The sequence below is a fragment of the Chanodichthys erythropterus genome, chromosome 2, assembly GCF_024489055.1.
Source record: "Chanodichthys erythropterus isolate Z2021 chromosome 2, ASM2448905v1, whole genome shotgun sequence".
NCBI classification, from domain to species: domain Eukaryota; kingdom Metazoa; phylum Chordata; class Actinopteri; order Cypriniformes; family Xenocyprididae; genus Chanodichthys; species Chanodichthys erythropterus.
Window position 1 is genome coordinate 36,696,879 of NC_090222.1, and position 102,730 is coordinate 36,799,608.

Consider the following 102,730-nt stretch of genomic DNA (forward strand, 5'->3'; position numbering starts at 1 on the left):
TTTTAACAATAAATGCTCATCTTGAACTAGCTCTCTTCTTCTTCTCTATTAGAATTCCAGCAGTGTAGATGCTGCTAAATGTATTACTGCCCTCCACAGGTTAAAGAGAACTAATTGTTATATACTTGCACTGGCATATTGAATATGACAATTTAGTTCAAACTTTGACCTGTGGAGGGCAGTAATACATTTAGCAGCATCTACACTGCCGGAATTCTAATAGAGAAGAAGAAGAGAGCTAGTTCAAGATGAGCATTTATTGTTAAAACTTCTTGGATGACATGGGGGTGAGTAAATTATCAGGAAATTTTAATTTGAAAGTGAACTAGTCCTTTAATTATTTTAATTAAATATTAATTATTTCTACGTTTTCCGGGTTGAACGACATGTTTCCTGGAAACGGTGTGCAACAGGTTTGAGAAACGTTTTCTCTTGTTTGGTGGGTGTGTCAGAAATGTCAGCCCAATCAGCAGCAAGATGTATATGAACCTCGCGGTATTAAAGAGACAGCTCGCACAATGGGTATTAATGAAACATAAAAATACTATACTTATATATTTTGCTGTTGTATTGTGAAGTCACACTTTCATAAACTTCTCTATACTCCTCTGATTATATAATGGTAAATATTAAAATATCATAGCACAACAACAGTGATAATGATAAGCCTCATCAACAGTCTCTGTGGTAAGAAGTGGATTATCCTTCACCTGAAATGTTTGTCTTTTCATGCTGAAATGCAAGGCAAATGTTGTACCTCAATAATTAGAAGTTTCCACAAATCCCTTCACTCGATTGGGATGTTCTCTTTTATTCTAGACGGGAAGGGCAGTGACTGTAACATCGAGTGTATTTTGTAGTAGCCTATTAAACACGAATTTATACCGACTTCATCAGGCACCGAAAATTCTTCAAAAAGAACACAAAGAATGGCCTTCTCAGCTGCCATATTGTCAACACTAGCGTCATCAGAACAGGAGCTGCGTTCCATTTGACATGGTCCCTACGCAGTGTTCACTGCTCCCTACTCCCTGAGCACGGTATATCAGTTGAAGTGGACTACGCTGACAATAATCGTTCATTTGCAACGCCCTGCAAACGTCATCAAAGAAAGTCGACAGTGTCGCGAAGATTGATGACATAAATAAATAAATAGATATTTTAATTTACTTTCGAATTTAAAATCGACTCTTAACAGATTTGAAGCTGTAACTGTCATGCCATATGAAAATAAATTCTCATTTGGTTTACTGTATAAATGTATTCTTAATCCATGGCTTTCTTTTCCACGCGCAGCCGCATAAACACTCCTGAGGTAACATTAAATAAAATAAAATAAATGATAGAGCCTTAGCTGCTTTTCAACACTTTTACTTTGTCATGCCTATTCATACAATAAAATATACAAATGTAACACTCATCGCCATAACCATTCATACTTTCGTTCGTATAAAATGTATGAATACTCAAAACCAGAGAGCCGTTAAACTCTTTCAACGGCTCTGCTTCGTCGTAGTTCTGAATGGTGACGTGGTGCGCAATGACAGTTGGGTAATTTTACCTCTCTACTTCCTGCGAAGTGATGTATCGATGTTCCCTTATTCCCTATGCCGTTTGCAGTGCCCTTCGAACGGAACATGTTCGCTCCCTTCGGAATGGAATCTCACTTAAGATGGCGAAATACCGTGTGAAGTCCACTTCGCAGTCCACTTACGGTCGAATGGAACGCACCTAGGGTGTTCAACGCACCACCGTTTCCGTTGAAAAAACGTTTTGCAACTGGGATGAACCGGGATGAACGCAGCCCTGGTTTAGTCAGAGCCAAGCACCAACATTCGATTTTACAATTTTGCAAACATTACGTGAAAGCTACTTTCGAATGTTCTGTTCCAAATCAAAGAGTAACGTTTAAAAATGTTAGAACAACACGAACGTTCGACGAAAACATTTCAGAAAAGATACATTCCATGAACGATACTACGGCACTTTTGACTCTCTCCCAATGAATTTCAAACATCACAGTTTGTAATACATATAAAAATGTACACAAAATTGAATGCAGTCGTTAAGATTTTAATCCGGAAAATGTTTATTTTTTATGGTTTTCATCTCTTCTTCTTACCGCAACGTTACAATAATGTTAATTTTATACACTTTTCTTTTTTAATTTCTATAAAAATGTAATACATTTACATAGTTACTTTCAATATTTATAATTTTTTTGTAAACACTGATATTAAAAAAAATATTTAAAATTAGGGGATTTTATGACTTTCTTTGTGCCATGGAAAATTTCGACATTTTTGCAAATAAAAATCTGATTAATAATTAAAATAGATCATTGCTGCAACAAACTAATTTCATAACCTAACACCTAAAAATGCTGTGGTAAAAACATGACATTTTTGATAATATTGCTGATAACTGGCAGCTAGCAAGGTCTGATACATCAGTTTTTACTTTTAGCACCAAATATACGTGTATTCAACACTAATATAAATTCATTTTTAAAATGTAGTTCAAAATACACAATAAGCTGAATGGTAAGGACACATAATAAATACTTATGATCTTTATTTTAGTTTTCTGGATCTTGAGAGCTCACATGCTTATTTCTGTTTCTATAGAAACTAAATTTGTTTGGTTTTGAACAAATGTCATACTAAGAACTTTTTTCAGTTTTGCACTAAGGACTCAAAAGTGTGGGACAGGTGTATTTAGATGAAAAAAAATCATATAAATGATCAGTAAACAAAAAAAGAATAAGACGGCGTACAATAATATTATATGAAACTAATTCATTTGAAATAATGTAATTTTGTAAAAGAATTAGCTAATATCTCAGCATTGAGACCAAAGACATGAGCGAAAATGGTGTTCGGACCTAAAATGCTTCATAATTTTTCATTAAATCACATTATTCTTTCATTATTTTTATGTCAAGGTGTGTAATGACTTTATGTTTATTTTTATAAAGCACCAGATGACAAATTTTAACAATCTAAAATTTCACTACTTGGACTTAAAAGTGCCTGTAGTTGCAATTGAAACACCCATACGGCGTTTTTGTGATATCATTCATTTGAATGAAGGTTTTGTTAACTTTACCTGAAGAATGTTTGCTCATTCTTTACAGTCTCTTCCACTCTGCATGACCCGGGTCAGTGTCTGTGTTCCTGTTCTTGTTTTGTGCGTCTCCCATTGAGCGGCTTGGATCCTCCAACTGTTTAGAAGAATTTTGTTCCAGAACAATCAGTGCGTCATCACTGCGGGACAGAGCGGCTTGATCAGTGAGGCCGCTGAGACATCAAATAAACCTGCACATCGGAGGGTCACTCCTGGAGCAAATAGATGCGTTTGGGTGTCCTACCAGTGGGATGCATTTGGAAAAACAAGTTTACATGCAGTTCTACAGCTGTGTCGCCTGCTGCGACCCTCCAGTGAAGCAAGCATCGGTCACTCTGTGCGACTGTCCAGTGTGATGAAACGTCCACAGATGGGACGCACCTGTCACTGAACGCATCCATTGCATTGGGGAGATGTTTCCCTTTGTTTTCTGTTCCCGATTTGACAAGCCAAATACTACTCACGTTATCTTATCACGTTAAGCATTTAAAAATGTCAATTAGTAGATTATTAAAGGACATCCACCTGTTAGCTTGAAAATGTTTCCCAGCATGCATTCTCATTATAGATGGTTAAAGGTAAATGAAGTTTGAGGTGTGTGTGACCTTCATGACCTTTGTCATCCTGATGGGGTCGTGTGACACTTGAGTATGTATTTATCAGGGAAAGACACTGGTTTGAGGCTTATGTCAACACAATACTAAATACAGGGCAGAGGATTGCTGGGAAATATGGCAATGAATGAAGGTTAGTGAGGACAGCAGATGCTGGATGGTATACGTCACCATAGTTCATAATGTGTCAGCATGTCCATGACACTAATTATATGCATGCTTGATCTACATGCTCTCCAATAGGCTTTTTGGTCACATGCAGTAAACATTTTGCATTTCAAGACCACGGGTCAGGGTTAAGATAAGTCGGAAAAAAGGTCAACCTGCATTCTGTTTCATTCTGTGACATTTTTGCAAAGTGATTTTTATTTTAAATGATGTATTTATTTAAAATTATTTACTTAAATTTTACATTTGTGCAAAAATGTCACAGAATGAAACAAAATGCATTTTTGAAAAGTGTTTTATTTTGATTGATTGATTTCATTTGTCCAAAAATGGAACATTATATGGAATGCATTTTTGCAAACTGTTTTGATTTAGTTTTTATTTAAAATTATTTATTTATTTTAATTTTATATTGGTGCAATTGAATGTCACAGAATGGAACAGAATGTTTTTTTTTAATTAAGTGTTTTTTTTTTATTAATTTTTTAATTTAAAAAATTTGACACTTATAAAATTAAACACTTATACCTTGCAATAATGCTTTCTTGTTCCATGTTCTAGATTATGTTCAATTTTTGCAAACATGTACAAACAATTAAAATTAATAAATGATTTTAAATAAAAACAAATAAAAATAAAACACTTGCAAAAATGCATTCTGGAATTAATAAAGATTCTGCATTCTGGCTAATTGAAAAGAAACATTCTGTGACATTCAATTGCACCAATATAAAATTAAAATAAACGATTTATTTATTTTTATATGTTTTTTTAATTAAGTGTTTTATTTATTTATTTTTTAAATGGAACAGAATCCAGAATGCATTTTTGCAAAGTGTAAGTGATTTATTTTTATTTGTTTTTATTTAAAATCATTTATTTATTAATTGTACATGTTAGCAAAAATGGAACATAATCTAGAACATGGAACAGAATGCATTATTACTAGGTATAAGAGTTTGATTTTGACTTGTTTTGGTTTAATATTTATATTTTAATTTGACATTTTTACAAAAAATGGAACGTAATCTAGAATGCATTTTTGCAAAGTGTACATGTTTTGATTTGTTTTTATTTAAAATTATTTACTCATTTTAATTTGACACCTTTACAAAAATATATCACAGAATGAAACTGAACTACTCATCCATGTAGTGTGTGAATTTTATAAGGTTATTTTGTCACTAAACATCAGTCTGACAGCCCCTCCCCCTCTGCAATGTAATTAAAGCTGTGACAGTTGAGTGCATGAAGTGTCCAACATTCCACGCTTCGTTTTTTCCGTTAATTTAGTGCATCAAAAGTTAACTTTTTCTTTTTGGAATTTTCTGTGTGAAAACACTACTCGCACTATTTGCACTTAAAAACGTCATTGGATAGTGCATAAGTATGCGAATTGGGACGCACCAGTTGTCTTTAAATGGAAAATGTATATTTCATGTGACTAACGGGAGGGGAGGCATTCTCATTCTACATTTGATTGGACAAAAGTTGTTCAGGATGATGTCATGAATATTTATGCAAGTCAAAGGTTTTCAAGAAGAACAAGATTGTACATTTTAAATGGATAAAACCACTACAAATATAGATGAGCCTGACAGACATGAACTAAAATCACTTTTAAAGCCTTGTTTCAGGTTATTTCCGCTAGCAAACTTCACTCAGAGCTTGTTTTATTACCTCTGTGTATCTGCTATCACAGTTATAATCTCAGTCGTTACAATATGCACTTGGCTCTTTCATAAACTCTGCAAAAAAGACGTGATAATGAATGTCTGAGGAGATAACACCATGATCAAACATTCACCTGAATGACATAATTAAATTCAGCCAGTTAAACTCTGCGTCCCTCCCTCCTCATTAGAAAACTCCCACTTTACACTCCAAGTTCAACTTCACATTTACACACTGGACTTTGAAATGATCCCAGACTCTGTCGTTCACTAGGGATTTGTCTGTTTCCAGAGTGCAGTGTGACTGATCTCCTCCTGTTGAAGGACATCATCATCATCATCATCATCATGAGCAAGGAAGCCCGTCCGTCCTGGGACAGTCCCATGCAGTTTGTCCTGGCGTGTGTGTCTTATGCAGTGGGACTTGGGAATGTCTGGCGTTTTCCGTATCTCTGCCAAATGCATGGAGGAGGTAAGATGATTAGTATCTTACTTTTTCTCCTCATGCTTGCAGATTTAGTTCTTGACAGAGACCTTGATGTTCCCTAAACTAAAGTGTTACCAAAACAACTATACTTTGTTATAAAAAAAAAAGAAAAACTTGGTTCTTAATAAATTAAATGTAGAAGAATTTCCATGGATGATCATGTATTTTGCACTACACTATATTCATCATCTATATCCTCCACGATGATGCAGGCTCTTCAATAAAAGTATAACTTCTTTATGAAGGTCTGAACATTTGGAGTTGAAATGAAAATGTTATGTGAACAAACAATACTTCATGTGGCAATGGCTAAATGAACTCATTTAATCACTAGGACTAAATCGAGCTGAATATATTACATTAATAAAAGTTTCTTTACAAGTTAGATCAGGTACACTGAAAAAATTATTGTTGGTTTAACTTAAAAAAAGTAAGTTACCTGGTTGAGTTCATTGAAATAAAAAATTTGAGTTAATACAATAAAGGCAATTGGTTTAATCAACAGAAACCCAAAATATGTTATCTGATCCACATTAATTATTGAAGTTGATTTGACAAAAGAAAAAATCTGATAACAAATCATGAAAGTATTTTTTTACACTGTATAAATAGTTCATTACAGTAACAGATGCCAATATTTACTTTTTAAACTGTGGTTTTTACTTTATATTATTCATTAATAGCAATTACATTGATTTTTCTCATTTTAGTGTGTCATTTTAAGTTATAAAATCCTAAATCATGATGTTTGTTTTTATATTTGTGTGTGTATGAGAACATGCAGTTTTTGTTTGAATGAAATAGCAGTAAAATAAGTGTTATAAGTAGTAGTTTCTAGATATTTCTCTCTCGTTTACTGCAGATTGACAAGTGTAAAAGTGAACAAACGTCTCTGGATTGAACTCAAGTAACAGTGTGAGATTGTACAGAAAGTCACAGTGTTGGCGTTTTATCGTCCGTGAACTTCATTGAACATCTCATCCAGATTCTCAGCACATATCAGCTGTTTTCTACGGTCAGATTTACTGTTGGAATTTTGTGTGGAAGCGGAATGTCAAACTGAGATTTCTGCTTTACTTTTCTGAGGAGAAAACTGATTAGCATTTCTCCTCCGTTTCATTCGTCTGCTAAACGTCTCTGGTTATGCATTCAGTGCATCTTTGAGGAGCATCACCTGAATAACAATTCACAAACCTTTTGTTCACCGCTTAGCAATGCGATCAAAGTACAAACGTAAAGGAGGCGATGTTATGCGCAGTCAGTCACTGCTGATTTGCATGATGCTGTCAAATATTCCAAAATTCCTCATTATCCAGAGTAATCCTGTTTTCCTGTGAGGATTAGAGAGAGTTAGAGGTGTTTCATATTTACACAAGTGCTTCATATTTACACTGTATACAAATAACATGGAATGTACCCTAATGTAACATGACATTCAGTAAATGAAATTTTGTTATTAATCGCATTATGCATGACATAAATGTATCGAGTATTTGCATATTTTTATTTCATGAAAATCATTTCAAAATGGTGATTTCATGAATAATAACAAACTTTTTGTTGATTTAAATCTATAAATTTGTGATATGCGCTCCTTAAATCTCTATTAACTGATTTGTAAAAGTCCTCCAATAATTACAAATTGCTGAAAAAGTCATGGAAATTCTTTGGTAAAAATGCATGAAATCCATACAGTGATATTTGTCAGTATCAATGATATTCTATTAAAGTTTTTGTCAATATTTTCAATTAGATTTTTTTGTATTTATCTTATTTTTTACTTTTAAATTTAGTTAAAGTTTTTTCATTTTGTTGTCTTTTTTTCCATTTTTATTGTCTATATAGTTTTATTTACATTTTAATTTTAGTTTATTTTAGGGCTGTCAAATGATTAATCACGATTAATTGCATACAAAATAGAAGTTTGATTTTGCCTAATATAGTACTGTGCATAATTAATATGTATATATAAATACAGACACATTCATATATATATTTGAGAAATATTTACAAGTGTATGTATTTATGTATATTTTTATATCATTTATAGTATATATATATATATATATATATATATATATATATATATATATATATATATATATATATATACAAATTTGTGTGTATTTATGTATGCATATTAATTACACACAGTACTCAAACTTTTATTCTGTATGCGATTAATCATGATTGATCATTTGTCAGCCCTAGTTTATTTAGTTTTAATTATTTTAGTACTTCATCTCAACCTAAATGAAAATTAGAAATGCTGCCTTGGCAACTAGCTGAAATGTTTATATATATATATATATATATATATATATATATATATATATATATATATATATATATATATATATATATATATATATATATATATATATATATAGAAAAATTCTTCATACAGTGGACTACCAGTAAAATTTATAAGAATTTGGAACCAAAAATTATTCAGACACTTTGAGCTGACCATGTTTTGCTTTAGTGTTATCTGACATAATTAAGATTAGGTTTTTCTGACAGTTTAACTCTGAGATCTTGTCATATTTTATTACTATTTTTTTTTTAACTATACTAAATAAACTGTAATAATGAATGAAATATTCATGGTGTCTGAATAAATTTTGGTTTGACTATGTGTGTGTGTGTGTATAATATATATATATATATATATATATATCAGGTAATGTTTATTTTCATACCAACATATTTCATATTTGTTTTTAATGGTTTTAGTTTTAGTTAGATAAGTTTTAGTCCCTCATCATAAAGCCACATAAAAGTGTTTCTGCATATAAAATGATGACACAGATAGTGAACTGGTTAAAGGCACCATGAAATCAAAATTGGCAGTTCTTGTTTTTTTATGGAATATTGCAGTAATTATTATAAATGATTTATCCATGCACATCACTATTTTTTTTTTTTTTAAAGGGATCTATTGTGCCCCTTTTACAAGATGTAATATAAGTCTCCAGAATGTGTCTGTGAAGTTTCAGCTCAAAATCCCCCACAGATCATTTATTAAGCTTGTCAAATTTGCCTCTATTTGGGTGTGAGCAAAAACACACCGTTTTTGTGTGTGTCCCTTTAAATGCAAATGAGCTGCTGCTCCCGCCCCCTTTCCAGAAGAGAGCAGAGCTTTAACGGCTTGAGCTTCGGTCGCTCAACAACAACAAAGCTGGAGAATCTCACGCAGACAAAATGAGGATTGTCAGTAACGGTGTTCAGCCTTACATTGTTCAAACCGGAGTCGACACTGATGGAGATACTCAGGAAGAAGTTACAACTTTTAGAATGAAACTGGACGTTTCTGAACGGTTAGTGGATAAATTTATGTAGTTTCTGTGGAGTTGATTCAACTCATCCACTAGCATGTGCCGTCGTCATGTTCATTTTTTGTGTTGAATTGACCCTCGTTTGTGAAGCAGTCCGGCGTAAAATGACGGCATGACAACAACACTCTACTACAACAACTCTTCCTCTTCTCTAAGGCCCTGTTTACACCGGGGAAGAAAAGACGATCACAACTTCCATTTCATTTAAAGTGTTTCTCTGAATGTGTGTTTGTACTTCTCCAGGTGGGTTTCTGATCCCGTACCTGCTGATGTTGGTGCTGGAGGGGATTCCTCTGTTCTGCATGGAGCTGGCCATCGGTCAGAAGATGCGTCTGGGCAGCATCGGAGCGTGGACCGCCATCAACCCGTATCTGGGTGGATTAGGTCAGTGACCCGTACTTCATTTACGAGACATTTAATGCCGTAAAATGATCTGATATCATCTTTTGTTTATATGATCATCTGCACATGCATTGTACAGGCATTGCAAGTGTTGTGACCTCCATGTACTTGTGTCTGTACTACAACGTCATCAACGCCTGGAGCTTCTGGTATCTCTTCCATTCCTTTCAGGTTAGTCTACTGAAAAATAAATGTAGATGTTTATATCCCAATGCTGATATTACGAGATGAGGAAGGCTGATGGTTGAAACCGACATTTTATGTTCTTAATTTTTCTGATTAAATGTGGATTATAAAATGGATAGTTCCAGTCCTTGATTCTGATTGGTTGAGCCATGTTTGAAAAATGTTGTAAATTACTCTACAAACATACACCTGTGACCTCATTACAGCAGTATTCAAATAAATATTTTTGTGGACTAGCCATTTCATAAAAGCAATATTCCTATGAATCGGTGGTTTACAGTGAGAATTTTAGGCCCCTTTGCTGTTCTAAATTCACTGTAAACCAGTTTCATGGGACTTATTACTTATTTACTACACTTTTTTGACAGCTGAAAGCATTATCTGATCCATCAATATATGTTATGCATGTATATGTTTGTATAATTTAATAATAGTGAATAGGATGCACATAAAATGAAGTGAACATATTTTCTCAGAATGTGGTCAGAAGTATTTGAAAATTGATAAAATGTGCCATTTTCATTGACAATTTTGCAACTGACATGAGATTTCATTGGCTACACTGCAAAAAGGGATTTTCTTCCTCAGTATTTTTGTCTTATATCAAATATCAAAATTCTTAAATCAAGATACATTTATTTGAGATGCAAAATAACATTTGTTTTTGTAGATATTGATCAAAATTAAGTGATTATTTACGCTTAAATCAAGAAAAAACAATTAAATTAACTGGATGTTTGTTTGAAACTACATTTTAAAAAAATCTGTCAGTGGGGTCAATCAAACAATCACCTAATATTGATCAATTTCTCATAAAACAAGACTTCTGTCATTTTGCATCTAAAGTAAATGTATCTACAGTACATAAGAATGTTTATATATATTTACTGGAAAACGAGACAGAAATATTGAGGAAGAAAATCCCTTTGTGATGTGTAAACAAAACTAAACTTACTAAACTAGTTTATGCAAAAAATGACGAAATAATCTAAATTTCCCCATCTGTAGATCAGAAATGTCTTCATATGTTTTATCATGTGTTAATGCGTCTGCAGTCAGTGCTGCCCTGGGCCGAGTGTCCCGTCAACAGTAACCGGACGGGGTATCTGGAAGAGTGTGAGGTGGCTTCACCCACACAGTACTTCTTCTACCGCGAGACGCTGAACATCTCATCCTCCATCGATGAGAACGGAGGCATTCACATGGGTCAGGCGCTGTGTCTTCTGCTGGCCTGGATCATAGTCTACCTGTTCATCGTCCGAGGGGTCAAATCAACCGGAGTGGTGAGACTAACCGGCTGATACTGGTGACCAACACAGTACCAAAACTGTCTGTTGTACAAAAGTTAAAGGATTAGTTCACTTCAGAATTAAACATTTCTGATAATTTACTCACCCACATGTCATCCAAGATGTTTATGTCTTTCTTTCTTCAGTCGAAAAGAAATTAAGGTTTTTGAGGAAAATATTCCAGGATTTTTCTCCATATAGTGGATTTCAACAGGGTTGAAGGTCCAAATGTCAGTTTCAGTGCAGCTTCAAAGATCTCTACATGATCCCAGACGAGGAATAAGAGTCTTATCTAGAGAATCATTTTCAAAAAAAATTTTTAAAATGTATATACTTTTTAACCACAAATGCTCGTCTTGCACTTTACATTACGTAATCACGTTAGAAAGGTCACGTGTGACGTAGGCGGAAGTACCACGGTAGGGTGAAAAACTCATTTTCTTCTCCAACTTCAAAATTGTCCGACATTGTTGTTTTACCTTTTTTTTTTTTGTACAGGGCATTTAACTTAGTCTTTGCATGTTCACTCTGTAGCCTATTTTAGCCTACATCACGCATGACCTTTCCAACATGGTTATGTAATGCGTGGCATTTGTGCAACACGAGCATTTGTGGTTAAAAAGTAAAGACATATTTATTATTTTTACAAAATGACCGATCGTTTTGCTAGATAAGACTCTTATTCCTCGTCTGGGATCATGTAGATCTCTTTGAAGCTGCACTGAAACTGACATTTGGACCTTCAGCCCGTTGATAACTGTTGAAGTCCACTATATGGAGAAAAATTCTGGAATGTTTTCCTCAAAAACCTTAATTTCTTTTTGACTGAAGAAAGAAAGACATAAACATCTTGGATGACATGGGGGTGAGTAAATTATCAGGAAATTTTAATTCTGAAGCGAGCTAATAAACAAAAATGTCCTCAAAATCAAACATTAAAATGTTTTTAAATGTTTTAATTTACTAATTATGAATTTATGAAATATTTTAAGATAAAGATTAAATTTATATAAGATTAAAGGCTTAGTTCACACAAAAATGAAAATTCTGTCATTAATTACTCACCTCATGTTGTTTCAAACCCGTAAGACTTCATCTTTGGAACAAAAATGTTTCTAAAAAATCTTTTTGATGAAATCTAGGAGCTTTCTGTCCCTCCATTGACAGTCTATGCAACTACCACTTTCAAGCCCCAGAAAGGTAATAGAGGCATCATTAAAGTAATCCATGTGACCTAAGTGGTTTAACCTCAATTTTATGAAGCGATGCGAGTAGTTTTTTTGCACAAAAAAACATAATTTACCATTTTATTTACAAAATATTAATCTCAAACATGCGTTCACAAGAGCACCACGACGCATTAGCGTTGTGTCGATGTGAGAGCAGACGTTGTGTGAACACGCAACTGAGTTTAATATTTTGGAAATAAAGTGGTAAATAATGTTTTTTGCGCAAACAAACTACTCGCATCGCTTCATAAAACTGAAGTTAAACCACTGGAGTCACATGGATTACTTTAATGATGTCTTTACTACCTTTCTGGGGCTTGAAAGTGGTAGTTGCATAGACTGTCAATGGAAGAACAAGAAAGCTCCTAGATTTCATCAAAAAGAAACATTTTTGTTACAAAGATGGACGAAGGTCTTGAAACGACATGAGGTGAGTAATTAATGACAGAATTTTAAAATTATAATGTTTTAAAAGGTAAATCTGCCATTATTTACCCTCATTAAGTTTCAAACCATTCTCTTCACTTCCATTCCTGTTTGTTGTCTAGCCTTCAGTTTGTTTGCAATTTAAAGATGTCCACTTTCCTCCACAGGTCGTGTATTTTACAGCTACGTTTCCATATGTGGTTCTGATCATCTATCTGATCCGTGGTATGACTCTTCATGGAGCCTGGAACGGAGTGAAGTACATGTTCACGCCCAAGGTAAGAAAGTCCTGCTCGTTGTTTGCTTCTTCATTGATTTTTCTAAATGTTCGGTTGTAGTTGAGTGTGCATTAAACACACGTGTGTTTAGCTGGAGCAGTTGGCAAACCCTCAGACATGGATCAACGCTGCCACTCAGATCTTCTTCTCTCTGGGTTTGGGCTTCGGCTCTTTGATCGCTTTCGCCAGTTACAACCACCACAACAATAACTTTGAGAGGCAGGCCGTCGTCGTGTCACTCATCAACAGCGGCACGTCTGTGTTCGCCAGCATCGTGACCTTCTCCATCTACGGCTTTAAAGCCACGTTCAACTACGAAAGCTGTTTGGAAAGGTGAGATGCCAGTGATGATCCAACATACTGTATGTCAGGTTTAGTCAATCTGTGATCTCATCAAAAGATGCACGAACACAAACCTCTGGGGTTTTATGATGTGCAGAATGAATGATCTCATTTTTCCATCAAACATTAAACTGAATGTTGGCTGTAAGATCATTTTACGATCTTTTGGCTTTTCTCAGAATGTCTTTCAGAATGTTTTAGGACACTAAACTGTCATCTTTATAAACTATTCAGAGTATCATCCATTGATTATTCACAGAACTAAATGGAAAGAGTAGAATTTGTAATGAAATCCAAACCACAATTGCAAAAAATAATGATGGATTTTAAATAGGTTTCCTAAAACACTCCATTCATCCGTCATTGGACTCACTGACTATGTTTACATGCACATAAAATTCTGTTTAAATTCAGGTTGGAGCCTTATTCTGAATATGTGGCCCGTGCTGGCAAAATGAGTCGGGATGTGCACAGGCTAAATTATAGGCAATACAAGTAATAAAAAATTAAGCAGCAAGCCCCAAGTCCCTGTGGTTTACAATGAATTTATAACAGCTAAGGGGTCTTGTTAGGCACGATGCTGAGCAGAGTAAAACATTTTTTTTTTTTTATATAAATAAAACGGTTACCACACAATATAAATATTAAAGCCAAAAAATATGTATCAATGCAACTTTCATGAAGTAAAAAGCCTTCCTTCCACTGGAAAAAATAGTCCCTGACCGTGAACAGCAACAGAAGTTACATTATTACACCATTAGGTGGCGGTAAAGACTGTCTTTATGAGTGAGTCACTCAGTTTCAAAGACTTTTATTTTGAAACTTGTTGTGAACACGGAACAAGAAGCAAATGACAAATGGTGCGTTCAAGTCATGTCGGAAAGATCGTATTTACGAGCAGAACCGACATGAACGCCACCATAATGTCGTAAATACCAGTGGGAAGCTCGTAATTTTCTTTAAGCTCCGATCTGTACGAGTTGGGGGCGTGTCAGTCAGAAACATAGCGAAATACCACAATACCTGCAGGTATTTAGCAGTGACATTGTCAGGCTTTTCTATTTACAACGAAGTAAGCTGATTCCCAGCTAAAAATATGATAGCATCACAGTATAAAAATGTAATATGTAACAATAAAGTTTACAATGGCTTCATAAATGAATTAAAAAACATAAAAAAGCAACATACAACTAATGCACACAAGTGCTATTTTGTGTAATTCATTTAGAGAAGGCACACCGCCATTATACTCCGAGGAAAGTGACTTGAACGCACCTACCGTCGTACACACGACTTCCCACCTCGTAAATACGAACTTCCCAAGAGGACTTGAACGCACCAAAATGCTTTGACTAGCGCGGTCAGTGTCAGCGGGGCACGGGAAAACATATTAACTGTTAAAAGGACAAGATCGCAGCGGACATTCAAAAATGTTTTATTATGAACATAATTACTGACCTGAAGGAAAATGCTAAATCTGAATGCAGGTAATAAACTCAGTCACTCGATATCTCTCTCTCACAATACTCTTCTACATAATACAGTAAGTTTCCATGAACAAGATCAATTGAGAACAAACATGTTGTTAAGAGTGGTTGCTAAGACAGACGCAGCAACATACACACTCAATGGCACTTATTTAATGCGGTCAGCTGTGTTTTCGGGAATTTTACAACGGCTTTGAATGCGGCTCGAGTCTGACCAATCAGAATCAAGGGCCGGAACTATCCGTTGTATAATGCAAATGTAATTACCATCATTCAAGGTCCAAAAAAGTAGTAAAAACATCGTTAAAATAGTCGACATGACTACAATGGTTCAACCTTAATGTTTGAAGTGACGAGAATACTTTTTGTGCGAAAAAACAATAATAACAACTTTAATCAACAATATCTTCTCTCCCATTCCTTGCTGATACGCTGTTAACGTCCAGCGCTTCCAGGTTCTACGTCAGAACACCGGCTCAGTATTGGCCAATAATGAGTCAACATTCTGACGTAGAACCTGGAAGTACTGGATGTTAACAGCAGGGTAGGGTTGCACCAGCCGTTCGTAAGTTCTTTCTTAAATTGGAACGTAAAGTCCACACTAGTGGCTTAGTAACTGCTAACTAGTTTGTAACTAACTGTACTTTATTCGGTTGCACCATTTGTTCTTAAAGCAGAACGTAGCTAGTAGCTTGTAAGGTCTCCGTAAAGTAATGCGTAGTCGCATAATATGACGTTTACCTTCAGTGATCCTTCAAATACAGGAGCAGAAGTTGTTGAAATTCCGTGAATTTCAGTTTATCCTTTTTTCTGACTTATTTTGCCTCACGTAGCTTACAGTAAAAATAAGTTCCCATTAAATATGATAGGCTACTACTTAATCAAAAATGTTTTTATATGTAAATAACATTCAGAAACTGTATTTGAAACTAAATTAATAAGGATCAATAAAAAACATAAGAAATTACATTTATTGATTATGACTGATTTTATTTGACATGCACAACACGGAGTGATAGGACCGATGCACACAGCGGCGCACTGTTTAACGGGTTCGTGTTGAAGAGTGTCTAACAAAGTAATCTTTTCACATGATGTTCTCTCTCTTAAAATTTAAGAGAGTGTAAATGTCAGCAGCATCATATATGTGTAAAGAATTAAGTCTGTCCGGTAAAACAAGAGCTTATTGATGCAGTTCAGTCAGTCTGCTATTTTATTCCAACCGTTACTCCTGATAGGAGGCTTCCGTAAATATTTAGTGTCCATTTACGTCAAAACTAGTCTACGTTGTAACTTGCGCACAGCTGGTGCAACTGGCCCCAGGTGCGTCCCTGTCATGATCACCAGTTGGAGTGCCCCAGTTGGTCATTAGAGGGCACTCCAACCCGGACTGTTCCTCACCACACTTTTGGACTGCATTTCCCATAACCCACTTCCCGAACTCATTATCCCGTTCATTGCAACAAGCTGTTTTGTGTTTGTTCATTAGTGTCTGTCTATTTATACCTGGTTTGTTTCTGCTTTTGTTAGGTTGGTTTCATTTACGGTCACCGATTTCACTGTTTGTTTTCTGTTGACTGCTCTGTGGACCCCTGCCTGTCTGATTACATTTTGGATTACCCATTAAAGCTGCTTTTGGATCTTACCTCTCGTCTCTGTGCATTACGTGACATTCCCAATTCGCGTACTTATGCACTATTCTATGATGTTTTTAAGTACAAAGAGGGCAAGTAGTGCATTCACACAGAAATTTCCAAAAAGAAAATATGCACTTTAAATAACTGGATGATGCACTAAAGTAATGAAAAAAAGTGTGGAATGTTGGACACTTCGTGCACTCAACTGTCACAACTTTAATTACATAGCGGAGAGGGAGGGGCTATTGAACTCTGTTGTTAAAAGACAAAATAACTTTATAATTCACACGCTACATGGATGAGCGCATCGTGTTTAGTGCATCATTTGGGATGCAACTAGCTTATCAGTAAGCGTATCAGTTCTGATGGTCACGTGTCAACTGTTGGCTCTTTCGGTGGTGGACAGGGGTCAGCATGGGCACACTGACAGCTATATGGCCCCATACACTACAAACTGTGATGCACTGTGTATTCTGACACCTTTCTATCAGAACCAGCATTAACTTCTTGGGCAGTTTGATCTACAGGAGCTCATCTGTTGGATCAGACCACACGGCCCAGCCTTCAGTGTTATTCAGTGTCATAATGTTATGCCTGATCAGTGTATAAAACATTAAAACAGGCATATTCCAGAGGTGGGAATCAAAAACTGAGTCAGGCAATCATATTACACTGCTTACATGACTCAATACTAATATTAATATATTTGCTAAATTCCAAATCAATATCAGAATATTGATGTGCATGTAAACATAGTCATTGGTTGAGTGAGAAGTTGTCATGATGGGCCGCTCAAACAAAACAGATCCATGTTTTGAAAATGTCACAGTGTTTCAAACAGGAAGTCAAACAACAAATGACGACTTATAGGGACTCTGAAAATTAAATTCTGATACAAAAAAGTATTTGATGCTCAATACACAATGCAGATGAAGCTCTTCAGATCAGAACACCAATTTTTTACTTTTTCTCTGCTGTTTGCGTTCCTCTGTTGATCCAGGATGAGGCTGTTACTGCTCAACACCTTCGATCTGTCTGAGGAGACCATCAGCATTGAGAACGTCAGCTCTTGGATCAGTCATTTGAACTACACTCATCCTGAGAGGTTTGCAGCCATCGCTTCAAAGATCGAAGACTGCAGTCTAGAGGCTGAACTGGACACGGTAAACTGACCTGTTTATTACCCACATCACTACACAGAGATAGTGAGATTGGTCAAGGACTGATCAATTTATCAATTTAAATCAAATGTAATGTTTTTTACAGTTTTTTCCAATTGCTAACACACAATTTTTCAAACTAGTCTGGTTTTATCAAAACACTTAACACAATTCACAAAACCACACACCCAAACTGCAAAATACCTCATATATCCTGCAAAATGAAGCACTGCAACCGAAACTACACAGAGCATTATCAAAATCAAACTTTTGCATGAAATGGCACACACTTCATTCATATTACCAGATTTTTGCCTAACCACCTACACACTGTTGGGCATAATGAAAAGCACCCCCATCTTTAGTATGCTTTGCCATAATACTAAAATATGTATCAGATTGTTCACATGCACAGAAATATTTGCAGATACACACACATGCTGTTGCAACATTTTTATTTTTTTCCTTCACTACAGTAAACAAGTCAGTACAACATAAGCAAAGCATATATATTTACATGGGAATTAAAAAAAATATTATTAAAAAAAAAGTAAACTTAAAAATAAAATTTATTAAAAAAAATATATTAAAGTAAAAAAAAAAAAAAAAAAAAAAGGCAAGAAAAATAATTAGGCAGCATCTTGCCGCACAGCCGGGTCTGGCCACAACGCCTCGTCAACATCACAGGCAATATCTTCCCTTGCCAGACATCGAGGGAAGAAGCGCCTTGAGTGCCTTATCCATCCCTGAATTGCACCCACATCAATCTCATCACATGCCTCTTCCATGGCCTGCACAAGAGGCATGCGCACAAAGGAGCTGCCGGTCGTATACCTTCCACCGCCATGCCGAAAAGAATTCTTCTATGGGGTTCAGAAATGGTGAGTATGGTGGGAGGTATTGCACGAGAAATGTTGGGTGGTCAGCAAACCAGTTTTGGACTGGGGCTGCACGATGAAAGCTCACGTTGTCCCATACTACAACGTACCGGTTTCTTTGATGGTCTGCATCATTCATACGCTCTGGTGGTATGAGAATGTTGTGAAGTCTGTCCAGAAATGTGAGAATATGGGCTGTGTTGTATGGTCCAAGTTTGGCATGACGGTGGAGGACACCATGCATATTGGAGATGGCAGCGCACATTGTGATGTTCCCACCACGTTGGCCAGGAACATCTATAATGGCTCTGTGGCCAATGAGGTTTCTCCCTCTTCTGGTCTTTGCTAGGTTGAATCCAGCCTCATCTATAAAGATGAACTCATGTGGGATTGCATGAGCATCCATTTCCAGTACTCCCTGAAAACAAAGAACAAAAATCACTCAATATGGTGTTATCCAGTACACTGGGAAACAATGTTGTGTGTAGTGTACTGCAGTCAATATAGTACTTACATCCACATATGCTCGTCTGAACTCTTTGTTTCTTTGAGAGTTTCTCTCAAACGGCACCTTATAAAGTTGTTTCATTCTGATTTGGTTTCGCTTGAGAATGCGAGCCAATGTGGACAGACTAACTCGTTGAATGTTGTTGAATAAGGTGTTGTCTTGGATGATGTGGCTTTGAATTTCTCGTAATCTGATTTCATTATTTTCCAAAACCAAGTTTACAATGGCAGCTTCCTGTACCCCGGTGAACATTTGGCCCCTTCCTCCACCATGGTGTCGTCTCTCAGTCCTTTAGAAAAAATAAAAAAAATATATATAGGGCTTGGACAATGCAGCCTAAATATTTTCCCCCACAGTAGAGTACATTGTACAGGAAACTTGTACAGTTCATGAATGGCTGATGTCATACACTAAGTAAACAGGTGTCACCCAACTGATACACTATGACATGGGGTATACTACATGTGTACTACATGAAATTTTGGTTACATACCTGTTCTCCAGTCTAAAGGTCCAGATGACAGAGGCGACAGTAAAACGGCTCAAGTTTGGCTGCACTCTCTGTCCAGCCTCACGCATTGTCAACCCATGGTTGATGACATGATCTACTAAGGTTGCTCTGATTTCATTTGAAAGTGTTTGTCTTCTTTGGCCATGAACTCCTCTACCTGCTCTACCCCTACCTCTCACTCTTCCTCCCCCTCTTATTCTCAACCTCCCTCTTCCTCTTCCTCTTCCTCTCTCTGCAATGTCTTCCATTGTTGTTGTAAAAAAAAGGTTCTCACCTGTGGTCTTTTCATAGTGCTTACATCCTGATTGAAGTGTTAACAATTAACCACTGAGGTGTTTGGCCAGGTGGCACATGTAATTGGCCAATTAGCTCATGTAGTGTCATTTTGAATGGCAGTGTTTTGAAATGGCAAACATGTGACTTTATGTCAGATTGTTGTGTCTTATGCAGAGAACTGTATTTAGTGAATTTAAAAAGTGCTATTTTGAAATGCAAAATGTGTGTAAAACAGAAAAGGTGTTTAGACTTTTGGAGACTTGAGAAGAAGTTTTGCTCTCTGTGTGTCAGTTTAAATAATTGTGCTGTGCATGTCATTTTAGTGTGTTAGCAATTGGAAAAAACTGTAATAAATTTAAAAATGTGATCAAAGCTGAATTTTAAGCATCATTACTTCAGTCTTCAGTGTCACATGATCCTTCAGAAATGATTTGCTGCTCAAGAAACATTTATTATTATCATCAATGTTGAAAACAATTGTGCTGCTTAATAATTTTGTGGAAATGATGATACTTTTTTCAAGATCCATGATGAATCGATGAATGATTCAATGAACAGCATTTATTTCCATTGATTTCTTTTTTTATTTTTTAACATTATAAATGTCTTTGTCACTTTTGATCAATTCAATGCATCCTTGATGAATACAAGCATTAATTTATCTCTTTTTAATCTTATCACAAATGTTTGAATAGTATCATTGTTTCCACAAAAAATGTTAAGCAGCAACATTGATAATAATAATAATAAAAATTCAGATTTGCATCACAGAAATAAATGATTTTTTATAGAAAACGTTTAATTTGTAATAATATTTTGCAATATTATTGTTCTTGCTGTGTTTTTGATCAAATAAATGCAGTCTTGGTAAGCAGAAGAGACTTCTTTCAAAAACATTAAAAGTTGTAATGTTTCCAAACTTTTGACAGACAAGTTTACCTAAATTTCCTCATACATTTTTGGCCATTTTTAATATATTTTCAATATATTATACATTTGTATATATACTTTCTTCTATTCATATGTGAAGGGACCTTACCCTTATAGCAAAAACATATATTTTCTGATATATTTTTTAAAAATATCCCAAAATATTTGTAAAAAATTCAATATTGATGATAAAATATATTTGTATAAATATATTTTGAAAAGTTTACCTATATTTTTTTCGCCATTATTTTTATATATTTTATAAATTATAAATATATTTATATTGTCCAAAATACATTTTAAAAAATACATTGCATTTAATGTATTATTAATGTAAAGTGTATTTTCTTGCCCCTTGAAGTTCATACATTTTGCCATTTGAAGGTTTAAATGAAATCTATTTAAAATGATGTCATATTTTCTCAAGCTTTGCTGTTTACAATATATATATATATCATTCTGATTCTACATTTTGGCCAAAAAATCTATTTATTTTTGCCATATGGGTGAGGTCCTATATAACTCAAAATAAAAATTGCTGATTATTTTTAGCTATCAGTATTTTTTGATGTGTGTGTGTGTGTGCAGGCGGTGGAGGGCACCGGTCTGGCGTTCATCGTGTACAGCGAGGCCATTAAGAACATGCCTCTGTCTCAGCTCTGGTCTGTGCTCTACTTCATCATGCTGCTGCTGTTAGGGATGGGGAGCATGCTTGGAAACGTCACGGCCATCATCACCCCTCTCGGAGACCTCAAGTTTCTGTCACGCACCCTCAGCAACGAGACCATCAACGGTAAGAAGGACACGGCAGACCAGCTGGAATTTCAAGATTAATGCTGCTCTGTAACTGGAACAAGCTGGTTAAGGTGTTTATCTAAACACACCTTGTACTGATCAATCATGAAGACTGAACTAGCTGAACATCAGATATGCTGATTAATTGCCTGATATGTGGCCTTTCAGATTACTGTCAGGTGAAAACCTTGTCGGCTTGACTGATCATCAATGTAAAATGTTGATATTTCAAATATTTGTATTGAAATTTGAGAGATTATTGTATTCATTCATTAATTCATTCAATTAATCATTCATCCATTTATTTTAATTTTTTTTTTTTTTTTTTTTTTTTTTTTGATTTGTATTAAAAAAAACATCCGCATATTGTTGATGTTGCTTAATTCTTCCTTCCTTCCTTCCTTCCTTCCTTCCTTCCTTCCTTCATTCATACATTTCTATTTTTTATTTATTTATTTTTTATTTGTATAACAAAACCATCCAAATATTCTCAATGTAGCTCATTCATTCATTCATTCATTCATTGTTACATTTGTTTTTATTTTTTATTTATTTTTATTTTATTTTATTTGTATTACAAAACCATCCAAATATTCTTGATGTAGCTTAATTATTAATTAATTAATTCATTCATTCATTCATTCATTCATTTATTTATGTATATTTTTTATTTGTATTACAAAACCATCCAAATATTCTTGATGAAGCTTATTCATTCATTCATTCATTTATTCATTCATTCATTCATTCATTTATTCATTCATTCATTCATTCATTCATTTGTTTGTTTTTATTTTTTATTTATTTTTATTTTATTTTATTTGTATTACAAAACCATCTGAATATTTTCAATGTAGCTCGTTCATTCATTCTTTCTTTCTTTCATTCATTCATTTGTTTTTATTTTTTATTTATTTTCATTTTATTTTATTTGTATCCTCCGAATATTCTTGATGTTGCTTAATTATTAATTAATTAATTCCTTCATTTATTTATTTATTTATTCATTTATTTTATTTGTATTATAAAACTATCCAAATATTCTTGATGTAGATTAATTATTAGTTAATTCATTCATTTATTTGTTTATTTGTTTGTTTGTTTGTATTACAAAACCATCCAAATATTCTTGATGTAGCTTATTCATTCATTCATTCATTTGTTTGTTTTTATTTTTTATTTATTTTTATTTTATGCATTTTGTTTTACAAAACCGCCCCAATATTGTTGATGTGGCTTAATTGTTTCATTCATTCATTCATTCATTCATTCATTCATTCATTCATTCATTCATTCATTCATTCATTCATTCAGTAATTTTATTTATGTTTTGTTATTTTATTTGTATTACAAAACCATCTGAATATTCTTAATGTTGCTTAATTGTTCATTCATTCATTCATTCATTCATTCATTCTATTTATTTATTTTATTTGTTTTACAAAACCATCCCAATATTCTTGATGTTGCTTCATTGTTTTTTTGTTTGTTTGTTTGTTTGGCAGGGGCAATTATTGCACAATAGATCAGCAGGTGCTCTTTATATTTCTGCTTCTTTCTAATACCTAATCAAAATCCTCAATGTTCAGCAGTTTATGTGTTTCATTCAGTCGAGTCTGAACAGTTACTGACTGTAGTTTCCTCTGGTTTCTGGCAGGTCTGGTGTGTCTTCTCTGTTTTCTTCTGGGTTTCGGCTTCACCAGCCGCTCGGGAAACTACTGGTTCACCATCTTCAACGAATACGCGGCGACGTTTTCTCTGCTCTTCATCGTGTTCATTGAAGTCATCAGTGTTTGTTACATCTATGGACTGAGAAGGTGACAAATTCAATGGCTCTTTAGTGTACAGACTCCAATGATGAGGGCTCAATTCACTTTAACAGCACAAACATGGTACAAAATAGGGTGAAAAGCTCCTAAAAAGCAAGTCATTTTCTTTTTCTTAATGGTCAGTAAAAGTTTTCAGGAATCCTTCCAACCTCAGAAGGTCAAAATTAATATTTTACATTTATATGAGTAAAACAGCTTCCGACTAAAGCATTTAAACTCATAATACACATACTGTTTCATAATTCTTCACTGTACATTACATAATCATCTGTAAATGTGTTCATAAGCTCTGCACAAATGAAAACTCTTTGAGGATTATAATAATCCTTTTTATTATGGTTATTTTGTATGATCCATGCGCTTTTAAATACTTGTATTTAACCCTTAATACTGTTTATACTGATCAGAATGACTGAAACCTCAACATGAATGCAGTATATGAGATGTATAAAATACTACCTATGACTTTACATTTTTTGTTCTTTGTTCTTTTTTCTTCCTTGAACCTTGTTAAACTAAAAAAAAAAAGGATTTTCGTGTCTCTGATGATTTTGATGTTGTAGATGTTTGCACTGATTATTATTGTTCGTCATTCACAGGTTTGAAAAAGACATCGAGGACATGTTGGGGCATCGGCCGAACTGGTACTGGAAGGTGATGTGGGCCGTAATCAGTCCGGTGCTCCTCATCAGCCTCTTCATCTTCTACATCATCAACTACATCCAGGGCGGCACACCCACCTACCAGGCCTGGGACAAAGATCTGGTACGGCACCATTCAAATGGGCTGAAACATGAGGAAACTGCAGGGATTTATTAGTTAATTTATGAGTTGATGACAATTAAGTCATGCAAATGTAAAAGTAAAATAAAAGCAATCCAAATAAAACAATTACTAAACATTGAACAATAAAAATGTAAAATCAAAAGTAATATCAAAATAAACCACTTACTAAAAATTAATTTAATCATGAAAATGTAAAAATAAAAAATACATAACTTTAAAATAAAAACAAAGTAAAACACTTATAATAATTAAATCATGAAAATGTAAAATAAATCATTTTAAAATGAAACAATCAAAATAAAAAAACTAAAAATTATTATTATTATATATTAATATTAAATCTATGGAAGAGGATTAGGGCCAAGCAATAATAAAAAAATAAAACCATCTCGAGATTAAAGTTGTTAAATTTCGAGAAAAAAGTCGAGATAAAAGTTGAGAATAAACTTGTTAACTTAGGAGAAAAAAAGTCGAGATAAAATGTTGAGAATAAACTCGTTAAATAAGGAGAAAAAACTCGTAAAATTTCGAGAAAAAAGTCGACATAAAATATTGAAAATAAACTCGTTAAATAAGGAGGAAAAAAAACGTTAAATTTGGAGAAAAAAGACGAGATAAAATGTTGAGAAAAAACTCGTTAAATTAGGAGAAAAAACTCGTAAAATTTCGAGAAAAAAGTCGAGATAAAAGTTGAGAATAAACTCGTTAAAAGTCGAGATAAAATGTTGATAATAAATTTGTTAAATAAGGAGAAAAAAACGTTAAATTTGGAGAAAAAAGTCGAGATAAAATGTTGAGAATAAATTTGTTAAATAAGGAGAAAAAAATGTTAAATTTGGAGAAAAAAGTTGAGATAAAAGGTTGAGAAAAAACTCGTTAAATTAGGAGAAAAAACTCGTAAAATTTTGAGAAAAAAGTCGAGATAAAAGTTGAGAATAAACTCGTTAAACTTCGAGAAAAAAGTCGAGATAAAATGTTGAGAATAAATTTGTTAAATAAGGAGAAAAAAACGTTAAATTTCGAGAAAAAAGTTGAGATAAAATGTTGAAAATAAACTTGTTAAATTAGGAGAAAAAAATCGAGATAAAATGTTGAGAATAAACTCATTAAATTAGGAGAAAAAAGTCGTTACATTACGAGAAAAAAGTTGAGATAAAATGTTGAGAATAAACTCGTTAAATTAGGAGAAAAAAACAATTTGTTCTCAATTTTAACGACTTTTTTCTCGTAATAAAAACATAAAATGAAAATAAATAATTTTAAAATAAGACTTAATAAAAACTAAAATTATAAAAAAAATTGTACAATGAAAATAAATCATTTTAAAATAAAAACAATCAAAATTAAACGCTTAAATCATGAAAATGTAAACAGACACTTACTAAAATTATGTAAATTATAAAAATGTACAAAAAAAATGATGAATTATAAGCTGTAAAATGAAAATAAATCATTTTAAAATAAAAACACTAAATAAAACACTTAGTAAAAATTAAATCATGAAAATATTAAAATAAATAATTTTAAAATACAAAAAAAATAGATAGTAAAAAATATTTAAATTGTAAAAACATAAAATGAAAACAAATAAATAAATAATTTTAAAATAAAAACAATCAAAATAATACATTTAATAAAAATGATGTCTGATGAAGAAATAAGCACATAATAGTGTTTGTTTCCCAGGGTAAGTCTGTGGTGAAGGAGTATCCGGTGTACGGTCAGGCCTTCATCGCTCTGCTGCTGGTGTCGTCGGTCAGCTGCGTCCCGTTGGCGGCTCTCTACGCCTTCTGCAGGAGGAAGCAGCGAGGGACACCGATCCGTCAGCAAACCGCCAGCGCCGTGTCCTCTGACATTTAACTCAAAGACTCTTGGGAAATGGACATTTTTGGGACCACAGAGGCCAGAGCAAAATTATTTTTATTTTGTGAGCTGTAGAAATATATGAACATTTTCAGCTTTTGGTTGGTTGTACATTACAGTTAGTACTGAAAACTAGCTATTAGGACTAAAACTTTTTACATTTACATTTCCTGCAGAAAATATGAATATATGATTAAGGATGTTTAGAAAAGGACTTTTTTTTACATTTCTATGAACAGCAGATGAATATCCAAACACTGAAGACCTGGACTGTGAACATCAAATGCAACCTTATGAAAATGTGTAAAACTATGTGTAAATATCTTTTTACATCAGAGCTTGTATTATTTTAGTAGTAAATGACATTTTGTAAATGTCAAATCGGTATTTTTTATGTGTAATGAATGTTTTCCCCTGTATGTCATTATTTTTTGCTCTTGATTTATATATAAAAATCGACTATATATATTAGATATACTGTATATTAGTGCTGTCAAACAATTAATCTCGATTAATCACATCCAAAATAAGTTTTTCATAATATATTTGTGTACTGTGTATATTTATTGTATATATAAATACACACACATATGCATGTATATAGTTAACAAAAAATATATTAAATACTGATATATATATATATAATCTCTTAATATATACAGCATAATTAATATATATAACATAATTATACACAGTATACACATATATTATGTAAACATACTTTTATTTTGGATGCGATTGTATGACAGCACTAAAATGTATATAACTATATATATATATATATACATGTACATACACACACACTCAGAGAGAGAGAACATGTTCAACTTGTTTGAATGGCTGTGTCTGTGGTGTAGTTGGAGGAATGAAATATCTATATTCTGAGGAATATCAGTGAATTATTGATAATCATTTCTTGCCAAAATGTATTTTAGTGGGCTCAACTGAGTTGAAGTCCTGATGAACTGTTTTTCTGGTCTTTATCAATATCATGTTTGCCAGCATTTAATAAAGAGTTATACAGAATCATATTAAAGAAGGTTCTAGAATTTGTACACTTGTGTAGTTTAATGTTAAATATAAGCTCTTTTGGTTCACTGTCTCTTTTTATATTTGATATTTTTGTAGCCTTTTCTGTAATATTTACTTTATTGACAAGCTTTCTGGTCTCTTAAAAAATGTATGGAAACTATATGTTCAAGTAATCAAAGGCTGTGCCAGTAAATGAAGCACATCACTAAACAAACATCAGAAATAAATTGAAATAAATAAAATTTTATAGTTGTGTGTAATATTCAAACATGCATTTTCATGTTTCATATGGTTTCTTAGCCATGCATTAAAACCTGTTCATTAAAGTCAACATGAAAAGGCATTTGTAGCAACTCATAACGTAAAAATTGCACATAATGTAATCATTTCTCAAACTGTAGTAAAATCTTGAGCTCATAATGTACTAACAATTTTTACATTATGAGAAACTTATTACATTATGAACTCGCGGAAAACGTAATATTTTCATAATTGTAATAGCTTTAAAAAAATAGTATTCTATACTTACTGTACGTTTAAAAAAAAAAATCTAAATCCAGTCTTAAAATACCTGCAAAATTTAACATTTAAATATTCATGCAATAATTATTATTCTCATATTTTGATAAAAAAAACATTGGTATTCCTTTACAGTAAATTTTACAAATCTAAATCCAGTCTTAACCTGCCTACAAAATCCACCAGATTACTGATACTACTACTACTACTATTAATATTATTATTATAACTACTTCTACTACTATTATTACTATTATTATAACTACTACTACTTCTAGAATTAATATTATAACTACTATTAATATTACTATTATAACTACTACTACTATCAGTATTAATATTACTATTACTATTATTATAACTACTTCTACTACTAGTATTAATATTATTTTAACTACTATTAATATTGCTATTATTTTAACTACTACTACTACTTCTAGTATTAATATTACTATTATAACAACTACTACTAATATTACTATTATTATAACTACTACTACTAGTAGTAGAATTAATATTATAACTACTATTACTATTATTATAACAACAACAACAACAACTACTAGTACTAGTAGTAGTAGTATTAACATTATAACTACTACCACTACTACTATTAATATTACAATGAGGTGTGTGTGTGTGTGTGTGTGTGTGTGTGTGTGTTGCATTTCGCAGGTAGTTTAAGACTGAATTTAGATTTAAATGTACAGCAAGGGAATACTATTTTTATGTTGTAAAAGCTATTACAATTAAAAAAATATGACATTTTTGGTGAGTTTGTAATGTAATAAATTTCTCATAATGTAAAAATTGAGCTCAAGCTTTTATTACATTCTGAGAAAATGATTACATTATGAACATATTATTACAATAATAATGTAATACTTATGTGCAGTTGTTACATTATACAGCATTAGCAATACGTTTTACTTTTGTAGTGTGACATTTGTGAGAAAACAAAAAGATTCAACAATTTCTTCTCTGCCCCGTCAGTCTCCTACACTGTAGATGCAGTGAAGTGCTTCAGGGCGCTATGTCAAAACTCATTATTGGCCGGTTATTATTTGTTTTTTGCGCACAAAACATTGTTGAACCACTGTAGTCAGGATAACTATTTTAATGATGTCTTTAATACCTTTCTGCAGTCTATCTGAAGCTAGAAAGCTCTCGGATTTCTTCAAAAATATCAATTTGTGTTCTGAAGAAGAACGAAGGTCTTAAGGGTGAATAATTAATGAGAGAAAATTCTTCTTGGATGAACTAACCCTTTAAATTTCAGTCTGTTTCTCAAACAAACCATTGTATGACTTCAAAAGACTTGGACTCATGAATTATAGTAATGATTTATAAAATGATCATTTTTGCAGGTTGACAGAATTGTTCACAATGAATTATCGCTATGAAAACAGCAAAAACAGCATGAATGTACTTAACGTCTCATTTGGGTTATGCAAGTTTGGAACGACATTTGCGTAAATGACAGAGTTGATCATTTGCAGGTGAACTTTTTCAATGCAGTAAGATTGACTGGCCATGGAGTTCATGTGGAGAAAGCGCTGTTAATTGGACAAACCCCTGCAGACATGCACAAGGGTCAAGCTTCGCTGATCTGCTGTGGCATTTTGAGCCTGTTATTCCCATTCAATCTGAGCTCATTCAAAGCAACACACTATTTTGAAATTCCTACCAGGAATATCATGCAAACATGTTCCAGTCAATGCAGATCAAACTAGTGTGAGTGACATCAAGCGACAAACTGAACACAGTCATCTTCAATCATTTTGTAATGCGTTTTTTGCAACGTCCATCATTGAACAGCTTGTGCTCGGGACGTTCGTTCTTTTCCATTTAGGACCGAAACTGCCCGACGCAAGAGCATCCCGATAATAACTTTAATAACAATAATACACATCATTTTAACATTCTCCGATAAGCAGGTTCCAGACATGAGAAGAACGTCCTGCAGTGAAGATACAGAGAGATCAAATGAAGAGCACAGAAAACATAAGGCATCGTTCCTCCGCAGACTTGTGAAAGAAACACAGATATGGCACAGCGGTTCAGTGATGGGACGATCCTGCTGTAAACTCCTTTGGCCAATGAGACGCTGGTCCCAAGTAAAGATTCATATGAATCAGTTTTGATTACAAACAGAATCAGTTCATTAAGCTCCACAGAATGCCTCGAATCACTTTAATAAACAGTTCATTTGTAAAAGCTCCCAATTCTCTGACTGAGGAAGACCATGATATTAAAGGCGAGGATAAAACGAGTCCATTTAACCGTACGTGAACTCTGGGTCCGTCTCAAATGCTCGAATTCACTACAAAATGCTGAGACATGCAGCTGCCGCTATGCAAAACGCTATGTTTGTCTTGTTTTCCAGTAAAAAAAAAAAATATATATATATATTAAGTTAAATAAATAAATGTAAGCACTCTTAGAACAAAAAAATTAAATTACGTGTAATCCAGAATTAAATTATTGAAGATATTAAGATGTTTTTAAAAAATTACATTGATTTTTGTAAATTACTTTTCTCGTTTCAAACATTTTCTTACAGAAGCTCATTTCCGCTACTGAACTTAAACCAAATTGTACGGAAGAGGATTAGGGCCAAACAATGATAAAAAAAATAAAACCATCTTGAGATTAAAGTTGTTAAATTTCGAGAAAATGTCAAAATAAAATGTTGAGAATAAACTCGTTAAATTTCGAGAAAAAAGTTGAAATAAAATGTTGAGAATAAACTCATTAAATTACGAGAAAAAACTTGTTAAATTTCAAGAAAAAAGTCGAGATAAAATGTTGAGAATAAAGTCGTTAAATTACGAGAAAAAATTCGTTAAATTATGAGAAATGTCGTTAAATTATGAGAACAAATTCGTTAAATTACGAATTTGTTCTCATAATTTAACGACTTTTTTCTCGTAATTTAACGAATTTGTTCTCGTAATTTAACGACTTTATTCTCAACATTTTATCTCGACTTTTTTCTCGAAATTTAACAACTTTAATCTTGAGATGGTTTTTTTTTTATTATTGCTTGTCCCTAATCCTCTTCCGTACAATTGCTAGTTTACATCTTGCAATTCTGAGAAAAAATTCTGAGAGAAAATTGACTTTATAACTCACAATTCTGACTTTGTATCTCACAATTGTGACTATATATCTCGCAATGCTGAGAAAAAATTCAAAATTGCGACTTTATATCTCGCAATTCTGACTTTAAAACTCACAATTGCAATATTAAATCTCACAATTCTGAGAAAGTGTCATAATTTGCGAGTTTATAATTCTGAGGAAAAAAGTCAGAATTATGAGTTAAAAAGTCACAGTTGTCTTTTATTATTTTTTATTCCGTGGCGGAAACAAGCAGTCAGATTTTCTCGCTTAAAACAAGAAAAAACGTAAAATTTAAATAAATCATTTAGCGAAAGATATATTTGCAGAGAACAAAACTTAAAATAAGTTTCAGTTTGTTTACATCAAAGTTTCATCAACTAAGAATTAACATTTTTACAGGTTGAAAATAATATATTATGAATGAACATGAATTAACATTTAATCTATCAGTTAATTTTAAAAATGCATATGAATATGCAGAAATAATAAATGCTGTAAATGTATTGTTCATCATTCATGGCATTAGCCAAGGCTAACATACAAAACCTTAATGTAATACAGAACATTAATTTGTTTACATTAGTTAACATGAACTAAGTGAACAATATATTTTTGAAGTATTTATTATCTTAGTTGATGTTATTCTGTAAAAATATAGTTGTTCTTTGTTTGTACATGTTAGTTCACAGTGCATTAACTATAATGTTAACAGATACAACTTTAGATTTTAATAATGTATTAGTAAATGTTGAAATTAACATTGACTAAAATCTGATCATTGATAGTTCATGTTAACTAATGTAGTTAAACCTTATTGTAAAGTGATATCAATATATCTTATTGTGTACATATCTTTATTAGAAAACAAGACAATGATTTTGAGGTGACGGCAGATGTGATACAAAATCCGTTTGGTTTTACACAAACAGTCCGAGAGCTGCGACTTATGAGAGCCGGTGGAATATCGGCAGGCGTGTGCGTTTAGACACGGGCGTCTATGAAAAACGCCTTCGGGACGTGTGAACCATGAGGACGGGGCCGAGAACCTCATGGTCGAGTATAAGGTGCTTGATTTTCCAGCGTTGCTCCTGTAAAGCTGCCTATATGCAGATGGAATTATGGGATCTCTGTGAGATGGTCCCGCGTGATACGATTCCCGTGTGGAGAGCAGCGGGTGCGTCCATGCGCGTTCGGTCCCGTCCGGCTCCCGGCCTTCGTCCTCTTCCTCCTCGCCGTGCGGCGTCAGTACAGGCTCCAGGCCCGGTGAAGCTGAGAGTAAGACAGGACTGAGGATGAGGAGGAGGAGGATGAAGACTCGGTGGGACCAAGCTGCTTCCCACACACGCAGGTTCAGTCCATCTTCTCCTTCTGCACCAGTTTGGGCGCATCGACGAAGTCCCGGCCGTTGAAGAGGATCACGCCGCCGGTCACGACACTCGCCGAGCCCCAGAACAACACGTATGCCAGAGTCTCCGTCCAGGTGTCGCCTGGGTAATACAGTGAGAAAGGCACGAATGTTAATTCAAATATTAGAATATTAATATTAAGGCAAGACATTAGGGGTGAATGGATTAATAATAATAACAATAGACATCACCATGCTTCCACTGTTGATTAATTACAATTGCAAAAATTTTTTTGCATGAAAAGTTTTCTGAAATGTTATGTTGAAATATGCAAATGAGGCATTATCTAATTAAATTAGCACATATTTGCATGTATTTCCATAAGAGAAATCTTAACACTGGATAAAGCAAGGATCAAATATTTGATATTACCTGTATATGGATATCTCTTTTTATTACTCCATAAATCAGAATATATTGTTAATGGACAGAAAACGAATACATTTTCATCATAAAAAGGCTAATGATATATGAAGAAACCTTCAGAATGTAGATAAGAAAAAAACTGTAAACTTTGGTGTATGTAAAGCTGCAGAAGTGGAGATCTCTTTTGTAAAGACATGTATTTGTCATTAAAATCTACAGACGCAAATAGATAAAGTGCAATAAAATAAACATTTAAAAGTATATTTTGGATGTTTCCTTTCCATTATTCTGAGAAGACATGCTATGGAAACAAAACAGTCCAGAATCTCAAAATTGACAAAATGTGGTTTTGCCTTTAGTGTCGTGCCTTAAAGGTGCAGTGTGTAAATTTTAGCGGCATCTAGCGGTGATATTGCAAATTGCAATATAGAGAAGCTACAGTGGCCAACACAGGACAAAAATGTCGCCATCTGAGACAGCAGAGAGTAGCCAGTCATGCAGACATGCTCTGTAGTGCAGTTTGTCCGTTTAGGGCTACTGTAGAAACATGGCGGCGCAAAATGGCGACTTAACATGTAAGGCTGAGATAACACCTGCGGTGTGGCTCATTCTAAGGTAATAAAAACATAATGGTTCATTATGTAAGGTCTTTGTACACCACTGAAAACAATGTTATGTATATTATATTGCATTTCTGTCAGTAGATCCTCCTAAAATTTACACATTGCACCTTTAATATTTACCTTAATATTAATGTTAATCAGTGTCTTACCAGCCATAAGGAGACATATGATGCACATTGAGAAAGCAACCACCATGATGATCGGCAGCTGAAAGTGAGGGGAAAAAATTATAACAATTTTCAGCCTTTTGACAATTTTAATCTCAATCTCCATATCAATGCCAAAATGAATACTGATTCAAAATGTTTAAAGTCAGAAGTGACCGATGTACGTCACAATATGGAAAAAATATCTTAGTGTAATTGATTATTGAAAGGAAAATAAAATTAGGATGGGGTCTTGATTCTGTCAGTTGTTGATTGGATGTTAAGATGTGGGCATGGCAAGTCTGAGTGGATTGTAAAAAAAAAAATTATACATTAATCTGACCCTGGTTTCTCTCTAATCTTGTTCTTACCGTCAGGAACTTCCAGTCTTTGGGCTCATGTAGAGGAGTGTTTATATCCGCCTCTTCCACAGCATAGTTCCCCAAGAACAGGTCAATGGAGTCCTGGAGAAAACAAATATTATTCACAGCATGAACCTCCACATCAGGGTGAGTTTTGTTTCATATTTATATCATATGATATAGTCAAGCAATATCACACAAGTGCTGTTTTTGTCTTGAATGGCAAAAGTGCAAATGTGATATTGATTTTATACAACAGTTCAGTAAATAAGAAGTTAATATTGTGTTATATTTTAGACAAAATACTGCCTGTTTTTGCTTAAAGGGGCTCTATGTAAGATTTTTACTTTAATAAAGCATAAAAATACCCCAATATGTTTGCAGATATTTAGGAAACATGCTAAGTTCACCTACTCGTTTCTCTGAAAAACAATGCTACAGCCAGATATTCTGCTTCGAAAATATGCGTTCCGTGTCGGAATGTCTGTCTTTGTTTTGGTCTGTGTGAAACATGTGCTGCCAGTTTATCCAATAGTATTTCGACATCACAGGTTGCCAGTTGGCGGAAAACAGCGTGCATTGCAACCATGGAAACCAGCAAACAAACTGGGTCAGAGAATCGCAGATTCTACCTGACCTAAAAAGCCTCTGAATCCATCTAAATATCTCTATGAACAACAGCATATTAAAGCAGATAAATTAACTTATCAGCTTACAGTGTGAATTGCGCTCCCTACTGTTGCTGGCAACCCGCGTGTTTGAACGAGGGGGCGGGGCAAACAATATTTTGAATTTGGACTGCAGTACCCATTTTGAACACTGGGTGTCATTACATAGAGCCCCTTTAATTTTGCCAATGAAAATATTACCTAAAGCCAGAGCAGAGCGGTTGTGTGTCTCCGAAAAACACACAGCGGTGTTTAATTTCTGAATGAATCCACGTTTTGAGCGAATCATTCAGGTGAACTAATGATTCAATGGCCTATTCATAAAGAGAGCCATTTACTTAATTCCTGAATGAATCGTATGAATGACTCAACTTACTCATTTAGACATTTACCACCACCTATTGGCAGTTTTAGTTTCTTATTTAGAGTATTATTTCATTATTATTTAAAGGGTTAGTTCACCCAAAAATTAAAATTCTGTCATTTTATTAGTCAAGCTCATGCCGTTCCACACCCGTAAGACCTTCATTCATCTTTGGAACACAAATTAAGATATTTTTGTTGAAATCCGATGGCTCCATAAGGAGCAATGATACTTCCTCTCTCAAGATCCATTAATGTACTAAAAACATATTTAAATCAGTTCATGTGAGTACAGTGGTTCAATATTAATATTATAACGCAACAAGAAAATTTTGTTCACCAAAAAAAAAAAAAAAAAAAAAAAAAGACTTATTTAGTGATGGCTGATTTCAAAACACTGCTTCAGGAAGCTTCGGAGCATTATGAATCTTTTGTGTCGAATCAGCGGTTTGGAGCGCCAAAGTCACGTGATTTCAGAAGTTTGGCAGTTTAACACGCGACCCGAATCATGATTCGATACACTGATTCATTTGTGCTCCGAAGCTTCCTGAAGCAGTGTTTTAAAATCATCCATCACTAAATAAGTCGTTATTTTGTTCTTTTGACGCTCCAAAAATATTCTCGTCACTTTATAATATTAATATCGAACCACTGTACTCACATAAATTGATTTAAATATGTTTTTAGTACATTAATGGATCTTGAGAGAGGAAATGTCATTGCTGTCAATGCAGGCCTCACTGAGCCATCGGATTTCAACAAAAATATCTTAATTTGTGTTTCGAAGATGAACAAAGGTCTTACGAGTGTGGAACAGCATTGAGCTTGAGTAAAAAATGACATTATTTTCATTTTTGGGTGAACTAACCCTTTAAGACAAATTAAGGAACACTGGTTCGCCCATGTGACGCTCACCTGTCTGAACCCATCCGAGAAGTTGTTCTTGTAGTATCTGATCATGGAGTTCCATCCGTCCATCAGCAAACCCCACTGGGTTCTCTTTCCCGTCCTGAGGACACAGAGAACCAATCATCTTCTACAATCCAATCAAACATTTACTCTCAAACACAAGCAGAGCAGAAGATGGTCCTGCTTACCGTGTGAAATCAGTCTTCAGGGCTCCTGTGCCAGCGTACTGTTTGGCACACGCATTGGCGTTATCTGCCCATGCTGCAGATAAAGAACAGAAAGGGTATGAATAAGACAGTCTCACAGAGCCAGACTACTGAATATCAGCGTTAGTGTTTGCTTACCATTCTTGTATATTTTTTCAAAATCTGCCTGATCTTCAATCCGTTGCCCCAAATGTAAAACTCCCATCCTCTACATATAAACAAGACATTAAATATGTGGTAACCTCACAGCTAACAGACAGGAACTAAAAGCTCATCTAAATGTTTGTGTACTCCTATAAGCTGAAAAAAAAAATTACTTTTAGCAGACATTACTGACCACAAATAATGACTAATCTTTTATGTAGGGCTGGGCAATACAGCTACAACTTCTCAAATATATTTCCATTTTTTGGGTATATTCGCAATGACGCTCCCATAGATAATAATAAATAGTCTCATCACACACACCTCTAACTGTGACTGCAGCGAGCGACGGGCCAGCAGACTCTGGATAACGTTGGTTCGGTCCAGACAGTCCATGCAATTGCTTCGGAACGTCCCATCCTGCTGCATTTGGACCGATCCATCTGAATCCACCAGGAAGTAGCTATTGAAAAAATAAATAAGAGCATTCAAATTACGCCCAGGAGCAACAGATTATCACAGATAACAATCACTTTTAGCATGCAAACACCACATACCCGAACTCATCCTGCATTTCTGCCACCATGTCCACCAGGATCTGTAGGCGATGCCACCTCATACGGCTGCACTCCTTGTGAAAGTCAAACGCGATGTACCTTTGGAAGAACACAGTCTGTGAGTCGGCATCATCAATGCTTTATTAGATTTCCCCATCAATTCACTTACTTGATCATGCCGTTGCCCAAACTGCCCACCATCTTTGCAAAGGCCTGTTCCAGTGGCTTTTCTGAGCCTTTCTGATTGACCTGGAGAATAAAAACAGATCTTAATGAGATATTTTCAGCCTGGGAGCGACACCTCAGTGTGAACGGAGCAAATACAGGAAAACATACCAGGTTCAGAATCACTTGTTTGCCGTATGTGATGATCTGAGAGTCAAAATGTCTCTGAAAACCATCCAGCTGTGAGAGGAGAAGCGGTACACAAATGAAGACACATAATAATGGAAGATTGATTATTATAAGCAATTTAAAATTGCTTATCTGATCAATTTTAAATATATTTCTTGACACATTTCAAAACAGAACATAGTTATTAACACCATTTCTCTCATACATACATACATACAAGTTTTTGAATTAAAATGTTTTTTTGTTTTTTTTTGTGAAGTTTAAAATAAAAATGTCTATGAGACCGTAACAGCTTTTATTATTATTTCTTTAACCCCTTAATTATCACCGTCCTGCAACCGGGATGCTTGGCGCTCTTTTTATTTAGTGCATTTTTTCATATCACATATATTTTAGTAATCGTCATAAATCAGGTATCATTCAAAAGCTTACCTGTTTACCTGCTTACCTTACCCTTTGAAAACTATTTTGAAATTGGATGTTGTGCTGTCATGGAAAGAGTTCTCTAAATTCTTTTAGCAGGCTCCTCCCCTAGTGGGCGGTGTCAGGTTTCATATTACAAATTTTATTTTAACTACTTTATATTTAAAACTTTTTCTTGACAAAACACATATCATCAGACAGGTCTGAGTCTCAAGGTTCCATATTTGGTGATTGTTTTGTGATAGAAGTGATATTTGGATAGAAATGTATAAATATGTTATAGGAGAATGCATCAAAAAAAATTCAATGGACTGTGGGTGACACTTGGTGGACATTTTTGGTACAGCGCCTAAACAAAATCTCAATTTTTGTAATCTCAACTTCAAATTTGGAACAACTTGTTAAGATATATGGCTTTGATTTGATAGCAATTTCAGAGTAAAAAATATTTGATAAAATATTTTATATAAAATAAATATGTTTTATGTTTTATTTTGTAAGTCACAGGTTTCATTTGCTAACATTAGTTTGCATGAACTAACATTAACAAAGATTAATAAATTGCTCACTATTTGTTTTGTTTATATTAGCCATTAGCCAATGCATCACTAATACAAAAAAAAATTGACCTTATTATAAAGTGACACAACCAGATGTTCAAAACCATATCAAACCATCATGAACACATCGTTTTTCATCACTGACCCTCAAACAAAACAAAGAAAAGTAAAGAAAGCATCTCACGTGATTGACGCTTTTGCTGATCTGTGGTTTTGGTTTGTATTTGAGGTTGGGTCTCTGAGACCAGTAGAACGGGATGGAGCCTCGAGTCTGTGGACAAAGATTAAAGAAATTTACTGGATTATTCACTCATTCATTCATTAGCAGATATGTAAAGAAAAGACAACTTTGTGTTATAAGAAATGTTGTGATTCTCGCTCCTCAAATGACACTGAAAACAAGCAACCTGCATTCAAAATGGAGACAAATGCATGAAAAATAAAACAAGAACCGAGCAACATTCTGGTAAGTTTCCTCTCCCGACCTCAGGGTCTGAATGTTTTTTGAGTACAAGTATCATGACGTTGTACGGCTGCACATCTATTCATGGATTCACAGATCAAAAATAAGCTTGTATTTATTTGATAACTGTGGCTCACGATCCATCAAACCACTGTGATATTATTCTCCGCTGCCCACAGATGCTGTTTGCCTGAGTACCCTTGAGAATCAACCCGAAATATGGACATTTAGGAGTGATACCATAAAATATGTTTGGAAGATGAAGATGTTCACAAAACAAAAGGTCTGAGTCACAATTCACATACTATCTGTCCTAAATAGAATTTGAAATTCGAATTAGTGAGTCTCAAATCGTAGTATGTTGAAATAATTATTCCAAAGAGACACGGATGGTCTCCTTTTTCCGGTTAGATCCATGCACTCTCTAACGGCTAATATTGCCCACAACCCATTGTGCGTTGGACGAGGTTTTGATTAGAACTACAAAAATGAACAAAAAAACTACAAACATGTCAGATGCGTAAGACAGTTAAGTAGAGAGATTTAGAAAAAGGGGTTTGGGGTATTAATAATCACTATCTAAACTGATGAAAAAACATTTATTTCATGTTATCCACATTATAATTAATCTGCAACAGCACTGAAAACTTTCATAAATATACATTAGACATGAAAAGACATGAGGAGAGACAAACGACTGGCAGATCAGTGTGCAACTACATTTCCCTCTTATACGGTAGGAATTTAAATAAAATAAAAAAAATGGATTTGGATCCCATTCCTATCCCATTTTTCTACAGAATTTTAATTTTTACAATCGGTTTGATTGAAACAGTTTTCATTATATTGTACTCCACTCAAAAGTTGACAAATTAAATAGGAACAAAATAATTTTCATGAAAATCGCAGTTTCCTTGACTAACTTATCAAGAAAAAATGTTTAATTTACAGATTGAAACATCAGAGAGCTGACTGGAAAGTTTCTGTATTGGAAGAAATGTGAAAAACGTAATTCCTGACTAAAATCAATACATTTTTTATGCAACATACATGCATCTGTTTGACCAAGAAAATGTAATCATTAACACCACAAAACCTTTTTAAAGCCACAAAAGTTTGACTTCTTAAAAACAATATTACAGTGTTTCTCTAGTGAAGTTTAGTTGATGTATTTGAAAAGCTAAAACTAAAAAAAAAAAAAAGTAAATCTCACAAAACCCATCAAGAACATGTCAAATATCACCCTAAAATCATAAAAATATTATCCTGCTTAAAGAAAAAGAAGCCTTTTAAAGAACACATTTTGCAATTTATTTATATAACATTAATTTGTTTTTCATTGTTGGGGTAAAATGTGACCTAGACAACTCTTTGAGGAACAAGATCAGGATTTTCATGTGCTGTTTTCATGACTATGGCATTGACAAAAACTAGTTGATTTACCGGTTGAACCATCAGAGAGACGTCTGGAAAGTTCCCATATCGGCAGAAATGTGAAAAATGTATTTCCTCAACAAATGGATCCGCATAACAGCATGAAAACTGATATTTGGATGCTTACATTTCAAAGGCTTACCTGAACAAATGACGCTTTTCCTCCATTATACTGAACAATCTGTTCTGTCTCGACAAAGTTGGCCGCATGACCCTCAGAGTCGATACCTGGAAGAGAAATAGAGCGTTTAGTAGCGTATGAATTAAAAACAGCCACAGCCTCAAACTGCACAAGCGTTACCTCTGACGTAGTAGCGCACACCAGCGCGGAAGCAGCTCCTCCTGGAAACGATGATCCAGTCAAAGATTTTGCCATTGATGCAGCACGACTTCATAGTGATGACTGAGAGCGTAGATTAAGGACTATATATCTAACTGAGAGAGTTCGGACAATGACATATGAAGATGTTAGAAGCACCGCATCACTTAACAGTGTTCATATACGCAAAACATTAAAGGCCCAAAATCACACATCGATGTGGTCTGAAATGCGTCAGAGATGACAATGTTTGTCTGGTTAAAGGATACAGCCGTGAACAACCGGGTAGACGAATTTGTGTAGCTGTAAGAGAAAATGAAATAATTTAATGAAAATAAATGAAATAATTCCTTCTTTAGATAAAGATTTTTCTACACATAATCAGGCCCAGAAACACGTGGCGTTTCTTGCAGAATTAAACACAATGTCTAAATGAGCTACTAAAATAGTAGCTCGACCTAAAACAATCCTGCGTTTACCTCAGGCTGTGCCATGAATTCTCTGAGAAGGTGACCGTTCCACACAAATCTCTGATCCGCCTGTATAAAACAATAATATGAGGCTATAATTACAGTTTCACCTGTCATACCTCATACCAAATTGATGAAACATGAAATAAAAACGGTAACACTTTACAATAAGGCTCCATTTGTTAACTACATTAGTTAGCATGAACTAACAATTAAATGAAAGGTGGAATTCAACATTTAATAATAAATAATTAAAATCAGTTGAATCTGTAAATATTATTTAAATGGAACTGAGCTAACATGATCAATGATCAATAAATGCAGTAACAAACAATGTTCATTCTTATTTAATGTTAGTTAATGCATTATCCAACGTTAATCAGAGCTCACTGCGCTTTTCAGAAGGAGGGGCTTCATAGAGACAGGAACTAAACAGAGCGTTACTGACAGACTGGGAAGAGAGGAGCTGCAACAATGTCAAATATGGGGAAAATAATGTGTTTATTGAACATTAAAGCATGAAAACGTATTCTAGTAGAGCCCAAAAACAAAACCAAGACTTTACAAAAGATCCCCTTTAAAATGAATTGCTTTGTGTATTCCTCATTTGTATGTCACTTTAGAATAAAGCGTCTGCTAATGAATAAATGTGCATGTAAATGTTGGAAGTGAGCATCTCTCTCACCCGCTCCAGTAAGGTCATCTCCTGAAACTCTGGGCTGGTGTTGGCCAGGCGCTGTAGCGTGTGCGTCAGGTCATAGTCCGTGGCAAAGTAGAAACCGTCTGTATTCAGGACGCTGTTGATCATGGACAGGAAGGCTTTGTTGTCTTGCATCTGGAAGGGCCATAGAAATATTATTAGTTTCGATGAGACAGAGATTCGTAGTTAGGCTGCATCTAGGTATATTTTGAGAAAGTAGCCCAACTTACTTGAATAATGTTTTTATTTCTGCTGACTAAAAGCGATACAACATAAATACACCTTAACCAAGAAAATATTAACATTAAAACCACAAAATGGTGTTACAAAATGGCGCCACTAGTGGCAGTTAGTGGAATTACAACCTTGTGTTGCACTTTTAAGAGCAAAAACATGTTCTGTGTGGTCATCCCCTTACGCCTGTCACTCAGAAGTCAAAAAATGTTGTCAAATTGAACAGATTGAACAAAGCTTCTCCTCAAGCGGGAATGAAGACAACGGCGCAGCATTTCCGATGACTGACGTCATAAAATAAACTGGTATTTTGGTGCTGAAGTGTGAAAGGTCTCTTAACAGTGTGCAACAGCATATTCGTGTAGTCATTCAGTGGGGGAGATAAACACATCAATGGCATACTAATAGTAGTCAATGTTAAGAGAATGTACTTTAACATTAAAAAATATCTTACATACTTCACCTTTAAAGCCACAAAAGTATGGCAAGCCGTTTTGACTTTTAGTCACATCTCAGGATTTAAATTCTTGATATCAACAATTCAATTGTTGATATCAGGAATTACATATCCATTAGTAACAATGTTACTTCTTGATATCAACATTTGAATTTCCACTAGTAAAAACTAGAATTCTTGATATCTGTAATTGTATTTTCACTAGTGAAATGTCACCATAGGCTGCCATTCAAATGTAATTGTTGATATCAAGAACTGATTCTTCTAGTTGAAATTACAGTTTCACATATCAGAAATACAATTCTTACTAGTAAAAATTTTAATTTTTGGTATCAATAATTACATTGCTACTAGTAAAATTTGAATTTTTGATATCAAGAATTCAGTTGTCACTAGTTGAAATCTCAGTTCTTGATATCAACAATTGAATTGCTACTAGTAACAATGTTCATTTTTGATATCTGAAAATGTATTTCTGATATCAATATAATTTCAGATATCTAAAATGGCTTTCTTACTAGTAACAATCACATTCATGATATCAGAAACTAACATTGTCACTAGTGACAATCAAATTATTGATATCAAAAATAAACATTGTTATTAGTACCAATTCAATTTTTGATATCAAGAACGGACATTTCAACTAGTGACAACTGAATTATTGATATCAAAAATTATTATTTTTACTAGTAAGAAGTGTATTTCTGATATGTGAAATTGTAATTTCAACTAGTAAGAAATCAGTTCTTGATATCAACAATTGAATTTGAATGGCAGCCTATGGTGACATTTCACTGGTGAAAATACAATTACAGATATCAAGAATTCTAATATAAAATATAATTCTTGATATCAAAAATTAGCATTTTAACTAGTGGAAATTGAATTGCTGATATCAAGAATTCATATCCTGAGAATGAATAAAAGTCAAAACGGCTTGCCATACAAAAGTGTGACTTCTCCAAAACAATGTCAAAGTCAAATTTTTTCTCTAGTGAATTTTGGTTTATTTATTTGACACACTAAATTATAAAATGGTGACTCTCACACAACCTGTTGAGAAAATGGTCATGCATCACCCTAAAATCATTAAAATATTATTTTGCTTAAAGAAAAAGGAGCCTGTTTAAAAAAAAAACACACATTTTGCATTTTATTAATATAATATAGTTTTTGTGGAAAAATGTGAGCTGGACAACTTTTCTTGAGAAAAGCCAACAAAAATATACATGCTCCAAATTTCCAGCAAAACAAAAATATCTCAGCTCAAAATACATTTTGAAGCATTCACTGGTTTAAGATCGTGGTTTGGTTCTGTTTAAATAAAGAGATGCTCAAAAGTCCTATAATACTGAGGGCAAACATCCAGTCAAAATAACAACTCCCTGCGGTGACACCAGAAACATTCAGCCAACAAACCGACCTGATTATCAGTCAGATGCAGAACGGTCTTCTTGTAGGAAATGATGTCAAACTCAGCCGCTTTCCAGACCGCGTGGCCAAACAGGTCACCCACTTTCTTCTTCTTTGTAATGACGATGAGATAAGTGCCTGAAAAAACACAGAGAGGGGGCTCAGAATGCAGTTTAAGGCAACACTTTACAATAAAGCTTCAGTAATACATGCAATAGCTAAGATTAAAATATATTGCTCAATGTTGGTTAAAGAAGTTATTAATATTTCTTAATGTTAGTAAAAATCTAATAGTTCAGTGTTTGTTTATGTTAGTTAACATCAGTGCATATAAATACAGCTGTTGATTTCAACAGTGTACTATTAAATGTTGAATTTAACATTAACAAAGATTAACAAATGCTGACAGATTAAACATTACTGTAAAGTGTTACCCATTTTAAATTCCAATTCAATTCCTTGAATTAAATATGAATTAAGGTAGTGAACAGGAAGTTGAGTAATGATTTAAACTAAGGAAATTGAATTAAAATAGAATGAAATTCATAACCGCTGTAGGTATTATGTCATTTGTCATTATGACTATGAAACAAAAAACTTCAGATGATATTAAGAATAAATGTTTAAAAACACTAATAAAAATGTAATAGATTTAACAGAAATTAAATAGATAGTCAACAGAATACAATATTTGCAATGTTTTTAATTATAATGATTAAATTAACTTTTATTGAATGGGCCATGGTGGAAGAAAATTGTATTTCCCAGAACGCTCTAAATGGAGCCGAACATCAATATGTAATCAATAGTATCGGGGTCGGGGTCGACCGATTATCGGCGTGGCCAATTATCTGCACCGATATTAAGCATTTTTATTGTTATCGGCATCGGCCATTTTCAAAACCGATTTGCAGATAAAACCATTTTATTTTGAAATGCGCGATCTGGCACTGATCCAGCCACCTCAGTCAGCATTTCTCATGAAAAAGTGGAAAAGTATTCATAACAGCACAGATCATAATCAGTGAGCATGTTTTTAAATAGAGTTGTTTTTTAAATACAGTTTGAGGAAGCTTGGTGGTGACGACGCTGATCCGCGACCATGGTGTGCTGTAGTCCGTTTATAGCCTACTGTTAGCCTTTTATATCTGACGACTTTATTTAGGCTTCAAAATCTATAAATGTTGTGTTAACTTGTAAAGATTATCTTGATAGAAAAAACGTGTAAGTGTCATAACCCTTTGTTAAACACAGAGCTTATTTTCTGCGATTTTCCAAAAGTCTATGGGAAAAATGCATAGGCTTTCGATCGAGGGAACCCGTGCGCTGCTAACTTCCGGGTTGGCCAACAAAAACACGTCATCCCTGGGGCACTCTATAACCCTATGCTATAACGTAAATTGTCAATAATCTCACATTGCACGTTTCTGGATGACGCTGTCCTGTATACTACTAATTGTTACCCATTTTAATTTACTTTATAAAACTTCAGAGAGAGATTACATTTATTTTCCATTATTTGTTCATTTGTTGCTGTTTAAATTTGCTTTAAAGGTGCCCTAGATTGTTTTTTTACAAGATGTAATATAAGTCTAAGGTGTCCCCTGAATGTGTCTGTGAAGTTTCAGCTCAAAATACCCCATAGATTTTTTTTAATTAATTTTTTTAACTGCCTATTTTGGGGCATCATTAACTATGCACTGATTTTTTCAGCACGGCCCCTTTAAGAGATGCGCTTCCTCTGCCACACGAGCTGTCGACTATATTACAGCGCATTTACAAAGTTTACACAGCTAATATAACCCTCAAATGGATCTTTACAAGATGTTGGTCATGCATGCTGTATGCATTCTTCGAATTATGTGAGTAAAGTATTTATTTAGATGGTTACGTTTGATTCTGTGTGAGTTTGAGGCTATGCTCTGTGGCTAAAGCTAACATTACACACTGTTGGAGAGATTTATAAAGAATGAAGTTTTGTTTATGAATTATACAGACTGCAAGTGTTTGAAAATGAAAATAGCGACAGCTCTTGTCTCCGTGAATACAGTAATAAACGATGGTAACTTTAACCACATTTAACAGTACATTAGCAACATGCTAATGAAACATTTAGAAAGACAATTTACAAATATCACTAAAAATATCATGATATCATGGATCATGTCAGTTATTATTGCTCCATCTGCCATTTTTCGCTGTTGTTCTTGCTTGCTTACCTTGTCTGTGCACAGATCCAGCCGTTAATACTGCCTTTCCTTGTCTAATGCGTCGAATGGGCTGGCATTATGCAAATATTGGGGTCATACATATTAATGATCCCGACTGTTACGTAACAGTCGGTGTTATGTTGAGATCCGAGTGTTTTCCGGAAGTCTTTTAAACAAATGAGATTTATATAAGAAGGAGGAAACAATGGGGTTTGAAACTCAATGTATGTCTTTTCCATGTACTGAACTCTTGTTATTCAACTATGCCGGGGTAAACTCAAATTCTGATTCCAGGGCACCTTTAAGTTTTACTTTGTTTATAGAATGCTGCTGATGGATGCTCCCAGCACTTTTCATGTTTGTTGTTATTATTAATATTAATGTTGTTATTATGAACAGTTCTCAGAATTAAAGATGTGTTAAAATAATTTAAAGAGTGTCTTTGTCAGAGGCCTTTTTATTCTTAATTTTGACATTAATTTTCATTTTTACACTAGACACATATCGGTTCAAAATATCGGTTATCGGTCTCCTTGATCTGTAATAATCGGTATCGGCATCGGCCCTGAAAAATGCATATCGGTCTATCCCTAATCAATAGAGTCACGATATTTCAATATAGATATTATATATTTGGGTCAGTGACGAATAAGGTTTTTAAAAGTGTAAAAAAATAGAGATATAATTCAAATTTAATTTTTATTAAGTGTTAACAGTGAGATTATGTGGTTTTTATAATCACTTAACACTGCTTTTGTCATTTTTTACAAGATGGACAAAACGATATTTTCAAAAAAACGCTATATATGATATATAGCTAACTAGCAAACAAAAGGACAATTAAACATTTTATATTTAGTACAAGATTTTAAAATATTACAACATTTTCCATGTTTTATAGCGGTTGTACCAATTGACCTGATGTTTCGGGACATGCATATGAAAAAGTGAAAACATGAATTTTTCAAATAGCTAAAAGAGTGATAATGATGTCACATCCTGTCACATGATACTGACTGCATGACTTGAACCAAAATGGTCCCTTCATATTGGTTACTCCGAATGACATTTTTCCAAACATTCTTTCTTATATCAAAGCAACGACTTCTACACATAATTTTAATACCATTTTGCACTATGTTGATTTATGATGTTACAAAATCATGCCAGAATAAAAAATATATTACATTTATAGATATTTTAATCACAAATGAAATGGCTGTATTGGCCTTTGGACGGTTAAACCGAATGACCTTTTGACACTCAAAATCTTTAAAATACCTTTATATGTAGAATATAATATAATTAAAACCTTTTGGATTCAATAAAAAAGATCTAGTTGTACTACCTTACATACTTTGGATGTCATATCTTTGTTTTTTATTATTATTATTAAGGCCTTTGGACAAAAAAAATGACCTGTCTTGTCATTGACCCATATATACATATATAGTGACATTTTGTAGCGCTATGTGATAAAGGTACAATCTGTTAATTGTTTAGTCGATACTTCCTGTGTGTTGTGACCAATTTGATTCAAATACACATTTTTTGTCCAACTCATGACAGTCAAACCATTAAAACACAAGGAAAGAGATCGTACCTGCCACTAGCCGTATGGTTCCCATGATGCCACATATTGGTCGTGTCACTGCTGAAGGAGGGACGTCCTTCCTCACTGAAAGAGAACAGAACATAAAACATATTTTTTTAATTTTATTACATGAAAAACATATATTTTGAATTATATTATTATATTAGTTTTATTTTAGATAGATAGATAGATAATCAATGGTTAATTTTTATATTATAGGAAAATATATAATTTTTATTATATGATATTGCACTATATTATAATATTAAATAATAATTTATAATAATGATTATCATCATATTATAATAATCAAAATATATACTTCTAATATTATTTAACATGCTGATGTTAGATATTTAACTGTGAACTATTCACACCCCCACAGAATGAATTATGATCCATCTACCTCTAACCATTTTCCAAATATGACTTTTCATTTGCATCCTAATTTGGGATGAAAATTCTGCTGACATTTAACTAAGGAATGACTCTGGAACACATCATTGATTCAAATGCTTCTGTGATCTCAAAAGAGCTTTCAACTCAAAGCATTTCTGCAATAAGCACCCTCATAAAATAAGGCAAGTTACTTATCAGCAGATAAAGCCTTCAGTGTGTACAGATACAGATAGTGTCTGTCCTTTTATCAATCGCTACAGAAGCAAAAATTTGCATTTCAACCGTCTAGGGTAGCGTTTCCCAAAAGCATCGTAAGCCTAAGTTGATCGTAGCTCCATTGATGGACGCAGCCCACTTCTCTTTTGTACCTGTCAGGGTCATTTCTGTGGACACCCTGTCAATGGCGAGGACGTCTCCAACACCATCATCACAGGCTTCAATGTAGAACTTCTCAGGGGCCGTGTGCCTGTGAATGGAGAGGAAAGTGAAGATTATTAGACTTAAAGGTGCAATATATAAGATTTCTGTCCGCTAGGGGCTATTCAAAACAAAGGCATAGCCTAATGATGCCAAGTTTGAGTGCAGAATCTTGGGACATGTGGTCTCCACCTCACAGCCGGTGGAAAAGAATAGGGATAGGACTCGGGAAGAAATCATGTTCATGGATGCGATTATTATCGTTACTGTAGCATGAAGCAGAGCAGGAGCGAGTGTTGTGGAGCTGAACGAGGAGCTGGAGCGATTGATCAACACACGCCTCACAAGCAGCGGGACTTTTATTATGTCACAGTCGCCGGCGCTGCTACCACTATTCCAGTCATGAGTATGAGGAAAGCAGAAACAGCTCTGTTTATCATATTAGATACATTTGAGAGTGTTGAAAATAATGTTATAACGTTACTCTGTGCGTTCACTCGGCGACTGCTGTGAGACACTGTTACACACTGCAGTAAGATAGATCCATTTTACAATATCATATTAAATATTGGATGTCTTGTGTTGATAAATGACATGCAATTCATTTTAAAACATAGTATGATGGAGAAAATGCTGTATTACTGTTACTAAAACTAAAGCTGCATCTGATTATGCTATGTTAGCTACTTCACAAAATAGTGTTTTTCTCTGAGGCATGGTAAAGCATTATACTCGCAAAAAAAAAAAAAATCAAGAAAATTAGATTTAAACAATAAGACTAAATGTGTTGCGCTAAACATAACCAAACAGTTGTTCCCTTGTCTATTAAAACATGTAATATATTAAAGTGTCTTTGGTGTTTCCATGGTTCGACTCCTCACACGTCCCGGAGCCTTGGTTAAAATTGCAATTTTCTCACAATTTACAAATAGTTTCAAACATTTGGGATGTTGTAAGTACTCAAGTGAACAAAATATATAACTGGCGTAGTGGCTTTTGAATATTTTACTGCAAAAATATTACATATTGCACCTTTAATGCACAATGTAGTAAAATCCAGTATAAGGAACAGGGCGTTACACTCACTTCTCATGTCCGTATTATATATATATATATATATATATATATATATATATATATATATATATATATATATATTTATATTTATTTATTTATTTATTTATTTATTTTTTTCTTCCTCAAAGTATGCTGCTTGGATTTATTTCTTGATAAGGTTCATTACTTAATTACTGTAATATGTTGGCATCTGCTTCATCATCAACAACAACAATAACAAAATGAGGTAGATGAATTGCTAAAAGGTTCAAGTAATTTCCTGCTGACCATCAATAAAACAATATAGTTTCACATTTTTAGTTTAATGAATTGATTTTTGATATGAATGGACTGGAATCTGATCACCATGACTGATGACCAGCAAAACAAAACGAGCTGTCCACTTACTAACATTTAAGGGAATAATAATGCCTTTATATGCTGTCTAGACAAGCACTTCACTAGAATGCTGCCCAAAAAAAGTTGTCTATGTAGGCAGCTCACTAGGTTTTGAAACACAGCCACAGACACAGACAGGGCGCCTGTAGTTCACGGAACATGCAAGTCACTGCTGCTTCCTGAGACTATTTATAGACTTCACCAGATCAAAGATGAACAATGATCTCTCTTCGATTAATCTAATCGATAATCAGTAATCAATAATCATCAGAGTAGTGAATTAATACTCACAAATTGAAGGTGTTGTAGGTAGTCGCCATTTTTCCATCAGTTCGTTCCTGACCTTCGTGACGTGTCAATACGGCAGCGGGAATCTAGCGACAGTCAGCGACCACTAACAGGAGATGACCTCTGGAGTATAGATAAAAGTTCCATTTTATAATAAAAGTCCCAGTTTGTGTTTTTTTGTTTGTTTTTTTTTTTTTAGAAACTCTAGAATGTAAAAATAAAATTAAAAGTTATTTTGCACGTCAGGATGTCTGAGATTAGGCTGGCTGTCATTAGATGGTATGTGATTAAAGTTGGCAAACTAAAGTAATATTTTAAATAAACACTTTACATTTATAATAAGGTTTCTTTAGTTAACATTAGTTAACTACTTTAGTTATCATGAACTAAGAATAAACAATACTTCTACAGCATTTATTAATCTTAGATAATGTTAATTTTAACATTTTCTAATACATTATTAAAGGATTAGTAATAAGTGTATTACTGCCCTCTACAGGTCAAAGTTTGAACTAAATTGTCATATACAATATGCCAGTGCAAGTATATAACAATTAGTTCAAACTTTGACCTGTGGAGGGCAGTAATACACTTAGCAGTGTCTACACTGCCAGAATTCAAATAGAGAAGAAGAAGAGGGCTAGTTCAAGATGAGCTCTATGGTTAAAACATATATAATTTTAATTTTTTTTTAGAAAATGACCGATCGTTTCGCTAGTTAAGACTCTTATTCCTCGTCTGGTATCGTTTAAACCTCTTTGAAGCTGCACTGAAACTGACATTTTGACCTTCAACCGTTTGGGCTCCATTAAAGTCCACTATATGGAGAAAAATCCTGGAATGTTTTCATCAAAAACCTTAATTTCTTTTCCACTGAAGAAAGAAAGACATGAAAATCTTGGGTGACATGGAGGTGAGTAAATTATCAGGAAATTTTAATTTGAAAGTGAACTAATCCTTTAAAATCAAATGTTGTATTTGTTAACATTAGTTATTGCACTGTGAACTAACAATGAACAACTGCATTTTATTAACTAACATTAACAAAGATTAAACACTATAACAAATGTATTGCTCATTGTAGGTTTATGTTTGTTAATACATTAACTAATGTTAACAAATAAGACCTTATTGTAAACGGTTACCATATAGATTATAAAATATGACATTGCATTACAGATTTTCATACAGTTGCTACTATGTAATAATAATAATGATGATGATGATGATGATGATGATACACATCTACACAAAATCCATAACAGTGTAAAGCTTAATCAGACAAAACCAAAGTGTGTCTCTTTCCTTTGAACACTTTTAATACAGAAATCACAGAAAAATCATTTACAGCTCTGTGTAAAAACATTCTTTGACAGATAATAAATATGCAGTCTTTATAAAATGTTAGTGAATGTCAGTAGAAAGCAGCGGTCAGCTGGTTGAGTTAGTGCTGCCCCCTGGCCGCCAGTGTCTGTGCTTCATGCTGGTGCTGGGCTGACGCCGCAGGACTTCGTCACCTTTATCAATGTCTTTAGGTTCATCATAAATTGTTGATATATGAAATTCTTTTCTGGGTTTTTTAAGTGGAAGGAATGAGCTGAGCTTCTCTCCATGGTACCTGCAAAAAAATATATAAAATCAAATCATAAGTGATAAATGTTGAATATAAATCCTTTACTAAGTGGCAGTTAAAATATAAAGAATATACTAAAAAGTAGTAATTTACAGACTTTCAACACCATTTGACCAATACATTTTCACGACTTTTCCAATAGTTTGTGATTATCCATATATATATATATATATATATATATATATATATATATATATATATATATATATATATATATATATATATATATATATATATATATATATATATATATATATATAAAAGTTTGGATATGTGTTTTTTGTTTGATACATCACAGTTTTATGGCTCATATAGTATGATATAGTGAGAATGTGGAGTAAAAAAACACCTCAAATTTTATTCAAAGGCCCAAACTGAGAAAAAATATGCAATTTGGTTCAGATGCTGAGCTTTATATGGCCAAAAACATTAAATTCTGATAGCTTGTAATACATATCAATTAGATTACTTGCATAAAATACATATAAATATCAGTCGTCAGTCTATATCTCCTATTAATATGTCTTAGTAAGATATTTAAATGCTTAGTTTTATGATCAAGCCTCTGTAATTTCAAAACATATAATGCAATGCAGTACAATGATGATTGAGAGATTGAAAGATGCTCAAAAGCCTGATGGATCATATTTGATACCTGCATTTGAACAAAAATGATAATGTATGGATAATCAAGTGAATCTAAGTTGCTTCAGTAAGTGTTCATTTTGAAATATTATTAACAATATATCATAAAAATCAGTAAAGATGTAAAAAAGCATCCATTGTGAATAAAGAATAGTAGCAGGACATCATGTGTGAAAGTCCACACTCACCCAAAGCCTCTCTTACAGTTGGGATGCTGCCCTTCGCTTTCTAAAGCCTCCTTCAATCCCACCTGGCTGTTCCCGAGCCCTTCTCCGTCCTTCCAGCCTTGTTTCTCCATCACACGCCTGCCGAATCCCTACAACACACCAAAGCTTTATAGCACTGGATGCTACAAAATATTTCACAATTTAAAGGTGCGACTGATAAATAATGAATGCTTTCAAACATGCAAATTGTTCTTCAACTGTATAATAAAGGAATTGCCTCATCTTGTACCAATCAATTATGCTCCACAAAACAAGATAAAATATGATGAATATCTGCTCATGCAACAATCTGGACCTTGTTAAGACGGGCGTTACATTCTCTTTTAGTTTAGAGACCCGTTTACTTGACAATGGCATCTGAGAGATCATAAGAGCTGTTTTTAATCTTTCAGGGTGTGATGCGACCGGGTGATCATGACCCTTGAATCTTACCCATAATTCCCATTTTCCCCTCTGCGATTTAATAGTTCATGCATCAGATGTTTCATGTTCACCCATAAACAACTTCACAAAACCTTAAGAAGAACCTCTGTTTGTCTAACAATCTTACATGGTCATAAAGTTTCATATATATATATATATATATATATATATATATATATATATATATATATATATATATATATATATATATATATATATATATATATATATATATATATATATATATACACACTACATTTCAAATACTGTGTCTTTGATCACTGTGATTTATTTTATTTCTAAAAAAAATTAAAAGTGTATCTATAAAAAGGTAAGTCCCAATTTCTGAAAAAAATAATTATGAACAATGATAAATGTAAACATAAAATGGTAAATTTAAATCTATGAAAAAAATACATTTATCTTTTTTTATTTTATTTTAAATAACTAATAAATCTTAATTCATGAAAATTATATTACTAAAGGTTTCATTGTAATTATTAAATATTAATGCAAATATAAAATGGTACATTTTAATTTATAAAAACATACATTTATAATTTCTTATAAATAAATAATAAATATTAATTCATGAAAAATACATTAATAAAGGCATAATTTTTAATATAAATATATGAATGTAAATATAAAATGGTATATTTTAATTTATGAAAATATAACATTTATTTTTTATTTTAAATAAATAATAAACATTAATTCATGAAAATTACATTAATAATGATTTCATTTTAATTATTAAATATAAAATGTAAATCTAAAATGGAAAAAATGTAATTTATGAAAAAATTACAAAACATATAATGTTTTTATGTAAATATAAAATGGTACATTTTAATTTATAAAAACATACATTTATAATTTCTTATAAATAAATATGAATTCATGAAAAATGCATTAATAATGGCATTATTTTTAATACAAAAATATGAATGTAAATATAAAATGGTATATTTTAATTTATGAAACAATTAAATTTTTTAAATAAATAATAAATATTAATTCATGAAAATTACATTAATAATGATTTCATTTTAATTATTAAATATAAATGCAAATAAAAATGTTGCATTTTAATTTATGAAAAAAAATATTTTTTTTTAAATATTAAATCTTAATTTATGAAACATACATTAATAATGGTATTATTTTTAATATAAAAAAATGAATGTAAATATAAAATGGCATATTTTAATTTATGAAAAAATTACATTTATTATGTTTTTATTTAAAATAAATAATAAATATGAATTCATGAAAAATACATTAATAATGGTTTCATTTTAATTATAAAAATATGAAAGTATAAAATGGTACATTTTAATTTATGAAAAAACATTTATAATTTTTTGTGCCGCTTTTGTGAAAATATTGGCAGGGCAAATACAAATCTGAACTAAAGAAAAAGAAAAAAACCCTTATTGTGGAGCCCTGCTATTTATCGTTCACACTAGTTTTTATAATGTTTCTCTATTTAAAGTGAGACTAACGAACAAAAGTACTGAATGCTTTCAAACATTCAAAATGGTAAGTGAAGAACTATCAGTAGTCTAGTGCTGAGTTGAGCAGTGAATTATAAAAACATGCAAACCTTTGTAAACCTCTCAAAGCTGCCGATTTTTTGTTGCCGTCCCGGCAGCCCATCCAGACCCTCCCGCAGTCTCCTTTCAGAGCGCATGCGCACGTAATCTCTGGCATCCATGTCGCCGCCGTCTGAGGAAAACCAATCACAGTAATGCATCACTACAGCTTGTGTTTGATGTCATATAACGATCTAATCGTGAAGCGTTTACCTTTATCATAATAGACGCTCATATCCACGTCCCAGTCATCTGCTGTTTGCTCATCGAAATCTGGGGGAAAAAAAAATCAAAGGGGTGAAATGAGCATCAACCGGAATGGATGGACTATTTTATAACAACTTGGGCTGGAAATACATTGTACCTCCTTCTTCCTCCAGCCAGAACTGAGCGTCTGTGTAGAAGACGAGGCCCGATCCACCCTTCTCCCACTTGAGCTCGATCTCCTCCTCATACAGCCTCTCTTTGGTGCGCTCCTGGCTGGTGACGTCATCGTGGAGGGCCTCATGACGCTCCCACTCCTCACAGCGGTCGTCGTCCTAAAGTGTTCAACATGCAGCTTTTTGATCAAATATGATTCATCTAACTGCAAAAACTATGACATTGTGATATTTCGTTTTTATTTCTACATATCAGCCAGCCCTAACTCACATCATCAGGGCCTGACAGCTCCTCTTCACTTCCTGCTTCCTGTGACTCTTGATTGACACGTGGAGAATAGGGCGTGTCCTCGTTTTCTGTTAGTGTGGTTGTGGGCGTGTCCAGGCCACCGGGGCCTGAGATCTCCACTCCTCCGGCGGTGAACACGCTCTCCTCTGCGGGCGTCACGACTGTGCTGTTGCGATACAGGTAGGGCACGTTGCCGTAGCGCCGATTCGAGCCCGTCTTGGGAAAAGTGAGACCCAGCTTGCGGATGAGGCGCGGCGGCAGTCGACAGGACTGAATGAGCTCAAGGAAAACAGTCACGGGGGTGCCGACGTTCCCCGCTGGCATGAGGGAGGGCGGATTGAGCTCCGGCAGGCCCTTGAGGTCAGTCATGGTGAAATGCTCTGATTGGGCAATGTGGCGTCTCATCTCACTCTTCGTCTTGTAGGGGAATGAATTATGCTCTATAAACAGAGATAAAACATGATTATTATCTGCTCATGCAATAATCAGATGGATCTTGACTTTTAGTTTAGAGCACCGTTGGCATTTTAGACAGATTGTAAGTGACATTTCAAACCGGATGACCCTCGACCCTTATCCATAATTCCCATTTCCTCTTTGTAATTTAATAGCATGGTTTATGTTCATCCTCTCCACAAACATTTAAAAGAACCTTTGTTTGTCTAACAATCTTATTCATTCATTTATTTTAATGATAGAAAATACAAATGTGAATAGCATGATAAAACATTATTGAAAAATTATGAAATAAATGTATAATTGTTATATTAAAATATTATCATTAAAAATACATAAAAATTTAAATATAAAATGATAAATCTAATTTAAACATTTATAATTTTTTGAATTTTAATTATAAAAAATGTAAACAAAGTGATAAATCTTAATTTATGAGAAAAATTCATACATATTTTAGTAACAAATAAATGAAAATAACAATTAGTAATTGTTTAACTTATAAAACGTTTATATTTATTTATTTTGTTTCAATTATAAAATATATGTAAATATTAAATGATAAATCTTAATTTATGAAAAAAAAAACATTTATATTTTTTATTTTAATCATAAGAAATTATAAATGTAAACAAAAATTATAAACTTTAATGTATGGGGGAAAAAAATCATAATTTTATATAATAAATCTTCATTTATGGAAAAAAAACTAATATATTATTTAACATTTTAATTAAAAAATATAAAATGTATATTTATTTATATTTTTTAAATTAAAATGTTAAATAATATTAGTTTCTTTATTGAATTAATCTTAATTCATGAAAATTAAATTTATATTTTCTTAATTTTAATTATAAAATATATAAATGTAAATGTTAAATGTTGTATCTTTATCAAAAAAATACATTTATATTTTTTATCTTAATCATAAGAAATTATAGATGTAAATATAAAATTATTAACCTTAATTTATGGAGAAAAAATTATTAATAATTTTTAATGTTAATTATAAAATTATAAATTTAAATATATAATAAAAATCTTTGTTTATGGAAAAAATTATATATTATTTAACATTTTAATAAAAAAATATATAAATAAAGATACATTCATCTTAATTTATGAAAATTACATTTATATTTTCTTAATTTTAATTATAAAATATAAAAATGTAAATATTAAATGATGTATCTTTATGAAAAAATTACATTTATATTTTTATTTTAATCATAAGAAATTATAAATGTAAAGATAAACCGATAAACCTTAATTTATGGGGGAAAAAATCATAATTTTTAATGTTAATTATAAAATTATAAATGTAAATATATAATAAATCCTCATTTATGGAAAAAAAACATTATTTATATTTTTTAGTTAAAATGTAAAATAAAGATACATTAATCTTAATTCATGAAAATTACATTTATATTTTCTTAATTTTAATTATAACATATAAATGTAAATATTAAATTATGTATCTTTATGGAAAAATTACATTTCTTTATTTTAATCAATCATAAGAAATTATAAATGTAAAGATAAACCAATAAATCTTAATTTATGGGGGGAAAAAATAAATGTATACTTTTTAATGTTAATTATAAAATTATACATGGAATATATTTCCATGTATAATTTTATAATTAACATTAAAAAGTATACATTTATTTTTGACACATCTCAATCAATGTAAAATGCATTTATGGCATTTAACATTTTAATTTTAAAAATTCCAATAATTATACAATTATTTAATTTCATAACTTATGAAAAAAAATATTATGTTTACATTTTAATTATAAAACATTGAAATATTAACATAAAATGATGAATCCTAATTCATCAAAATCATTTATAATTTGTGTGTGTGTTAGGGCCAGTGAAAACATTAGCAAGACAAGCAGAAATCTGAACATTGGCTGAAAAGTCCAAAACATCGTATATCGAGGTACTTTTATTTTGAAAGGTCCCTCACCGGCCTGCTCCGACACTCTGACTCTCCGAATCAAACATTTTCTCCGCAGCCAGTTTCCTTTCGAGTCGATCCACTGGTTCCCTGAATACATCTTGACGAATCTGTCGGACTCATGTGAGCGAACCGACACCACACAACAACACAAACCCGCTTGTTTCCCAGCAGTAGCATCGGATCCCTCCGCCCGCTCGCTGGCTCCAGCGTCTCCCGCGGGGAACGGCACACTCACCTCTGGCCGATGGCGATAATGGAAACACAAGAAGCCTTTACTTTCTATAAACTGACTGAAATAGTTCCTCAGGTCTGCGGATCGGAGCCGGGCAGGAATGTTGTTCACAACAAAATACGTCACCTCTTCCGACGCCGCCATATTTATGACTGTGAAGCCAGAATTCAAGCCTCTGATACACGAGGCGGAAGTTGTTTCAAAATAAAAGTTAAAGCAAAACAAAAAGATGTAGATATTTTATTTAATACGGTTTTATGTTTGTAATCTCCTTAAAAGTATGACTTTGTATGTCATAATTTAGTCTTTTATCTCATAATCATTACATAAAAAGTCAAAACTATTACTTTTTGTCATAATTAAGTTACAAAAGTTATGTGGCGGAAATAGGCTTCCATAGTTCTATGTATTACAGCAATTATATATATATATATATATAAATGAAACCTTATATTTGTGAGTGTTCAAATAATAAAATTGTAGATTTTAAATAAAATATATAAAATTATAAACCTTAATGTATGGAAAAAATCATACTTTTTAATGTTAATTATAAATGTAAATGTATAATAAATTTTCATATATGGAAAAAAAACCTAATATATTATTTAACATTTTAATTAAAAAATATAACTAAAGATACATTAATCTTAATTTATGAAAATTAGATTTCAAAATTGTAGATTTTTTATTTAAAATTGTAGATTTTAAATAAAATATTTCAAACATGTTCTTACAAGAAAGAGCAGGTACAGGTGATAATACTGTGAAGCTTTTATATAAACATATTTAAATACCATGGGTTTAAATACCCATCTCAGAGAGAACTGCAAATATCACCACAAAAAATGTAAAGAGACACTTGTTATGAAAAAGAATTCTACCTTTTTATTAAAATATATTTCCAAAATCATTTCTGTGTTGTCATGAAAAAAAAGTGTCATAAAAAAAAAAAACAGAAATTAAACTATGTGTATTGTAATATCTATCCACATTACTGGCACTGTACAGAGAAGATATGCATAGGAAAGAGTGACAAGAGTGTCAGAACTATTGCTTCCTTTTTCAAATAGTGAATCATAAAGTGATATTTGGTGTTTTCTTTACATGGCAAGCATTTAAAAATGATAGGCCTCCTCTTTTATTGATCCTTAAAAAAAAAATAATTCTTCACAAAATGGTTCTCTCATCCCTCATGTTATTCCAAACCCATATGAGGGTGAATGAATAATCATTTTTGGCTGAACTATTCCTCTAAAGCATTCATTACATTATCGTAGATATTTTAAAGTGTCAGCAGCCTGGTCCACTGGAAAGCACACATGGCCTGATGTTTTACATCTCTTCTGAATCCAGAGAGACAGAAAGTCTAAAGCCCACGGGAATATGATCCGTCAGGCCAGCCAGCTGAGTCACGTATGTAAACTCTTCCACCTCCTACACAGGAAAAAGGCAAATATTTAAATACTTCAGTACAGTTTTCTTTTCCCTTTAAAATCTCAAAGTACTTTCAAGGCAAGTGTATTGCATCATCATTTTAAAGGATCAGTTCACTTCAGAATTCAAATTTCCTAATAATTTACTGTCATCCAAGATGTTCATGTATTTCTTTCTTCAGTCGAAAAGAAATGAAGGAATCTTATCTAGAGAAACCATCGCTCATGTTCTAAAAAAAAATAATATACTTCTTAACCACAAATGCTCATCTTGCACTGCTCTGTGACGTGCCACGCATTACGTAATCACGTTGGAAAGGTCATGTGTGACGTAGGCGGAAATACAGAGCAAGTTTTTACAAAGTACGTTCAAAGACTAAGTCAAACGGGTAAAACAACGATGTCGGATGATTTTGAAGTTGGAGGAGAAAATGAGCCCTACAGTGGTACTTCCGCCTATATCTCACGTGACCTTTCCAACATGATTACATAATGCGTTGCACATCACAGAGCAGTGCAAGACGAGCATTTGTGGTTAAAAAGTATTTTTATTATTTTTTAGAAAATGATGATCGCTCTAGTTAAGACTCTTATTCCTCGTCTGGGATCATGTAGAGCTCTTTGAAGCTGCACTGAAGCTGACATTTGGACCTTCAACCCGTTGGTAACTGTTGAAGTCCACTATATGGAGAAAAATCCTGGAATGTTTTCCTCAAAAACCTTCGACTGAAGAAAGAAAGACATAAACATCTTGGATGACATGGGGTTGAGTAAGTTATCAGGAAATTTGAATTCTGAAGTGAACTAAAACTAAAAAAAACTGTAGCAAATGTATTGCATTGTCAAATATTAACCAATGAGACCTCATAGTAAACACAAACACGTCAGCATCAGCAGGAAACGCACCGTTCTGCAGTGACTGGAGACAGAGCTCTCTCGATACAGAAGATAATCGATCCGTCGACCCACCCAGGGTTGATCAGGCTCAGGGTAGACCAGAGGAACGCCGCTGAGCGGCACCGGCGGAGATAAATAGTCCTTGCGCAGTTCTTCACTTTCCAAAGTTCTACAGACAAGATCAAAGACTGATTACAGAACGCTCTGACTGAATCAAAACCAGGTCAAACAATGCAGATTTCTGTTTGTGAAGGCTTTATATCATCATAAACTTGATATACATGAAGTTGCCTCTCAGTATCTTATGAGTTCTTTTTTGCCAATTATTGCACTCAAACAGTCAAATACACACAAAATAATGTCAAAATGCTGGTCTTGACGAGTGTTCACATGAAAAAGTTTTAAGTTGAGAAAGAAAATGCATGTGTAACAGTATAATGGATCAGTGCATCAGGTCTTAAAGTGACAGCAGTAATAATATACTAATATACCTGCTGCCAAATTATAATATCTTTATGGCAGTTTTTCCCCATGGTACTGATGTCAAAATTGTGGCCAGTGAAAATGCTGAGTGGCTAGTAATTTTGGAAAACCACAGCCACAATGGCTGGTGAACAAAAAAAAGTTAATATATCAATATATCTCACCGCTGCAGGTTGTCTGGGTTCCTCATGTTCTCATCATAGAGCGTTGGCTGCTCCAACAGGGTTCCTACAAATAAAACCACAATAAGATTTTAGAAATGGCAGCTTTCCTCTCCAAAATGTGCATGTTCATTTCATAAAGTGTGTTAAAATGTGCTTAAGAAGCAAATGAGAGCGTTACCGATGACCCAGGGCTTCTCTTTCCCAGGTCCGGCTCTGCAGGGGTCTGTGTATTCCTCAAACACACTATGGCTTTGCTCCAACCTGTCGTCTAGTAAAAACATGTAAAAGACACATGAAAATGATGATTTAATGAGGCATTTTTTTCTGAACTTCCTTTGCAGAAATATTGATCTTTAATCAAGGCGTACAATATGTTTTGTTGTTCAGTACATACCAGGAGAGCAGTTATCGAAGTTAAAATCCCCACAAAGCACGTCAAACATCACCATTTCATCTTCTCGTCTGGTCACTGCTTGAAACTCACTGATCCATTTGGTCAACATGTTAAGCTGCTCAAAGCGTATCTCTCCGTCCCCTGATCAAACACCACAAATGTCTTAATATTTGATATGCTTCAAAGCATATTATTAGACACATTTGTGCAATTATATTATTTGCAATTATTAATATTATTAATTTGTACATGATTCAAACGTACGGCAAAACAATAAGACTCAAGTATGCAAAAAACAATCAAATTGAATTGGATTACATTAAACAAATTATCCAAAAATTAATATTCTGTCATTATTTATTAATCTTTATTTTGTTCCAAACCTGTATATGAGATCTGAGAGCTTTGGTGCAAAAGTGATTTAATTTTTATATAAAGCTATCATATGGCTCATACTATAAAACACAAGTCATGTGGATGGATGGACTTCTGGTATGATGCTTTTATGGCACTTAAGAGATGGTCACTATGAACTCTTGTTGTATGGCAGAGTTTCTCTAACTGGAGTTTGTGAGTTGATAAAAAGCTAATAACTCAAATTAAATCATAAAAAAAAAGTCAAAAAATCTAAATAAAATGCTAAAAAGATAAAAAAAAAAGTCAAAAAATCTAAATAAAATGCTAAAAAGATAAAAAAAAAAAGTCAAAAAATCTAAATAAAATGCTAAAAAGATAAAATATTTTATGTGTTTATCTGCATGTAATGCAAGCATTAACTGACATCAGAGAACTGTAAACGTGAATGTGTTGTTGAATTGTTGAAATATTATTAAAATATATAGTAAATATTTCAGCTCAGAAAGAGTTAGGCTGACAACAAAAAGTTTGAGAATCCCTGCTCTATAGAAAAGACATGTGTAAATAACAGCATACAGGTTTGGAACATCATGAATGAATAAATAAACACAAACATTATTTTTATCTGTGAACTATTAATGCATCATAACAATTAAAACACACTTGCCTTCAGGAGCGTGCAGATGAGTGCAGTTAATATACCCAACCATTTTCTTTTGACCTTTTTGTAACCCTATTTCCACCTTATGAGAAAACAATTTTGTTTAGGCACACTTTTTAGTTTAGTTAGTTTAAGGCCCCGTTATACTTCAGGCAAAATAGAAGAACAAACTGGTGTGACTTAATTTCGAACAAAATCAGGCCAAAATACAGCTCGTTTTGAGTTTGTTTTGGGAGTTTGAAACAAATTCCAAACTAACTTCCCGCTGGTAAACACCTTCGAACTACCATTGTCCGTGGCAATTACATGGCAGGTGTGGCTCAGATGCAAGTAAAACATGAACACACTGGAGAGCTGCTTCATAGTAGAAACTGAAGATGAAATTCTAATTGAAAGTGACACAGACACTGTTTTTCATGTTTAATAATGTAAAGCTGCTTGCTTTTTAAGCAATCTAAATAAATGTGACATGACTTGACTGGAGCATGTCGCTATAATCAGATGTTTTCTCACCACTGTCATAGTTGTGTTTATTTTGTTATTGGGAGGAAAGTGCGCAGCACACATTTCTTGTATTGACTCTGTTCAACTGTGAAGCAGCTTTGAAACTGCATTCTGTATTAAATATTCATCAGCATTAATAGTGTCTGGATGTTCGCTATCAGTATCCTAGCTAACAAATATATGTTCTAAGAATGTTCTGCTAATGTTCCCATTAAGTTATGAAAATGTTATTTCTGAATGTTCTCTGAACGTTCAAAAAAATCATTTCAAAATCAACATTTTTTTTTTTTTTTTTTAAGCTTTTTTTCTTTGTGCAATCATTAAGGAAACATTCCATTTTATCATTTAACAAACATTTTTGGAACGTTCTGAATGTTCTGAACATTCTGAAACAAGTAGTAACAGTTAAAAAGTTGCATAAAAGAAGTTGCATAAACAATGTATAAATAACATTTTTGGGCTAATGTTTTTTAGAACATTATTAAAGACTAGTGCTGTCAAAAATTAGCACGTTAACACATGCGATTAATCTTTTCATTTTATTACTGTTAAAAATATTTAATACAATTAACGCAGTATCCGCTTTTCCCATCATAATTCGGCTAGTGTTACATTATATGATCACGCTTTTATTCATGTAAATGCCTGTTTTGTTGAGTATCCTCATAAGAGCAGTCTAATAATGTCTTAAATTAATAAAGTCTTAAATGAACTTAAAGAGTTCAAGCCAAAAATATGTATTAATGCAACTAAAAGCCTTCCTTCCGCCGGAAAATATAGTCCCTGACCGTGAACAGCAACAGAAGTTACATTATTACGCCATTAGATGGCAGTAAAGACTGTCTTTATGAGTGGGTCAGTCAGTAGCGAAGACTTTTATATTGAAAAGACTGAATTGTTGTGAACACAGAACAAGACACAACTGACAAATGCTTTGACTAGCGCTGTCAGTCACAGGAAAACCCCTTAACTGTTAAAAGGACAAGATATTGCATTGGACATTTAAACAGATTTTTTTATTATGAACATAGGACTGACCTGAAGGAAAATGATAAATCTGAATGCAGGTAATAAACTAAAGCAAAGAACGAAAAAGAACTTTGCCATGAGTATACCAGGGCCTTTCATTTCCAAACCGATATAAAATGTATAAAACATTCTAGATCAAATATTAAACTGAATGCCGTACCTTTACAGCGAGCAGGCCTTTGGCAGCCAGTGCGTCCTCTCCTCGGCTGTTGGGAAAGCAGTGGTACTGAGCCTCCATAACGGGATATCGACTGGCCAGGAGCAAACCACTGTTAAAAAACTTAAAAGAGGAGCAAGTTCCAGCAGGCTGACAGGCGTAAACGCCGACGTCATAGAGAATGTGTCCGTAGAGAGGCCCGAGAGCCCGCGCCAGCTTCAGAGCGGCTCTCTTATCGAAAACCTCCTGGAAGCAAACTATATCCACAGAGGACGGGAACAAAGAGGACACCTCTATCAGCACATCACCGTCTCTTAGAGGATGAGGCGGATGCTTGTGCTGGTTGGAGTTCTGGTTGCAGTTGGGTTTGGGAAGCTCCTGTTGGTTTGGGCCATTGGCTTCATCCGCTTCAGTCCCGTCCTTCTGATCTGTGACGGAAAAGTCTACAGATCCGTATGAGGACGGGGTCGGTTGTGGGATCAGGCTGCTGGATGGTGTAATGGTGCCGCAGCTACTAGGAGAATCTACGAAAATACGAATGTGCGGGCGAGTGACACCCTGCACGATGCTTTTCCCGATGAACGATGCACGCTTTTGAGTATACCCGAGGTTGTTGAAGCGAGCTACTCCGTCGGGCAACAGGCACAGGTTGCCTGTCAGAAACCCAAAACTGACCTTCCTTGTCTCCTCCCATCTAGCATTACGATCCTCTGCGTGAACGCTCTGCACCTGATGGTGGTATGAAAACGGTCGGCGTACGGCCTGAAGCGGTGCCCATAGTACGAATCCCAGGAGGGCGAATGGTGTAGAAATTATAAACAGGATGAAGAACAGGACGGACCCAAAGACGACCTTAAGCGGGTGGAGGTAGCACTCCTGTTCGATCCTCCACATGCGCTCCAGACTGGTGGAGACGCAAACGGCGAGGAGACGGTCCAGGAACCAGAAACAAGGGAAGATGAGACCCCATCCTACAGCATGGAGACCTTCCAAAAAACAGTTGGGGAAAGGCGACTCTCTTAAAGACATGCCTCAGCGCCGCACGCCACGGAAAGAAGCTTTCTCATCTCAGATCTTCCACATAACCACTTGAACTCTGTAGCAAAATGACAAATAAGGTGAAAATGTTAGACTGTTTGCAATGTGAGGAAAGTGAAAAGCTATATATTTATTTACCTAATCAACTAGTCAGTGAATTGTATGAACCAGGGTTATTATTGTTAAAGGAATAGTTCACCCAAGCCATTCTAGGTGTATATGACTTTCTTCTTTCAGCAGAACACAACTGGAGTTATATTAAATAATACACTGGCTCTTCCCAGCTTTGTAATGGCATTGAAGTTTTTTAAAGCTTCAATAAGCACATCCATCCATCATTAAAGTAATCCATACAACTCCAGTGGGTTAATAAAAGCCTTCTGAAGCAAAAGCGATGGGGTTTTTGTAAGAAAAATATCCATATTTAAAGGTGATCTATTATGCCCCTTTTACAAGATGTAATATAAGTCTCTGGTGTCTCCAGAATGTGTCTGTGAAGTTTCAGCTCAAAATACCCCACAGATAATTTATTATAGCTTGTCAAATTTGCCTCTATTTGGGTGTGAGCAAAAACATGCCGTTTTTGTGTGTGTCCCTTTAAATGCAAATGAGCTGCTGCTCCCGGACCCCTTTCCAGAAGAGGGCGGAGCTTTAACAGCTCAACAACAACAAAGCTGGAGAATCTCACGCAGCCAAAATGAGGATTGTCAGTAACGGTGTTCAGCCTTACATCGTTCAAACCGGAGTCGACACTGATGGAGAGACTCAGGAAGAAGTTACAACTTTTAGTATGAAACTGGACGTTTCTGAATGGTTAGAGGATAAATTTATGTAGTTGTTGTGGAGTTGATTCAACTCATCCACTAGCATGTGCCGTCATGTTCATCTTTTGTGCAAATCCAGCGTTGAATTGACCCTCGTTTGTGAAGCAGTCCAGCGTAAAACAACAACTCTTCCTCTTCTCTAAAGCAGCCCAACATGGCCTCACCCCTTTTGTTGTGTGTTCTCGGGGGCGGGGTTTGTGCAAATTTTGGGGTTTGTGATGTCACCAACCCGGGAAGAAGCTCGTTGTAGTCCCTACCAGCCGTTTGTTGTAGTCCTTGTAAAGCGATTTCTGTAAAAGAAAATATCTCTCTTTGCATTGAACTTTGATTGTTGTAACTTTGCAGATGTTGTTTTTGCTCAAACAGCAACATTACACACTAACTAAAGTTAAAAAAGTGAAATAATAATCAAGGACCCTTTTAAAACTTTATAAAGTATAATCACTGGCAACGGCTGTATGCGTTTTATTTTATTTTAATATAAGATATTTTTGCTTACAAAAAATGTTTTTCAAAAACTCGGACACTATTACAAAGCTGGGAAGAGCTAGGATTTTTTTTAATATAACTCTGGCTGAGATTTTTAATATAACTCTTCGGCTGAAAGAAGAAAGTCATATACAACCAGGATGGCTTGAGGCTGAGTAAATTATGGGATATTTTTCATTTTTGGGTGAACTATTCTTTTAACTCCATTTAAAACCATAAAAAAAAAATTTAAACATTAACTGAAATAAAATACCCTGAATCAGAGTTATTATCGTTAACTAAAACCATTAAAAAAATGTACTTGAAATAAAATTAAATTGAACTGAAAATACAATATAAAAAGTTTTGTTTAACTTGAAGTACTAAAATTACTAAAACTAAAACTGAAGTAACAAAATAAATAAAATAAATACAACTTTTAAAAAAATTTGAATATCAAATATAAAAATATTAATAAAAACTATTCTAATAAAACTTAGTATCTCAGTGATACTAAAACAACCCTGTTTCACACAGCAGTCAAAACTTCAGACACACAATTCTGACTATTATGTTAGAATAATAGTTAAAAATTGCAAAAATTTAAAACTACAATAGTATCTCAATGATACTAAAATAACACTGGTTTGAAGTTTGAACAACTGACTAGTGTCTTAATAAAAGCCCAGAAAGATAAAGCTAAAATCCTCTCAGAGAAGTTGCATCTCTCAATAAAAATATTAAAAATGTGAAAAATAATATAGATAAACGAGTAGACCTCTATATACACCTCCTAGTCAGTTGGTGAATGGCTGGTTGACTATCCCTTTTCATTTCAATGCAGTTTTTTCATGAATGGCTTTGAAAAACACAATGATCTCCATTCTCCACGTAGCCTGTTGAACAGGAGAAACATGTTTTCATAACCTTTGGTTGGATTTTATTTTCATTTCTCTACTCATGTCCATGAATTGAGGAGTGTTTCAGTTCTCAACTGGCGGTTTTCAAAATGTAGGTCATAAATCTTGCACATTTATGCAGACTCTTTTATCCATACATTTCCAAAGAATCGAACCCATGACCTTGGCGTTAAATGTAAAGACAAATGTATAAAGCAAAAACATAAATGCCTCCTTCCACTCCACAATTGTGTTTCCACTTTTCGCAACTGTCTGTATCAAATATCATGTCTCATGGATTATGTCAGACTCATTGAGTTTCTGAATGAAGGAACTCACCCATATGTCAGCAAAACAACACTGTCCATAACTACAACAGGATATTATGAAATATATCAAATATTTAAGAGGATCTTGGTGCATTTGCTGGCAGAAATGCACCAAGAGGCATCCCTGATTAATTGGTGATGACTATGTACTGCAGAAACTGTAGTATGCTGTTCTGGAGCCAATAGTGCACTAGAGATTAGAGACTTACAGCAAGGATCTGCAGTTTAACCGCATACTCCACTGGATTAATGCATATTGGTGTATTGATGGAGAGCATTTACGACACTAATGCACAGTGATCAATAATGAAATCAGACGCATGTAATTGCACTGCAGGAAACAGGTCAAAATATGCACTAGATTCAATGCCAAAACATGAACTCCACACGTGTGCAGACGTCATCCTGCATCTGCGCGACATTATCATACTATTATCATACCATTCTCTCTCTCTCCCGTCTAAACCCCGTTACAGCTTTCCGTAATCTACCTACAATCACGTGTCACTGGTGACCAGATCCCGGTTAGCAGGGCGGATAATGGCAGCAGCCGCGAGCTGGTAAAGTTTACCTGTCATATCTAGGCACTTACCTGACGCGGTTTGTCGCGCGCGAAAGGCTTTCTTTTGAACATGAGCTGCTGTTGTGGTCCGTCCGTGTGTGGTGGACACCTTTCTGATTCAGTGAATTCGGCTCATTTAGTCTCTCTGCTGCTGCTCGTGTCCCTCCAGCGGTTTCTACCACGCATACAGTATAATGGGTCATGCGCGCGCCCGTTCACATCCCCGCGTGTACGCGCGCTTCCGCAAAGCCTTTCTGCGGAAACTGACTTTACTTTTTTTTGGATGTTGTGGTGTTACTGCTTGCACAGTGCATGAAAAAATACTATAGTAATTTATAGTAAAATGATAGTGTTTTTGAACCACATTACAGTAAAGTAGCTACTTGAATTAATTTGTTGTGGTAATATAATATAAACAAATAACTTTACAAAATACTGTACGTTTTCTACAACTATAGGGTTATTATACTACAGTGAATACACTACAGTTTACTGTAGTAAAAACTAAAGTATACTACAGTGTTTATTACAGCTGATCAGTTCACTAATACTACAGTATTCATTAACAAAGTGTTGTAAATACTATAATATATACAGTATACTATAGTAAATACTACATTATTGTTGTAAATATTATCGTAGACTATAGTAAATACTACAGTACTGTTGTAAATACTATAATATATACCGAAGACTATAGTAAATACTACAGTACTGTTGTAAATACTATAATATATACCGTAGACTATAGTAAATACTACAGTACTGTTGTAAATACTATAATATATACCGTAGACTATAGTAAATACTACAGTACTGTTGTAATACTGTACAGTATTGCTGTAAATACTATAATATATACCGTAGACTATAGTAAATACTACAGTACTGTTGTAAATACTACAGTATTGCTGTAAATAGTTTAATATATACCGTAGACTATAGTAAATACCACAGTATTGCTGTAAATACTATAATATATACTGTAGACTATAGTAAATACTATAGTATTGCTGTAAATACTATAATATATACCGTAGACTATAGTAAATACTACAGTATTGCTGTAAATACTACATTATTGTTGTAAATATTATCGTAGACTATAGTAAATACTACAGTACTGTTGTAAATACTATAATATATACCGTAGACTATAGTAAATACTACAGTACTGTTGTAAATACTATAATATATACCGTAGACTATAGTAAATACTAAGGTACTGTTGTAAATACTATAATATATACCGTAGACTATAGTAAATACTACAGTACTGTTGTAATACTGTACAGTATTGCTGTAAATACTATAATATATACCGTAGACTATAGTAAATACTACAGTACTGTTGTAAATACTACAGTATTGCTGTAAATAGTTTAATATATACCGTAGACTATAGTAAATACCACAGTATTGCTGTAAATACTATAATATATACTGTAGACTATAGTAAATACTATAGTATTGCTTTAAATACTATAATATATACCGTAGACTATAGTAAATACTACAGTATTGCTGTAAATACTATAATATATACCATAGACTATAGTAAATACTACAGTATTGCTGTAAATACTATAATATATACCGTAGACTATAGTAAATACCACAGTATTGCTGTAAATACTATAACATGTACAGTACACTATAGTAAATACTACAATATTGCTGTAAATACTATAGTATATACTGTAGACTATAGTAAATACTACAGTATTGCTGTAAATAGTTTAATATATACTGTAGACTATAGTAAATACTACAGTATTGCTGTAAATACTATAATATATACCGTAGACTATAGTAAATACTACAGTATTGCTGTAAATACTATAATATATACCGTAGACTATAGTAAATACTACAATATTGCTGTAAATACTATAATATATACCGTAGACTATAGTAAATACTACAGTATTGCTTTAAATACTATAATATATACCGTAGACTATAGTAAATACTACAGTATTGCTGTAAATACTATAATATATACCGTAGACTATAGTAAATACTACAGTACTGCTGTAAATACTATAATATATACAGTAGACTATAGTTAATACTACAGTATTGCTGTAAATACTATAATATATACCGTAGACTATAGTAAATACTACAGTACTGTTGTAATACTATAATATATACCATATACTATAGTAAATACTACAGTATTTTTTCATATGTTGACATGTCCATACTTAAATTTACATTTTCTCAATAATATTTTAACAATTGTAATGAAGGGACCCAGAAAATGCCTTTAAAGTTTAACGTTTATAAAGATTTCAGTTTTGTTTTAGCTAATGGTGGGTAGATAAAATGGACTAGCAACTAAATAGTTTTAAAAAAATATAATTCATCATATCTTAAAGCACAAGAACTGCCAAAATGTATTTATTTATTTATTTATTTATATTTATTTTGGCTATGTATGCCCACATGAAAAAATACAGTAATTTGTAGTGAATACTATAGTGTTTTTGAACCATACTATATTAAAGTAGGCTACTTGAATTAATTTGTTGTGGTAATTCTATAGTTGCTGTGGTAATATAACAATTATAAGATAAACAAATTACTTTACCCAATACTGTACTAAGTTTTCTACAACTATAGGGTATATTATACAAAACACCAATTTACTGCAGGTAAAGAAATTAAAGTATACTACAGTATTTATTACAGTTGATCAGTTCACTATAGTTAATACTACATAGTATGCTGCAGCATTCATTAACAAAGTGTTGTAAATACTATAATATATACAAAAACAGAAAAATTCTAGATATAAAGATAAAATTCATGATATTGTTATACTTTCAATAGTTTCTTATACACTACATGAGTGAAGAGTTACTATTAGCATGTCAGAACAATGATTTAAAGTTATTCCCATCCAGCTTATGTTACATTAATGTTACATTTAACGCCATTCGAACATGTGTTTTCTTTCCATTCACCTCCAGACTCAGTGTTTTCTTGCATTTCTAAGTTGTTTATTTTCAGAAAGGAGCAAATCAGGGAAGGGACGTGTGGATTGAGACGTTTCTACCACAGGAACAGACTCCGTCCATCCAGTCGTGCCATGAAACACAAGCAGCTGAGCAGCAGCAGAAGATCCTTCAGCAACCTGGACGGGGCAGTTTCAACAATCACCCTGCGCAAAAACTCGGGGTTGGTGTAGGCCGGTTCCCGGGCGTCAGGCGTCTCCTTCAGGATCCCGTAGGTGTTGACGATGAACTCGCTGAAGGCAGGGTGGAGACTCATGTTATATCCCAGCGAATGAAGCCTGTCCGTGATCTCTGTGTGTCGCTTCAACAGCTGGAACTTATAAGCTTCATCCACCGTCCCGTTCAGGGGGTGAATGGAGACCTGATGTTAAATAATGAATGAGACACAGCAGATACTGTCAAAACATCCCACAGGTTCATCTCTGAATCTACAGCCACCAGACACTTTGTTTAACATCCAGTGAACAACCACATAATCCCACTTGCATTTGAAGAGGAAATATGTTGTTTCTGCATATTAAACTGAGCAAAAAACATTTTAAGTGTCACAAAATTACACATTGCAATTGCAAGCATGCAGCCCCATATAAATATTTAAATAGTCTGCATGTATAAATATTATTGAAGCAAATTAAAGGATCAGTTCACTTCAGAATTAAAATTTCCTGATAATTTACATTCCAGGTCACACGTGACCTTTCCAACATGATTACGTAATGCGTGGCGCTTTTCAGAACAGTGCAAGATGATCATTTGTGGTTAAAAAGTACATACATTTTTATTTTTTTTAGAAAATGGCTGATCGTTTCTCTAGATAAGACTCTTATTCCTCGTCTGGGATCATGAAGCTGCACTGAAACTGACATTTGGACCACTATATGGAGAAAAATCCTGGAATGTTTTCCCTCAAAAACCTTAATTTCTTTTCGACTGAAGAAAGAAAGACAAAAACATCTTGGATGACATGGGGGTGAGTAAATTATCAGGAAATTTTAATTCTGAAGTGAACTAAACCTTCAACTTTCTTTTCGTAGTCAGTCTGTCTTACTATCATGTTCCGCTCACCTGCTCTATTTTATCTCGGATGTTCTGTACGGTGAATCCATACAGTCTAGACTGTTCCTGGAAAACATGTGAGAGGATTCGACGGTCCAGCTGGAAGGCAATTTCACCCAGTAACCTGCTGTGATCTGTGGGAATTAATCAGATTATCCAGGAGTACACAGGAGACCAGATAAGGACTGTGCTAAAGCTTTTTTGCTTTAAAAGTTCAAATTCATTTTCCAGGGTTCACTCAGGGTTAACTAGAACTATTAAAAACACTTTACATAAAGCTGAAATAAAGTAGGGTGAATGCAGGTTGATTGGGACACTTTTTGCGATTGAGATGAGTTGTCAAAAAAGTGAGTTGGGAAAAAGTGAGTTGGGAAAAAGTGAGTTGGGAAAAAGTGAGTTGGGAAAAGTGTCCCAATCAACCTGAAGTAATAGAAAAATAACTCAACTTGAAGTGATTAAATGCATGAAATTAGTTTTGTAGAAAAATATAAAATATTTATATGAAAATAAAATGTTACAAAGTATAATTATTTGTTTGAACTCGAGCAGTGAAAGAAAATAGTGCAGGTTATGAAGCCCAAATGTAAGAGACTTTACATTTGTGTCACACGCTTTGATCATTACATCATTTGTGTTATTTCAGAGTTTTCGAGACATTACTATTATTCTAAGATGGAAAATAGTCAGAGTTGTGCGTCTAAACTTTTGACTGCTGTGTGAAACAGTTTTGCTATTATAGATACTATTATTTTTTTTACTAATATTCTGAATTAGTTTATATTTTTATAGTTTCCTAATACATTTTTTATTGGTTTTTGATTTAATAAATAAATAAATAAAGTCTATATAGTCTATTATTCACATAGTTATTTTAGTACATTAAAGTTAAACTAAATGAAGAGAAATGTTGCCTTTGCAACTAACTGAAATAAAATAATATGTTTATATATATTTTTTATTGGTAACACTTTACAATAAGGATCCATTTGTTAACATTAGTTAACTACATTAGTTCTACAGCATATATTAATCTTAATGTTAATCTCAACATTTATTAATACTTTTTTAAGATCAAAAGTTGGCATTAGTTAATTAATGCACTGTGAACATACACAAATAAATGGGTCAATGAATGACATGATGGGTCATTTTTGGTCCAAAGGCCTTAATAATAATATTAAGTATCCAAAGTATGTAAGGTAGTACAACTAGATCTCTTCTATTGAATCCAAAAGGTTTGAATTATATTTTGCTACATATAAAGGTATTTTAAAGATTTTGAAGTGTCAAAAGGTCATTCGGTTTAACCGTCCAAAGGCCAATACATCCATTTCATTTGTGAGTAAAATATCTTAAAATGTAATAAATGTATATATTTTTTATTCGGGCATGATTTTATAACATCATATATCAACATAGTGCAACATGGTATTAAAATTACGTGTAGAAGTCGTTGCTTTGATATGAGAAAGAATGTCTGGAAAAATGAATTTCATTGATGTCATTCGGAGTAACCAATATGAAGGGACCATTTTGGATCAAGTCATGTGGTCAATATCATGTGACAGGATGTGACATCATTCAGACACCTGCAAAGGACCACATGGTCATGAAGCAAAGTAACTAACTCTCTCTTAACTATTTGAAAAATTCATGTTTTCACTTTCACTCATACGAATGTCCCCAAACATCAGGTCATTCGGTACAACCGCTATAAAACATGGAAAATGTTGTAATATATAAGAACTTGTACAAAATATAAAATGTTTGATTGTCCTTTTGCTAGCTATCTAGATATCAGCCTGTTTGCATTGTTTGAAAATATCGTCATTCGGTGAAACCGAAATTTTGGTTAAACCGAATGAGTTTTTTGGTGACAAATTTCATCCATATTGTAAAAAATGACAAAAGCAGTGTTAATTGATTATAAAAATCTCATAATCTCATTAACATTGAATAAAACTTCAAAATGAATTATGTCTCCATTATGTTACCTTATTCGTCAATGACCCAAATGCTGTATATATTGCTTATTTTTAGTTCATGTTAGTTAATGCATAACAAATGAGACCTTATTTTAGAGTGTTACCATTTTGTTTGATTTCAGTTCAATTAACATAAATGTTTTGTATGGTAACCCTGTGTGAAATGCACACCTCTGAGTGTCTGGTGTGTGAAGGAGCAGCTGGGCATCTCCTCGTGATTGACGGCTGAAGCGTCCGTGTGCAGCAGGTTGAGCGTTGAGGACGTCTTATGGGCTCTTTTCAGCAGCACATCACTGAATCTGCCCTCATCCACAGTGGTGCTCCATTCAATATTTGATCTGCTGCCTGAATTACAGTCACAGTGACATTTACAATAAAAATAATGAATGAACTCAAAGTCTAACATACATTTCCCTGGACTGGGTGTAGGAGAGATTAAAAATATGTGAATTTATAAAGGAGGCCATATGCTTTATGATATGCATTATATATTTATAGAATGATCTATTCAAGTAGTTTCATTAATATTTTGAATAAGCTTTAATTTTTATATTTTTAGTTTTCATGTTAATTTTAGTTATTTCATTATGTGCTTTTTTCATTTTATTGATTTTATCATTATTTTTTATTTATGTTCAGTTAATAATTTCAGTCAATGCTTCAACTTATTTATTGCCTATCAGCTTTGGCTGCACAACCAACATAAATTATGTTTCTTTGTATAATAAAAACACAATTTTCTATGAGGCAAAAAAATTCCTACCAGTTTGAGTGATCAGACCATCGGTTGATGTATATCTGTTGGGTTCTGATTGCAGATCAGCATTTTCTTCATCCAAATGATCCATTTCATGCCTCCGTTTCCCAGCATCCATTCTCAATGAACCGTTTTTGACCTTATCCACTTTTACTCTCCACCAGATCAAACACAAATGATTTGACTTTTGTCTTCAACACAAGAATCAGAATCAGAACACTACTATGATGTCATCAATGGAAGCTAAATGTTACTGTAGATGAGAAAAAAAAAACCAAAACAATGAATTTGTACATTAAAAATGTCTTTATTCCCTTTTCAAAAGTAAAATGGAATGCATAAAAATATGAAACAGAATGGGTAACATAAACAGAAGTGCAGCAAAGGGGAAAATGAATCAGTGTATTTTCTCAAGGTTATCTTAACACCGATTGACAGGTTACACAAATATATAAAAGATCATATAAATGAGCAGAGACTAGAAGCTTCACATTTTTCTTAGTGCTGTCAAATCAATTAATTGCATCTAACATAAAAGTCTGTAAACATATGTGTGTGTGTGTGTATATATATGAAACTATAGGGGTCCTATTTTAAGATCAAAGCTCTGAAGCACATGGTGCAGGTGCAGTTACGGCGTGTCCGAATCACTTTTGCTAGTTTAACGACGCATGGTCCAAAAGGGTTGTACCTAGTCAGCTGCCTATAGACGTATATTACTAATTTTCCCTTTAAATAAAAAAACAAATACTGCGTATTTTCATTTTCAGTTGCCTCTAAATAGCAACCCACCAACAATCCGCCTGAACACACCTCTTTTTCAGAGCAGCACGGCCATGGGGGAACAGATGGGTGGAGTGCATTTGAGCTGGACGTGAAAATGATAACTGCGTCGGGCTGAAACTAGCAAAAAACACCTGCCGTCGCATTGCGCCGGATGTATGATAGATGTGCAAGCTGATAGGTCCAACTCATTTTATAGTGATTATGTCATTATCTACATAGCAGCTGATTGGTTGTTGTTGCATCAGAGGCAATTGAACTGCGGCTTAACATTCAAACAAACACCGGTATGTTGCTGGTCGTAGTGTACAGCGCGCTTCAGAAACCCTCCGCCTCCCCAGCTCCACCTGCACAGGGGTTATTTTATGTATGTTACATACGCAGCAGCAGCAAGTCTCGGTACTTGTTCTGCAGCAGCAGTGTAGCAGATCTAATCCACCAGAACAAATACATTAACATTGCCATATCCATAAACATGCCAATCTCAATTACTCCCGAGAGTTGTTATGACAGAACTATATATACAAACTTTTATGTTAGATGCGAATAATCAGTTCTTTTTTCTTTTTTTAAATGTGACAGCACTAATTGTTATACATTTCAAGAAGTACAAATGACTTAATCATAGTTGTGTCTGCATATCAACACAAGAAAGCATTTTAACATAGAAGAAAACACTACTGCATGTGTTTCTGTACGCACAAACACACGAGGTTCCCATATGGTGGAATTTTAACCACGGCTTCTTCCCATGATTCGCAAAATGTATAGAAAGATCTGGATGATGTCCATGTACAGATTGAGTGCGGCGAAGACATATTCTTCGGGACTCAGGGACAGTTTCTTGTTCCCCAGAAGCAGCTGTGTGTCCACGGCCAAGAACTGCAATACAATCGTGACGTTATTTCATTTATTTTGTTGAAATGAAGCATTGAGCTACATCAGGGATTCCTAAACTATTTTGTCACCTGAACCCTTTTGACCTAAAATACTTTCTTGAGATTTAATATTTAGTTATAGCTTTGTTTGGTTAATATTTGGCATGTCAAAACACCTCCAGGGCACAGAAAACATTTCAATCATTTAACTAAATATATGTTCACGGTTCTCTGATATAATGGTCACGACATGCAGGTAAATAAATAAAATAATTCATGTTTTTTAGTAAGTGTTTTCTTCTGATTATTTATTTTAATTGTACATTTTTCTGATTTAATTCATTGTTATTAGCTAAACAAATCGAGCACTTACACAGGTGAAGATCAGCGCACCCATCGACGCATAGATGAGGTCCAGAACCCTGCTGTACAGGAAGATGCAAAGGATCCCAAAGAACAGAAAGACGATGAAGCACACGAACAGCACCCCGTAACAGGAAGTGAAGTCGTACTTGGTCTGTGATTGGACAGGAGATATTTATGAACATCAGCTTATGTGAATGACAGATATGGGAATCGTAACTATTCTGGTTTTGAATCTTTTATTTCTCTAAAAGATGTGTTTACTCAATAAAAGTACTGAACAATGCAACAGAAACACTATTTTAGTACATTGTTCTGTACACATCAATGCAGGAAAGCAGATGCAAGGTTATTATTGATAACTAAAGCTAAAACCATAAAAATAATGTTACTTGAAATAAAATAAAATATTGAAGTGCTAAAATAACTAAAACGGCATGACAACAACACTCTTCCTCTTCTCTAAAGCAGCCCAACATGGCCTCACTCCCTTTGTTGCGTGTTCCCGGAGGCAGGGTTTATGTAAATTTTAGGGATATTAATGTCACTAATAATGAAAGTGAGGTCAAAAATTATGTCAAAGAATCGACTCCAGGCACAACTACTCCAGGGTTTATGCAGGTTTCAGTAAGTCAAATTTAAGACCTTTTTAAGACATTTTAAGACCATAAAGACTGAAATTTAAGACCTACACGACGCATTACCAAAAAATATTAAAATCAAAGAAATTCTGAAAAAATCATTTTATTTCAATGAATTCAGTCATTGAAAAAGCATTTATTTAATTTACAGATAAAGCAATCACATTAGTAACCTTCCACACACATCAATGTGCCAAATGCCTTAAAAACCTTAGGCCCAAAATGAAAATAGGCTAAAACAAACTTGCCCTCAAATAGAATAGATTTCATCTCATTATTTATTTACATTACAAAACAGCATATTAATAGCCTAATAAAGATTGAACAGGCTACTCCAACCCATGTAACAACCAATGTAGCACACACACACACACACACACCAGATAATCCATTTTAGATAGATAGATACTTACCTCGGGATAATTAGAGTATCTATCTAACATGGATTATCTGATATATATATATGTATGTATGTGTATGTGTATGTGTGTGTGTGTGTGTGTGTGTGTGTGTCCCGCACTGTCCCATGAACTGTGAGTCCAGGTACATCGACTAAACTATTTCATTGTTCCAGAACAATGGTCCTGTTGGTCTGATTTTGGCTTTCACTGAACGTTACGACATACGGCCCGGTAAGAGTACGAATCAATTCCCTCTTTATAAACTCCCCCAATCCAAATCTCGCCATAAGCGATCTTGTTGGGCCCGCAAGAGAACGACTTCGCGATTACTGAATCAGGGAACATCACTTGGAAGAGATCGCTAATCTCACTGTTGCTATTAAATGAGTGGTGTTTGTTTAGTCACCGTGTGTAGTATACAAATCACCTCGGCTTTCGATGTGTCAGTCGCTCCAAAAGTACCCCAAAGGTTGTTCGACGGAGCTGTGATGCTATTGCGCTGGAGACCGGAGGGACAGGCATTGAGGAGGACGACGGCAGTGGTGAGGCTAATTGGCCGAGTCCGCAGAAGGGATTTTGCGGCTAGCTTGTGTTTCTCCGCTCTGGCGTGTGACTCCAGCGCCTTTACACCGCTTCACACCCAGACTCTCTAGCTGATTTTTTTTTTTTGCAAAGTTTGCAGTGAGCCTCGTACCTGGAGCTGAGTACCGCTTGTAACCAACAGCAGAAATCGCTGTGATCTAGCCATGTCTCGTTGAAAGTACACTTTCCCATTTAACCATCAACACGTAGCCGAACTTTAACAAACTCTGAGGAGACGCAGACGTATTTCGCGGGCAGGTATTGCATTTATCACGGGATTTGTAGTTTTATCACCGCGTATACCAACACCAATATACCAAAAAGAACTACGACTCGCTACTTTTTTTGCTACTTTGTAATAACTTTCAGCAGGTAGCGTTTCTGGAAATGGGTAAAAAAAAATTTAAGACGTGACTAAATGAAATTTAAGACCTCTGATGAAAATCTGGCCGTTTTTAAGACTTTTTAAGGCCTTAAATTTAAAGTTCAGAATTTTAGACTTTTTAAGACTTTTTAAGACCCCGCGGAAACCCTGTACTCAATATGCTGACAAAATCTTTTATAATATTTGAATAAAGGTGTCAATTTTCTTAGGCTGGGCATCGCTTTTGACCACTACTGTATATATCAATGATACTAAAATAACACTGAGCAGATGTTCATGACTATCTTCTTTTAAAAAACCTTGCAATTATTCAAAAAACATGTAAATCGAGAAGCGTTTGTTGCACGCAACCAGTTCTTGATTTCCAACCCTATTGAGACGGCAAGATGAGCGCTGACCTGTAGAGAGAAGACCATCACAGTAACGCAAACCAGCACCGTAATGCCGACAGCCATCATCACGATGTCAGTATCGTAGAAGCTGGAAATCACCCCAACCATGTAGGACATCGCTAGAGTCAGAATAGACTGAAATGAAAGAAATCATTCATTACAATGCATGAAAGAAGAATTGAAAATGTTTTCAATTTAAACCTGTTACATTAAAGTTTCACCAAAGAAATGAGGTTCCACGGATGCTTCCTGCGAAACTCTCCGCAGCAGAGGATGACCAGATAGGGCACGAGGAAAACCATATAGCCCACCCAGTACGTCCATGTGTTTTTCAACACAAACAGCTTGACGTGAGGTTCAAAAGTGAAGAGGGCCACGAAGCCGCAGGTCACTGCCAGCTGCACACTTAAAACGGCAAAGACCTGAACGCAAGAACAGAAATAAAACAACATCAACAATCACTGTTGGGTTTTAACAGGTCAAATAACAGGGTTAGTACAGTTAACTAAAACATAAGAAAAAGAAAAAATACTACTGAATATTGCCAAATTCCTATAGACTAATTTAGGAGGTCAAAACTAAGCCATCTATCACTAGCTTAACAGCTAGTCATGTGCTAACCATGTGCTAAAACATTCTAGTAATATGTTAAATCATGCTAATGAAGTGTTAAACCAGCTAGAAACATGTTGAAAACTTGATAGCAACATGCTTATTCATGTTATGATCATGCTAGCAACATACTAGTAAATTAATTTCAAATTAAAAGCAAGAGATGAGATAAAAAAAATAAAAAAATCTATCAATGGATTATATGCATGGTTACTTCCTGGTTGTCGTTAAGCCAGCTCGGTCATTTCCGGTAAACTGTTAGCTGTTCATTCTGTAGTCGCTGTACATCCGACACAAACCTTCAATGTTTGACTTTTTAATGTATTCATATTTTAATGCAGTTATCACATTTGCCTAATCTGCCAAGAAACCAGTTTTATTGATTGCAATAAAGTCAAAGTTATTGGGATGCATAAAAAATGCCATGTCTGTAATTAGACACACACACGCATTGGGTCTCATTCACGAAACATTCGTAAATATACGAGTAAATATGCGAGTGATTTGCGGGTAAAGAGACCTTCCCGAAAACTCTTCTCCTGATTCACAAATACTTCGTAAACATCAGAAGTGATAGTGAAATGTGTGTGTGTTAAGGAATTCCAATCAGTCGTAAATGGGACGCGCGTGCACGCTCATTCTCAATTACCATAAATCCCGCCCATTAAATCCAAATGACAACTATATATGGGCATCATATTATGACACCAAATGAATGATTTTGGCCATTTTATAGGAAACAATTTCCATAACAATTAAGGGGCCATTAGTTTGCCCAGCCCTATTGAAATCAATTAATTATTTGATTAAAGTGCTCCGTTTGCAGATGCTATTACTGGCTCTCACAATAAAAGTAAAAAGAAAAAACGTATGTAATAACTATATATAATATTTTTTTCAAAATGCTGTGTAAATGTGTACCTTATTAAGGTGAATTAAAATGCAGCCTTATTAATGAGCAAAACGTTCGGATGTTAAACGCACTATTTATGCGTGGCTAGGAGCAGGTTTAGATTTCTTTTGTACCAACTAACATTTGGAAAATACGAACATTTTAATGAATCCGAAAATTTACGCTAGAACCACTTTAAACACGATTTACACACAAATTCGTTCTGCTCGTGTTTCATGAATGAGACCCAAAATTTCCCCAACACTTCATATGTTATTTTTAATGTGATGACCACAAACATTACTTACTTGTTCGTCCTTCTGAGATTGTCCACATTGTAAAACCAAACGTTTAAAAATGAGGAAATTCAACATTTGATGGAAAACTTATTTAAAAATAAGGCGAAGTAGCACTTATTTGCACATATATCAGCCATTTCCTCTAATTGTTTTTCACTTCGTTTTTGACTAAATATTAAACATTATAAAATAACTAGGTTTAAAATACATTTTGTCAATGTGAAGTATGAAGTACTCACAAACTCTTAAGAAAAACAACTTTTATGAATGAATGACACAGAAAGTGAGCACCACGCTCTCTTTGTAATCACAGCAGCTGTCAGTAAGTGCAGTGCAAGATCAATGATTTCAGCACACTTGTAAAAACACACATTTTATTCAATGAATCAAATTAAAGTGCACAATAAATATTTAATTTTTGAAGCATTTTTTCCACATAAACGTGTGAAAACTGATGGTCGAATTGAATTTAGCTGAGGAGGAACACTGAGGTACCTCTTTATTTATTTATTTTTTTATGCTGTCTTACGTTTGAATAACTAACTAATGCTATGCCTGACTATTTAAGTGACTATATTCTGATTATAAACTAAGTACTACACTACTGATGCTCAACACACCAGCAAATGACATTTCACCGGAAGTTTTCGAGCTGGCTTATAATAATGCGGAAGCTTCGGGCATATAGTCCATTAGACAAAGGTCAGATAAAAACTGGTATTATTTCAGTACCCCTCACCTCTACGCCCCTGACCCAAGTATAAATGTAGTAATCATAAAAGTCAATTAATAATCATAATGCATGAGAACATGATGCTGTTTATCCTTTCCACTGAACCTGAATCTTGTTTTGAGTGTGTTGAATTTTTTTTATTGATGCTGTCATGAAGGATTTTCCCCATATCAGTGTTTACCTTTCGAATGAACATCCTTCTGACGGATTTATCATCGAGTCCAAAGCTGACGAACTGCTGGTTTTCATAGTCTGGAGGTGGGTCGCTTTGCACTGGATCACCCATTGCCACTACTTCACAACACAAAAACGATAACTAACTTAGTCAAAAGCTTATTAACAAAAAGCATCTATTCAAATTCCCTCATGTGAGATTGAATCTCTTACCATATGGAGCCGGTTGTCCGTATGGTCCGGTACTGTAAGGACCTGCTTGAGGATACGGTTGCTGTGGATATCCAGACCCTCCCTGTCCGTACATGGGATTCCCAAAAGCAGTTGGTGGTGCATACGGGGATCCAGCATATGCAGTGACGGGTACGCCAGGATTCACTCCTCCATGAGGAACACCAGCATCATAAGCGGGAGGCATCATAAAGCCTGGCGGAGCAGGCTGATCCATGCTGGTGACATGTGGGGGGTTATCAAAGCGAGTGTATCCGTCTTTGTTTTGTGCCATGACTGGATCTCAGTGCTGTAAAAAATAAATAATAATAATAATAAAATACAACAAAAATATATTTAGAACGATTTTTTTAATGTTTTAAATGAAGTCTGTTCTGCTCACCAAGGCTTCATTTATTTGATCCAAAATACAGCAAATACAGTAATATTGTAAAATATTATTACAATTTAAAATAATTGTTTTTGCATCATTACTCCAGTCATCAGTGTCACATGATCTTTCAGAAATCATTCTAATATACTGATTTGCTGCTCAAGAAACATTTATTATTATTATCAATGTTGAAAACAGTTGTGTACAATTCCTTTTCAGGATTATTTGATGAACAGAAAGTTCAAAGGAACAGCATGATTCTGTCACATGATTTCTGAAGTATCATGTGACACTGAAGACTGGAGTAATGATGCTGAAAATTCAGCTCTGATCACAGAAATAAATTACAGTTTCATATATATTCACATAGAAAACAGCTATTTTAAATTATTAGAATGGTAAGATTTTTTATGTGTGTATGTATATTTATATATATATATATATATATATATATATATATATATTTATATTTATATATATATATATATATATATACAATATCTCACAGAAGTGAGTACACCCCTCACATTTTTGTAGATATTTTATTATATCTTTTCAAGTGACAACACTGAAGAATATGGAAGAGGATTAGGGCCAAGCAATAATAAAAAAATAAAACCATCTCGAGATTAAAGTTGTTAAATTTCGAGAAAAAAGTCAGTAAATTTTGAGAAAAAAGTCGAGATAAAATGTTGAGAATAAACTTGTTAAATTTCGAGAAAAAAGTTGAGATAAAATGTTGAGAATAAAGTCATTAAATTACGAGACAAAGGTCGTTAAATTACGAGAACAAATTCGTTAAATTATGAGAAAAATATTGTTAAATTTTGAGAAAAAAGTCAAGATAAAATGTTGAGAATAAAGTAATTAAATTAACAAATTTATTCTCATAATTTAACGAATTTACTCTCATAATTTAATTATTTTATTCTTAACATATTATCGACTTTTTTCTTGAAATTTAACGAGTTTTTTCTCGTAATTTAATGATTTTTTTCTCATAATTGAACTAATTTGTTCTCGTAATTTAACAAATTTTTTCTCGTAATTTAACGACTTTTTTCTCGTAATTTAATTACTTTATTCTCAACATTTTATCTCGACTTTTTTCCTTGAAATTTAACGAGTTTTTTCTCGTAATTTAACGAGTTTATTCTCAACATTTTATCTCGACTTTTTTCTCGAAATTTAACAACTTTAGTCTCGAGATGGTTTTATTTTTTTATTATTGCTTGGCCCTAATCCTCTTCTGTAGAAGAAGACTAACGAGTCACATGACAATGGGGAGAGAAAATGGATAATTGGGCCCAATTTGGATATTTTCACTTAGGAGTGTACTCACTTTTGTGTCCAGCGGTTTAGACATTAATGGCTGTGTGTTGAGTTATTTTGAAGGGACAGCAAATTTACACTGTTATACAAGCTGTACACTCACTACTTCACATAATGCATAGCAAAGTGTCATTTCTTCAGTGTTGTCACTTGAAAAGTTATAATAAAATATTTACAAAAATGTGAGGGGTGTACTCACTTCTGTGAGATACTGTTTGTATGTGTGTGTGTATATTTTATATATAGGGGAGAGCGGGGTAGGTTGTCACATGGGTAAGTTGTCACACTCTTCATAACTTCGAAACTAGTGGCTCTATCTCAAAAATCAAATAGCTACTTTGTGTGACAACTTCCTGTTCACATGTGGTCTAGATCGCTCTAATCTGAGGTTAGCACTTTTTTTTTTGTCTTAAAAAGTAAAACATTTGCAAACATTATGCAATACAACTTTGTTAGGTATGAATGTTAAAAATTATTATTTTGCACAACATAGAGAAGACAATAACGTGTCTTCTGATACTTTAGCCGATACTTTTGTCATCACATGTGACAACTTGCCCCAGTACAAATTAACACATAGAACAAAAAGAGGTTCAACATGTTAAGTCAGTTATGTTCAGAGATTAAGCGAGTTATCTGCAGTATTCCATTCAGTTATCATGGATCTATGTGCAAGCCAGAGAACATTTGAGTTTAAAGTTCAAAATAAAGTGGTCTTGCCACTTAATATGTTTGGACTGAAATAATTGTTTTTCCAAATTCTCTAGGCATGATTGTTTATATTTCCAGTTCTGGTTTGAATTTAAAAACTAAAATCAATAATAACAATTAAGTAGTTGTGTACTTATTTTTAGATAATCTAGTGTGACAACTTACCCGCCGATGGGGCAAATTGTCACAAGTGCACATTCTCTATTCAACAGTCTGCAACTCCTTAATGAGATAAGATATGAAAATGTAATGAATACAACATATGTGCCCAAGACTTCCTTTTTTCATTTGGTATGACATTTATACCATTGTGATGTATGGTGCTCAGTAAATGATAGACAGTGTGAAAAGTGTGACAACTTACCCCGCTCTCCCCTATATTATATATATATATATATATATATATATATATATATATATATATATATATATAAATATAAAGGTTCATTAGTTAAACATTAATGTATTAACTAACATGAACTAAGCATGAGCAATACATTTATTACTGTATTTATGTTAGTTCATGAAAATACAGTTGTTCATTGTTTGTTCATGTTAGTTCACAGTGCATTAACTAATGTTAACAAGATTTTAATAATGTATTAGTAAAAGTTGAAATTAACACTTACAAAGATTAATAATTGCTATATAAGTGCAGTTCATTTTAGTTCATGTTAATTAATGTAGTTAACTAATGTCAACTAATGAACCTTATTGTAAAGTGTTACCAAAAATGTATATAAAAAATCAAGTTGAATATTTTTATCAGTATGACCATACACTTCATTGTTCACTGAATGAAAATCTTACAGTATCTTGTATCCATACTGCATATTTACAGCATAAAGACGAAATACATTTACAATAACAACTGTACATTCACTTTTGACATGTTTTAATCACTTCTATGCATTTCCAGGCCTCAAAATTCACCATTCCCTGAAATTACTTCCCTTTTAACAACGTCAAAAAGTTGTGTAAAACTATATAAAAAATCTCTGGTAACACGACGTAACAAAGAATAATAACGCTAATTAATATCCCAATATTCAATACGAATATATACACGGTTACAGTAACAAAATAACAATGTAAGAGAACAAAAGAGGCAAATCAGTGTAAATTTGCGCAACATGACACACTTTCGTTTTTACTTCAGTGATGAAGAAAGTATCTGAACGTACATGAAGCTGCGAACTGTAGAGTGTCGTTTACACTGTTATTTAACTTACCTAATCAACTTAAGCTTGTAGATCCTTGATAAAATAAAAACCTCTTCTCTTCAGTAAACAAACCACGATTCCGACTCTCGTGAACGCGCTTCCCGTAAGAGAACAGAAAGCAGCGCTCCGCCTCCGCCTCGCGGGACACAGATGTTGTTGAATCGTTTTGAACGTTGTATTTTACATTTTAATATTATGCATGGGTTTATTTTGTATGTTTTTATCAAAGCGACTTTAGTACAAAAAACTATCTAGATAAAATAAATAATGTTGATTATTAAGAATAAACAGTAATTTGACATCCCATCCAGCAGGTGTCAGTGTTAACCACTTGTTGCTGCATAAGGGTAACCTAAAAATGAAAATAATGTCATTAATTACTCACCCTAATGTCATTCTACATCCATTCTACATCTCATCCTAATTCATTCTTCTTTTACTGTCTATGTTCTACACCCGTAAGACCTTCATTCATCTTCAAAACACAAATAAAGATATTTTTGATGAAATCCGATGGCTCAGTGAGGCCTGCATTCACAGCAATGACACTCTCTCAAGATCCATTAATGTATTAAAAACATCACTTCAGTGGTTCTACCTTAATATTATAAAGCGATAAGAATATTTTTGTGCGCCAAAAAAAAAATAAAAAAAATAACGACTTTTCAACAATATAGTGATGGGCCAATTTCAAAACACTGCTTCGGAGCTTTGCGAATCGAATCAGTGACTCGGATCTCCTATCAAACGGCTAAACTGCTTAAACCACGTGACTTTGGTGCTCCAAATCACTGATTCGATTCGTAAAGCTTGTTTTGAAATCGGCCCATCACTATATTGTTGGAAAGTCGTTATTTTGTTTTGTTTTTTTTTGCCGCACAAAATATTGTCGTCGCTTTATAATATTAAGGTAGAACTACTGAACTCAAATGAACTGATGTAAATATGTTTTTAGTAGCTTATGGATCTTGAGAGGAAATGCCATTGCTGTGAATGCAGGCCTCACTATATTTTAAATATAGACCAGAATATGATCCAAAACTCTACCATGTTGACAGTTACTACAAAACGGCAACAAGAAAAGGTTAAAGGAATAATCTGTTTACAAAACTAGTTTTTAGGCATCATACTTAATGCAGAAAATAACTTCAAAATGAAATTAAAGGGATAGTTCACCCAAAAATTAAATTTTTTGTCATCATTTACTCAGTTTCAAACCTGTATGAATTTCTTTGTTCTGCTGTACACAAAGAAAGATATTTAGAAGAATGTCAGTAACCAAATAGATCTTGGCCCCCATTGACTACCATTTTAGGAGAATTAAACACTCTGGTAGTCAATCTGTTTGGTTACCGAGATTCTTCCAAATATCTCCCTTTACTATACTTATAAAACTTAATGTGTTTACACATCATCTACCTACTATTTTTGGTTGCACTGAATTACTACTAATAATTAAAGTGGTTAAAAAAAAAAAATACACAGAAAATAAGTGAGACCTGATACTTTTTTAATAAATCATCAGAATTGCTTTTATACACATTTTATCAAATGTCAGTCATTCCATGTGATACTCCAATGTTTTGCAAATGCATTTTCATCAACAGAGAGCAAAGTGTAAATAATGACCTACAGGATGACTATGACAAAGCTTGTTTAACGAAAAGCAAACTTTGTTGCAAGTGGACTGGTGTTGTTAGATATGGCCTTTTAATACACAAATACATCAGTTCTGTAGCTGCACATATGATTGCAATAATTTCCTTTCGTCACATTCGTCCCGTTATTAACATAATATTAAATAACACAAAGGCAACAACAAACCCAATTCAATAACATTCACTAAAGCATAATGAAGGCACATTAATCCAGAGTAGTGTGATCAGTAGGCATACACTAATATTGAAACATACAGTGTCTTTCAGTAGTGCTCATAGCTTTCGAATATTTAGTTTTAAATATAAAAAAAATCACCTTTTCGATAACCTCAACCGATGTGCAAGTACAACAAAAATGTCCTATCAGTGATGTAAGGCACAGTAGTGTAAATGCTGAACACTGTTTGCTGTCCTTTAAGGCACTTTGTCTTCTTAAGTCAAATATATGATAACCATTTCAACAGTCACATAAGCAGGCTCATGAGGTTATAACAGGTCATAGTCGTGAAATGTCAAGGTGCAACTTTTAAATAGCTGTGAGTTTATGAAAATAACCAGGCATCCATCAGCATAAATACAGATGATGCACAAATATTGGTGACATTTGAAACCTGTGATGCATTAAAGTAATAGATCACCTAAAAATATCAATTCTGTCATGATTTACTCACCCTCATGTTGGTCAGATTTTTGTTCGGTGGAAAATAAACGCAGGAATTTTGAAGATTTGATGTGGTTAGTGCATCATTTCTGAATCTGAATGCAAATGTGAATATGATGGTTTTACTTTTAAGTGTAAATAGCCAAACCAAAAAGTCTCACTTTTAACAGTATGGTTTTATTAGTTAACTACATTAGTTAACATGAACTAGCAATGAAAATACTTCTACCGAATTTATTAATCTTAGTCAATGTTAATTCCAACATTTAACAATATATTTTTAACATTAGTTAATGCACAAAGTGAAACAATGAGCACTTAGAATTTTATTAATGCTAACAAATATTAAAGGGTTAGTTCACCCAAAAATGAAATTTCTGTCATTAATTATTCGCCCTCCAAACCTTCATTCATCTTCAGAACACAAATTAAGATATTTTTGATGAAATCCGAGAGTTTTTATCTCCCATAGAACGCAACCGTCATTCGAGAATATATTGTTAAAATAGTCAACATGACTACAGTGGTTCAAAAACGTAATGTTATGAAGCGACGTAAGACAGGGGGGAGAAGATACCGTTGAATAAAGTTATTTTTGTTTTGTTTTGCACACAAAAAGTATTCTCGTCGCTTCACTGTAGTCACTTTGACTATTTTAACGATGTCTTTACTACTTTTCTGGACCTTGAATGTGGTCATATACGTTGCTTTCTATGAGAGATAAAAAAACAACAACTCAGATTTCATCAAAAATATCTTCATTTTTGTTCTGAAGATGAACGAAGGTATTAGAGATTTGGAACGACATGAGGGTGAGTAATTAATGAAAGAAATTTCTTTTTTTTTTTTTTTTTTAAATAAATGCTTTAAAATATATTGCTCATTGTTAGTTCATTTTAGCTAATCATTAACTACTGTTAACAAATAAGACCTTCTTATAAAGTGATACTGTAAGGGTTTTCAATGACATGAGGGTAAGAAAATTGTATAATATTCCTTAAATGCTGGTACATAAGAAACTTGGTGGCACTGAAGAGTTAATTAACAGCATTGTGTTTGAAAAGCTACTGCCTACAGCTTTCTTCTCCGTAATAAATATTAAATACTACAAATAAAATGACGAGAACAGCAATAATAACAGTAACAGAACAATAAAAAAAAAGTATATCAGTTTCTTTGGCTGACACGGTAAAAAGTGGCACAGTCATAAATGGTCAAACGACCAGCTTTTCTTTTCTTCATCTCACTGCATGCGGTCCGTCTGGAGCTGCTGCGGCTGGTATTGACCGAACGCGGCCGCCGTAGCCCCGGGCGCAGGAGACGCGAGAGGCTGCTGGACGTAACCGTAGCCGGTCGTGGCGACGTAACCCGTGGCGGCTGGTGAGGCAGCGTATGGATACTGATCGTAAGCTGCGGCGGCAGCAGCGGTGGCGGCAGCGGAGTACTGCGCGTAGGCTGCGCCGGTGTAATCCAAGTATGGAGAGGCTGCGGCCGCCGCAGAGGCCGCGGATGGCTGGACGTGCGGGATCACGACGCTGGGCTGCACGAATGCCTGCGGGTACACATAGTGAGCAGGAATCCTGAGGGACAGAGAGATACTGGGATTAAACGGGGAACGAGAAAAGCATTCTGCGCACAGCAGCTGCACTTCAACAGAGAAACAGCACAGTGCATTAAAGGGTTATTCACATAAATAGGATTGCCACAATAGAGCATGCTGGGAAGAGTCAATGATCAGCTGTCAGCAATTCTATCATTTCATATAAGAAGATGCACCTAACTTACAGTATTTTCAGGCATTTTACAAACTAAAAATAAACTGCCTTTTTGTTTTTGATCTGAAACTCACTGCAGATGCTAAAAAACACCAATAGGCCTCATTAATTAAATACAAGCAGAATGAATTTGTGTAAATGATTAATTAAATCATCATTTCACTTTTTTTAACTTTTGTTAGTGTGTAATGTTGCTGTCTGACATCTGCAAAGCTACGACGCTCAAAGTGCAATGCAAAGGGAGATATTTTCTTTTACAGAAATTGCTTTTTAAGGACTACAACAAATGGCTGGTAGGGACTACAACGAGCTTCTTCCTGGGTTGGTGACATCACAAACCGCACAATTTACATAAACCCCGCCCCCAAGAATACGCAACAAAGGTGGTGAGGCCATACTGGGCTGCTTTAGAGAAGAGGAAGAGTTGTTGTAGTAGAGTGTTGTTGACATGCCGTCATTTTACGCCGGACTGCTTCACAAACGAGGGTCAATTCAACACAAAAGATGAACATGACGGCACATGCTAGTGGATGAGTTGAATCAACTCCACATCAACTACATAAATTTATCCACTAACCATTCAGAAACGTCTAAAAGTTGTAACTTCTTCCTGAGTCTCTCCATCAGTGTCGACTCCGGTTTGAACAATGTAAGGCTGAACACCGTTACTGACAATCCTCATTTTGGCTGCGTGAGATTCTCCAGCTTTGTTGTCGTTGAGCAACTGAAGCGTTAGCTGTTAAAGGGGGCGGGGAGCAGCAGCTCATTTGCATTTAAAGGGACACACACATAAATGGCGTGTTTTTGTTCACACCCAAATAGGGGCAAATTTGACAAGCTATAATAAATGATCTGTGGGCTGAAACTTCTCTGACACATTCTGGAGACACCAGAAACTTATATTACATCTTGTAAAAGGGGCATTATAGGTCCCCTCCAGACATCAATTTTGCCCTCTACTGTACACAGTATGTTAAGTGAGTTTATTTTCTAAGTCTACAGGGACAAACATGCCCATAGTTTAAGATTTATGAATGTTTTGCACAGATTCTTTCTGCTTGTGCTTCATGAATGAGGCTTAAATGTCATTAGTGCTGCCACTAACAAGAATCCATCTTTAGTCACTGAGCTGACCATTTTAGTTTCTAATGATGATTCAAATGAATGCTTTTGTATTATTGATATCATGGCAAACCTATTTCATTTGCAAACTCAGCATTCAATCATGAGTTCACATCCTAATATTGCTTAACCCCCCACTCCAAATGCCAGGGTAAAAATAACTATGGATGTCAAAGCAGATCGATCAATATCACAGCAGAAAAAACCCTTCCAAAAAAAAGAAAGAAAAAAGAATAGAGTGACACCAATTCTGCAGTCATAAACAGGGTCAATGTTACGGTCACACCAAACAATATTTAAAAAGAAAGAAGAGAAATCCAGTTAACTTACACACGCACACGAAAGAAAAAAAACACACTCGCGTGCGTTCACACGTCACCGCGTCCACTGCACACAAACACAACGTTTGAAGAGTGGAAATCTGCTGCTCAACACACCGAGAGACATCAAATCTAACACATACTACTTCTGTTTGCTGCTGTGCTGATGGGAAAATAAGCAGCAAGCTCTTAAAAAAAAAATAGTTCACCCAAAATTGAAAATTCGGTTATCATTTACTGTTCCAAACCTGTATGAGTTTCTTTCTTCTGGTGAACACAAAAGATATTCTGAAGCATGTGTGTAACCAAACAGTTGATGGCCCCCTTTGACTTCCATAGTTCTTTTCCCCATAGTATGGAAGTCAAAGGGGGCCATCAACTGTTCGGTTACACACATGCTTCAGAATATCTTTTGTGTTCACCAGAAGAAAGAAACTCATACAGGTTTGGAACAACTTGAGGGTGAGTAAATGATGGAAAAAAATTTTTTTTTGGGTGAACTATCCCTTTAAACTGTGTTTATTCAGCATTTTTACACTGCAAAAAAAGCTGCATTTGAAGTGACGAAGTATACAGGTAAAACACATTTCACCCCAAAATAAAATGAAAATCGAAACATTTAAAATTACTTATTTTACATAAAATGTTTTGTTTTACAACAGTGACCTTATTTTCAAGATAATTATAAATGAATGCATCTAGACATCTTTCTTAATTATTCTTGTTACTGTAATACAATACAAAATATTTTACTGTCTTAAAAGTATTTTTATTTAAATTATGGCTGCACGATTTTGGAAAAAAAATGACATTGCGATATTTTGCTTTTCTGCGATATGAAAATTTCACCAGATGATTTGAATAGCTCTGTTTGTAAAGAACTCATCATTCTAGGATGATTGGGGTGATTTTGTAGGGCAGTGCATCTGCATAGAAAATAATAAACAAATTACAAGCATAGATACATTTACGGAAGAGGATTAGGGCCAAGCAATAATAAAAAAATAAAACCATCTCGAGATTAAAGTTGTTAAATTGAGAAAAAACTTGTTAAACTTCGAGAAAAAAGTCGAGATAAAATGTTGAGAATAAACTCGTTAAATTACGAGAAAAAAGTCATTAAATTATGAGAAAAAAGTTGTTAAATTACGAGAACAAATTCGTTAAATTATGAATTTGTTCTCATAATTTAGCGACTTTATTCTCAACATTTTATCTCGACTTTTTTCTCGAAATTTAACAATTTTTTTCTCGAAATTTAACAACTTTAATCTCGAGATGGTTTTATTTTTTCATTATTGCTTGGCCCTAATCCTCTTCCGTATAAATTAAATAGAACAAAGATATAAATTAAATAAACAGTGCTTTATGTTTTTAAAGTGTATTTAGGTACAGACATTGAATAATAAAATGTAAAATAACACCGCATAGTCTTCACTGAATAAATTAAAAAGAATTAATATAATTAATTAATACAATTTATTTTTGTTAAAGCAACAAAAACAAAAGATTAACATTGGTGACAAAAACAACTGCAGGTTTATTAGGCTGCTGTCACTTTAAGACAAATGCATGGAACCAATTTGATACGCATCAGTTTTCTTTCTCAAATGTTTACAACACATAACCAACTGTGTTCATGAGGGTGCTCGCCGAGATGGGCATTTTGACGTAATTTTGCGTGCACGCGTCTGTTCAAGCTCAAAAAGAAGAGAAAGAGAACTGAATTCGGTGTTCTCGTGCTGTCAGCACGGCTCTGTGCGTGTGCACAGAAAACAGCGCAAGTTCCAGTCTTGCGCTTGATGTTTAAACTGACAGAACTTAAAGACACATGCAAATGATAAACTTTCACTCTATTATGGATGAACTTTGCAATTAATCTGTGGAACCAATTACTACAATCCCTATAGGTTACTTGACATCGCACATCCTCCCATGTGACTATCGTGGATGCCATTTCAATACTAAAACGATATATCGTGCAGCCCTAATTTAAATCATTAGAAATTAAAGGCAGCACAGAAAATACTATGGAAGCTTGTTTCCTACACAGAATAAAAAAAAAAAAATAAAAAAAAAATGTATTTTACAATTCTGACTTTTTCCCAGAAATGTGAGATATAAATTTGCAAGTCATAATTACCTTTTTTATTTTTTTATTCCATGGTGGAATTAATTTTATTTAATTACTAATTTATTTATCACAATTCTGACTGAGTTTATATCTCGCAATTCTGAGTTTCGGAATTTTGAGATAAAAAGGTGCAATTACCTTTTTTTTTAGTTTTTTTTTTTTTTTGTTGGTGGAAACAAGCTTCTATAAAATACTCAAAATATATTTGAAAATAAAAATCTTTTTGAGGAACTAAAAACACAAATGTCAATGCAAAAAATAAGCAAATAAATAAATAATATGCTTGAAAGTTGATCGTTGATTGTTGTGCACAGCTGTCATTAAATGGGATACATGCTTAGTTTTAGGACAGCGGCCAGCGCTTTTATTTTAGCCAATCAGAAACATTCTTCATCTGTGAATCATTTTGCACATAAGGAAAATGAGTCTCGCATAGACTTTTGACTTCAGCAAGCCTGGTACACACTGCAGCTATGAAATAAGTTATCTAAATGGCTAAAATTGCTTAAAGGATTAGTTCACTTCAGAATTAAAATTTTCTGATAATTTATACGCACCCCCATGTCATCCAAGATGTTCATGTCTTTCTTTCTTCAGTCGAAAAGAAATTAAGGTTTTTGAGGAAAACATTCCAGGATTTTTCTCCATATAGTGGACTTCAACAGTTACCAACGGGTTGAAGGTCCAAATGTCAGTTTCAGTGCAGCTTCAAAGAGCTCTACATGATCCCAGACGAGGAATAAGAGTCTTATCTAGAGAAACCATCGGTCATTTTCTAAAAAAATAAATAAAAATAATATACTTTTTTACCACAAATACTCATCTTGCACTGCTCTTTTTTTTTTTTTTTTTAGAAAATGACCAATTATTTCACTAGTTAAGACCCTTATTCCTCATCTGGAATCATGTAGAGCTCTTTGAAGCTGCACTGAAACTGACATTTGGACCTTCAACCCGTTGGTAACTGTTGAAGTCCACTATATGGAGAAAAATCCTGGAATGTTTTCCTCAAAAACCTTAAAAAGAAAGAAACACAAACATTTTGGATGACATGGGGGTGAGTAAATTATCAGGAAATTTGAATTCTGAAGTGAACTAATCCTTTATTGGACCTTTAATTTGACAGTGTAAAGATGCCTGAAGTCATAAATACTAAAAGTGGAAGGGCTTCATTTCTCACACACATTTAAAAAATAATACCCCTCTATGTTGCCAGGCAGATTTTAAATTTTATTTTTCCTTGGCTAAAAATGAGCCCTAACCAGCAAACATGCAAAAACAACAGGTGTTTGTGTTAAATCTGTCCATAGATTAGTTCAGAGTCTCTAACACACCATTCCTTACTGTCAATCTCCTGGAGTGACAGGACAGGCTGTGGTGAGGCTATTTTCTGCTGCCCTTGCCATCATAAAAGGAGAGCCTGAGCAACGCTATCAGCAACAGATGGCCCAACACTTTAACTCAGTCTGAACCCTTCATTGCCTGTAAACACACAGGCATTACTACACACTATAATATGTGTTTGTAAAGGCAAAACTGTCTGTGGTAAACAAATTAGATGTAGTAACAACTGGCCACATCTCAAAAAGTTCTTTCAATGTACTTAATTATACTGACACTCACTTTACTACAAGAGTTGCATGTAGTGTAACACTTTACAATAAGGTCACTTTAGATTACCTAACAATGAGCAATACATTTATGACAGTATTTATTCATTATTGCTGACGTTAGTTAATCAAAATAACTGTTCATTGTTAGTTCATGTCAGGTCAGGTCCATTAAATAATATTAACAGATACTTTATTGATTTTAATAAAGTACTAGTAAATGTTGAAATTAACCTAATGAATGCTTTAGACGTATTTTTCATTGTCAGTTAATGTTAACAAACGTAACTAACTCATGTTAACAAATGGAACCTTATTGTAAAGTTATACCGCATATAGTATATAACCATTTTCTTGTTAATGAACTGAGTGATTTCCAGGAACTGGAAAATTTACTGTAATACAACATATAATTATGAATGTGGAATAAAATTCGACCTAATTTCGAGCGTGTCATTGTTAAAAATACCCCTGTTACTAAGCTGCGTCGGCAACTTTCTTACTACGGGGGTTGCCAGAGTTCAGGGCTAATTTAAGGTACTTTGTAAATCACAGAAACAGAGGGACTGATCTCTCGGATCTTGTGTCTCTGAACACCTGTTGTCTCGTGGGCGCTCTGAATGTCGTTGTGTTCCAAACTAAAGCACAGCGCTGCAGCTGTTCTCTTTGGTTCAGTCCTCTGTGAGAATATATATTGTCCTTGATCGGTGCGAGTTGACTGAATCATGGAAGGACAGAAGTAACTGTGTACTGGATCAGTAAGCAGTACAATACAGTGAAATACTGTGGTTTCTTAGGCCCAAAATGTTCCGAACTCACTTTTAGCTATGCAAACTCGATTTTTATTGCATTCTGAAATGTATAGAATGCAATGCATAACATGTGTTGCATTCTAAGAAATTCTTTAATAATAATAATAATAATAATAATAATACATTATATTTATTACATTATACATTATATATATAGTTCTTTTTAAGTCAGTTTACATAAGATAAAAATGACAAAAAAGCTTGTTTGTTGCAACTACCTGAATAATAATATATCTGGTTTAAAGACAGACTAATGTTTGAAATTACCACAGTAATTTACTTTAAGGCAGTATCGCATGCATCCATTGCAGATAAGGCAATTCCAGAGTGCATTGCGACAAGCAATGAAGTGAAAAATGTCAATTATAAATAAAGTAGTGGCCAAAAGTGATAGGATATTTGTTTTTAATGACCCTACAAGTTCGATTAAACCATCAAAATATGAGGAAAATATTTTAGATTTTTTTTAAAAATATTTTAAATATGAGGCAAGAACAAAACACTAAACTTAAGTTATGGTATTTATCTGACAAAATTATTTGGCAAAAAGTAGTGCTGTCAAACGATTAATCACAATTAATCGCATCCAAAATAATTAATAAATATGTTAATATAAATAAATATTCATTTATTATGTATATATAAATATACACACATGCATTTATATAGTTAACAAAAAATATGTTATATTTATCCATAGTACACACATATATTATGTAAACAAGCGTTTATTTTGGATGCGATTAATCGTTTGACAGCACTACAAAAAAAAGGCAAACTACTGCGGCAGATTTTATTTTACTATGCAAAAAAATGCACAAAAAACACAAAACGCTCAGAGGAATATTCAGTGACATACATTGACTACAACATAAGTTAGTTTTCTCTGGTTTTTGCATGTATTCCTTTGTATGACAGCCTGGCCAAAAATAATGTCAGGACAAGTTGGCAAGTTTCATTGTGTTATCACAAATAAAACGATCGACTCCAGGCACAACTACGCAATATGCTTACAAAATCTTTAGTAATATATGAAGAAAGGGTGAAGAAGGCTTGGACATCTTAGGCTGGACATCACTTTTGGTCACTACTATATACTTGCAACACTAGAAAACACTGATAAAAACAGTTAAATTAATTTAAAATATTTGATTTTGTTGTGTATTATATGCTTATTAGAGAATGTAGACTTTAACTGCATTAAAATCAATTGAATGTCCAGTTACCCGCTATATTTAAGACATACAATTGTCAATAGTCAATTCAGAATGATTGTAAGCAAATTCCGTCTATTTTTCACAAAGAGGTTTAGGGAAAAGTGAATGTAAGACACTGTCAGGGAAAAAGCCAAACGATTCATTAGTAAAATAAAAGAACAGAGGCACATGAGATACACTGCAACATGCAAGCCATGAGTTGTTTTGAGGGTGCGCCAGTCAAGAAAGACAAACTTTGACCCCTTCAATAACAAAACACTGAAACGTCTGTTCAAATGAATAAAAATCAGTAAGAACAAGCTGTGCACAATCATCAAGAAAATGGAAAAGGCGTTCCCAGCACCCCAAGACAAAGATATGACCGTCTCCCCGAATCCCCACGTCCTACTATACACTCATTTCTATTAAAAGCACACGGTTTAGCTATGAAAACCACTTCAGACAGGTCCAAACGCACACAAAAGCTACTCTCCAAAAAAACAACAACAACGTCCATGCAAGCTAATCACCATTTGAGAGTGTACATGATTGAGTCTACTGGTAGAGCTTATGAATTCTGACTTTGTTCAGCTTGTTCACCTCTTAGGTTATGTTAACCGAAAGCGAGCCTGTCAGATCAGAGAGAGACACATTACATTGAGTCACGCTGGAAAGAGGAAGTGACAGACGTAGACTTTTCAGGAGTTGACAACAGTGCAAATAAAACGCACACAACAACAACAACAAAGATAAAATGCACACACACACCTCATAACCTGGCGGAAAGGGGGAGGATACAGTAATGGGGAATGATCATCCTCACTATCTCTATGACACAAGGAGAACAACATTTTATAACACAGGAATCCATCGAAAATGCACAGAAATCAATACAATTATGCTTTACAGAATATTGCAACATGTAGGAATATGATATTGTTGATCATCACACATTTATCTTTAAAGGTGAAGTGTGTTATTTCTGAGCATCAAAATAATGAAATTTCCAGTGTCTATAAATCATGCTATTGGGTCAGTGTTACTACCTAGCTAACAAACGTTTTGCTAACATTCCCATTAAGTTATGAAAATGTTATTTCTGAATGTTTCCCGAACATTTTTGGTTATGTGAATGTTAAAGGGTTAGTTCACCCAAAAATGAAAATAATGTCATGAATTACTCAGCCTCATGTCATTTCAAACCTGTAAGACTTTCGTTCATCTTCAGAACACAAATTAAGATATTTTTGATGAAATCTGAGAGCTTTCTTTACCTCCATTGACAGCCTACGCAACTACCACTTTCAAGGCCCAAAAAGGTAGTAAAGACATCATAAAAGTAATCCATGTGAGTGCTTGTTTGCAGGAAAAATTTTTTATTTATTTACAAAATATAAATCTCCAACGTGCATTCATGCAACAACGTCTGCTCTCCTGTCAACACAACACACATGCGTCTTGGTGCTTGCACGCTTGAGATGTATATTTTGTAAATAAAGTTAATAAAGTAAATAAAATAAGGTTAAACCACTGAGTCACATGGATTACTTTACTGATGTCTTTACTACCTTTCTGGGGCTTGAAAGTGGTAGTTGCGCAGGCTGTCAATGGAGGTAAAGAAAGCTCTCAGATTTTATCAAAAATATCCTAACTTGTGTTTTGAAGATGAACGAAGGCCTTACGAGTTTGGAGCGACATGAGGGTGAGTAATTAATGACGGAATTTTCATTTTTGGGTGAACTAACCCTTTAATGGAACATTCCATTTTTTAATTTTGCAAATTTTATGGGAATGTTACTTTTGAATGTTCTCTGAAACGCTAGATGAAAGTTCAACTAAAATGTTTCAGAACAAAAGCACCATGAACGATGTATATATAACATTTTTGAGAACATTATTAAAGGCACAATATGTAATTTTTCACCACTAGAGGTTGCATTTTCAAAACAAAAGGCATAGCATGAAGGCGCCTTGATTTCGCAGAATCATGGGAGGTGTTGTCTTCACGTCTACAGCTGGTGGAAATGAATCCGATGGGATATTCATGGATGAGATAATGTATTAAAGATTTAATAACATTACTTTAGTATGAAGCAAGGTGCGGCTGAAAGCCGTTGGAGTATAACGAAGCCGCTGGAGCGATTGCTAATGAGAGACGAGCGCGACACACGGCTCGAGAGCAGTGGAGCTTTTATTCTGCTTCTTCCGGCACATGAGGTAACGCAGTCCTGTTTTATCATATTAGATACATTTGTGTGTTGAAAGTTGTTATAGTGCTACTCTGCGTTCACTCGACGGCTGCCATGAGACACTTGTTGCACACTGCAGTAAGCTAGATCGATATTAGGCATGGTAAAACATGGTACTCGCCGTAAATCAAGAAAACAAGATTTAAACAGTAGACTTACTGTGTTGAGCTATATAACATGATTCGTTTTCTGTCGATGAATGTATCCAAACAGTTTGCCTGTTTAATAAAACACACAATATATTAAAGCGGCTTTGGTGTTTCCGTGGTTTCTACAAAATAAAACTGGAAATCGATGGTAACGCGGGTATGATGTAACTGATAGGCGATACACGGACTGTGTCCTGATTAAAATTGCTCATTTCTCGGGATTTAAACGTTTTTGGAAACATTTGGGATAATGTAAATACATAAGTCAACAAAATATATAACACTGTTCTAGTGGTTTTTGGATATTTTAATCTAAAAAAATCTTGCATATTGTGCCTTTAAAGATCAGATAACCGAACAAACGTTCTATTAACGTTACTGGAAGAACGTCTGTTCATGACTTGCCAGATTATTAGCCACAGTTCTGAAACTGATATCTGGGTGTGTTGTGATGCTCAAAAAAACAGATCAATGTTTGAAATCATCACAGTCACAGTGTTTCACTCTTCAGGGGAATTAATCTATTAATTATTTACTTGTAGTGACCCTTAAGGTGTGATGCATGAAAGCATAACAAAAATCACACACAATCACCTTTAAAGCAAGGAAAAGGTAAAAACGGTAAAACTTTTTCTAAGATGACAAAAATCTCATATTTTTACAAAAGAGAACAGATAAAATGAGCCTAAAACTACACAAAAAAAAAATTTCACACTTACCCATAAGGCCGTTGGATAAACGTGGGGTGTATTTGAGGGACACCAAATGAAAATCCTGTGGAAAAAGACAACCTTATTGCATTTATTTTTATATTTCCATTATACAATCGCATACAATGATCAAAATAATAGGCATTGTTTCTATAAAAAAACAAAGCAAGAACATTCATATTAATTTAATAACAAAATTATCATATATATGCCAGCAAACCATGCATTTTGCATTTTTCTTTATTGCATTTTACAAACAATCCAGATGTGACAATTACACAAGCATTTCTGTATTCTCTGTATGTAATCTCAATTTAGGAACCAACGTGTGATGCTCTGAAGCATGCATGGTTTCTACTCTACATAGGTCCGCCAACAGCGTGAAGCTTTCGGTCTGTGGCGAGTGACCGGACCCTCTTACCTGGCTGCATGATTCGTGGTTTGGCCCCCAGGTACGCCAGGTTAACATTGGCTTTCCTACCGTCTATGATGGGGTTTGGGTCCTTACAGGCTCTTTCTGCTGCAGCTCGATCAGCCATCGTCACCTACACACACACGAACAGAGCAACACAAAAATACATGCGGTATTTTCAATGATTATCCATGTGAATGGGATGTGTTGATAGTTTAATATTATAAGTGACTGCAAGCAGTGTTGGGTAAGTAACTCAAAAAAATTAATGAATAACTAGCTACTAATTACATCTTCATAAGCATAATTAGATTACTGTACTAATTACTTATTACTTTCTAAATCCCATATCAAGCCTTTAGCAGTTGAACAACACAAGGATAGACCCTTTTAATTTTTTCATATAAATAATGTAAAATTGCATAAATTATTCTTGAGTATTTAAAGGCAGAAGTTTACATTAAAAACATAGATTTTATCATTAGACGTTAAATTGATGTTAAATAAACTTTTGTTTTTATATAGAATTGTTCTGTAGTCTATTCAGTATGCAATTACATCATGAGTAACTGTAATTAAATTACAGAAAAATTAAGACTAATACATTGTAGCCTACTTTACATTGTCAAGGGAAAAGCAATTAAATTACTTAGTACTTAATTCATTACTTAGTAATCCATTACACCCAACACTGACTGCAAGTAAATACAGATTATTATATAGATAGATAGATAGAGAGAGAGAGAGAGATAGATAGAGAGAGAGAGAGAGAGAGAGAGAGAGAGAGAGAGAGAGAGAACTTACAAAACCATAGCCTCTGGATTTTCCAGTTTGCCTGTCAGTAATAACAACAGCCTCCTCGATTTCTCCAAACACTTCAAAGTATTTTCTGAGGCTTGAGTCGGTGGTGTGATACGGAAGACCTCCGACGAAGATCTTGGTGTATGTGGTGTCCTTCTGAGAGCTGTGCATCATCCTCACGATGGGTCGCGCGCAGTTCAGCGAAAACAAACAGTGCAAAAGTTTCACTACGACTGGTTAAATAAATAACAACTCGTATTCTTGGAAGGTAGCAGTAACAAATGTATATGACAGAGCGCAAATTATTTGATATGAGGTAGAATAAACCACAGCAAACTAGCGCGTCTGTCAGGCGACAAAACTTAACATGCCATATGGTTTTGGTGGCTCTCACTCACACGCGGAGAGACCCCGCCCATTGCCAATTTAACCACGCCCATGGTTAATATTAACCACACCCACATTCTAGGAACCTCTCCTGTTCCTTGACCGAGGTTGCTACATTTATTGCTTACTCACTTTCATGTGACTAAAGAGTTTGTAGTTTCAATTTCAGAATATTTTTGGTGCCTGTTGCCGGTCCAAATGGTCTATTTTAACTTCAGCTTTAATAATGATTCGAAGGATTGTTCAATGTTGTTCAAAGCTGTTATTTTATTTTATGCTCAGTGCTAACAAAAATTAGAGGAAACTTTAGGATGTTCTGCCACTTAACTCCAAGCCATGGGTTTAATTCCCATGGTTAGTTCCTTTAGATGAGAACATCTGGCAAATGCATAAATGTGTGTTGTGTTCCAGAAGTATTCAGAGATTCTATTTCAGATGTTCCCTGCTTCAGTCTGACACAATGACCTAGTGACCCAGGAACTTAACATGATAATGTAGGTCAAAGTTCAGACTCAGAGTTAGACAACATAATTCTTGTGAAGAGTAGATAAAATCAGCCAGTTAAAACAATACAATACTCTTGCCGAAATGCACACCTTGGTAGCCATTTACTTCAACAAATTATTCATTCATTAATTTATGATAGTTCTTTTTGTTGCATGATTCTAAACCTGAATACTAATGTTCTCAATTAAGTTGTGCAAAGTTACAATGTCCATTTTGGCATGTGTGTGTGTAAAATATATAAGATAATCAGTGAATAATTGTAGGGGCTGAGGTTTTGTTTTTTAAAATGTAGCAACAAAATACAGTAACAAAGTCGGAGAAACATTGGTTGCTAAATTTTGCTATGACATGTATTTAAAGTCCCCCTGTTGTCAACAATTTTATCCCTTAAATCTCATCTTTGATCACCAAAATTACATATTTAAATGTTTTTTCCTTGAAAAAAAAAAAGCCTTTGGGACGATCAGGGCAGGCGAGAGCCGTGAGGGAAAGTGGCGCGAGTG

The 102,730-nt window shown here is 33.9% G+C and overlaps 7 protein-coding genes across 12 annotated transcripts; 1 reads left to right on the top strand and 6 right to left on the bottom strand.

Annotated features, from left to right (window-relative positions):
- Nucleotides 1-5,841: 5,841 nt before the first annotated feature.
- Nucleotides 5,842-27,425, top strand: LOC137028420 (sodium- and chloride-dependent transporter XTRP3-like). Its single transcript, XM_067397184.1, has 11 exons — nt 5,842-6,053; nt 9,650-9,790; nt 9,888-9,979; nt 11,050-11,277; nt 13,106-13,216; nt 13,308-13,549; nt 17,683-17,845; nt 21,534-21,738; nt 23,398-23,557; nt 24,169-24,334; nt 26,042-27,425. The coding sequence occupies exons 1-11, from the start codon at nt 5,930-5,932 to the stop codon at nt 26,213-26,215; spliced, it is 1,806 nt and encodes a 601-aa protein (XP_067253285.1). The 5' UTR covers nt 5,842-5,929; the 3' UTR covers nt 26,216-27,425.
- A 3,377-nt stretch (nt 27,426-30,802) lies between these two features.
- sacm1lb (SAC1 like phosphatidylinositide phosphatase b) lies at nt 30,803-49,923 on the bottom strand. 2 transcript variants are annotated; one of them, XM_067397207.1, is made up of 20 exons: nt 49,842-49,923; nt 48,047-48,144; nt 47,289-47,363; nt 43,486-43,613; nt 41,354-41,503; nt 40,678-40,737; nt 40,468-40,501; nt 40,181-40,282; nt 40,022-40,107; nt 38,167-38,253; nt 36,982-37,050; nt 36,815-36,894; nt 36,646-36,744; nt 36,413-36,551; nt 36,083-36,152; nt 35,927-35,999; nt 35,745-35,838; nt 33,808-33,900; nt 33,440-33,497; nt 30,803-32,382 (listed from the first exon to the last, which is right to left on the bottom strand). In XM_067397207.1, exons 1-20 carry the CDS (start codon nt 49,868-49,870, stop codon nt 32,246-32,248), a joined length of 1,761 nt encoding a protein of 586 aa, XP_067253308.1. In that variant the 5' UTR covers nt 49,871-49,923; the 3' UTR covers nt 30,803-32,245. The 2 variants fall into 2 exon arrangements, with proteins under 2 accessions (XP_067253308.1, XP_067253299.1); XM_067397198.1 differs by having other exon boundaries at nt 36,815-37,050.
- A 1,210-nt stretch (nt 49,924-51,133) lies between these two features.
- On the bottom strand, nt 51,134-57,851 carry gpatch3 (G patch domain containing 3). Its single transcript, XM_067397222.1, has 7 exons — nt 57,471-57,851; nt 55,016-55,473; nt 54,729-54,903; nt 54,578-54,637; nt 54,376-54,497; nt 52,305-52,432; nt 51,134-51,456 (listed from the first exon to the last, which is right to left on the bottom strand). Exons 1-7 carry the CDS (start codon nt 57,838-57,840, stop codon nt 51,270-51,272), a joined length of 1,500 nt encoding a protein of 499 aa, XP_067253323.1. The 5' UTR covers nt 57,841-57,851; the 3' UTR covers nt 51,134-51,269.
- Nucleotides 57,852-58,448: 597 nt separating this feature from the next.
- On the bottom strand, nt 58,449-68,071 carry smpd5 (sphingomyelin phosphodiesterase 5). Of its 3 annotated transcripts, none has more exons than XM_067397248.1 (9): nt 67,929-68,071; nt 66,899-67,004; nt 63,782-64,874; nt 62,095-62,170; nt 61,071-61,211; nt 60,855-60,944; nt 60,677-60,740; nt 60,039-60,198; nt 58,449-59,133 (listed from the first exon to the last, which is right to left on the bottom strand). In XM_067397248.1, exons 3-9 carry the CDS (start codon nt 64,805-64,807, stop codon nt 59,032-59,034), a joined length of 1,659 nt encoding a protein of 552 aa, XP_067253349.1. In that variant the 5' UTR covers nt 64,808-64,874; nt 66,899-67,004; nt 67,929-68,071; the 3' UTR covers nt 58,449-59,031. The 3 variants fall into 3 exon arrangements, with proteins under 3 accessions (XP_067253349.1, XP_067253340.1, XP_067253335.1); XM_067397239.1 differs by having other exon boundaries at nt 66,887-67,004; XM_067397234.1 differs by lacking the exon at nt 66,899-67,004.
- A 2,793-nt stretch (nt 68,072-70,864) lies between these two features.
- Nucleotides 70,865-74,837, bottom strand: LOC137029666 (speriolin-like protein). The gene is made up of 4 exons (XM_067399316.1): nt 74,726-74,837; nt 74,134-74,307; nt 71,987-72,111; nt 70,865-71,282 (listed from the first exon to the last, which is right to left on the bottom strand). The coding sequence occupies exons 1-4, from the start codon at nt 74,835-74,837 to the stop codon at nt 70,959-70,961; spliced, it is 735 nt and encodes a 244-aa protein (XP_067255417.1). The 3' UTR covers nt 70,865-70,958.
- Nucleotides 74,838-74,999: 162 nt separating this feature from the next.
- On the bottom strand, nt 75,000-85,880 carry grinab (glutamate receptor, ionotropic, N-methyl D-aspartate-associated protein 1b (glutamate binding)). Its single transcript, XM_067411259.1, has 7 exons — nt 85,734-85,880; nt 82,068-82,374; nt 81,862-81,974; nt 79,366-79,566; nt 79,151-79,279; nt 76,754-76,897; nt 75,000-76,384 (listed from the first exon to the last, which is right to left on the bottom strand). Exons 2-7 carry the CDS (start codon nt 82,357-82,359, stop codon nt 76,235-76,237), a joined length of 1,029 nt encoding a protein of 342 aa, XP_067267360.1. The 5' UTR covers nt 82,360-82,374; nt 85,734-85,880; the 3' UTR covers nt 75,000-76,234.
- Nucleotides 85,881-87,201: 1,321 nt separating this feature from the next.
- Nucleotides 87,202-101,717, bottom strand: rbm24b (RNA binding motif protein 24b). 3 transcript variants are annotated; one of them, XM_067411273.1, is made up of 5 exons: nt 101,337-101,717; nt 100,542-100,665; nt 100,130-100,184; nt 97,781-97,840; nt 87,203-89,623 (listed from the first exon to the last, which is right to left on the bottom strand). In XM_067411273.1, the coding sequence occupies exons 1-5, from the start codon at nt 101,505-101,507 to the stop codon at nt 89,287-89,289; spliced, it is 747 nt and encodes a 248-aa protein (XP_067267374.1). In that variant the 5' UTR covers nt 101,508-101,717; the 3' UTR covers nt 87,203-89,286. The 3 variants fall into 3 exon arrangements, with proteins under 3 accessions (XP_067267384.1, XP_067267393.1, XP_067267374.1); XM_067411283.1 differs by lacking the exon at nt 97,781-97,840 and having other exon boundaries at nt 87,202-89,623; XM_067411292.1 differs by lacking the exons at nt 97,781-97,840; nt 101,337-101,717 and having other exon boundaries at nt 87,202-89,623; nt 100,542-100,683.
- Between the last annotated feature and the right edge of the window lie 1,013 nt (nt 101,718-102,730).

Coding starts and splice junctions, on each gene's coding strand:
- LOC137029666 (XM_067399316.1), bottom strand. CDS start 74,837: ATGGATGCTGGGAAACGGAGGCATGAAATGGATCATTTGGATGAAGAA. Junction 74,308..74,725: donor TGGTCTGATCACTCAAACTG/GTAGGAATTTTT, acceptor ACTGTAATTCAG/GCAGCAGATCAAATATTGAA. Junction 71,283..71,986: donor TCCGAGATAAAATAGAGCAG/GTGAGCGGAACA, acceptor ATTTAACATCAG/GTCTCCATTCACCCCCTGAA.
- rbm24b (XM_067411273.1), bottom strand. CDS start 101,507: ATGATGCACAGCTCTCAGAAGGACACCACATACACCAAGATCTTCGTC. Junction 100,666..101,336: donor AATCCAGAGGCTATGGTTTT/GTAAGTTCTCTC, acceptor GTGTGTGTGTAG/GTGACGATGGCTGATCGAGC. Junction 100,185..100,541: donor ACCACGAATCATGCAGCCAG/GTAAGAGGGTCC, acceptor CTTTTTCCACAG/GATTTTCATTTGGTGTCCCT.
- grinab (XM_067411259.1), bottom strand. CDS start 82,359: ATGGCACAAAACAAAGACGGATACACTCGCTTTGATAACCCCCCACAT. Junction 79,567..81,861: donor GAAGGATGTTCATTCGAAAG/GTAAACACTGAT, acceptor TCTTGCGTTCAG/GTCTTTGCCGTTTTAAGTGT. Junction 76,385..76,753: donor GTGCGCTGATCTTCACCTGT/GTAAGTGCTCGA, acceptor ATTGTATTGCAG/TTCTTGGCCGTGGACACACA.
- LOC137028420 (XM_067397184.1), top strand. CDS start 5,930: ATGAGCAAGGAAGCCCGTCCGTCCTGGGACAGTCCCATGCAGTTTGTC. Junction 9,791..9,887: donor CCCGTATCTGGGTGGATTAG/GTCAGTGACCCG, acceptor TGCATTGTACAG/GCATTGCAAGTGTTGTGACC. Junction 23,558..24,168: donor TACATCTATGGACTGAGAAG/GTGACAAATTCA, acceptor CGTCATTCACAG/GTTTGAAAAAGACATCGAGG.
- sacm1lb (XM_067397198.1), bottom strand. CDS start 49,870: ATGGCGACTACCTACAACACCTTCAATTT. Junction 37,051..38,166: donor TCAGCAAAAGCGTCAATCAC/GTGAGATGCTTT, acceptor CTCCTCTCACAG/CTGGATGGTTTTCAGAGACA. Junction 35,839..35,926: donor CTGAAGACTGATTTCACACG/GTAAGCAGGACC, acceptor CTGTGTCCTCAG/GACGGGAAAGAGAACCCAGT.
- smpd5 (XM_067397234.1), bottom strand. CDS start 64,807: ATGTCTTTAAGAGAGTCGCCTTTCCCCAACTGTTTTTTGGAAGGTCTC. Junction 61,212..62,094: donor TCATCTGCACGCTCCTGAAG/GCAAGTGTGTTT, acceptor GTGTTTGATCAG/GGGACGGAGAGATACGCTTT. Junction 60,945..61,070: donor CTTCGATAACTGCTCTCCTG/GTATGTACTGAA, acceptor TGTTTTTACTAG/ACGACAGGTTGGAGCAAAGC.
- gpatch3 (XM_067397222.1), bottom strand. CDS start 57,840: ATGGCGGCGTCGGAAGAGGTGACGTATTTTGTTGTGAACAACATTCCT. Junction 55,474..57,470: donor CAGAGTGTCGGAGCAGGCCG/GTGAGGGACCTT, acceptor CTCTGTTTATAG/AGCATAATTCATTCCCCTAC. Junction 51,457..52,304: donor AACTGTAAGAGAGGCTTTGG/GTGAGTGTGGAC, acceptor ATTTTTTTGCAG/GTACCATGGAGAGAAGCTCA.